We start from the raw sequence: 110,606 nt of genomic DNA, 5'->3' as shown, positions 1-110,606 counted from the left end.
GGCTACAGAATGGCGACACCAAACATTTGCATTTTACATTTTCAATTGTAGTTCTAGGTGGGACTGGGGATGAAGCTAGAGCACATACCTAGTATGAAAAGTCCCAAAGTCCCAAAGTCCCTGGTACTGAAAAAAACAAAATCCAAAAGGTAACAAAGGATAGAAGTGAGATCCTTCTGGCCTCTTCTAGGTTCTCTCCCCATTCAAATAACCATGACTGTGGAAATGGCATACAATACATTTTCCGTTTCCCCCTTTTTACATACAAATTGTACCTTACAACGCACACCGTTTTGTGTTGTACTCGTATCTTAAAGGTTTTTCTATTATTCGTTCATTGCAAAGTGTCCCTGTGTCTTGTTTTGAGTTTACTGGGTTTACTGGGTATCAAACCCAGGAGCACCCTACCACTGATCTACATCCCCAATTCTTTATTTTTTAAAAAATATTTCTCATTGTAGATGGACACAATGTCTTTATTTGTTTATTTATTTATTTTTATTTCATTTATTTATTTATTGGTACCTGTGATTGAACTCAGGGGCACTGGACCAGTGAGCCACATCCCCAGCCCTATTTTGTATCTTATTTAGAGACAGGTCTCACTGAGTTGCTTAGCACCTCGCTTTTGTTGAGGCTGGCTTTGAACTCGTGATCCTCCTGCCTCAGCCTCCCGAGCCACTGGGATGACAGGCGTGTGCCACCATGCCCAGCTGTTTGTTTATTTTTATGTGGTGCTGAGGATCAAACCCAGTGCCTCGCACTCCACCACTGAGCTACAACCTTGACCCCCCCTCAGTTCTTTATTTTTCTTTTGAGACAGGGTCTTACCAAGTTTCCCAGGCTTGTCTCAAACTTACAGTCCTCCTGCCTCAGCCTCCTGAGTGGCTGGGATTACGGGGCGCATCACCGTACCCAGCTGTACTTTTCTTTGTCTTTTCTTTCTAGTACGTGTCTAATCTTAGTGTTTGCATCTCGCTCCTGCTCCATCTGGGCTGTATGTAGGAATGAGGTAGGGATCCAACTCCCCCTTTCCCCCAGATGGTTACCCAGTTGTCTCCACACCACATACTGAATAATTCATCATTCCCCCACAGATTTGAAATGCCATTTTTATCATATACTGAATTTTCACATATATTTGAGTGTTTTTCTGAATTCTGTTTTGTACCAGAGAATTTGTTCCTTGGTTTTCACCTTCTACACCAAGGTTCCCCCCACTTGCCCGTCCCCAGCCCCTTACTGGGGATTGAACCCAGGGGTACCCTGCCACTGAGCTACATCCCCAGCCATTTTTATTTTTGACATAGGGTCTTATTAAATTGCCTGGGCTGAGAACCTCTTGCCTCAGCCTCCAGAGTAGCTGGGATTATAGGCATCGTGCCAGGCCACAGAGAAGTACCTTTGTGTTTTGGTAACTAGGAGTAGTGCCCTCTTTTTCCCATTTGTACTTTAGAACTATTTTTTTTAATGATGGCATTTTTATTTGAATCACATCAAATATTTATATCAAACCTTGGAGCCAGGCCAATGCCCAAGGAAGGTCCAGAATGAGGCCAGCTGTCAGGGACACCACTTGAGAGAGAGTGAGGGGTGGGGGTGGGGGGCCGGTGGCTGCTGTTAGGAGGCTGTGGGCAAAGAACCCGGGGAAGTGGGATTCTCCACAGTGCCTGCCTCCCCAGGCCCACTCCTCCACCCGGGGCTTGACCCCTGAGGCCTAAGCTTAGGGGTGTTGTTGGCTCCTTCTCATGCCCATCGCCCGCAGCCAGGCTAGGGCCTCCCTGAGGCCCCTCAACCCCACAGGCCTCAACCAGCCGAAGGCTCCTGTCTTCATGTCTTTGAACCTGGCTGCAGGAGGGCAGGAGTGACTGGCTTAGTCTGTGCCCACTGCTAGGTTTCCTGTGCCAAAGGAGAAGTGGACATGTGGGTTGTCCCTGAAATGCTGGATGCAAACGTGAGGGCCAGGGAGGTCACTGTGGAATAGGGGCTGGGATGGAATATCAGGCGACAGCAGCACCAAAGAGAGAAACAGACAGAAATCCCAGGCAGCTCAAGCCATCTAGCTTGCTGGTCTCTGGGAAGCCTGGCACAGGATCGTCCACTCCATCATAGCTCAGAACAGTCCACGTGAGTGACAGCAACCTCCCCAAGTCCCTCTCCAAAGGGCCAAAGCTTCCAGCTGACCTTCTCTTGAAGCCCCCTGGCCCCTGGGCTCAGGTGAAGCTGGGCTTTTCAAGAAGTCAGACGCAGGAGCCCAGGGGACTTGCTTTCCAATCTCCTTTCCTGCTGATCAACTGAGGCCAAATATCCGCATCCCTCTGAGTCTCAGTGAGCAGGTGACTCTAGGGTCAGGGCTTGCACATCACAGTCCGGAATTAACTGGGGAGTCCTGCTGGTAATGCTGACATGAGAGTCCCTAGGGAAGGTGATACCCCTGCAGATTGTGCAGGACTTTGTGGGACATTCCCAGTCCACAGTGTCCATCATTCCATAAGCGTGGGGGGACCCAGAGATGCCACACACACAGCCCTGCTTGGAGTTCGCAGAGAATTACTGCCCAGGAAGAGGGCACTCCATCAGAAAAGGAAGAGAAGAGCCCAGAACCAGGCCCCAGGCGTGGGCAGAGGAGCACCCCTAGCAGCAGGAAGGTCTTAAGTAAGAGCAGTCTGGTGTCCACCAAGAAGGCAGAGGGTGAATTTATTTACTCCCTGCCTTGCTCCCCAAAGGAAGGGAACCAGCGCACAAATCCAGAAGCCTGAAAAATTTAAACATTTATAAGAAAAGATGTAAAAGGGGATATCAAGAAATTGAAACACTGGCAGAAAAATACATGAAGCCCAACCATCCCTAGTCACTGACCTTGAAGACTAGAACCCTTGCCAGAGGTGGTCTGAGCTCCCTAATGGCTGAGGAGAGTCATATGGCAGAAGTAAACACTCCCACTGTTGGAGAAATACCCTGTGGTTGCCATCACCTGCTCCCTCCTCCACCTTTCCCCAGGCAGGGGAGGGTATATTGTCTATGCTCTTACAGTTTCTAGATCTCATGGGTTCTAGAACCTTCCTTCCTAAGGCAGGATGACTTCTCCTTCTCCTCTCCCCTCACACCTTAAAAACTCCATGTCGGAAGCCAGGCGTGGTGGCACATGCCTGTAATCCCAGTGACTTGGGAGGCTGAGGCAGGAGGAGTGCAAGTTCAAGTCCAGCCTCGTCAATTTGGTGAAGCCCTAAGCAACTTAATGAGACCCTGTCTCAAAATAAAAAAATAAAGAGGGCTGGGGATGTGGTTCAGTGGTAAACCCCTCTGGGTTCAATTCCTAGTATTCACCCCCCCCCCCAAAAAAAAAAAAAAAAAAAAAAAAAAAGAATCCATGTCAGCATCTTGGCAAATAGCAAGATTTTTTTTTTTTTCTTTGCAGTACTGGGGATCGAACTCAAGGCCCAGCTGAGCTATCTCCCCAGCCCCAAGATTTTTAATATTTGTTAAATAAATGAGATCCTTGATCCTTGTAGAAACAAGACATCTGTGCATTCCACCTCAGTACCTGGTAGAGGGCAGAGATGTCAGGATCCGGCGTGTAGTGGGAGGGTGCAGAGCCAGGGAATGGGGAGTTCAGCAAATGCACCTTTCCAAATTGGGAGTAGGAGCTTCCTGTCCAGTTCCAGGGAGGGGGATTGGGTTCTGGAAGTCTGGTTGGGATGTTACTGCCCTTTGAGGGAAGCTACAGGTGGAAGCTCCTGAAGGAAATGACCTTAGCAGTGACAGAGGTGGTGTTGGCCCATTTCTTTATCTATTCAGCTCCAGCCTTGTGGCAGGGATGTGGGACTGAGTGACTGACTCAGTGTGTGCTGAGTTCAATCCCCTCTCTCCCCACCTCCCTCCAGGACTGCTGTTTGAAATATTGTCCAGTGCTGGCCATTTATCCCTGTGGGTGAGAGGAAGTTGGCAGACTCCTCAGAGGAGACAGCAAGGCCACCAGCTAGGGGCCCGACTTCCTTTCTAACCCTGGAGATGTCTCACTCCAGCCTCAGTTTCCTCTTCCCGCAAATGGAGATACCAGGGTTGAGGCTGAAGGTGTAAGGATCAAGTAAGGAACCCTTCAGAAAAGGGTCTGGGACTTAGGTTCTTCCGAAACAGCAGGAGCCCTTGAAGGTGTCTGCCTTTGATGGATGCAGAGCAGAGACCCGGCACTGCACCGCGATTCTTCCAAGGTCACAGTTGGAGCCTGATCCGAGTCCTGGGCGGCCTGACTCCAGCGGGCCGGGGTTTGTCAGGAGCCTGCTTGAGCCCAGGCAAGAGGTGTTCCGGGCAGCCGGGATCGCGGAGCTGGATGAGGCCCTCCACCGCTCCCTGCCCTCCAGTCACCTTCCCACGACCCTTCCCGGGAGGGGCGTCCCGGGAGGGGCGGGCGGTTACCTCATCCGTGTCTCCGGGAGGCCCCGCTGGCTCGCTGGCTCGCGCCGCCAGTCGCAGCTGGGGCGGTGACTCCCGGCGCTGGTGCGAGAGGACCGAGGGGCCGAGGCGCCGGGAGGCAGCGCCGCTGCCGGACCCGTGCCGCGAGGGGGTCGGACCTCCGGGCCCCCCGCTGCCCGGCGGCGCCGCGGTTGGCGCTGCGGGCGGAGGCGGTGTCTGCGCGCGGCGCGCCGGGTCTGTTCGCTCCGGAGCTTTGGCACCCGCCCGAGCTGCTAGTGCGTCCGCCGCGGTCTGCCCGCTCGGCTGTCTGCCCTCCTGCTGCCAGCCCTGCGCTCGGGCCCGGCCTCTCCTGTCCTCGGGTGCTCAGCGAGGCGACGAGGAGCGCGGCGGGGCCGGGGCGCACCGGACAGGGCGCGCGGGGCGCACGGCTGGGCGCGCACGGCGCGGCGCCGGCCCATGAAGCTTTCGGGCTCGGGGCGCGGCAGCGCGGGCCGGCCATGGGGGGCAGCCTGCGGGTGGCCGTTCTGGGCGCTCCAGGAGTGGGCAAGACGGCCATCATCCGCCAGTTCCTGTTCGGTGACTATCCCGAACGCCACCGACCCACGGACGGGCCCCGCCTCTACCGTCCCGCGGTGCTGCTAGACGGCGCGGTCTACGACCTGAGCATTCGCGACGGCGACGTCGCTGGCCCTGGCCCGAGCCCCGGAGGTGTCGAGGTAGCGGCTTGAGGGGTGGACAGGGGCGGGTGACAGTGTAAGGAGTGTGTGTATGTGTGCTTGGTGCACACGTGCATGTCCACGTGGATAGTCTTAGGGCCCCTGACCATGTTAAGGAATCCAAGGAAAAATGGTGTGGCCTGGTGTTGTATTTGAGCCCTCTCCAACCATCTGGAGGAGCCCAGGCCCTCGCCCGGCGATTTAGCCAAGCGGCTTCTCCTTGTTGCCGTGGGTGTTTCTATCTTCACCTGCCTCCATTGGTGGGGCTGGATCAGCGCGTGTCCCTGCATGGTCTTGTGGCTGCCTCTGGAGCCGGGAGCAGAACCACAGTGCGAGAGACTGGAGTCAGGCATAGGGCTATACTTTTTAAAGGAGGCGATTTTTTGCTCCCTCATTCCTGTGACCTGGAGCAAAGATTCATTCAGTAATTTTGCTAACTCCAGTTCAGAGCTCCAGTCTTTGGAGCTGGATGCCTCCGAGAGGTTTAGAGGGATACGCCAGGATTAAACAGGGCTTCCCGAAGAAGCAGGTGGCATTGAGCTGAATCTGGAAGGCCGGCAGAGGTTTTGCGTAAAAGTGGTAAAAGCATTCCAGGCGGAAAGAACAGTAGGTCCCTAGGTCAAAGGCTTAAGCGTGCACAGCTGCGGACGATGGGTGGTCTCGAGGCTCTGGTGGGAGGCGGGGTTTCCATGGCTTGGAAATTAAGTTTTTACAGGCAATAGTAGCCTGGGAGGGCAGCTCGCGAGGTGAGTGGCCCGACTAGAGTTAAGCTGGGGAAAACTGGAAGGAAGAAAAAAAAAAAAAAAAAAAAAAAAATGAGGATGGGGAAACAGGAAAGGAAGGCGAGGTTGAAAGAGGGTTGGTGGCCCACAGGCTCCAAGTGCAATTTGCAAAGTTTTACCCTGGAGACCATAAGGAGGATAAGGCCCAGGAAGCTTGGGGGAGGGTGCCTAGAGATGGGGATGAGTGACCGAGGCCTGAGATGAACTGTGGGTTTAGTGACAATTTCCTGCAGAGAGTAAAAGAGCTGCAGGGTGGGAAAGCGGCTCCCGCAGACCCCGGCCTCCCGCCCCCAGGAGTGGCCTGACCCTAAGGACTGGAGCTTGCAGGATACGGACGCCTTCGTGCTAGTCTACGACATCTGCAGCCCGGACAGTTTCGATTATGTGAAGGCCCTGCGGCAGCGCATCGCGGAGACCAGGTGGGGGCGCGGCAGGAGGTGGGGGCGTGGAGAGGGACCTGCAGGGCTCTGCCCTAGGGGAGTGAGTAGATTCTCCCCTCTTTGGGGCTGCTGGATCAGGTCTTTGCTGTAGGAAGGTCTTCAACAGTGTGTCTTTGGCACACACAGGCCTGGCATTTCTTGGAGGTCTCTGGCCGTAAGAAGGAATGCGCCTGTGTGTGTATATTATTGGGGTGGGGATGGGGGCATTCTCTGGCTGTGGGGTCCCCAGCACCGCGTCTCTTATCCCCATCCGGCCCCCAGGCCGGCAGGAGCGCCCGAGGCACCTATCCTCGTGGTAGGCAACAAGCGGGACCGGCAGCGGCTGCGCTTCGGACCTCGGCGTGCGCTGGCCGCCTTGGTGCGCAGGGGCTGGCGCTGCGGCTACCTCGAATGCTCTGCCAAGTACAACTGGCACGTGCTGCGTCTCTTCCGCGAGCTTTTGCGCTGTGCTTTGGTACGCTCACGTCCGGCACACCCAGCTCTGCGCCTGCAGGGGGCGCTGCACCCAGCGCGCTGCATCATCATGTGAAGGGATTGGACAAGATTGCCCAACTTCACTCGGATTGGACAAGGGAATCTCCTCCCTGATTGGATAAGGAAAGCTCCCACAGTCTCCTGGGCGACCGGCCTCTTTGAAGTACATTGGGCCTAAAGCCCGATTGGACGAGATCAGTCCTTCCTAAGACCTCATTGGGTCATAGTCCATGGAAGGGACTTGGCTGTGGATCTGATTGGAAGCTTGAACTGCTCCTAGCACTTCATTGGACACACTCCTTAAGTCCCGCCTCTCGCGAGGTAATAAAAAGAAAACAAAGAGCACCTGACATTTCTGTTCTAGGATGGGCAGGACAAGACTTAGATTTTGTACTAGAGCTGCCAAGCTTGGCCCCCTGGCAGTTAACTCCAGAATCCCAACTTGAGGACTGTCAAAGGGGTGCTATGCCCCCAGGGTGAGTCCCCAAGAAACAGACTTGTGGCTGGAGCAAAACTTTACTGTCAGAGGCTCTGCTGGACCATAGGTCCTCAGGACACCGGGCTAGCCCGGCCTCCCCTAAGGCATTCAATAATATTAGTAATTAAATAGCTATGCTCATCCCCCAACCGGAATGTACAACAGAGGTCCCATTGTGCCATGTGGTCCCGAGGGGTCTGGTCCCATGAGGTCTGGTACTCAAGAGGCGAGGGGCTCCCTGATGCAGAGGGTAGGTTAAGGCCACAAAGGAAAAGGAGAAGGAATGGGGTCTGGGAGCAGCTGGGCTGATCCATCACATTCAGGAATCTGGTTCGGCCCTTGGGGTGACCGAGGGCTGGGCATGCCAGGCCCCGAACTCCGTGGGTCCAGATGGGCGTCGGGGGCCCCGAGGTGTGGGAATGCGAGAGGGTTTACGGTCTGGCTGTGTGTCCATCCGACCCCGTGCCCAGATCCGCGAGGGTTCTGGGCCAGCCAGGGGGGTCCCAGGTGCATCTAGAGGCCCCCCCACGCCAATGCAGGGGCTGCCTTCGTCTGAAGAGCTGGATAGGGCTTGACTACGCGGCCCGGGCAGCCCATTGGCTGTCCGACCTGAGTCCCCAGGTTGGCCACACTTGCCACCCAGGACGCTGAGGGATGAAGAGGAGGAACTGGAGGAACAGTAGGCTGAGTCGGGAGCTGGAGGATCTGGGGCCCGAGCCGGGTCAGGGGCTAGTCCGGTGGGAGTCCCGCTGGCAGCAGCCTCAAGGGCACGGGCATTGGCCAGGAATTCCTCTTCCAGGCGCCGAAACAGCTGCTGCTCCTGCTGCGGATCGAGCTGCAGAGGTGTGCGGAAGACACTGGCGGGTGTGGCGCCCAACTCTGGCCCCGGGCTGGAGACCTGGAGAGGCCGGGGCGCGGCAGGGCTGCGGGCACGGGGCGTCTGCGGGGTGCTCCTGCCCGAGCCCCCGCCGCCCCTGCCCCGCGGCACACAGGAGTGCTGCCCGTCTCTGTCCCTGCGCACTAGCAGCACAGCCTGCTCCTCGCGGTTCTGGCTGCGGGCCCGCCGGGCGGAGCTGGGGGCGGACAGCTGGGCTCCTCTGCCGCCTGGGGCGGCCCGGGGCCGTCCCCGGTCCAGCGGGTCTCGGGATTGGCTGCGAGGGGCAGGCGGCCTTCTCGGAGAGGCCGGGGTGCCTGTGGTCAGCCGCCTGCTGGGCCGCTCCCTCCGGAGGGTGCCTGTGCCTGTGTCGTCACTGCGGGCACCCAGGGGGCCGCTCTGGGCTGAGGAGGCTGAGGAGTCACTGTCCCCCGAGTAGCGGCGGGAGCGGGGAATGGGGGGCAGCTGATCCCGGGGCCTGGGGCAGGGGAACAAGAGAGAGAGGGGGCATCACTGGGCGCGCAGACGGGGCGGGAGAGGAAGCGCAGGGCAGGTGGCTGCAGACGCAGGGCGTGCTGGTGGAGTGGTGAGCATGTCCGTCCTGGGGACTTCCAGGGAGAAGTGAGCGGCTCCACGGCAGCTTCCTGCGGCCACTCGGCGCCCAGGGCCCCGAAGGCAGCAGCGGAAGAAATGAGGTCGGCGGGGCCCCGCCCCCTCCCCAGGCCTCCGGTCCCCCCAGGGCGGGTCGGAGGAAGCCTGGTTGGACTGGCCGCTGCCCAACCCCCAGGACCCACCCCAGCTGTGTTGTTGGTTTGGTCGGGTTGCCATAGAGATGGGAAGCCAGGCCCACCCCCACCCACGGGAACTTTTCCCAGGGTGTGAGTCACTCTGGAGCTGAAGGCAAGTCCGTCATCCGGGCCAGGGCGGAAGCCCCACCCCCACCCGCCGGGCAGCTCGCTCCCAGGTCCTCCTGCACCTCACCTGGGCAGGGTCTCGGCCCCCTCCTTTGTGCTTCGTAAGGTAACAGGAGTCACCTCAGTCCGAGAGCCCCGGCGCTCACCCCCAGGGACTGGGCTACCAGGGCGGGGACTTGGGGTGGGTGACACCCTCTGGGGGGAGAAGGTCCAGGCCCTTGGCTGCGCAGGTCTGTGGGCTGTGGGGAGAGAGAACAGGAGACATGTGAGGGACACAGAAGGGAGAGGAGCCCCTGCCTGTCCAGCCAGCCCCAGGCACTGACCAGTGGAGGAACACCGGCATGGGTCGTGCTTGTCCAAGTAGTGCTCCAGCGTGTCCCAGCCACCACCCACACGCACCATCACGTGGCTTCTCAGCACCTGCGGAGCCCAGAGTGGGCAGGTCATGGCTGTATCCCGGGGTCTGACGGCCCACTGGTGTGGTGGCAGCGGGCAGCTGGGGGCCTTACCCGCACGAAGATGAGCAGGCTGGAGTCTCCCACTCGGTATTTCCCTTCAGAGACCTTGATCATGGGGAACTGGTCTGGGCAAGTGCAGCGGCCCAGAATCTCCCTCACCTGAGGCCAGAGAGGAAAGGCTGGAGGTCAGGGGTCAAGTCCCTCCTCCTGGGGCTTAATGTCAGCAGCTCCAGGGTCAGGAGGAAGTAAGTGCTTCCGGGGAACGGGGGTTGGAGACTGCTGCGGCAGACATGGGTGCAGCTTCCAAACATGAGCAGCTCCCCCCTTGGGTCTCAGGGCCCAGAAAGCTGACCAGCAGGAGATGATGGAACTGTGGTCAGGTCAGGGTATGGGGCCCCAACAAGGAACATCCTCGAAGCTCTTAAGCCTGGGGGAGCCCTGGAGCCGGTCCTCAGTGCCCCCTCACCCCTATCACAGAGGGACCTAGGTCCACAGGAAGGCTGGGTCAGAGAAGGCAAGCGCAGGGGACCCGTGCCCCTGGCTGAACACTAATGTGGGGGGAGTGCCACAGACGTGGGACACATGCACACACCCGTGTGCTATGCAGGCCACTGACCTGGCAAGCACACACTGCACACATGTCACCCCAGGCCTGGAGCTGCCAGGCTGGCTGTGTGGGAGGCCCTGCCCGCCTCCCTGCCCACAGCGGCGCCGGAGGAAATGAGCAGGTGGGGCCTTGGGTGACCCAGGCCCAGGCCGGGGGTGGAGCACATGCCTCTGCCCACGGCCATCCGGCTTCCCCGCCTCCTGGGCAGGCACATCACAGTCCTAACCTCCAGATAAAAAGGAAACTCTTGGCCCAGCTGCGGGGGTGGCAGGGACACCTAGGCCCTGGGAAAGGAGGAGGGGGCTGGGGACACTGCCCAGCACCTCCTATGCTCCACGCAGGACTCCTGCAGCTCCAGTACGACTTCCTGTTCCCAGCAGCAGCAGCAGCTGGGCCGGGCTTCCCAGCAGCCGGCCAGGCGCTCACTGAGAGCAGGACACCTTGCACAGGGCTTTGCATGCCTCCTCTCAGCCAAGGACAGCAGCCTCTCAACCTTGAGCGCTGAGGTTGAGGATGCACCTCTCTGGCACCCCAGTGCAGGGAGGGCATAGGGGAGGTGCCCCCCCAGATGAAGGAATGCCCAGCACTCGGTTGGTATACCTTTAGCACAAAAAAGGAAGGAAAATCATGGCCAGGGATGTAGCTTACTGGCAGAGTGTTTGCTAGCATGCATGAAGCACGGGGTTCCATCCCCAGCTCCAGAGGGGCTGGGGGGAAAGGTCCCGGAGAATGCCAGGATGCAGAATCCTATCCCAGGCCCAGCTGCACCGTGTGACCTCAGACCCAGCACGTCTCCCTCTCTAGGCCCCGGTATACACTTGGCATTCAACATGTGCACCCTTTGCATTGGGTAGGCTGTCCAGCAGGTACCAGGGTGGGCAGGAACAGGTGTGGTCACTGGCTCTGTCCCCCGCTTCCTGTGCAGGGGTGCGGGCAGAGGCAGGGGCTGCGCAGTATGCCAGGGGAGGGCTCACCAGCTCATCCAGGTTGCGCATGTCACTGGGCGTCATGCGGGGTCCCCGGGCGGAAGTCCCCGGGGCAGCGGTGGTTTCGGTGGAGTCTTCCCCAGCAGTGGGCGCGTTGGGGCCTGGGGGTGCAGCATGCAGCTCCCGTTCAATCTCCTGCTCAAACTGCACGAGGCGGGGAGCCAGCAGGCCGAGGCGGGCTCCCCGCCGGGCCACCTCCAGCAGGCACAGCACCACGCTCTTCTCGTTCTTGCGCAGCACCAAGTCCTCCGTCTCAAACATGAGCACCTCGGGCACGCCCAGCTCCGCGCGGCACCAGCCGATGAAGGTGGCCACGTTGTCTCGGGCCATAAAAGAGCCAGGAACCACGCTGTGTGCCTGGAAGGCCACACCTCGGGTTGGACGGGTGGCAGCCAAAGCACGGGCAGCCTCAGTGACGGCGTTGGCATGCTGGCATAGGGTTGTGCCTGTGGCCAGCCCTGTCAGGAAGCCATCACCACCACCAGGCAGACCCAGGCCATACAAGGCATTCAACCACTCAGCCAGGTCTTCTTTCATGGCCTCCACGTAGGCCTCACTTGAGCGGAAAGGTCGCACGCTCTTGGCCGCCGAGCCTGCGATGCTCACCACTGGGTCCGCCATGCCCGGGCCAGCCGAGTCACTGTGGGCAGGGACACAGGTCAGGATTGCTGTGAAGACCCAGCAAATGTTCAGTACAGAACACCTGTACTTGCATATCACTCAGGCTAAACACCTGGTTTAGGTTCAGGTTGTGAGAAACCTCTGTGCCTCAGTTAATGATCTGTGAAATGGGTACAGTAATGTTACCCAGCTCAGGACGGCAAGTTCTAGGCCAGCCTGGGCAACTTAGCAAGACCCCATCTCAAAGTAAAATAAAAAGGACCAGGGGTGTAGCTCAGTGGTAGAGCAATTGCCTACATGTGTGAGGCCCTGGGTCCGATCCCCACTACTGCAAAAATAAAAAATACATCATCTGCCTAAATGGATCCAACGGGATATTCTTTACACACAGTGTTTCTAAATGTTTGCTGTTTGGCTCTTTCTTGGGGTGGGGGTGGGGGAATGGCTGGGGCCTCCTCCCAGGCAGGTTGGTGCCCGTCACAAAGATCTGGGACCTAGAGACACGGAAGTCAATGGTCTGGGACCCCAGCAGACAGGAGAGGAACTCAGGTCCCGACCTCAGGGAGGGGTGGTCTCCACTGCTCGGCGCTGGTGCCCATTCCATCTCCAGGGAAGGTCCCCGCTCCTCCCTCAGGCCCCCTCCCCTAAGGACTGTGCCACTGTTACAACCACAGAGCAGCCAGCCTGTCAGTAACAGCAACCAGGGCTAGGGCTGGGCGCCGGGATGTTATTTCCATTTTACAGATGAGGAAACTGAGACGCAGACAGGGTACCAGCTGGCCTGAAGGTCGCTGAGCAGTGGGTGGAGCGGTCAGGGCGCTCCCGGCGCGGCGCTGCTGATTTCGGGGTACGATCCCACAGCCCGGTCTGCCTGGCCCGGGTCCCGCCTCCTCCAGAAGCCTCCCGGGTGCGCCCCAGGGGGGTACGTGCAGGGCCGGGGTTCTGAAGTGCCTCCGAGCGCATTGGAGGTGCTCGGGGCCTGGCCCAGAGAGGGCTCAGGGCCGCCCAAGGTCACACAGCCCTGGGGAACAGAGGCCGCGCACTCCGCTGCCGGTCCCGCAGCAGCGCGCGCTGGGCAGAGGGTGCCGGGGGTCCCCACGCTCACCTGGCTCATCCCGCGGCCGCGGGGAGCATCGCCCCGGCGGGGGCCGGAGCCGGGCCGGGCCGCCGCAGGGAGGCGCCGCCCGAGCCTCGGCGGATCCCGGAGCCTCCGCGGCCACCGCGCCGTCTCCGCCCCGCCTCCCTGGAATTCGGATCCGGCCCGGAGGGGGCGGGCGGGGCCGCGCGCTCTTAAAGGGGCCGCGGCTTTCCCGGGCGGCGGGGCGGGGTGGGGGAGGAGCTGGGATCTCCGGACCGGAGTCGGGACCCGGCGTCTCTGCGCAGCGGGCGCCAGACGTGGTCCCGAGAGGCCGCACCATCCAGACCCGGGCCGGTCCCCACGTTCTCGGGGCAGGGGTCCGGGACCCTTGGTAATGGTCCTCCCTCCCCGACAGGCCTTCCCAGGGCTGGTGGCCGCACGGCCTGTTTCCGAGATCAAGTCAGGAAGCGATAAGGGCCGGGGGCTGCCAAGTCACCTCCGTCCCGGGTGGACCTCCGCTGGCCTGATAGCCCAGGCGACCCGCCACGAGCGGCGAGCCCCTCCCCGCAGGCGGGCTGACCGCAGTCCCTCGGCGTCCGCCCCGCGCTCCCGGGAGGGCGCCGTGGCAGCCGGCCGAGTTCAGGGCGCCCGCTGCACGGACCAGGCGCTGAGGCGCGGCGGGGCAGGCGGGTGGCCGGCGTGCTGCGGAGGCTCCCGCACCGGGCAGGGGGCGAGGCGCGGGGCCGCCGGGCTCCGCGGGCCCGCGAGGGTTAACCCCGCCCGGTCCTTTTCAAACTGCAGAGGAGGCCCTGGCCGGGACCTGCGGGAAATCCTGCCCCCTGCCGCTGCCGGCGGGACTGGGCGCAGTCGCCAGGCCGGCCTGGGTCGCAGCCATGCTGCCGGGTGGGGCCAAGCAACTGGGATGCTCAGAGCTTTAGTAAAGTGCCAGGCCTGCTCTGTGCCCTTGACCTGAAGGGATGGGGAGTCACCGCTGTGAGGGACACTTGCTAGTGGCGCTCACGCAGGGAGCAGCTGATGGAGCTGGGGTTTGAACACCACAGTTAAGGGAATATCCTCATTCAAGGATCAGGGTCATTTATTGAGCACCTACTTTGAGGCCTCTTGGTGCCACACTCCTGAAGGTTTCTTCTCACGGTGGTCTGAGCTCAGGACCTTAGGGAAGGTGGTTTCAAAATCTCCTGAATTCCCTCCCTGCGACAGGCCCTCACTCCCCATCCTGGTGGCAGGCACATGGCACCTACTGTGCCGAGTCTCCTCTGACGCTCAAAACCAACAGCAATACGGGCAACCCAACAGGGTCAGCTCTCAGGGCTTGCAGTTTGGAAGGCAGGCAGCCCCTGGGCTGAGATAGGGAGAGAGGCTGGAGCCAGGTGAGGGAGGGCAGCGATTTAAAATCAGAGATTAGGGAAAGAGATGAACAAAGTCCAGCAGAGAGTGCTTTAGGCCAAGGGAACAGCCAGTGCAAAGGTCCCCAGGTGGGCTTATGCCCTGTGTGTTCAAGTAGATGGGGGAGGCTCCAGAGGCTGGAGTGGAGGGAGCTGGGGAGAGGGATGAAGGTAGACAAGTTGGGGCAGATCAAGTAGAGCCTGTGGGCCATGTCTCTTGAGGGGCATAGGAGCCATGAAGGGATTTAGAGTAGGGGAGACTGACTTAGGTCTTAACAGGATCCCTGGACTGATATGGTGGGTGGGCAGGGGTAAGGGCAGAGGGAACCAGGTGGTAGCACTGGGGTGATGGAAGTATATTGGATGTTGGCTGTTTTTTGTTTTTCTTTTTTTCTTGTACCAGGGATTGATTGAACCTAGGAGTGGTATTAACCACTGAGCAACATCTCTGGTCTTTTTTTTTTTTTTTTTTTTTTTTAAGAGAGGATCTCGCTAAGTTACTGAGAGTGGCTTTGTACTCTGAACTTGCAATCCTCCTGTCTCAGCCTCCCAAGTCACTGGATAAACGATGATACTTTCAGTAGTCCTCATTTTACAATTTAGGGAAACAGGCTAAGAGAGGGCAAGGCAGGTTTGTAGTCAGCAGCTACACAGGAATTTGAATCCGACCTGTACCTACCCTACTGCACTTTGGGGTTTGAACACAAGAAGAGACAGGACTGAATCTAGTCCTGGCTTTTGGTTGCTGAGTGGGCTGGTTAAGCTTCCTGTGCCTCTGTGGCACGATCTGTAAAATGGGACCATAGCAGCAGCTGCATCAGAGTTGTAAAAAATATTACTGTAACTCCACTCAGTGTGGCCCAACTGATGGGATACGTGTCCATTACTCTGAGGGAGAGGGAACCCCTTCCTCTTCTCCAGTCTCATGAGCTGCGACCTGTGGCCAGAAGGCTAGTCCAGATTCCATCCTTCAGTATTCTCTTTCCAGGACACGTGGCAGCTGTGATGTAGACCTCCCTTGTGTGGGAGACCTTGACTTTGATTCTGTTGTGGGGTGCCCTGGGGTTCATAGCATCACCTCCAGGAAAGCCTCTCATTTTCTTGCAGAACCAAGGGAAGCAACAGAAACTGCAGGAGGGACAAGAGGGCTGGGTTGTGGAAGCCTGAGCTTATCTGCAGACCCCAGGGGCACCTGCGTATGCATGGGCAGGTGGGTCACAACCACTACTGACGCCAGCGAGCAGCTGGCTGGGCCTTGGTTGCTGGAAGTCTGATGGAGTCCGTGGAATTGTAACACAAAGCCAGTGCTGGCAGACTGTGGCTTAGTGATGGGCAGCTCTGGGAACTTGGTGCACTGGTTGGGTTAACCTGAATCCCTCAGGCTAAGCTGAGCCTGAGAGCCCAGTCCAGGATGACTGAGGGGCTTGCAGGAGGCTCCATTCAGGTGTGTCCATTCACAGAATTCCTGCTGGTCTGCTTCTGCCTTAGCTGTGGAACAGGTGACCTCGAGCTGCCTCCTGTGACAAGAGGTGAAACCAGAAAGCCTAAGTGGCCCACTTGCCTACCTGCCTCCATCACCTGGTGCTGGCTGCTCCCCCTGTGCCTGGTGGCTGTCAGGAGTCCGGTGGGGTGGGGCAGCAGCTTAGAGCCAGATGTCCACCCTGGTTCCTGGTTGCGCTGTTGTTAGCCCAGGAGCTCCATGGCAAGCACCATGAAGCCACTTCCTGTGGGCCTGTCCCATGGTGTGGGGGAAGAGATCAGTCTCCACATCAACCCCACAACCTTTGCCCAGGTCTGGTGGGATCATGAGGCTGTTTGAGTTTTTAACTCTGTGCAACTAACCAGGAGCCCTTGGGAAGTTTGCAACTGGTGCTGCACCTAATTAAGAACTTGAGTTCTCCCTTCTACCTCTTCTGGCACACTGCCCTGCTCATCCTCCTGTTCTGATTTTCTTTTCGGTACCTGGGATTGAACCCAGGCCGTGCTTAACCACTGAGCCACATCCCCACCCCTCTTTTTGTAGTTTATTTAGAGACAGGGTTTCGCTGAGTTGCCTAGGGCCTTGCTAAGTTGCTGAGGCTGGCTTTGAACTTGCGAGCCTCCTGCCTCAGCTTCCTGAGCCACTGTGCCCGATTTCTGGGACCTCTGGGCATCAGCCAGATTTGTTCAACCTGGAGGGCTCAGAATCCATGCTGCCTGGATTCTGTGGTCCCATATTTCTTTTGGCTTAGAGAAGCACTTGCCAAAGGCTGCTCAAGGGAAGGACGGCGTCCCCTCCCAAGCAGCCTTATGTGGTCATTTGGTGTAGCGGCAACTTCCGTTGGGGGGTTCATCATGGGCCTGGGAGGTGGGATGGTCACGCACCCTTCACTGCCATAGCACCCCACTTCCTCAAACAGGATGCCTCAACTCTCACCCTGGGCCCTCCATGGCAAGTACCTCCACCTTTATTCCCATCTTATCTGAGAAACAGGTAATAGGAACTAAATATTTTGAGGCACTTGCACAGTGCTCCACGTGGCGATTGGGGGACATGGCTGTTTAGGTATGGCTCAGAGGCATGTGCTCAGGTGGAAGTGCCTGTGGCCCTGGGGGGTCACAGTTTTGAGAATTTCAAAACTGTTTGGTGTCAGGTTACTTTGGCCTCTGGAGGAAAGTTAGGGGGCCAAGGAGAGAAGCAGGAAGTCCAGGGGGTTAGTGGGAGCTGTGGCTGGAACTCTAGGTGAATTTTGGAAGGAGGGTTGGGTCGGGGTTTGGAGCACATGCTTATTTCTTGAGCTGGGACAGACACGATCAAGTCCTACCTTCTACCTGTCAAGACTCCCAAGAAAAGGGTGGCACTTGGGAGAAGGGAGCAATGTCAGGAATGGATAGAACAGGGGAGGAGGTCAGCTGGGCAGGGTGGGAGTGTTGGAACCTCAAAGTAGCTGTGGGGGCCTCCTGCCAACAGACCCAGAAGAGGGCAGCAACGAATGACTACCAACTCGGCAGACATCTTTCGAGTATCCCTCCAGCGAAGGCATGGTGATCATAGTGTAGGTTCTCAGAAGAGAGGAGGCCGGACAATGGACAGGAACTCTGATGGGGGAACAGCAGGGGAGAGGGTGAGGGTTTCCTAGAGGTGAGGAAGGTTCGCACTAGCGGATGGTCCAGTAAAGAACCAAGACCGAGAGTGACTGAGTGTTCACCGCTGGGAATGGGGGCTCAGGCGAGCGCTCACTGGCTTGTTGCCAGTGGGATGACCTCTTCCAGGCTTAAGGCCCAGCCCCCATTAAGCAAGAGTCAGAAGGAATTCACCCCACATTCTTGCACCTCCACCTTATCCCAATGCCCCTGGCACAGCTTTCCTGAGGGTGTGCCAGGTCGGTGTTGCCAGGCTGGTTGTTTCTGTGACCAAGAATGTGCTGTTCTGCTTGTTTCCATGCCACTACCATTTCAGATTGATACTTGAAATGAGCTGTTTATCGGGATGGCATCCTACTCCTTGGGACAATGGGGACATGCAACTGTGGAACAGAGGCTGAGAAGGATGACTGTTTATAAACATTTGGAATTTTATTTAAAAAAAAAAAACAAAAAAAAAAAAACATCACAACCATGAACATTGTTACAGTTAGAGGCCCTCTTGGTTCTCCAAATTGATACTGAGCATGCTCACAGGGGTTCCCATTGTTAAATCTTAGTTAACAACCATTTTTAAAAGAAGGAAAAAAAACTCAGCACACTACCATTTAATTTGTTTTAATGTTTCTTCACAAATGGTGAAAAATACTAAAGTACAGACAAGGAATAATCATAATGTTGTGGCCAACATTATAAATATGGAATTATAAATTTAAAACATTTTCTGGTTTAAAAAATAAATCTGGTAGTCAATGCAGCTCTGCGGGGTCTGTGTGTCTAGTAGGGCCGATCTCTGCGCTCCTGACGGTGCTCGCCTCTGCAAGCAAAGAGGGCCCTCTGGTTAGAACAGGGAAGCTTCTCCACCTCTGATAGCGCCCAAGGTGCCCTGGGACTCATCCCCAGCACTGGCTCCCATCAAGGCTGGGGAGGGGCTGTCCACATACTTATCCATTTTTCCAGGTCCTCCACGTCCACCTCTTCTTCCTCCCATCTGTTCCATCAAAGGTCCAGGGGGCCCCCCTGGACCACCTCGTCTTCCTCCGCCAAAGCCACCTCGGTCCATGCCACGGCCACCACGGAAACCACCTCTGTCTCCACCACGGCCACCTCTAAACATTCCCCCGGGACCACCACGGTCCATGAGGCCACCTCTTCCTCCCCGCATGCCACCAGGGCCACCTCTGCCACGATCACCACCTAAGGTGAGGAAAGGGTGGAGACACAGTCAGGGGGTAGAGGCAGAAGCCTGCAGAGATGCTGCAGAGGATCTGTTTCCTCCTCTCAGAGAGGAAACAAAGCAGAAACTTGACTCAGTCGCAACATCTGGGTGACAATTTAGAAATGATGACACAACTATAACTGAAGGTTCATCACTGTGGGCAGATGTAGTTTACCAAGCTCATTCAAGTTAACAATAGAGAGTTAGCACCGGGAAGCTGAGGGGATGCTCAGGAAACCTGTACCTACCCGGGGGTGGGAAGGGTGGTGGGAGAAAGCCCTCAGGCTTCGGGGCCTTACACTGGTTGCATTCTGTTCTCCAGGCGAAGTTCTGGTTTCCACAACCCCTGCATAAAGTCATACCACAGCAGAAATCACCAAACTGAGTTGAATAAGCAAAGGCCACACTTAAGCAGGCACACACTGCTACCCTAACCACAGGGCCCCCAGGGGCACAAAGCATTAAGAGGAGCTGTCTATAGAAAGTGCCCTGAGTGTCAAAACCTCAGGTAGCGGTGCACCTATGGAACCAGGAAGAGCAGACAGGGAGTGAGTGACCAGCGCCCCCACCCATGACAGTCATCAAGTTCACCATTAAGCCTTTCAGGCAAAGAGAATTTAGCAGTCCTAGCCCAGACTGGGAATGGGGAGAGGCAGGGGTGATGTGACCAGTGGGGTATCAATCTGCCAAGAAAAGTACATACGGATTGGGACATTGCCAGTCCCCAGCTCGGTGCTGGACGTTTCCTCCTCCAGAGGGATTCCCTCGGGAACCCCGTGGCCCTCTTGGGGGGAAGCCTCCTCTGTCTCCTCCACGGCCTCCCATGCGACCCATGGGTCCCCCAGGACCTCCTGGGCCACCTGGACCTGCAACAAGAAACAGCCAATGACCTCCTCGTAAGATCAGCTTTGCTACAGGAAATACAAACTCTCCTGTGGGTCCAAGGCCCGCAGACCTCACAGCTTCATATGCACAACCACCAGGGCCTTTCCATGTGTTACTTCATTTAGTTCCCACAACAATCTTACGGGACAGTGAGACCAAAGCAGAATAAAAGGCAGAGCTGACACCCAGGCGGCAAGGCTCCACAGGGCTTCGGGTTCCCCTAACCAATCAATCCACGTCCTACAAAGATTTACTGTCGACTCAACAGTCTAGTTTTGATTCTATACACACTTGTGATCCTGTCTCACAGCCTCCTGAGTCACTGGGATCACAGGTGTGCACCGACGCGCCTGGCCCCAGTCCATTTAATTTGCTTAAGGCCTAAGTTGCTGAGGCTGGCTTTGAACTTTCGATCCTCCTGACACGCCGAGATTACAGGTGTGCGCCACTGTACTTGGCTAGAGAGAAACTTTTATAGGAACAGAAGAAAAGTAGCTCCGAGAAAAGTGTCCAGTAAATACCTCCACGAAGTGGTGGTGGCATCCCTCTGCCCTCACGGGGTGGCATGCCACCCCGCATGCTGTTCATTGGCGGCTTCTTTCGAGCAAGAGAGACTTTTAGTTTGCTTCCTTGAAAATCTTTTCCTGGAAAAAGATGAACAGGACATCAGTGACCACCAAACTCCAACTCTTTCCTCCCCTAGGACTAGAAAAAGCTAGTCTACTCCTTTCCCCTCAACCTATCACTTATCAAACTTGGCCATTCCCAGAAGCATCAAGACTGCCCCTCCTGTGACCTCCCAGATTTTACCGATGAGGTAAAAAAGGTTTCTTAAAGATACTTAAAAACCTTTCTACCCTGAAGAGAAAATGAGGAGGAGGAACATGGGCTGGGACTGTTGTACAACCTAGGGTGAGAATCAGTGATAAGAAACAGCCAAGAGAGAAAAGAGCCAGGACTTCAATACTTTCAAGGTGCTTTATCTGAAGTGAAATCCCAGTATTGATGCAACGTCAAGGCTTTTAAACACACACACACTGGCTAAGGTGTTTCCTTTCTTTCATTCTGAGGTGCCTGGGATGGAATCCAAGGCCTCCTGCATGTTAGGCTAGTATTCTATCACAAAGCTACACCCCCAGACCTAAGATGTTTGTTTTTTGAAGGATTTTCTGTATCTTCTCATAGTTTAGATATAATTTGGATCTTAAACTTAAAAAAAAAATTTTTTTTAGTTGTAGATGGACCCATATCTCTTATTTATTTTATGTGGTGTTGAAGATGGAACCCAGTGCCCCATACATGCTAGGTAAGCGCTCTGCCACTGAGCCACAACCCCAGTTCCTATAATTTAGATTTTTAATGATAGTGCGTAAATATAAAGGAATGCTCCAACCCAGGATCAGGGACTAGGCCCTCATACAGTTGGAGGAAGACAGGCAAACAGCTTCCTTCAGAAGCAGACAGAGGTATTCATGCTCCTATTGGTCTCAAGTTTCTCTTGCCATGTCCTATAGTCAAACAGAGGAAGAGTACATTTGTTTGCTGTCCTGAAACCTCAGATGTTCTAATAGTCAGCAAGACCCTTTTCTTCCTTCGAACCAATACACGGCGACATGATCTAGGGCTGTACGTGTGCATGAGTGAATGGTTAGCACATCCTACCATCAAACCACTCCACGGCAGCCTTGGCAGTCGGCGGGTCTTCATAGGACACTGTGGCATCACCTTTGGGCTTGCCTGTTTCCTTGTCCAGATAGATGTGGATCATGGGTTGCCCAGTTCTCTTGTTCATCTACACATAAAATAGCACAGTTAGGATGTGACTGCAGTATACTAATCTGGGAGGAAAAAGTCCACGTGAAATTCAGAAAAAGTGCCTCAGACCTTCAAAAGCAGTCGTTTTCACAGGAAGATACATATCCACTAGGCTACGAGTCTCTCTCTGAATTATTAGAATTATAATTGACACTGGGTATGGGGCACATAACTATGATCCCAGCAGCAAGGGAGGCTGAGACAGAAGGATCTCAAATTCAAAGCTGGCCTTGGCAATGCAGCAAGACCCTGTCTCAAAGCCTGAGGGTCGGGGGAGCTGGTGCGGCGGCACAGGCTTGTAATCCCAGCAGCTCAGGAGGCTAAGGCAGGAGGATGTGAGATGACAGTCAGCAACAGGGAGAAGCAAAGCAACTCAGTGAGACCCTGTCTCTAAAATACAAAACACAGCTGGGAATATGGCTGAGTGCCCCCGAGTTCAATCCCCAGTACCCTGCCCTCACCAAAAGCGAAGTGGCTCAGTGGTTAAGTGTCCCTGGGTACAAAAAAGGGACTATTTCCTAAGCATCTAAAACAACAAGTACTTAGATGATTCCCTGCCTCAATGTGCTTTACCATAAAAAACAAACTAGACCCTAAGCCCAACAAGTTCTATGCCCTAAGAGGCACCCAATGATTACAGTCATCCCTTCCTTAGTGGTCAAGTCAGGCTTTCATACCATCACCTAAGACATAAGGAAATCACCCTTGGGGCTGGACTGTAGGTCAGTGATGGAGCCTGTGTGAGGCTGTGGCTTCAGTTCCCAGCTCTACACAGGACCCCTCCCCTAAACAAAAATCAATCCTTACATCCTGAAGTACTGTGTATGGGGATATGAGTGTGCTGATGAGGCCGGAAGTAGAAGAGATGACTTATTCTTAGTTGAATTCAGTTTGAATTCAGAAGCCACACTGTATAAAAAGTCTTCCTGTGTATTTTGTTCATTAAATATATATATATCAAAGTCTAATCTATATGTTTGCTTATGTATAAAGTAATATTTGAATCTATTCATTTACAGGGCTTAAAAAAAGGGGAGGAGGAAGCATTATAATAGCATAGATAAACCAGTATGTGTTTTTTTTTTTAAAAAGAGCAATACAAATAGGGTAAAATACTGATAAAAATAAAAGGGAAATAAAATCACAGTTTATGGATCACACATGTATGAACAAACATGTAAGCAGGAAAAAACCCTGCATTTCTTTATAGCTCTAACAATCAGAAAATGTTAATTCTCCTCAAATTGTCTTACAGATTCAGTCAACGTTCAATTGGGGTTTTTAAGTTTAGAGGTTTATAAATGGTTTCAAAAATTTATAAAGAAAAGAAAGGAATTAAGAACAATAAAATAGGCATGGTGGCGCACACCTATAATCCCAGCAGCTCGGGAGGTTGAGGCAGGAGGATCACAAGTTCAAAGCCAACCTTAGTTGGCCGTAAGCAACTCAGTGAGACCCTGCCTCTAAATAAAACACAAAAAGCGTGCAGGGTGGGGGGTGTGGCGCGGCCAGCAGAGGGCATGGCACAGCAGTTGAGTGCCCCCTGGGTTCAATTCCCAGTATCCCCCAAACTAAAACAAAAACCAAACAGCAAAACATTCCTGAAAACAACAATAACAATAAAAACCAGAGGCATATGCCCTACTAACAAGACAGCAAAAAGATGGAGTAAGTCAAGCATTAAATATCAACACGAGATCACAGAAACCGACTGAAGTACACAAAATGCACAAAACATGCATAAGTGAACATTCTAGGTGGTAGGAAAGCATTAACTACTCCTAGGGAAAGGTTGGACTTTCCAATAAATGTTGTCTCAACAGTCTTATAAATAGAAAAAAACTAAAGAAAACTGAAGACAAACCTGTAAGGAAAAGATAAGTTCGACTATATTAAAACTTCTATTCATCAAAAGAAATGGCGGGGGCTGGGGATATAGCTCAGAGTGCTCACCTCACAAGCACAAGACCCTGGGTTCAATCCCCAGTGCTGAGGGGAAAAAAAAAAAAAAAAAAAAAAAAAAAAAAAAAAAAAAAAAGAAGAAAAAGAAATGGTGCACACTTGTAATCCCAGCGGCTTAGAAGGCTGAGGCGGGAGGATTGTGAGTTCAAAGCCAGTGTCAGCAAAACTGAGGAACTAAGCAACTCACTAAGACCATGTCTCTAAATAAAGTATAAAATAGGGGTGGGGATGTGACTCAGTGGTTGAGTGCCCGAGTTCAATCCCTGACATACCCGCCACCCAAAAAAAGAAAATAAGGGCCGACAGGCTATACTTCAGCAGTAAAGTGCTTGCTCAGGAAGTACAGCAAGCACATGAGTCCCTGGGTTCAATCCCTAGTACTGCAAAAATAGATGGGGGAAAAGGACATAAAGTGGGAGGAAATTTTGAACAGATATGGCTTAGCATCCAGACAATTCCTGCAAATCAAAGATAAGCAACTCAATGAAAACTGAGCATGAGACACAGATATTTCAAAACGATATGCAATTAAAACAATCTTACTAGGAATCGAGGAAGAAGTAAATTAAAACCACATTCTCATTTTCTCATCAAATCGGCAAAAGTTAGGGGTTCCCAGTTGTGAGGCTGAGGTGAATGTGGTTCAGAAATGCTGGCCACATTCTAAAGAAGTTGGTCAACAATATAGTCATCTTGTGAAAGTAGAGCCATGCACACCTTAAGAACCAGCCTCTCCTTGTCTAGGGAGAGTCAATCTTCATTTTTTGTTGTGAATATTTTTTGTTGTACGCGTAAATCTGTCTACTCACCAAAATTAATTTGTAACTCCAAAATCATTCCTTGTGGCATTCTTGTAGTCACAGACATAATCATCACGGCAAAAAAATGCCTGATGTGCCCTTCCCACCTGAGGGTGAACAGGATGATACACTGGTCCTCTGGTTTCAATTTTCTACATAAATGACCAGAATAGGGAATGGAAATGGCAGGGCAGTGCAAGAAACTCCAGCTATGGGGCCATTTGGACATCTATCAGCAGAGCAGCCTCAAGCAAGTCACTTAATGCTTCTGGATTTCATTCTCTCTTTTGTAAAATAACAGAATCTAACAGGCGTGTCGGTTTTATAATTTCAGATAAATGGAAATATGTATATGTGAACCTACAATGCTGAACAATGGTTTAGCATTCACTAACTCAGTATTTCTTGCAACTTTATACAATTATCAAGAATACCAAGAATCAACTGCACATACAATAGCAAAACCCTGGCAATGGGTACCAGGAGACATGTATAAGAATGTCCACTGAAGCAGTGTTTGTCACCTAGAAACCCAGTCATCTTTTCAAAGAATTTAAAATTTGTTATGTACTTAAAAAAAATATAATGTGATAGATGCTGTGTCATAAGGCCATGTGATATACTTATGAGAGTACAGAATTTCCAAACCTTTTGAGCTACTGACCTAGCACCCCATAAAAAACTGTTTCTACAAGTTTTCCCCACCTAACAACCCCACCTTTATTCCAGTAGCTGACCAAAACCTAGTCACACCAGCTCCCTTGACCTTGTCATACTCCTGCCCCAGGAGCTCTGCCCACCACTATGAGGAAATATATTCTCACTATAAGTTATAAGGTTCCATTCCTCACTTTTTATCCCTACCTTTCGTTTTTCTGCATAACATTCACCATTTAATGCATACTAATCCGAGGTGCTTCCTGCCTGCCCCCCCTCCACCAGCAGTAACAGGGAACTGAACCCAAAGGCCTTCTACCATTGCTACATCCCAGCCCTTTTTGAGACAATCTCATTAAGTTGCTTGGGCTGGCCTCAAAACTTGTGATTCTCCTGCATCAGCCTAAGAACTGAAATTACAGGTGTGTGTCACGAAGCCCAGCATACAGATCTGTTTTTACTATACATTTCCCACTAAATGTAAACTCCAGTGTTCTTATTTGTGTGTCCTCTGATATAGTCCCAGTCCTCTGAGTGGTGCTATCTGATAATAGTACCCAATAAGCTTATGTGTGAAACAAAACATTACATAAAATGTATCTGTAAGGGATGAGAATAAAACTCAGGCTGGGGGAAGGAAGAAAGGAATTCAATTAGGCATAATGTCACGCAATTTAAAAAGTTATTAAATGCACAATTAACTGTCAGGCTTGATGAATTACAACTGTAATTTCAGTGACTTGGGAGGCTGAGGCAGGAAGATTGTGAGTTCACATCCAGCCTCAGCAACCTGGCAAGACCCTGTCTCAAAAAATAAAAAGGGCTAGAGATGTGACTCAGTGGTTAAGCACCTACTGGTTCAATCCCTGGTACCAAACCAAACCAAACAAACAAAATGGGGATTGAACCTAGGGCCCAGTCTACCCTAGGTGAATGCTCTACCAATTGATCTATAGCCCAGGACCACTTTATTTTGAGACAGGGTCTCATTAAGTTGCCCAGGCTGACCTTGTGGTTCCCGTGCCTCAGCCTCACAAGTAGCTGGGATTAGTGTGTGACACCAGGCCCAACTGGGATGGGGGCATTTTTAGGAGTAAACCACAACACATCCAGAAATGTCAAGTCAAGGAACTTTGGCAATAACTCTCGATTTGTATCCTATGGACTGAATTTCTGACAGAACACCTAAAGTTATAATGCTTTACTAACCTTAACAACCCCACACTGCTTAAAGAAGTCTGCCAGATCATCAAGGGTCACATTGTCATTTAATCCTTGCACATAAACTGCACTGTTGTCAGAATCTTCATCAGGATCTACTGGAGGGCCTTTCAGAGAGAACAAAACAGAAGAGAGTTTACTCTGATATCATCACAGAACTACCAATTAATACTAACAAGAATGCCACAGATTATAAGACAATCATAAGCAGATGAACACTATGAAGGAAGCTCCAAACTACCCTTGATAGCAATAGCATACTGATTTACTGGGCAGACGAACTCATACAGGCGCGTATTTCTGTGCCATTCACTTATAAAGCACAACATAAAGTTTAAGAATTCAAAGTTACCTAGATCAAGATCTGGTCCTTCATCCATGGGTCCTGCCAATCAGGAAAGATCATATAATATATTATTAGTGCACGTCTTGCAAGCTATAAACCTTACAAACACACATAGCTATCTACTACACCACCATTTGATGGGGATCCATTAAATTCAAAATGACCCGCACTGCTAAAATGGAGCAGTGCCTCTTTAACATTGATGAAAGGTTTGCTAGGGTTTGCTTTTTTCTTTGCTGGTTTGCTTCTAAACCATTAACCAAATACACTCTCAATGCTTATGTGCCAAATAAGTGTTAAATTTAAGTCAAAAATTTTCCTCCAAATAAACCAAATTTAAAAACTGTATTCTCCCCCATATTACAGAAGCAGTTGCTCAATACTTCAAGTTACCCTTTGTTTTGTAACCATAGTTTAACCTTATTACCCCTAAGACAATGCCGGCAGTACCCATTAGTCTCTTTTGCATAGATCATTTTTAAACCACTTAGGAAAGTAATAAAAAATTATAGTTTTCTAAAAACTGACTTTTTTTTTTTTTTTTTTTAAACACTATCCATGGTAATACTCAAAAACTTACCACCAGGCTTATTGAAGCCACCTCGCTCTCCAGCGCTGCTGGGGGGATAAACGAAGAAATGAAGGCCTTTCCCTTTAAAAGCCAGTACCGCTCTGAGCCTTGGGGGGGCTCGTGGGGAAGAAGGGCACTGGCTAAACACATCTCCAAACAATGCATCTCTCTCATCTTGTCACTATGCCTTTCTTCAGGGCAGCTTGCTCAAACTTCCTTAATATACAACCTTGCTTGTCTGATTGTACACACCAGTGTGGTTGGTTCCTTTCATTTCGGGGGCTGGTATTAATAGTGCAATACTTGGCAAATTAAGGGGGCGGAAAAAAAAAAACAAAAAACAAAAAAAACAAAAAAACTAGATCCCAAACACCCACCCCCATTAGTTGAAAAACCAGGAGAGCTTGGTGTACAGAGGAGGAGCAAGCGGAGGCAACTGCTGTGATGAACCTTTCCATGTTCATAAAGGTGCACCCTCAACCTCTCCCAGGGGAGAGCCCTGGGCTTCCTAACAAGTCACAATATAATAAAGCAGGAGACAACCACATTAAATGCCTACAACACACATCAGAGGACGCATCCAGCGAATCTTCAGCATAAAGCCATACAGTTCAGGGCATTAATGGATATAACAATCGCTGTGAAAGGAGAATTTACAACAAATACCAAGGCTCATGGACTGGGGGTGCAACTTTATAGACATTTTGGTTAAGAATAAAACTATGGCAGTATAAAATTACATATTCTAAAGAGGGCAGGGGAGAATATGAATTCAGCTTTTTTGGTTAGATTTTAAAATTACATGAAGGCAGCTCCCCAGTGGGAGACCCTGAGTTTTTTCTAACCAGTATTGCACCTTTAATACCTGAAAATACAATTTCAAGCTGTTGCATGCAGCTTTGTTTCCTTTTTAAAAGTACACACCATAAAATGTTCTCTCTCTTTAACACAGAAGTTTACACTTTAATGTTACACAATTCTAGAGTATTATACCTCCTCTGGTTCATTACCAAACAACAAGTATGCAGTTACCAAAGTTACAGAAGGATTCCATTTATACAATGAATACATTTTGTTAAAAATATTCTATGTATATTTTTCCTCTCCATATGGACACCGTGTCTAGTCCCACTTTTCATTATGCTGCCGGCTGAGTACTGAGTACGGGTACTTTTTAAGTATTGAAGTGTATACAAGGCTCTCACTTTGTAACCTGTAGCATATAAATGCGACAAAGCATGTTAAAAAGTTTCCACGTTTAACAGCCAATGAAAATATCAAAATACTGAGGCAATGAAAAAGGGCATGTTAACAACATTAAGTGCCTTACCTGCAGAAGACACTGAAAACCATCACCACACCACAATAAAAAAAGGGGAAGGGGGAAATACCCCTGTCCTGTCCCCACAGGATCCATCAGACCCTTTCAGTCTGTTGGTAAACCTATGGGGAAGGCCACGGTCTATGACTCCAGGAGTGACTTCTCATCCAGAAAGAGGGGCTCCCTAAATAGTAAGTAGTCTAGCAAAATCAGCAGAATCATTACTTCTGGAGTATTATTAAAATGAATAAATTTGAAATCGTTTTTGAAATTGAAAAATACTAAGAATTCTAGGTGATTTGAGCCGTGATGATAGTAATTTCAAGTGTCTATGTCTATTTTAAAAACATCCATAAAGAAGTGAAACCTTTATAATGGAATATTCTCCAAATCAGAAGATTTATTTTACTTTAATATCCAATTATTCACAAATTTTTACATGTAATAAAACGATTTTCTTCCAATAAAGATTTCACTGAAGACTATTTTTAAAGTTATGCAGAATACCCAAAACAGTATTAACTACCTTTGATAGTAAAGAGATTTGAAATTCAAAGATCAACATTTTATCTACTTGATTTTGAAGTCTGTTTCTACAAAAATTAAATAATATTTACTTTTTCCTTAACATTGGCACCAAATCCAGTTTATACTTAATACATTCTGCATAACTTTTTTTTACTTGTTTATATAGGGACAGAACACACACAGAACTAAACCTTCTGATTATGTTAACCACCAACATTATACCTCACCTTCATCAAGTACAGACACCAGAAAGGGAAGAGGGGATGGGAGAAGGGAGGGGAAGGGCAGGCAGAGGTAGCAGGGTCATGTTATTCATCTAAACAAAGTTTTCTAAACCAGATTGTGCCATCAATCAAAATGGTCAAACCGATTTAGACTTTCAAAATCTCCAATGGGGAGACACTCTATATTTAAATACATTACTCTGAAAAAGAAGTTACTGGATTTTTTTTGTGTGTTCCAACTAAACTCTATGTTTTAGGTGCACCTCAGGCCACAGTTTAAGAGTTATGGGACCAAGACTTTCATCATGTTCAACAATTCTGAGTACAAATAGAACTTGGGGACAAACATTGTGAAAAACAACTGCATTCCTTTTCTGTAGTATATACACCAGGTATTTCAAGACAACCATTCAGAGGCATTAGTTAAAAACTTAGGGTTGTTAGAAGGGTTGTGTGTGTTCCATCCCAAGTCTATTACCCACAGAGGCTTTTCACCCCTGGAAACCACGAAGGGAACTGAAAGCTCTGATTTCAAAACCATTCTTTGTTCTCCCCAACCCAACAAAGTATACTGGCAGGGAAAAAAGCAAACTGCCACTTAATATATGCCACAATGATGACATTTCCATGTTTTAGAAGATGGCTTGAGCTCAACAGATTGTCCATGGAAATGCAGAATAAATTTCTTATGCCTTTCAGTCCCTTCTTTCCACTGAAAATCCTATGGATGAAACAAAATTAGGTAAAAGGAGAAAAGGTTTGCTCTTACCCCATTCCACCGCGTCCTCCTCCCCGCCCACCTCTGCTCATGCCTCCACGATCAAATCCCCCTCTTCCCCTGCCCCGGTTATCAGGGCCACTCATGCTCCGGTTCTCTCCTGGTCCGGAAAATCCTCCAGACTCCTGCCCATAAACACCCATGCTACTGGGGTGGTCCTGTCGGAATGAACCTGAGGAAAGAGTCACATCTGTAAGCCATTGGTCAAGCATTTACACCACTGCCTGATGTACTTTCTCCTGGAATCACAGAACTTTAAACTGCAAAGCGCTAACCAAAGCACCATCTTCTTTACATCAAGATAAAGTGACTAATCAGTAGGCTCTTTTCAATAAAATTACTGGTTCATCAAGGCTGAAATAACTTTGTATAGTTAGCCTAGAATAGAACACTTCTAAACAAAAACACAAAAACAAAACAAAAAACCCCTCTAGACAAAATGTAGTATATAGGGTTCTATAACCTAAGATTTCTCCAAAAGCAGCTTCTTTATACTCCAGAAATAAAAAAGGAACCAGACTTCTTGAGGTTTAAGCATGTTGCTAAGGATTAGGTTCTATTAAGCAGCACTAATCATTTCAGCATCACAACAAAATTTGCCCGTGGTGGAATTTTATTTAAGAGCAGTAATTCAGGTACAAATTAAATTAATTTTGGAATTTTTACCTTTTATTTTGTGGTAATGGGGACTGAACCCAGGGGTGCTCCACCACTAAGTGACACCACAGTCCATTTTATTATTTGAGATAGGGTCTTACTAAATTGCCCAGGCTGGCTTGGAATTTGTGATCCTCCTTTGCCTGAGATTATAGGCATGTTACTGTGCTTGGCCACTGATTCTTAATGACTTGGAACTGGCAGGCCACAGGATTGCTGGCTTTGGACTGGGGTTGTGGCTCAGTAGTGGAGTGCTCACCTAGTGCGCATGGGGCCCTGGGTTTGATCCTCAGCATCACATAAAAATAAAATTAAGGGTACTGTGTTCATCTACAACTTAAAAAAAAAAAAAAAAAAAAAAAAAAGGAATGCTGCTTCACTAATGAACTATAACCTGCCCAAAGAGCAGGGTGATCAATCAGTCTACTGCTGGGATTACAGGTGTGCCTGGTTTCTTTTTGTAAGGCATATTAAGAACAATTAAGCTAAAGGAAAAAAAGCACTGAAATCTTTATTGGGACATCTAAGCTGTTTGCAGAAATCTTATGACCTAAAGATGCACCTTGGATTCCAAAAGTAAAAAATGGTAAATAATATTCCCCGTGTTCAAAAACTCCAAACACAAATCATTCTTATTTTTCTCTCTTTTAACTCACTCTGCTGCCCGTAGCTGCTGCTCTGTTGGCTATATTGACTTGGAGCCTGGCTGTAGGATCCAGTCTGGGGGGGGTAACTAGTGGGAGGCTGCTGCCCATAGCTGCTTTGTTGACCATAGCTACTCTGCTGTCCATAGCTGCTTGGCTGCCCATAGGTGTTCTGCTGCGAGTAACTGCTCTGATCATAACTAGTCGGCTGTGTAGAGGAATAGCTGAAAGAAAAGAAGAAAAAAAAAAAGTTTTAGGAAGAAGTCTTGTATTTCCCCATGGCCTGAATATGAGACAATCATGGGTGTCATAGACATCCTTAAAAATCTTCCTAAGTCAACAGCAAAAATCTAGAATAGAATTTTAAATGGGAAGGGGATAATTATTATTTTAACAGTTCTTCTGTACATCTTTAAGAGTCTCCTCTTAGATCCTTAACCCCCATTTAAGACAACAGTTACATACAATGATATTCAAGGCAAATTTGAGAGCTCAACTGCTGTATTAGTGGAAAAATTCTGTACATGTGCACCCAGGAAAGACCTGACTCAGTGAAAAATACGCTCAGGAAAGTAGGAAGAGTTAACTTCAAAATTGCCTCCAACCACTTTCAAGTGATGAAAATGATTTCTGAAGAGACCAGGCTGCTTGGTGGTAAATGTAAATGCTTATGTATGTATATATGTAAGAGGGTGTGTGTCACTCCAGAACAGTAGCTTTCCCTTGGAGAGTATTCAAAACTGCTGTTGTATTTCAGTATTCCATATCGTCTATGAAATCTGAGCATCAGTTAAAAAAAGATGAATAAATTATCTTTTGAGGGGCTGGAGTTGTGGCTCTGTGGTAGAGTGCTTGCCTAGCATGTGTGAGGCATGGGGTTCAATTCTCAGCACCATATAAAAAATAAATAAAATAAAGATACCATGTCCATCTACAACTAAAAATATTTTAAAAAATAATCTTTGAAATGAAGGCCCCATATGAAGGGTCATACTAACTGTATTATATCGGGCTGGGGATATAGCTCAGTTGGTAGAGTGTTTGCCTCGCAAGCACAAGGCCCTGGGTTCAAATCCCAAGCACTGCCCAAAAATTTTTTATTATATCAATTAGATGATTACAGGGCAAGAAAACTAATCAAAGATACTTTCTTTCTTTTTCTTTTTTTAACACAATACCTTTTTTAAATTTATTTAATTTTATGTAGTGCTGAGGATCGAAGCCAGTGCATCAAACAAGTTAGGCAAGTCTCCTTCAATAAGCCACAATCCCAGCCTCCAGACACATTCTTGCAACAAACATTTGAGACTGGGTCTTACTATGTTGTTAAGCTGGGCTTAAACTCAAGCTCAAGTGATCTTTCTGCCTCAGTCTCCCAGGTAGCCAGAAACACAGGTGTGTGCCATTGTGCCCAGCTTGCATTTAAATGCTTGAACCATGATGATGTGTGTTAAATTAAATATAAAATGATTAAGGTGAAGTTTCTTTTATAATGCCCTGCACTTTACCCAGTGTGGCTGCACTGGAAAAGATGGCTTCTATGTTCTGTTTATATGCTTCCTATTATTTATGCTTCTCTTCCTTCTGAGGATTAACTGGGAGAGTAAAATTAAAGGGGAGAACCTATAGAGGTTCTTATCTATATTTAGAAAGAATAGTTATTAGCTGCCAGGCACTGCTATGAGAAGCTAGGTCTAAGGTTTGACTATAACTGTATATGTTCAGAGTTATCATTGGGAAAGTCAAGACAACAAACCTTACCTGAGGAAGCCAAAGCAAGCTGGTTAACAACATGGAAAAAAACTTGTTATTCCACTAGGTCACTGACCACAAGAAAGAGACTGACCTGGTAGGAGGATAGGATGGAGGCGCGGTAACTGGCTGCATGGGGTAGCTCCCAGGAACCTGGGGATAACTGTAGTTACTCTGTCCGTATCCTAGGCTGGGCTGGTTATAACCCCCTGTGCTAGACTGAGGTTGACTAGTCTCAGCGGGCTTGTTACCATCCTGCGGTCTAAAAGAAGAGATAGAATAGAGTTAGTTCCTCAATCACAAAATGCTTAGGTAAGAATCATACAAATCTACAAAAGATAGGCAAAGTCAGGATTGAGTTTGGGAATACACAGAATAGTAAATTATATCAAACTCAGTGTTGCTCCAATTATATCTGCTTGAAAAAAATACTAAGGCAGAGGGAGTATATAAGATACTGCCCCATTCATTCTACACTAACAGCTATAAAAGGCAGGTTCCATATTGTGGCCAATTTAAGTTATCTAGGAGGGGATGTGGTTTATCAAGGAAGAAAATACTTCTCATAGTTAACTGTTGAAAACAATATATTTTAACAATAACCCAAGTTTTAGATTACAGTGAATATTTTTAAGTCCATGACATTATAAATTTGGAAAATCTTTAAGTATATGTTTCTCATTTATTAAGAACAGACTAGAAAAATCACTTCCTAATTTGGGCTGCCATAAATTAATCTAATCCTGCCTCAAAGTCTCCACAATGGAAAGAAAGATCAAGATTGTAAGGCAGGGAAGTAGACATGCTCAGACAAAATGGGAGGTGCCCCTGATAAATGGTGAAAATCAACCTCAATTCCAAGGAAAACACCCAGGGTTTCTACTACCTCTTATCAGTTTATACCAAGGGTGTGGCAGAGCAAATTAGAATTATTTTAAGCAAAGCCCAAAGAATCAGCAGGCAGACCAGATGATGCAGAAGAGCTAAAATGTGTCACAGACTCCCTCTTTTCAGTGGAAAAGGGAGTAAATGTCACCGATCAACAAAGAGACAAACAGTTGCTTTAAAGTGATAAGAACTGAAAACCCAAGAAAAAAAATGGAACAAGAATGACTTATCAAAAATAATTCATGGGCTGGGGAGATAGCTCAGCTGGTAGAGTGCTTGCCTTGCAAGCACAAGGCCCTGAGTTCGATCCCCAGTACCACAAAAAAAAAAAAAAAAAAAAAAAAAAAAATCATGTATAATACCCTCCAGCTGTGGCCTGGGTACACTATTACATCACAAGCATCAAATGGGACTTTGCACATTTGATAATACACTGAAATACCTGGGTTGAATGAAATGGGCCCTTCTAGGAATCAGTTTAATGTAGTCACCTTACAGGCTGTCTAACAAGTGTAAACTACTACATGGTTTTGATTATTCACTGTGCATTTTAGAAGTCATTTCACAAGTGTTCATTACAGCTAATTTCTTACCTCTCCAACAGACGAAAAGTCTAGAATACAAGTTACAAGGTGATCTCCTGTTCATTCCCTAAAAAAATCTTCATTCAAATCAGAATTCAGGGCACCTTTAATACTGTATCCAGAAGTCAACTAAGTGCACTGTCTAAAGCAAAGACCTAAATTCATCTGTTAAATAATAATACACTGTTATCCAATCATGGGGTATGAGATTCGTTGGATTTAATATTCACTCAGAGCTGGATACCCAATCAAGAATTTATATTTGCTTATGATTCTTAGGTTATCAAGCATCTACACAATGTAGAGAAAAATCATGTTAACTAGTTACTGTATGACTGTAAGTACACAATCAACACATATGTGAGAGTAATAATCATTAAAAGGGAACTAAGTCACAGATTCTGTATGTGTACAGTTGCTTTCCCGGAGGAAAAGCAACCGCAGGTTGATGCATCTCAAAAAGTAGGAGTAGGTGAGTATACCTTACCTTGCAGGTGCGGTGGCTGCTGGCTGCTGCCCATAGCCAGGGTAAGCAGGCTGAGTGCCATATGCAGACTGGGCTGCATAGGAGGCCTGGGTGGTGGTGACCGTAGCAGTGGTGGTGTCATAAGCACCAGTGCCGTACCCTTGGACAGGCTGGCTGTATGCCTGGGGGGCAGTTGGCGTAGTATAACCTAGAACAAAGGAGAGCTGGGTCAGATTTTCTGACCTCCTCAAGAGATCTGCCTAAACACTTATATAAAGAAAATCTGTAAGCCACCCATTTTAAACCATCACATCCCTTTAAAAATTTCCTTGCAGCAAGATTAGTAACAAACCAGTATTTGAAGCCTAAGTTCTCTGAGAGTACCCAGTTCTTAGTAAAGTACTATCTCATTTGCTTTAAAGTACAATCTAACAGGGAGAAAGAGTATGCTACAGAAAAACTGATGGAAAACAGGCTTCTTTCTGCCTACTCCTGAACACATTCAACACGAGAGAAGTCTGCTTTTTGCTGACTCAGTGCTGATTTTGCTAGCAAGCTCTCTTAACAAACTTAAGTACCTCAAAAAACCCTTAAGCAGGAAATAGTGTCCCAGAAATGGAGGTAAATGGCAAGTGACATAGGAATTTCAAACAGCTTAAGTACTTAAAACAGTAATTTAGAAATTTATTTACTTTCAGTCCCAAACACTGCATCATGGACTATTTATTTTATTTAAGGAAACTGGAAATTCTAGAGAACATGTGTTCAATTTTTAGTGGAAGATATTAATATTTGATTGAATGCTCTAAGAACCGCTATTTATGCTTCATGCAACAACTACACAATTATCATCACTATGTTTGGAAATGTCACGTGAGTAATAAAGATCATACTACACATTATGTTTGCTAAATGGTTTATTCTATTTAATTTTTGGATAAATCTTTTTTTTGGTACTAGGATTGAACCTGGGGCACTTCACCACTGAGCTACATCCCTAACCCTTTTTAATTTTTTAATTTTTAGACAGAGTCTAAGTTGCTTAGGGCCTCACTAAATTGCTGAGGCTGGCCTGGAACTTGAGATCCTCCTGCCTCAGCCTCCCCAGTTGCTAGGATATAGGCAGGCACCACTGTACCCAGCTTGGTAAAATCACTTTAAACTAATCTCAGTATTTTCTCAAACCTTTTATTAAAAGGTAATTTTTTCACATAATAAAGCTGTATGAGAATCTAGGCAGGTTATCAAGTTACCTAAACCCATTCCTGTCTTACCTACCACAACAAAAGTGCCTTTTTCCTGCACAGTAATATTAAAGGTAGTCCCTCCTTCCCTCTATTAATTCCCTAACCAGGTGTTACAAAGATCTGCTCTCACAGGTGTGTGGTAAACCAGGATGGATTCTCCTTCTAGTTCCTGCCTCTGCTAGGCCTTTTCCTTTGGGACCCGGGCTTGAAGCATAACCAAAATCTCAAAAAAGTCCCCTTAGTCTCAACCCAAGTCCCCCTGCTGAAAGAGGTATATTTCCTGATGCAGAGCTCTTTGGCTTCCTTGTGGTCAAAGGGCACAAGTAAGTGACACAAAAAGTTTCATTTAGATGTCAACATTCAAAGGAAAATTTAAATCTCCCCAAATTAAAGTTTCAATATTTAAAACAACTCTTGAATTGATTGCTCATTTTAGTTAACATTTAGGGCCTTAAGATATAGTTAAAGTGTCTTCACCAAACTCACAACGTACTAGTTATAAACAATTACTAACTACCACTTATTTTTTGTGTGTGTAGTGCTAGGGATTGAATCCAGGGCTTCACGCATGCTTAAGCAAGCACTCTACCAATGAGTGACCTCCCAAGTCCCTCAACTTCTTTTTATGTAAGTGTTACATCTGGTAGAACAAAGTGTAATGCTTACTTCTCTATCCCAAACATTTATGGGAAATTCTGCAATTAATTATGTACAGTGACTTCCTTGTAAAAAGTGTTGGGTGGAAATGTATATGAAAGTATACTTCATAAAACCTTCCCAAGCAATATACGTTTTTAAAGTTCATGTATTCACCTGAACTCTGTTTTGTTCTTGTAGTGCTGGGCATAAAACCCAGGGCCTTGTGTGCCAGGCAAGTAGCTACGACTGAGCTATACCCCGATCCCTGGCATGTTTAATTTAAAAGTTCTTTGCATGGGGCTGGAATGTGGCTCAATGGTAGAGCTCGTGCCTAGCATGTGAGGCTCTGGGTTGACCCTTGGTACTGCAGAAAGGTGGGTCAGGGGGGGAATCTTTGTGAGAATCCTAATACAAAGCATTCATTTATTCAAAATTAACTAGGATCTAATTCCATCTACCCTGTACTGTTACAGATTTCCCCTTACTTAATGATAGCCATCTATAAGATTCTCAAGTTGGGCTGGGGATATAGCTCAATTTGTAGAGTGCTTGCCTGTCAAGCACAAGACCCTGGGTTCAATCCCCAGCACCACAAGCAAACAAACAAACAAACAAACAAAAAACCACAAGTGAAACAAAACAAAAACTAAAACTGATCAGGGCAATAACTATGGCATAAAGCTATGCAGCAATGGAGCCTTGTAGTGCTAAAGATTACATTAATAGTCACTGAGTTAATCAATAATTAAAAAAAATTAACCTGTAGTACCCACAAGCAGCCAAGCAAAATAGCCAAAACTCAACAGAGCAAAATGATTTAATGACAACAAGAGACCAACAGTAAAAAAGACAACACATCAACTATGTGCTACCAACTTGAAGTAAAAATATAGTAAGAAATATTACACAAACCAACCAAAATTTTTATTCAACCTGTATGGTAAAAATCAGTTCAAGACTTCTATACGAATGAAGTAAATGAGATGCCTTTTTCTTTTGAAGCTTAATTTTGAAAAACCACAGAATGGTACATTTTTATACATCCCCCTCCAATAATTATCCAATGACTTTTAAATGCAAAGACTGGGCACAGAAAAAAACAATTAAGTCTGCTTGAACTCACTTAGGTTAATTAGCTCTGTTCAGTCATAGCTCATCAGATTTAATTTTGGCTCCTGTACCTTAAATGTTGTTGGAATTACGGGAAATATAAAGGGTACCCTATAGACTACGAAGTTTATACAAACATCCCTTATTACTACTAAATGCAATCTCTGGATTGTCAAAGTCACTAGTTTCTATATGAAAACATCCTACACTTTTTGGGTCTACAATCATCATGGGATTTTTCCCAATCAATGAAAATGTGAATGTGTGGTTCTGAATAACCTAACAGACTACTATTTTGCTATAAGTAACTTTTATCTCCTCCCTATAAAATGGTTTAAGAGAATCCAAAGGCTAGATCTAAGCCATTGCTTATTTTTTTAAAAAAACTTAACAGCTTAAATAGTAAAGATAATTTCAAATTTTGTGCTTCAATCTAAAATGCATAGTTTTTAGTTACAGCTCTTTTCATAAGTTTACATAAACTTCCCACCAAACTCATGACACTGGTACTTGATGAGATAAATGACAGGTTATTTTCCCTCTTATTAGACTATATATAATTTGGAGAACTGAAGATAGTTGGAAAACAATTTTTACATTTTGAACACGTTTTTATATTAAAACCTTGTATTTCTTTTTAATTTTAATTTTTCTGGTATGGGGTGCTTAACCACTTAGCCATATCCCCAGTCCTTTTTGAGACAGGGTTTTGCTAAATTGCTCAGGGCATCACCAAGTGGCTGAGGCTGGCTTTGAATTTGTAATCCTCCTGAGCCACTGGGATAATACATATGTACCACTGCCAAGCTAGTTTTTAAAAATTTTAAATAATTTATATTATTTAAAAATATTGGTACTGGAGTGGTGCTTTATTACAGTTATCCTCCCATTCAATTTTTTTTGAGACTGGACCTCACTATGTTGCCCAGGATGGGCTTAAACTTGCGATCATCCTATCGTGACTTCCCTAGTTGTTGGGACTATAGATGTGTGTCTTCACACCCAGCTAAAACCTTCTTTAATGATAGTAAAATAAAAATGCAAATAGCCTAAAACATTACACAGCACTAAGAAAAAAATTACCAGTCTTTTTGGGGGTAATGATAACTGGGGATAGAACCCAGGGGTGCTCGACTACTGAGCTACCTCCCCAGCCCTTTATTTATGAAACAGGGTCTCCCTAAGTTGCGGAGGCTGGCCTCAAACTTGCGATTCTCCTGCCTCAGCCTCCTGTGTTGCTGGGATTACACGTATGTAGCACCACATCCAGCTATCACAGACTTTTCCCATACTCCACTCAACCTTAGTATCTGGATATAATTTATTCTAATTCTTAGAACAGTTTATTTTTTAACTTTCTAGATTATTATTATATGGAATACTATTAATATATTTAAGACATACTATGGATTAAAATAATTCATAACACTTGAAACAAAACAATGTGTCTGGACTAGAAACAAACAAACAAACAAACATGATACATGCAGGGTGGCAATCTGCTCCTCTAAATAAATCTAATCATGCAATCTATCCCTTAGGGAATGGGGAAATCAGCTGGTGAGTAATCATCTGAAATACCCTTGGGAAGGTGAACAACTATTATTAAGACTTGACAAAAAGTAAAGTTAAACAATAAAACCTTTCCCAAAACCATATAAAGAAAAGGACATGGATCTGCAAATGGCACCTGAAGCAGTTTTTTATTAGCACCTTTTTGTGTGTGATGTTAGAAAGTCTTGGGGTTAAACAAATGAAAACACCTAAAAGGGTTAACATTACAGGGTTAGACAAGATGGAAAGCATTTCCCATGCAAGAATGAGCAGGATAGTCAAACCTGTACTGGTCCCTTCTACTGTGGAAAGCACAAAACAAAAAGTAGAGGGTACACTATCAGATGAAGCAAACAGATGGGAAAACCAGTTTGATTTTTAAGCAACCCAGTTTCACAAGGCTCATTCTTACTCAGTATTAGCATTAGTACTATCTTTTTACGTAGTGTCCATTTTGTTTTGAGATTATTCAATACAGTGTATAAAGTTAAAAAGTTCTTTTCTCCCTTGGAATTCATCCCACCCACATTCTTTTCAATATCCCTCTAAGAGAATTTAAGAAAGGGAAAAAGGCGGTGGGGGGGGGGACCCCCAAAACCAACAAAAAAACCTCCTTCTTAGTATAAAGGATCCCCAGATGTCAATGTAAGGACCAGAATGTACATCCAAGAGTATGAGTAACAAGCCTCTTAGCAAATGCCCTTGCCATTACAACCCCAAAACCTCCCCAAGGCAGGCCTTACCAGTGGGAGGCTGTCCATAAGAAGTTGCATATGCGGTCTGCCCATAGGTGGCAGTGGTCTGAGCCTGGGTATAGCTGACATCAGTAGGCTGTCCATAAGTTCCATAGCTTTGTTGCCCATATGCCTGCTTCAAAGAAAATTCATGAACTTCATTTATGAACACTGTATTTTAGCAATAAATACATGAATAGACTTTAATCTGCTTATAGTTTGATGAAAGTTAACAAAAAATTTCCAGATAATTAGGCAAAACCCCAGTTAACTATACAGGAGGTCAACAAGATACTCTCAAGGGAAGAGCAATAAGGGAGGGCACAGGTGTGTAATTGCCAGCACTTAGCAGTTTCAATAACTGGAAACAAATGTTAGGAAAACAATGGATAGAGAAAATGGAGACAAAGCTAAAAATCTGTCAGACTATTCTAAAAACCAGATTTTCAGCAAGATCCAAAGATTAAAACTATTACAATATTGCAAAGACAATGAATGAGAACACTCTATGTTCTCTTACAGTTAGCACATCAATAATATTTAAAGTCAGCAAGGAATGAGCTGTTCTTTCAGGTATTCACATGGTCTTGCTGTAGGTTTGTTTGAATGACCAATTATGTAAGATATGTCAGAGACATTACATTCTTCCTGTCCAAGAATATATGTCCATGGCAGTTAATAGTATCCATTTTATGACATGGGCCATTTCAGCATTCAAGATCTTGAGGACACTAGAAGACTAACCTCTAAGTTTTTAAATACAGACTCTTACTGGAAAGTGCTCAACAGCTCCTCAGACAGGCAGCCAGGACTTTTATAGCTGACCCTACTACTTATAGTGCAATCACTGGCAAGTTATATAGTATCTATGCATTACAATTTTCTCATTTTAAAAATAGCCCTATCATTTTCTGCAGAACTGTTATGATAATTAAGTTAAATAAATTTAAACATAATAAACTGTAAAAAGACCAAGCACGGAGCAGGGCATCTAACTTGAGAAAGGACAAAAATCTAGAAAGTTACCGAGCGCCAATCACCAACTTTGGGATGGTTTCATTCATGATTGCGCAAAAAATACTACTATTGCCATTTCATGTTACTCTTACCAAATTTTTGAAAAAGATGTTAGTTACTGTTTTAATGGCCAATAGAAACATTTTACTTGGAGATGCAGTTACATATAGTTATCTCAAAAATTACCTGGGTGGTTTGTGCATATCCTTGAGTTGGCTGGGCAGTGTAAGCACTGTAGCTGCAAAAGAATTAAATGCAAGAACTGAATATACAACATTCTTATTCCAATACTATATCTTCTACAACTATAGGAGGCTCCATATTCTAAAAATATTAATCACAGACAAAATATCACAAAAAACTAACTTACCCCTGCTGGGCTGCAGCTTGGCTGTAGGTACTGTAATCTAGAGGAAACAAGAAGAGAACATAGTGTAAAGTCAGTAAAGACAAGATGAAAGGAAAAAACAAGTGCAAAGAATTCAAGGTAGCAAGAACCCTAAACTATTTAGGGAACAATAGGCTGTCACAGGTCCAAATGAGTCCTTTTATTCCTCAACACTAACCAAACCAATTAAGTCCAAGTTAAACTCAGAAAGTTTGAATATGGTGCTAGCTTATGAGATCAAGATCAGCTGATTTGGCAAGGATATTTTGCATGTTCCCATGACCATAAAGCCCCTTTAATCACAGGCTATTATTTCAAATGCATGATCATTCTAAGGTTAATGGAGGACCAGAAGTTTTACCTTATAAGAAAAGGAAGCATGCAAAAATATCACATTTAACATCAGAATGATTACATTAGTAGTTCCATCTCCTCAAAAACTAGTTTTTCTATCATTATACCTTGCTTTGGCAAGTGAGACCAACCATAATTCCCTAGCACAATGTCACTGAAATGGAATGGCAGAAAACAAGTGAATAGTTCATTATACCAGAGTGTTTTAGAGAGTTTGCTGTGTCAGGGCTACATCGGTAACTTAAAAGTTACATATAGTACAAATTCTAGTGCAAATTAAGCAGAATCCTGAAAACTGGCAAAGAGGAGAAAGCATTTAATCTGCCAGGGAACCATTTGGTTTTAGATAACACTACTGTATTTCCTAAAGCCCAAAGTGATTTGGGAAAAAATAAAGTAGCCACAAATTTTCTTCCTTCTAAATAAATCCTCCTATAATTTTCCTTCCCACAGAAAATTTACAACAGCAAAAGAAACTAAAAACTCTGGCCCACTGAGGTGTTTGCAGCAAACAGAAAATAAAATGATTAAGTTTTCACAGCACTACTGAATTAAAATTACATAAGTTTAGATGTTTTCTCCTCCTAAAGGCAGCTAACATAATTATCTTAAATTCTGCCCAGTTCTTTCCTTTCCACAAAAATACACATCCTGTTCGATGCTTGAAGACAGTACTGCCATTAAAACAGAAAAAAAGGGTCCTTTCTTTTCCAGTCAGAAAGTAGTCCCTCATCCAAAAGCAACAGCTGACATCTCAGTTCTTCACGGAGGGGTTCTAGCCCACTCCATGCAATCCAAAGCCTGCCTCAATCTCCTAGCCTGAGTACTTTCTAAATCCATCTCTTTAAATTGACTTGTCTACCTCTTTGCACTTAACTACTTTCCTTCTGCACTTTAATGCAGAACTCTGAATCATCAACAGTATCAAAGCAATTGCCCAAAAGACATCTACAATGAAAAAAAAAAATTGATCTGTTCAAGATAATCTTGAAGCATTTTCAATAGCACTTATATTCTTTACATGTCCTATTAAAAATTAAGTGTAATTTTCTTCTATATGGCATTCACAAAATAAATATATCAATGAAGCATCTAAAACCAAATATTTCAACCTACATTTTGCAGAGGTTTCTGTAGAAGAAATGATTTGAAATCAATGACATGTAGTTCAATGCTGTAAGAAGACTTTTACACAAGAGCAATTATGTAAAGCATAAAATTGGCAAAGCTGATATGGAACAGTTAATGACCTTAGATCAATGTGAAACTCAGACTTGATCCTGTGTGGTGGGAGCAAATTTGTTTCATGAGAACTTATGTTTATCTACCATAGCACACAAACATCATATGGCCTCAAACATGCCCCAGTTACACACTGATCAGATCATTTAACAACCAGTTGTGTTTGTTTTTAATCCCCAATTCGCACAGTCAGAAGACTTCACTAAAAACACAGCACAGGCTGAGAGGAAGGGCTGAGATGGGGGATGGGGACCCAGAGTGCTGGCTATGTTCTATTTCTTGGTACGATTGGTAGTTTGCACTGTAATTCTGCTAAAATGGACATATACTGCAGGTACTTTAGACTACATGAGATATAAATGAGAGGGGAAAACATCGAACATTACCCAAGACAGTGGGTTAGATACTTTAGGGTTGTGACTACCGGAGCTGTAGAAATTTAGATCTTCAGATTACATAAGGCATTAAAGTCAGCAAGGGGCAACTTTGTTGGGACAGAAATGCTTTTGCTGTAAGGTCAGAAGGGCTCAATAAACTTTTAAAAGGTCTAGCATTAACTCCTACATTTTGCAGAAAAGGAACCTAAGGTGCAGATTTAAGTTATAGTTTTTCCCCAAAGGTTCCCCGGAAGGTACTAATATAGTGTGTCTATGAAAACCACACGTGCAACTCTAATTCAGTGTACTGGTAAAAGGCACGTCCAGCAGCACAAAAATCTGAATGTACACATTTGGCCCCCTCAGGCTTTAGAAGGCAGGAAGAGAAGGTGGAAAGGCACCAAGGAAACCATTTCCCACCAGAATGTCTTGGAACAGAGTTATCTCTGAGTCCTCTCTTCTAGGGGCACTCTTGGTAGCCTGGCACCAAAACATTTACCTTTTTCCTGACCACACAGATGGAAGAGTTCTTAAATTGTCCTTTACTTGCTGGATGCTGGAGTCTTTCCAGTTTAAATTCTTAAGGACCCAGAGCTTTTACTTCCCTCTCATCTCTCCCGCCCCATACGCCTCTAGGGCCGGCCCGTTTAAGAATACCCCCGAGGCAAAAAAAAATGCTGGACACAGCCAATAACCCTGGATTAGAGAACTGGCAGGCGGCAAACTGCAGGTGAAGGCTAGTCTACCCTCGCAAACACTCCGGGCAGTAAAGACCACCCTATCCATCATATTGTAGACTTCCCACCTTCGGCTTTCTTTCAAAGTTTATTACGTGCTGCCTTCCCTTCCCTCTATCAGCCCACGAAATAAACAAGCCTGGCGAATATAAAAGCGTGCAAAAATAATGGCTGAAGCATAATTCAAATGTCGGCTCGGGCTTTTTGTCTTAGATCACAGAGGCCAGAAATTTCTTTCTGGTGGAAATTCTGGTCTCCTGATCCAGGTTGGCCTTGTTATACAACCGAGCTTCCTCGGCATTGGCTGAAAAGGGGCCCCGGGAAGCCACTTCGTCTTTTTTGGGGGGGAGGAAAGGAGGTAGGATTAACATAGAACTATAAAAACTAACAAGTTCAAGGGAACAGCAAATTGGGGGGCTCTGAAAGCAGGGGACACATCGTCCCAAGGCCAAGGGGGCAGAAGTTGTGCTCGCGCTGCAGCCGCGCAGGCGGACGGCTCGGCAGCCCCAGTTCCCCGGCCTGAAGGATGACGGGGCTCGCGCTCATAAGCCGGCGCCCCTCAGCTCCCAAATCCGCGAGGCCCTTTCTGTTTATTTGCTTTCCCCCCCGCGTTTCCCCGTGAGAAGAGTCGCCCTGGAGCTTGGGCCGCCTCCCTGGGAATGGGAGGGGGTCACGAGGGCAGCGGGCCCGCGGCGGCTCCAGCCCCCCTCTTTCGGGGTGACAGGCTCGAGGCCCGGCCGCGCACCCCCCTTCACGCGAGGCCGCCGAGGCCGCAGGCCCCGCCCACGTGGCGGCCGGAGCGCGGGGCCCGACGACCGCCACACAATGGAGGCCAAGACGGGCCCCGCGCGCCCCCGCTGCCGCGAGCCCCCCGCGCGCCGCAGGAGCCGGAAGGTTCCAGAACCGGCCCACCCGGTGGGGGAGGGGAGAAGACGGGACCGCGGGGGGCCCCCCCGAACTCATCGGGCCGTGGCGGGTGCCTCCAACCCCTCTCGGCAACTCCACTCAGTCATCCCGGCCACCCCTAGAGACGAGCAGCCCCCAGTTCGGGCTTCCCGACGGTCGCCTGAGCGACTGCAGTTCCACCACACTTACCCGTGGACGCCATTTTCTCTCCTTCCTCCTCGTTCTCTCAACGTCCGTCTCCCTCTCGCTTTCCCTCTAGGCGCCGCACTGCGCAGGCGCGAAACTCGCAACCTCGGGCACTACCATCGGGCAGGGCCACGGGGGTGGGGAAAGAAGGAATGAGCCACCAGTTTCTCGATCTTCACGCCCGAAACCGTTGTCCCAGTCTTCTCTTAAGAGCGCCGGACGTAACGCGGGAGCCAAAAATAGCACCGAAGGGACCGGATCGGTGGTTGAACCGGTGTCAGTATCAAACCAGAGCACGAGGCTAGATCGTTCGCAGTGGTTACGTCCGCTGGCTCAAGGGACCGTCTCTGAAGAGTCTGCCCTGGAGGGAAACGGAGGCCGGCGGGAGAGGCTGGGGGAAGGGATCAGGGCCTAGAACAACTGCTGACTAATCGGCGGGCCGCGGGCGGCGTGGGAGGGGGAGGGGGTTGCGCTTGGGTCGGTCGGCTGGGGTCACGCGCCCTCGTGCGCGCGCGATGGGTTTGGAGCCCCTGGGCCTGCGCCCGGGGCTGGAGTCCCGGCTCCCAGCCGGGGGGCCCCGCCCGGCCCGCCGGAGTGGGGGGCGTGCTCCGCGGTGAGTACCTCGGACGCGTGGCCCGGGCCGGCGGGGGAGGGGACCGAGGCCGGTCCGCCGGGTGGGACACCCCGAACGCCTGGCCGGTCCCCGAGAGCCAACCCCCAGTAACGGTCGGACTTGAGAAGGTCCTTTCATCAGCCCTTAGCCAATACCCTTGTCTTAACAGAAGGGGAAACTGAGGCCGAAGAAATTTGAGTGCTTTTCCCAAAGTCACAAAGCCGAGTTTGGCCCAGACCCTAGGCTGCCCCCCAACCCACCCTGTCCGCCAGCCGAAGACTCCTCCCTGCCCTTGACTTCCCATGCCTGCGCCTGGCTTCCCTCTAAGGTAGGCAGGGCCTTGGGGGTGCTCAGCCCCTTTGGGTAAATTGATGAAACGGGTCCAGAGGGCTCGAGTCCCGGTTCTGTGTCGGTGGGCAAGTCCTTCACCCTTGTGGCGGTGCCAGGGTGAAAAAGGAAGTTTGCTGTGACCCCAGGCAAGGCTGTCACCTGCCCATTCTCCCAAACCTCACCCCAGTCCCACTGATGGGTGCCCAGGCCCAGTGCAGGGCTCACCCTAAATTCCTGAGAACCGGGAGCCAAGTTAGTGTTTCTTTTAGTGAACACACGCAGAGCACCAGCGTGTGCTGCGCGTACCCTGGTGAACTTGGGGATGAGGGGAGCCCTCCTCCCTCTGTGAATTCAGACCACCTGTCTAGGGAGGCATGCCAAGCTGCTCATAAGATGGGATGAGATCTATGATGTAGGTGGCCAGAGAAGGAAGAGGACATTTGAGCTGGGTTTCAAAGGGTGGGTAGGAGTTTGTTGGAGAGTTGGAGGGAAAGACATTGCAGGCAGAGAAGTTTTTCTCATTTTCCCTGCAGGAGCTGGCAGATGCAGAGGCTGCCCTTGGCAAGGAAGCTCACCAGGCGGCCTTCCTGTCTGTCTGGGATCTTACCTTCTTCTCTGAATCAGCTCAGTAGGCCTCCAAGACAGAGGCTTGGCCAGGGATGAAGGGGCTCTAGCAGGGCTCTAGCAGTCTGTCTAGGAGGACAGACTGGATGAGATAGGGGAACACGGGCGAGAAAGAAGCTTTGCTTTGTGGGTAGGAAATGGCCATGTTTGAAGCCCAGAGCTTGGACCAGACCAGAGAGGTGTGAGCAACCATTTCCATATTGAGGCCTTCTCTTGGGCTAGTTGGTAGCTACATACACATCCCTCAATTAGTGGGGATGGCTACAGTTTATTGAGCAGGAGCTGTAGGCTGAAGCCTGACTTAGCCTTTTCCTTTTTCTTGTCATACAATGAAGAAAAGATTTTCTTACTCCCTATTTCACAGACGAGAAAGGGAAGACTCAGAGGTTAGAAAAGTTGCCCAGAATCACACCGCAGAAATAGATGGAACAGATACTGGAACGTTCCTGTGAAAAGAGGAGCTAGGGCCAGAGAAGCTGTGCTGAGGGCTGGGGAGGAAGAGAGGCCTTAGTCCCAGGTCTTTTTGTACGGCTCACAGTGGCGACTTCTGTTAACTCCTCCCGAGTCTGCCCATTGGCTGGCTTTGACCCCTCGATCAAGGGCAACTGAGGCCATCTGGAGCCCTAAGGCTGGGCAAGGTGGAGGGGTAGGGAGAGGAAGGTAGCAGCCTGAGGGAACAAGGAGGCAGAAGGTGGCTAGAGATGGCCTTGAATGTGCCCTGGGGGACTGTACCCCGCTTTTTAGCAGTCCAGGGACCTGGTTAACTTTCCTGGCCCTGTACCTCCCATGTGAGATGACTCTTCAGGGCCCATTTGGACTCAGGACTCCATGTGTATCCCTGCCCATCCTTACACATGGGGCAGTGGAATGGGAAGATGGATAATAAGCATATGGGTTGGGGTCTGAGCTCCACCGTGGCCAAGCTGCTGGGCCTGCCTCTCCAGCTTTTGTTCCCACCTCTGAAAAATGAGGCTGGTCGAGTAGAGGGAGTCAGTGAGATAAAACCTGCAGTAGTAACTGTTGTTTCCCTTACTCCCGCAGCACAGAGCCCCAGGATCACCCTTGACCTTCCTCAGCCAAGCTATGCATGCCGGGGACCCCCCTGGCCTACTGTCTCCAGCGCTGCCTCTTGCCTCCTCTGTCCTCATGCTGCTGATGAGCAGCCTGTGGCTGGTGGGGGCCGGCCCCAGCCTTACCCTGGCCCCGGAGTTGCTGCTGGACCCCTGGCAGGGTGAGGGATAGCCAAATGGACCTAGGAGGGAGCTGGAGACTTGCCGCAGGGTCTGAGACCAGTTGGCGGGAGCAGCGTGGTTGTACAGGGATGGGACCTAGTGCCCTGGGGAGGATCAGCCTTAGGAGCATGCCCAGCTCATCCACAGCCAAGGAGGGCTGAGGACCCTGCAGAAGGGCCAGCAAGAAGGGGTGGGAGAGGTGTTGTAACAGCCTTCCCTCAAAATTAGAACTAAGCCTGAGGATGGGGAGGAGGTGCCAGGGCTTGAAAGAGTGATCCCCAGTTGAGTACCTGTTTCCCAGTAATAACAACAGCTCCAGTTTATATTTGAGGAACTCGAATGATGCTCAGAGAGGTTAATCAACTTGTCTAAGGCTGCACAGCCTGGGGAGTGGGATGGCTCCAGGAGTGAAGTAAGCAGTCTTATGACAATTTGTGCTCCCGCCTTGTGTGAAAAATTTGATGAATTATATAGAGCACCTTCACAGTGCCTGGCGCATAGTGAGCGCTCATTAGGTAGACTCAAGTGGTTGGTCCTTCGTTCTGTTTAACAAACGGATGTGGCCATGACATTTGGAAGCCTTTGGTCCCCTCTACCAGTGATTAGGTGCCAGTAGTGAGCACAGTGGTTCCTGACTAGGGGAGGCTGGTTTAGCAGGTGGTCCTGGTGGAGACTGATCCCCCCAACCTAGCACACCTGGGACAGCCTTGAAGGGTGGGGCCGGTAACCAGGCACATAAGCCCTTCTCTCTCCCAGTGCACCGGCTGCTGACCCATGCCCTGGGCCACACGGCCCTGCCTGGCCTGCTCCTGAGCCTGCTGCTCCTGCCTGCTCTGGGCTGGCGGCAGGAGTGCCACCTGGGCACGCTGCGATTCCTGCACGCCTCTGCCCTGCTCTCCCTAGCCACTGGGCTGCTGGCCGTGTTGCTGGCAGGCCTTGGGGTGTCCAGTGCAGCTGGTAGCTGTGGATACATGCCTGTCCACCTGGCCATGCTGGCAGGACAGGGACACTGCCCTAGACATTCCCAGGGGGTCCTGCCACCGTGGTTGCTGCCGTGGCTGCTGCTTGCCCTGACCCCCCTGCTCAGCTCTGAGCCACCCTTCCTGCAGCTCCTCTGTGGCCTCCTTGCTGGTCTGGCCTGTATCCTTTTCCTGAGCCCAGGGCTCATGTGGCCTGGGGTTACTGTGGCTGGGTCTCCTGGGTGGGAAAGAATGGTACAAAGGGATCAGGCCCCAGCAATGCTGGGTGGCTGTGCAGACATAGTCTGGGAGCATCTCCCTTGGGGGCTCATGGCCAGGTAGAGGAGCCAGTTACAATTTAAAAGGCCCCATTGGGAGGCTGCGGGGGGTGGGTGGCTGAGGTGACTGAGGAGGCACTAACTTGGGTCCTGCTGTGAAGCTGGCATATACGCCAAGATAGGCAGGAGGAAGGGTTTAGGTGAAGAGAAGTGAAAGACAGCAGGCCATGCAGAGGGCACAAAGTGCAATGGACAGAGGTGGGACAAGCCTGGGGTTTTCTGGGAACTGAGAGTGACCATCTGGCTGGAGGTGCAGTTGCCTTAAACGTGGGCTTTTGGGCTGGGGATGTAGCTCAGTTGGTAGAGGACTTGCCTTGCATGCACAAGGTCCTGGATTCAATCCCCAGCACAGCCAAAAAAAAAAAAAAAAAAAGTGGGCTTTTGATCCCAAGATGCTTAAGGCCTGTGGGGGAAGACTGCCCCCCGAGGCAGCAGGCTGCCCCTCTACCCCTCAGTCTTCCAGGGAGGAGTCCGTTTCTGACACCAGCTGCCCAGGCCTGTCTGAATGGAAGGCCTGGCTGAGGCCAGGGGGTCAGTGGAACTTTTTCTGACAGTCACAGGTGTGAGCAGGCACACAGGTCCCTGGGAGCAGCAGGTTGGGGTGGTTGAGGCTGGGGAAAACCAGATTTGGGAGGATGCACTTTGGCTTATGCTCTGGTCAAGTGGCTTTAGTTCAGTCCCCCTCTTTATGTTGCTGCTGGGTGCAGACACATTTCTGCAGGGCCACGTGAGCGAGACACCAAGGGAACGCATGCTCTCGGCATGGGCTGGGCATGCAAAGCAGACCCTTCCCTGGCTGGTTTTGGTTTTCCTTGACCAACTGCCCTGCTCTGGGCAGATGCTGCCAGAGCCTTAAGGTGGCTGGAGCTCTCGGAGCAGCGACTGCAGGTGATGCAGGAGAGCATCTTGTGCAGGACCCTGGCTAGGTGCTGGCCTCTGAGGCTCCTTCCCACCCCAGGCAGCCTAGCTGAGCTGCCTGTCACCCTTCCTGCTGGAGCGAGGTGAGGTTGATGCTGTGACCCAGCCCTGGTGGTTGAAACCATGGCAGTGACTGGCAGCCAGGCCCTTCTCTGCTTCCACCCCTCGCAGGTCTGCCATCCCTGGATCACCGTACCAGGTCTCCCCTGCACCCTGGTCCCGTGGTGATGGCACAGCCCAGCTCCCGCCAGACCTGGGCCCTGTACAGCTGACCTGGGAGGACTTGGAGGTGGGCCTGGACTGGACTGGATCCAGCTTCACCCCAGGGACCCCGATGTGGGCAGTCCTGGATGAGCAGATGCTACAGGAGGGGATTCAGGCCTCACTTCTTGACAGGCCAGTCCAGGAGCCCCAGAGCCCACTGTGGCTGCCCAAGTCCTCCGTCTCCTCTCTGCGGTAAGGCAGGGTTGGGGCGGTTGGGGCCTCTGGTATGGGGCCAGGACTGCCCTGATACCCCCTCCTTGTCCACGCCACAGGCTGCAGCAGTTGGAGCGCATGGGCTTCCCCACAGAGCAGGCAGTGGTGGCACTGGCAGCCACAGGCCGTGTGGAGGGTGCTGTGTCACTGCTTGTTGAAGGGCAGGTGGACACTGAGTCCCTGGTGGCTGAGGGGGAGGGGGCTGCCCACTGCAAGGGCCCTGGGCCTCCCTAACCCAGGCAGAGGGTGGGGGCACAGGCTTGGCCTAAGGGCAGGTAGCCTGAGTCCCTGCTCTGTCTACTGAGGGCCACAGTGGGGTACCGGGGCACCCCTGGTGGCCAGAGAGGCCCCAGAGCATGCTGCCGGGTAGTTTTTTAGAATAAAAGTCAATTCTTTTTCCAACCTGGACCTCAACAGAGGCAGCATGTGACTCCTTTGTGTTGGGGGTGTCGGGATGAACGAAGGGGTGAGTGAGCGAGCAGTGAATTGACATCTGGGTGGCCAAGGTGGGGCGTGCAGCCCCTCGTTTCCTGAGACACAGGGCTCCCACCCCTGCACCGTGCATCCTCTTCTTCCAGGAAGCTGTGTTCTTCAGTGCTGGGCTGGATCCTCTGCTAACGGGCATTCTTCATCCCCAGGCCTCAGCCTAGAGACCCTCCCTGGTTGCCCTCTGTCCCAGCACACACTGAAGCCAGACTGGGTGGGATTTGGGCAGCGGGCCTTTATTGGCCAGTACATATCTACCTCCCAGTGTCTGTCACAGGCACTTGTGGAAACAGGCAGCCCCTTCCTCCCTGTGTCCCTACCCCTGACCTGGGACACAGGAGGGGCTGGGGGCTCAGGAGGCAGAACTGAGGCAAAGAGCCCCTAACCATCCAGTCAGAGATTAGGCAGCCTGGCCTCAGGTTGGGAACCTAGCACCAGGAGACAATGAGAGGAGGGAGCCCCACAAAGTTTGGCTGAGGAGGGGGTAGAGATTGCCCACCCCCAGCATCCCTGTGTGTGGAGGCCTGGCCAAGCACCAGTTCCTGGCTTCTACAGTGCCTTTGCATAGATGCTCAGACAGCTGGCAAGAGACAGGAAACCCAGGGCCTGTACCCTCTCCTTGGAGGCCTGTGTCTCCCCATTTTACAGAGGGAAACAGGCCCTGAATCAAGTAAGACATCACCTGTTGCCTAGGCTATCACCTTTCCTCTAAGGCTCCAGTCCCTGCTCTGTCTCAGACACACGTGAGGTGCCAGAGCTGAGATCTGCCCACCACTAAGGCCTAGATGGCAGAAGAGACCCTGAGGACATTAATAAATAGGAACTGGCAGTCTCTGGAGGAGCTGGCTTCGTCCAGCCTAGGAAGGGAACCTGGTGCAGTCCACCCAGAGGGGCCACCACCGCCCTCAGCCTCTCTTGTCTCGGCTCCTAGAGGCCACGATCCGGTAGTTGGTTGTGTGTCCTCCCCTCTTGCCCCGGAGGAGGCTGGGGATGCCTGTGCTGGCACCTGCCCCGGACCCCAGTTCTGGTTCTGCCGGAGGGAATAGAAGGAGAGTCCATGTTAGGGAATCCACATTGTGTGCCCACTTCCCCTTGGCCTTTGGGGGTCTGGCAGGACTGGACACCCTGTGCCAGGCGCAATGCACCCTGGACTGGGAGGCAGAGCTGCAGGAAAAGAAGGGTGTCTACAGGCTGATTCGTGCCTTCCCCCAGGATTTCTCACCCCTACAGCCCAATGAGAGCACTCAGGGCCCCTTGATTCCTGCTTTGTCAAATGGGGATAATACCCAGACCCACTGTGTTTATGTGAAATGTTCTGCATAGCGCAAACGCTCCATGAAAAATATAGGACTTTTTTTTTTTTTTTTTTTTTTTTTTTTTTTTTTTTTTGTGGCGCTGGGGATGGAACGCAGGCCTCATGCATGCTAGGCAAGTGCTCTGCCACGGAGTGACACCTTTAGTTCTTTTTTTTTTTCTGTTTTCCTAATTTTAGAGTGAAGGTGTGCCCTGTATCATATCCATTTCAAACTGGGTAAACAGGCTAGAGAACAGACTTACTGTCCCTGTGTCCTTGGGTTAGGCCACCTGTTGGGGGGAAAGGTCTTAGGAGGGCCAGTTTCCCCCACTGACCTATTTACTGTGCAACTGTTGGCAAGTGGAACCCTTGTCAGGGACTCGGCGGTCTTATCTCAAAAATCGAGGACGATTCCGGGATGAGGGTGGATCAGGGACCAGTGGTAGAGTGCTTGCCTGGCATGCACAAGTTCCTGGGTTCCATCCCCAGCACCACAAAAAATAAACAAACAAATAATAGAATGAAATCAGGGACACTGCCAGATAAGGCTCTGAGAGGGCCTAGCAGCTCCAACAATTATTGAGGTCGGTTCGATGGGACTATGGTGACATATGTCCCAACCTGGATATAAGCTGTACCCCAAAAGTGAAAAAATAATTGGCATTGTTGCTATCTGGAAAACTTCCTTCAAAATCCAGAGCAGGAACTCCCGCCTGTGACTCTCACCTCGGTCTCTCCCCACGTTCAGTGAGCTCGGGGTAGGCTATTTTTTCTTGCAGGAGAGGGACACTTAGCGAGGAGAGCCCCAGGATAGAGGACATGGCTGAGCCTCCAGAGCCATTTCCAGGACAGACACTTGGACTGCTGAGCACCAGCCTCCCACTGAGGGCCCTGCCAGGGAGGGGGCTGTAAGCCTGCAATGCTAACCGCCAGTGCCATGTGTCCCATGTGAGATATGGGATCTCTGGAGTAGAAGGGCATGTGCAGTCACTGTTGAGGGACAGCCTTGCGGTGCAGCATGGGAGGAGGGTGGCACTGAGCATCAGCCCCAACACTAGGGGCAAGTCCTGGCCCCACCATGTCCCAGTTAGGTGGCCTTGGGCAAGCCACCAACTTCTGAGCTTTATCTGGAATGTGGAGATGACACTCCTGTTGTTACACTCTTGTGATAAAATGGGTTTTCATGTGAGCAGGAGTGAAAAGTGGTTTTTACAGTAAATCCTGGGTCATTATGGGTTATTAGATTGGTGTGGCTTTGACCCAGGGCTTCTGTAGGTCTGGTCACTAAGATCAGTCATGACATGATCAAATTTGGGGCCCTGCATTTTCCCTGGGTACTACTTAGTACCTGGATAGCTGGAGGTGCTTTGGAGGACAGAGTGACCCTGAGAAGGCATGTGAGCCCTCTGAGCCTTTTACCTGTAAGATGGGCACTGCCCACCTGGCAGACAGTGTAAGGACTGGAGATGATCTATGCAAACCCCCAGCCCAGGTGTCCCAGACAGGTGGAAGCTGCTACTATTATCACTGATTATAAAATCATAACCCAAACATAAGCACCATCTGGATCCATCTCTTTCTCTCTTTTCTCTCTCTTTTTTTTTTTTTTTTTTTAAACTTCAGTGCTGGGTTCAGAACCCAGGGGACTTGGGGACTCATTATGCTTGGTGAGAAGGGCTTCCCCATTGAGCTACACCTCCATCCCCGGCGGGTCCTATCTCTTTCTGTGCTCCTCTCCTCCAGTACCTGTCCTCCAGGCCCTAACCCAAACTGACTCAAGGGGCCTTCCGCCTGGACTTGTGGGCTTCGGTGGGGCCATGGGCCTTCCTAAAAAGGTGTTGAGAGTCTGGGATTTGGTTCTTAGTCCTTTGGTCCCGATGGTCCCTTGAATCCCTTGGAGCTCAGGGGGTTATGGGGGAGCAGGTACCAACTGGCTTCAGGGCAAGTCTTGGTCTCCCCTTATAAGGTGAGAACAGGGCTTTCCTGGCTCCTCAGGTGACCAGATAGGTGGGGAAAGAGGTCTAGGAGTTATTGTTAGAGGAGGCACATGGCTGGTGAGTGGGCTTTGGAAGTGAACCCCACACATAGTTCCAGACTCTAGGCCTTTGCCCGTGAAGGACTCGGATGGGATTGCCCCTCCCACCTATTGCACCTAGCATGCCCAGGAATCTTCCATAACCCAATGTAAGTGTCCCCTCTTCCAATAAGTCTTCTCCAGCCTCCAGCAGGAAGTGACTGCTTGTCACCTACATCTTTGGATGCTTCAGTTCCCCAAATCTCTAGATACTGGGGATTTACTGCCACTGATGGGCAGCTTCCCAAGGCAGGAACCCAGCTGCTCTGCAGGGCCCTGTGCCCACTGAGCCTGACATTCAGCCTCCCTGTGATTGTGCTGAACGGAGGGGGCTTGGTTTTAACCTGACCCTCCTTCCTGCTTGGGTCCTCAGTTTCTCCTTTTATAAAACATGTGAGAAAGTCACGTCAAGGCCAGTCTGCACTGATGTGCTCACTGGGCTGTGAGGTCGGGTGATTTGAGGTGGGCAAGGGACAGTGGGGTGAGTAGGGAAGGAACAGAGCTCAGCCTCATGGGCAGTCAGTCCCTACTCTCCCCAGTGCCAGCCACAGGCTCTGGTTGAAGGGGCAGGGACACCCTCAGCTTCACACAGGAGCCAGGCACCAGGAGGGGTACTGCCCACCTGGAGTCCTGACATCCTTCCACGCCACCCAGCCTGAGTTCTGGGACCTTAGTGTTGACCCTTCCAGATTCTCCAGCCTTGACTCACCTCTCAGCAACCTTTAGGAACAAGTCCTCTGGGCTCTCCTGCCTGTTCACTCTCCCCTGATCGTTGTCCTTTAGGTATCCCCCGAGCCATCACCTGTCCTAGGAAGCCCTCCCTGAGTGATCCCCTCCCACACCCCAGCCACTCTACCACAGAACATCTCATCTTGGGTGTCAGAACCAATGCCAGGGCTGTCCCCAGCCCCCCAGTAAGCTGAGCTCATCAGGACAGGGCTGTGTTCGTGTGATCTGCTGAAGCCCACGCCAGCAAGGTGTCTGGCACAGCGCAGGTACTCAGCCACTCAAGAACCAGAGCCCTCACCGTGCCAGTCACTATCTTCTGGGTGGATGGAAGGGTGAATGAATGTCCACTGGCCTGGGCCAGGCATCCAGAGGCACCTTCTGCATGCCCAGGCCCTTCCCAGTCCCTTCCTGGAAGGGGCTGCCCTTGCCTGCCCACCCTGCCATTACCTGGCCAGATGATGGCTTCCAGCAGGGTGACCCGTCTGGCCAGGAGCTGCAGCTGAGCCTGCTGCTGCAGGAAGCTCTGTAAGCTAGGAGCCTGATGGGAGATTGAGAAGAGCAGACGGTGCGACTCTGCCCTCCAGGGCTGGGCAGGGAAGCTGAGGGGCGAAGGGGGTGGGCAGGTGCCAGGTGTCTTCAGGGTAGGGACATTATGTGTCTCCACAGAGACCTAGGTCTCCCCTCCTAAGGTGGAACAGGGTTTGCCTGGCTCCTCAAATGACCAGAAGGGTGGGGAATTGTGGGGTAAATGCCTGGGATGAGGGTCTGTTTGATCCCTGAAAGGGAACTGCAGGACAGGTTAGGAGAACCAAAGTGGAAACTGCACGAGGGAACCTCGGCCAGGAGGGCTGACGTGTGAGAGCCTCTGGGGAGTTAGCTGGGAAAAGGGTCAGGATGGTAGATGGTGTATTACCCAGAGTCCCCTGGGACCTGGATCTGGCTCTGTCACCCACAGTCTGCTGCACTTCTGGAGTCTAGCTCCATGACCTACTGTCCTGTGGGTCTGGAGACTGGCTCTATCACCTATGATACAGAGCTAGTCTGACTAGAGGTTAGATTTTCCCATAATCATCCTGTGGGCCTGGTCTCTGACTCTTTTACCCATGAACCTCTGCACTGCTGGAGTCTGGCTCTGTTACCCACAATCCCTTGCTGATCTAGAGTTTGGTTCCATTGCCCGTCATTTCTTCCAAACTCAAAATCTATCACATCTGGTTCTTCACAAGCCTGGAAACCACATTACCCACAATGCCCAGAGGCCCAGGTCTGACCCCAGTCAGGCACCCAGGGTTTCCAGGGCCCTGCTCCACCTGTGGAGGAGGGGACCAGTCATTGAGAGATGTGTGGTCTTGGCCTCTCAGGACTTGCTTAGGCCTCATGACCTCATGGGCTTAGGCAAGTTCCACCCCAGGATGGCTTGGGGAAGGCTGACAGGCAGCAGCTGGGCTGTCTGTCCGTCTGTCTGTCTCTACTCACCATAGAGCCCAATCATTGTTTCCAAGATTAAAACCCTCTCAGCTAAAATCTTCAAAGCCTCGCGTAGTTGGTGCAACCCCTCCCCCTGTGGAGGAAAGAGACAGATGCAGCCGTGATGGAGGGAGGGAAGGGGACCCTGCAAAGCCTGTCAGTGGCCAATGCCCCACCCAGGACATGCACCTGCAGCCCTTCACCACCTGCCATAGCCCAGGGCCCATGGACAGCCAGAACAAGACCAGGAGGAGACAAGGCAGATGAAAGCGACCCCCGAGGGACCCATCAGAAAGTCCAGTTCAGTCCCAGCTGGCTGCAAATCCTGCTCCTCTGGAGGCAGGGGGATGCCAATCCGAGAGGCAGAACTGCTGTCCCAGCGCCTGCCGGGGTCCTCACCTCAAGACTGCCATGGAGCCCACCTGACCTCTGATCTCTGCTGCCCAACCCCAGTTGATCTCGCTTTACCTGCATGATCTCTGCTACACCCCTGGGCCACCTCTACTCCCCTTTATTTCACATTCTTTCCTTTCCCTTCTGGCACTGGGGGTTGCACCCAGGGGTGCTCGACCCCTCAGCCACATCCCTAGCCCTTTTGATATTTTATTTCAAGACAAATTCTCACTAAATCGCTCAGACTGGCCTCAAACATGTCAGTCTCCTGCCTTAGCCTCCCAAGTCACTAGAATTATAGGTGTATGTACTGCATCCAGCTACTTCATGTGCTTTATTTAAAAGTTTTATTACTATTTTTTTTTTTTTTTTTTTTTTTGGTGCTGGGGATCAAACCCAGAGCCTCCCACAAACTAGGCAAATACTCTACCACTGAGCTCTACCCCCAGCTCCTACTTCATATTCTTTAAATCCACTTCTCAAATGATCACATCAGCCTCACCCTAATTAACTATCAGCGAGATCAGGCTAGTTGCCAATATCTCCATTTACATCCAAATGAATGTAAAGAAGTAAAAACAACATGTTTGAATTGGGTGTGGTGGTACAAACAAGCAAATCCTGAGAGGTCGAGACCATACATCCCCAGCAACTCGGAGGCAAAGGCAGGAGGATCTCCAGTTCAAAGCCAGCCTCAGCAAAAGCATGGCGCTAAGCAACTCAGTGAGACCCTGTCTCTAAACAAAATACAAAATAGGACTGGGGATGTGGCTCCATGGTCCAGTGCCCCTGCGTTCAATCCCTGGTACCACCCCCCAAAATAAAATAAAATAAAAATAACATGTTTGAGTGACATTGCTGTCAGGCAACCTGTGCTTAAAATGCTGGCAGATCTCTGGTAGTCCAGAGTCTCCAGAAGGTTCATATTCTGGCATGACCTCTTGCCTCAGCTTCCCAAGTAGCTGGAATTACAGGTGTGTGCCACCACACTCTGCTGAGACACTTCAAAATGAAAATGTAGGGGAAAGTTAAAAAAAATCCACTGTTTGGAGCCCCCCACCCCCAACAGGTGGCTTGCTGTTTTCACTGGTGACACTCAGGCCCCCTCCTGGCCTGGCCTGCACTTTGTGCTTTGTCTCTGGGGCCTGCTGGACACCTCCACTGGGCTGTCACACAGATAGCTCCTGCTTGCCCCTGAAACAGTGCGCTTGCTCCTCCTGTTCTCTTTTCCTATTTTCAGTCTCTGATTCCTCACTTCCCTTCAAAGCCAAAGCAGCACCAAGAGTCTCTTAGCTCCACTGACATCTGTCTGTCTTCGTTGCACGCCCTCAGTTCCAGCCCCCACAGTCTCTCACCAGGATGATCACGGTGGACCCTGCCTGGTCTCTCTCTCTCTCCCATGTTGTCCCTTCTCCCATCTGTTCTCCACATGGCACTCAGAAAAAATATGACCACATCACTCCCCTGCTTATAAATGCTTCAGTAACTCCCCGGAAGCCTACAAAGCAAAGTTCACTTTCCTTCATAAGGGCCTCTTAAGGCCTAAAAGCCTCTTTGGCCTCTGTCTCGCTGCTTGCCTGCCTCTCTAAGTATTTGCAGCTCCTCAAATACCTAGTCCTCACTCTTGCCCCAGGGCCTTTGCACATGTTCCCGCTCCTCTATCTAAACACCTTTGCCTGGTTATGCAGCCTTCAGGCCTAATCCATCTCCACGTAAGAGACATTCCATCATCTTCCACCACAGTTGAACTCCCTCTGTCCTATGGATGGCGATTAGGGGCCTTTCCCCCTACCCCACACGAATCACCCTAAGAATGGGGACTGTGTCCACATGGCATCTGTGTCCACAGTGCCCAGTTCCAGGCCTGGCACCACAGACAAGGGGAGGGTAGCTGGTTTCCTAGCCCCTGTGGGAGCTCGAAAGCCTGGGCTCTAGTTTCGGCGGTGCCAGGGGTTTTCTCTGCAGTGTTGGGCCTGCTTCCCTGTCTGAATGAGGGTGAGGGCTTCAATCATTCTAGATGGACTGGCTCAGGCTCCTGTAGTGTACTTCTCTGGTCACTGGGTGTCACTGCAGAGCCACAACTATGCTAGGTCAACATCTCAAAGATGCAGTAAGGGGGCCTTGGTAGGTGGAATGTACCCGGGCGTCCGTTTTCACCTACTTCCAACAGAGCTGCCCCCCTAGCCCCCAAAGCCTCATGCAACCCCCAGCCCAGCGGGGCCCCTCCCGGGCAGGCAGCAAGCAGGGGCCGAGGAGCAGGTGGGTGGGGGTGGCAGATGGACGAACGGGGGCCCTGCTACCTCTTGGGGGTCCCCCTCACAGGGGGTCCTGGTTTCGAGGCCTGGTCTGCCAGAGCTCTCCCACAGCGATGGGCTGCACAGTCTAATTCTGCCCCCGCCCTGCTTGTGCCGCCTCCCCTGGACTGGCTGGAAAACGTGTTTCCAGAATGAGGGTCTCTGGGAGAGGTGAGTGAGGGCCCTGAGGGAGGCAGGGGACTGGGCTCACACCAGGCTGTCCCGACTCCCAGCTCAGCTCATTACCGCACCAGAATTAAAGCGTCCTGGAGGGAGCGGGTGGAGGGTGGCTGGGAAGGCCAGCAAGCAACTGCAAGAGGTAGCAGGGCTCTAGAAGTCATGGGGAAACATGGCAGAGGACTCGTGCAGGGTAGGGGGCTCCCACGGCTGTATCCATCACTGACCCCACAATCAGGAACTGAGAGGGCGGGGCAGACACTGGGTGCTACCCACATCCTCACTAGTGTCCGGGAGAAAGTAAGGTGTCCCAGCCAGACTGCATGGGTAGGGAGGTGCAATCCCACCCTCCAAAGGAGCACCCCCGTTGTCTGTCCTGCAGAGGTGTCTGCCCCCACCTGGTCCATTCTCCAAGAGTCTCCTACGTTAGCGATGGTTTCCAGGTCCCCGCACTGTGGGACTTTGGGCATGGTACGCTCTAGGCTCCTGGTCCTTCCCTCACATGTCTCCTGGGGGAGTAGATTTCTAGGCCCTGAAATTCATTTGTTGCAATTACCTCCAATGATTATGAAGGTTTCCAGGACCCCACATTAATCATGTGATTTCTTTCTTTTTTTTTTTTTTTTTTTTTTTGCGGTGCTGGGGATTGAACCCAGGACCTTGTGCTTGCAAGGCAAGCACTCTACCAACTGAGCTACCTCCGCAGCCCCTAATCGTGTGATTTCTGAGTGTACTTCCTAGGATCCCTTCTTACGGACTCTGTCTTCTGGGTATCTCTCTCCTTCCTTCCTTCCTTCCCTCAGTCCCTTCCTTCTTTTCCCAGGGTGTACCACTGAGCTATATCCCCCTCCCCGTTTATTTTATTCTACTTCATTTTTTCTCCACATTATCCTATTGGAGCATTATAGTCGTACATCTTGATGGGCCTATTTATTTTGTTTAGAGATAGGGTCTTGCTGAGTTGCTGAGGCTGGCCTTAAAGTCACGATCCTCCGGCCTTGGCCCCCCGAGTTGCTGTCATGCCAGGGGTGTGTCACTGCACCCTGCTGTACGTGTCAACTTCGAGGCCTCCCATCCTAATCTTCAAGTTTGTTTTTGTATATAATAGCATCCGGATCCTTCCATCCCACTTTCCACGGTCCTCCTATGCATGTGACCGTTCCTCTTGGGTCTCCTCCATATGCGATGATATCTAGGATCTCGTGTTACTGATAGGTCTCTTGGATACAGTGGGATTGGGTCTGCTGACCTCATTCACCATGTCGAATGTGTATATATGCCTACGTATGGGTTTCCTGTCCCTTTTACCACAGGGTTTCTGTGCACCTCTCAACTTCTAGGCCTGCCTTCCTATGCATCATGGCATGTTCTCTCTCCCTCTGTCCTTTTTGTAGTGCTGGGGCTCAAACCCTAGGGCCTCATTCGTGCCAGGGAAGTGCTGTACCACTGAGCCGCATCCCCAGCCTGCTTCACGGCTTCCTCACGTTCCCCTGTTCTGCTCCTCTGTGTGGACACCCTCTTCAACCTTCCTTTTCTTCCACAGATAGTGGGGCAGAAGCCAAAGTCCTTGTCCAGGGGGATCATGGAGACGGGGCGGGGGGGGGGTGCTGTGCACAGTATGGCCTGAGTTAACCCGAACTACCCAGCAGAACAGGCATGGCCACCCCTGGCCTTGAGAGATCAGAGGGAAGGTGGAGGCAGGGACAGAGACAGAGACAAAGAACGTGGGGTGTGCTGACAGGGCTAGTTCTGCTCGGTTGGGAGTGACAGGATCGGGGAGAGGGCAGGAGCTGAGATTTGCCAAGGCTCCTGCCTGGGAGATCAGGTTGGGATATGGAAGGGGTGCCCCCGCTCCCAGGGCCTACTGATGAGAGAATTCTCCCATGAGCACCCAGGACAGGAACAGACAGGGAGGTGGAGGCTGGACCAAAGCTTACCCAGTGGCTCTTCTCACCAGGATCTCCTTTGGGGCCAGGTTCTCCCTGCAAGGAGAGACAGAGTAGAAGTAAGGGAAGGAAGGACAAAGAGCAGGGAGGCAGGGAGGGAGAAGAGGAAAGAGAAATGGGTGGAGGGGAGACGGTAGGCGGAAGACTTAAAGAAACAGACAGAACTGGCTAAGGGTGTCACTCAGTGGCAGATCGCCTGCCTAGAATGTGTGAAGCCCCAGGTTTAATCCTGAGAACTTCAAACACATAGATGCCCACAGAGAGTAACTTGTATTGGACTACCATTAGATAAAAGTCAAATACGGCTCTTGCTGGGTGAGGTGGCACATGCCTATAACCCCCATAACTTGGGAGTCAAAGGCAAGATCGCAAGTTTGAGGCCAGCCTGGGCAACTTAGCAAAACCCTGTCTCCAAATAAAATAAAAAGGACAAGGGACTGGGCATAATGGCACATGCCTGTAATCCCGGCAGCTTGGGAGGCTGAGGCAGGAGGATTAGCCACTTAGTGAAGCCCTAAGCAACTTTGGGAAACCCTGTTTCAAAATAAGAAATAAGAAGGGGTGGGGATATGGCTCAGTGGTTAAGCACCCCTGGGTCCAACAATATCCCTGGTACCAAAAAAAAAAAAAAAGAACAAGAAAAAGAAAAAGACTAGGACGTTGCTCAGTGGTAAAACACCCCTGGGTTCAACATCACAAGAAAAGAAAAGAAAAAAAGCAACTGTCGAAGGCAACGGAAAGTGATAAAGAACTGCCAGAAATAGAACATCCAACTCTTGGAAGAAGGAAACCACACTGGAAAATTCATAGCTTTAATTTTTCCCGAGATGGGATGGCCTGGCAAATTAGAGTCTGAGCGGCAGCCTTTGGTTTTATTTGCCGGAGGAGTTAGAGGCTGGAGTTGAGGCTGCCAGAGAAGGAGGGAATTGTGGAGGAAGCTGGAAATCAGGGAGCCACAAGACAGGGAACCAAGTCTGCATAAATGCTGTCCTCCAGCCCTTTGATGATCCACAGGGCAGGATTCCAATGAGCCCTGGAGAGAACAGGTTGGTGGAACTCAGCATGGATTTCAGCAACCCCCCACCACACAGGAGACAGAGTTTGGGAAACCCTGGGCTTTCTACTGAAACTCCAGCAAGGCCATGCCTCAGGAATAAAGACTATATCCCAAGACTGGGGATTTTTTCCCTAGGACTAAGGGTGAAACCAAATGGGCTTTCCCGGATGAAGCCTGAAACCAAGTCTCCCAAAGAGCAAGATGATCCATTAGGAATTTAATCGTGCTAAACCAAAACTCAACACGCTTCGGAATATGATATTTGAATCCAGAGTGTCTTCAATATATTATCTATATTGTTTAGTAGGCAATAAAAAAGTTACAAGATGTGAAAAAACAGGAAAATGTGACCCAAATTCAAGAGAAAAATCAGTCAACAGAAACGGATCAAGCTGGGCACGGTGGCACCCACTTATGGTCCCTGCTACTTGGGAGACTGAAGCAGGAGGATCACAAGTTCGAAGCCAGCCTGAGCAACTTAGCAAGAACCTGTCTCAAAATAAAACAAAAAGGCCTGGGGTCGCAGCTCAGTGGTAGAGCACTTGCCTAGCTGTGCCAGGCCCTGGGTTCAGTTCCCAGTACCACACACGTGCCCAAAAGAAACAAATCCTATCCATGAACATGTTGTAATAATTAGCAGAACAAGGGTTTAAAATACGAATATGTTAAAGAATTTATTGGAATTGATATAATGATGGCTTGTGCAATGGAGAATTTTGGGATAGATGTATAAATTACAAAAAAGATCAAATGGAAATTCTGGAAATAAAAATCCACTAGATGGGATTAACAGAAGACTATACACAACAGAAGCAATCATTTGAAGACAGGTCAATGGAACAGTTCAAACTGAAGCATGGACAGAAAAAGGGTTTCTAAAAAACTGGGCTGGCATAAAGAAGAATGAAATTATGGCATTTGCTGGTAAATGGATGGAACTGGACACTAGCACGCTAAGTGAAATAAGCCAGCCCCCCGAAACCAAAGGCCGAATGTTCTCTCTGATATGTGGATGCTAACACATAATAAGGGAGGGAGGGAGAACAGAAGTTCATTGGATTAGACCAAGGGGACTGAAGGGAAGGGAGGGGGTGGGGATAGGAAAGACGGTGGAAGGAATCTGCATGACTTTCCTACGTTCATATGTGAGTACGTGACCAGTGAAACGCCACATCACATACAACCACAAGAATGGGATTCTAAGTAGAATAAGTCATATGGAGTCGTGTAGGTATAATATGCCAAATTACATTCTACTGCCACGTATATCTAAAAAGAACAAAGAAAAAGGAAACAAAGAAAAGGCTGGATGGAGTGGGGTGGTAATCCCAGGGACTTCGCAAGTAGAGGCCGGAGGATTGCAAATTCAAGGCCAGCCTGACAACTCAGTGAGAACTTCTCTCAAAATAAAATAAAGGGCTGGGGATGTAGTTTAGTGGCAGAGTGCCTGGCTAGCACAGGAGAGGCCCTGGGTTCTACCTTGAGTGCCACAAGAGAAAAGGAAAAAAAAAAAAAAAAAAATACCTGATAGAACTTCAAAGAGAAACAGATGAATCCTTGACAGCTGAAGACTTTAACGCGACCTTATCAGAAATGGATAGAGCCAGCTGGCAGGAAATCATTGAGGACACAGCTGAACTCCATAGCACCATCAATGAACTGGATAAAATCGAAATTTATAGGCAACTTCATCCAATGGCAGCAAAGTACACCTTCTTCTCAAGCTTAAGAACATTCACCAGATGGATGACAAAGGGCCATAAAATACACCTCAACATATTTAAGAGTAGAAGTCATACAGTGTATTCGCTCGGACCACAATGGAATTAAATTAGAAATCAATTACAGAAGGATAACTGGAAAAATTCTAAAATACTAGGAGTTACTTAACATACTTTAGTACGTAGGTCAAAGAAGAGATCTCAAGAGAAAGGTAAAAATGTTTTAAAAAAAATTTTTTTAGATGTTGATAGACCTTTATTTTATTCATTTATTTATATGTGGTGCTGAGAATCAAACCCAGTGCCTCACACATGCTAGTCAAGAGCTCTATCACCGAGCCAGAACCCCAGCCCCTAAAAATGGTTTTTAAAAAAATGGTTTTTTAGTTGTAGATGGACACCATATCTTTATTTATCTATTTATTTATGGTGCTGAGGACTGAACCCAGTGACTCACACATGCTATGCAAGTGCTCTACCACTGAGCTACAGCCCAAGCCCTTAAAATATTTTGAATTAAATGAGAATTATTCATGCATGCTAAGCATGTGCTGTACCACTGAGCTACACCCTCAGCCCCTAACTCATTTTATGAGGCCAGTATTACCCTAATATCATAACTAAAGACATTATAAGAAAACTACAAACCAATATCTTTTGTAAATATAGACACACAAAAAAAGTCTTCAACAAAATATCAGCAAATCAAGTCCAACAATGTACAAAATTAAGTATACACCATCAGAGAATGAAATTTATCTCATTATGCAAGACTATATTAGCATTCAAAAATCAATGAGTCGGGTGTGTTGGCACATGTCTGTAATCCCAGAGGCTCAGGAGGCTGAGGCAGGAGGATCGCAAGTTCAAAGCCAGCCTTAGTAATTTAGCAAGGACCTCAGCAACTTAGCAAGGCCCTGTCTCAAAATTAAAAAAAAAAAATTAAAAAGGGCTGTGGATGTGGCTCAGAGGTTAAAGCACCCCTGTTCAATCCCCACTACCAAAAAAAAATCAATAAATGTAATACATCACATTGACCACCTTAAAAAAATCATATGATCATAACATTAGATGAAGAAAAAGCATTTGACAAAATCCAGCACTAACTTAACAACTTAGGAATAGAGGGGAACTTCCTGAACTTGATAATGAATATCCGCCAAAAAAACCTACTACTAACTCATACCTAATGGTGAGAAACTTGAAGCTTTCCTGTTAAGGAATGAAGCAAGGATGTTCCCTCTCACCATTGCCTTTCCACACAATACTGGAAGTCTTAGCTGATGCAGCAAGACAAAGGAATTTTTAAAAAGTATATGGACTCATAAAGAGGAAATAAAATTGTTTTCATTTGCAGATGACATGATCATCTATACAGAAAATCCAAAAGATTTAGCAAAAAATTTTCCAGAACTAATGAGTGAAAAGAGCATGTTTGCAGGATTCGGGTTATTATGAAAGTCAAATGCTTTCCTCTATATCGGCAATAAACAAGTGGAATTTGAAATAAAAAAAACATTTGCCAATTCCCAAAATGAAATGCTTAGGTAGCAAAAATACAACAAAATCTGTACGAGATGTATACAAGGAAAACCTCAAAATTCTGATGAAAGATACCAAAGAAGTGCTAAATAGAGATATTGCATGTTCATGGACAGACTAGATATTGCCAAGATGTCAGTTTTCACCAACTCGATCTATAGACTCAATGCAATCCCAATCAAAATCCCAGCAAAGGCTGGGCACATGCCTCTAATCCCAGCAACTTGGACTGAGACAAGAGGATCACAAGTTTGAGGCCAGCCTCAGCAACTCAGCAAGGCCCTCTGCAGCTTAGTGAGACCCTGTCTCAAAATAAAAAATAAAAGGGCTGGAGATGTAGCTCAGTGGTAATGTGCCCCTGGGATCAATCCCCAGTATGCATGTATATCCCAGCAAGGTATTCTGTGGTACCAATAAACTTATTTTAAAGCTTTTATGGAGAAGAAAAGGACCCAGAATAGACAACTCAGTATATTTTTTTGCAGGGCAGGGGGGACTGGGAGTTGAACCAAGGGCCATTTTACCCAGTCCTTTTTATTTTTCAAGATAGAGTCTTGCTAAATTGCTGAGTGTCTTTGTAAGTGTTGAGGGTGGCTTCAAACTTGTGATCCTTCTGCCTCAGCCTCTGAATAGCTGGGATTATATGCACGTGCCACCATGATTGGTGTGAACTCAGTATTGAAGGAGAAGAATAAAGCTGTAGGATTAATAACTTCTTACAAAGCTATACTAATCAAGACAGCATGTTACTGGTGAAAGAACAGAAAAACAGACCATTGGGGCAGACTAGAGAGCCTAGAAATAGATTCACATAAACACAGCCAACCAATCTTTGACTAAGGAGCAAGGGTAATACAATGGAGCAAAGACAGTCTTTTCCAGAACTGGTACTAGAACAACTGGACATCCACATGCAAAACAAATAAATAAATGAAATTAATCTAGCTGGGTGGTGCATGCATGTAGTCCCAGCTACTTGGGAGGCTGAGGCTGAAGGATCCCTTGAACCCAGGAATATAAAGCCAGTTGAGCAATATAGGGAAATCCTGTCTCAAAAAAATCTAGACACATCCTTTACACCCTCACAAAAATAAACTCAAAATGGGTCAAAGACCTAACTATAAACACAAGACTACAAAACTCCTAGATGGTTCCATGGGAGAAAACCTAGATGATCTTGTACATGGCATAATGTACATACAACACAAAGGCATGATCCAGGAAAGAAATAATTGATAACTGGATTAAACAAAAAACTTCTGCTCTACATGAAATATTGTCAAGAGAATGGGAAGACCAGTCAAAGGCTAGGAGAAAAGATTCGCAAAAGACACGCCTGAACAAAGAACTTAAAACTCAACAATATGAAAACAAATCCAATTCAAAATGGGCAAAAGACTTGAACGAACACTCTCACCAAACAAGATATACAGACAACAAATAGGATATAAAAGGATGTTCGGCATCACACATCATTAGGAAATTGCAAATTAAAACAACAATAAGATAAAACAAGAACAATCTCCGAATAATTTACCACTACACACCGACCAGAATGGCCAAAATACAGAATAGTATAAATGCTGACAAGAACATGGAGCAACCACAACCCTCATTTATTGCTGGTAGGAATGCACAATGGTATACTCACTTTGGAAGATAATTTGGCAGTGTCACATAAAACTAAACGTACTTGTAAGCTGGGTGCAGATGCCTGTGCCTAGAGTCTCGGCTAAGCATTAGGCTGAGGCAGGAGGATCTCTTGAGCTGAGGAGTTGGAGGTCAGCCTAAGCAACATAGCAAGACCTTGTGTCTACCTGTCTCTCTCTCTCTTTCTTCGGTGGAACTGGGAATTGAACCCAGGGGAGCTCTACCAGTGAGCTACATCCCCAGCCTTTTTTATTTTATTTTGAGACAGAATCTTGTTAAGTTGCTGAGGCTGACTTAGAAATTGTGATCTTCCTACCTCAGCCTCCCAAGTTGCTGGGATTACAGGCATGTGCCAGTGCACCTGGCTAAGAATCTTTCTCTGAAAAAAGAAAGGGAGGTTGGGAGGGGGAGAGAGAGAAAAGAAAGGAAAAAAACTAAACATACTCTTAACATATGATCCAGCAATCATGCTTGCTGGTATTTTCCAAATGAATTGAAAATTTATGACCACACAAAAACTTGCCTCTGGGTGTGTATTTTTTTTTTTTTTTTTGGTTTGGTTTGTTTGTTTATTTTGGTACCAGGGATTGAACTCAGGGGCATTCAACTACTGAGCCACATCCCCAGTGCTATTTTTATATTTCTTTTAGAGACAGGGTCTCACTGAGTTGCTCAGGGCCTGGTTAAGTTGCTGAGGCTGGCCTCAAACTTGCAATCCTCCTGTCTTAGCCTCCTGAGCCTTTGGGATTACATGTGTATGCCACTGGGCCCGGAGTCTCTGGATGTTTATAGCAGCTTTATGTATAACTGTCAAAAATCGGAAGCAACGAAAAATCTCTTTCAGTAGGTAAATGGATAAACTGGTACATCCAGATAATAGAATATTATTCTTGGGAGTTAAAAAGAAATGGGCTATTAAGCCATGAAAAAGCATGAAAAAGCTTCAAAGTGTCGTACTAAGTAAAAGACGCCAGCGTGAAAAGGTGCTACACTCTGATTCCAACTACATGATAGTCTGGAAAAGGCAAAACCATGGAAATGGTAAGAAGATTAGTGGGCACCAGCAGGTAGGTAGGAGGGAAGGATGAACAGTAGAGCACAGAGGATGTTTTCCAAAACCCACAGAATGGACAAAACCAAGAATGAACCCTAATGAAGCGTCAGCGTTGGTCCACTGATTGAAGCTCGATGGTGGGAGAGGCTGTCCATGTGCGGAGACAGGCAAATGATGCTCCTTCCAACCAATTTTGATATGAACCTAAACAGCACTCAACATTACTAATCAACAAACCAAAACAAAGTCCCCATTGTACATTATTACTATTCCCATTGCACTGAAGACCTACAAAAATGACCAACAACAAAACAAACTTTCTAGATCCAGGAATCTCAGTAAACCCAAAGCAGAATAAACACGAAGAAAATCACATCTAGCCATATTAAAATCCATCTGTTGAAAACTAAGGATACAGAGAAAATCTTCATATATGTATATATATATATATGTATATATTCAGACATATTTATACATGTATATACACACACACACATATATATATATATATATATATTTTAGTTGTAGATGGACAACTATTTTATTTACTTTTACATGGTGCTGAGGATTGAACCCAGGGCCTCACACATGCCAGGCAAGTGCTTTACCACTGAGCCACAACCCCTGCCCCAAGAGAGAAATCTTAAAAGCCACATTATATATAAAAAGCACACATTATATATATAAGGGAACAGTGACAGCCAATTTCTCATGAGAAACTTCTTAGAAGCCAGGACCATGGAAGAACATCTTTAGAATGTGAGAAGGGGGAAAAACTGCCAACATAATTTCATACCCAGCTAAAATATCTTTCAAAAAAATTGAGATAACATAGAGGCTATTTCATTTGTATTTTTATTTTTGTGATGTTTTGGGACAAGCCCGGGGCCTCAAGCATACTAGGCATGTACCCTATCGTTGAACCACACTCCTAGGCTCCAGAGACAGTTTTTAGATAAACTGTTGTCAGGAGACCAATACCAGAAAAGCTAAAGGAATTTCTTTAGGCCGGAGGAAAAAGATACTAGATGGAAACTGGGATCCACAGGAAGACACAAAGTACCAGTATCTGGCACTGGTAAATACATCAGTGAATATCAGAGTACAGCAGTCCTTCACTATTCATGGGGGAGCCAATCCCCTGGTTCCTGGGGATTGTGTTCCCTTCTGGATACCCAAACCCACAATTTCTCAAGTGCTTCATAAAGTGGCACAATATTTGCATATAACCTACATATATCCTCCTATGTGTAGAGATTATTTACATCATCTCTAGATTACTTCTAATACATAATACAATGTAAACGCTATGTAAGTAGATTTTATACTGTAATGGCTAGGAAATAATGTCAAGGAAAAAAATGTCTGAATATGTTCAATACAGATGCCATTTTTGCTCAAATATTTTCACTCCACAGTTGTTTGAATCCGGGACATGGAACCCATGGATATGGAAGGTTGACCAGATTTGTTTTTTTATTTTTTTCCTGTACTAGGTGTCAAACCTAGAGACTCTTTACTACTGAGCTATACCCCAGGTTTTGTTTTTTGTTTTTGTTTTTGTTTTGGGACTGGGGATTGAACCAGGTCTGCTTTATCACCAACCTACATCCCCAGGCTTTCTATTTTTTCATTTTCAGACAGTTCTCACTAAGTTACTGATGGTCTTGCTAAGATACCCAGGCTAGCCTTAAACCTGCAATCCTCCTGTCTCAGCCTCCTGAATTGCTGAGATTCTAGACATGTACCACCACTACCAGTAGGCTAAGTAAATTTTGTCTTCTTAACTTCTTTAAAAGTTGTTGATTTATTTACTTATTTTGGGGTATTTGAGATTGAACCCAGACCTTGTACATGCTAGGCAAGTGCTCTACCACTAAGCTAGATTCCCAATCTTTCTTATTTTATTTTGAGACAGGATCTCGCTAAGTTACCCAAGCTGGCCTCAAACTTGCCATCCTCCTGCCTCAGTCTCCTGAGTGGCTGGGATTACAGGTGTGCACCATCATACCCAGCGTTCCACTGGTTGTTTAAAACAATAATACTAGTGTTGGGCTAGGGGTATAATTCAGTGGTAGAGTACTTGCCCAGCATGTGTAAGGTCCTGGGTTTGAGCCCCAGTCCTACCGAGAAAAAAAAAAAAAAGTATTGTGGATTTTATAACAAAAGTAGAAGTACAATATGGGACAGTCAATAGCACAAAGCAAAACAGGAGGTGAAAACAGAATTATACATCTTTACACATGAAGTGCTACATTATCCATTCAAGTCAATTGTGATATGACAAGGACACATATTGTAATTCTTAGAGCAAACATGAAAAAAATCACATAAACAGTCATTGCTAAAAAGTTATTGGTGAAGATAAAATGGAATCTTAAAAACTGAGTTGAGGCTGGGGTTGGGGCTCAGTGGTAGAATGCTTGCCTGGCACATGTGAGGCACTGGGTTCAATCCTCAGCACCACATAAAAAGGAATAAAATAAAATAAGGGTATTGTGTCCATCTACAAGTAAAATGTTTTTTAAAAAGTACCCAGTACAGAAAAAAGAAAGAAAAGAAAGGGAAACAGAAACAAAGAAAAAATGTGATAAACAGGACAATAAAAACTTAAAAGAACTATATCAATAATTATGCATATTATTAAATGTAAATGAATGAAAAGCTCATACTTTTGAAAAAAACATGACTCAAGTTATATATTGTTTATAAGAGAAGCCCTTTATTATTATTTTTTTAATTTTTGGGGGGTACTAGGAATTGAACTCAGGGGCACTCGACCACTGAGCCACATCCCCAGCACTATTTTGTATTTTATTTAGAGACAGGGTCTCACTGAGTTGCTCAGGGTCTCGCTTTTGCTGGGGCTGGCTTTGAACTCAGGATCCTCCTGCCTCAGCCTCCAGAGCTGCTGGGATGACAGGCATGCACCACCATGTCCAGCTGATAAACACTTTAAATATAAAAGCACAGACGGGTTCGAAAGAAGAAGATCAAAGTTGGACATGGTGGTGCATGCCTGTAATCCAATGGCCTGGGAGGCTGAGGCAGCAGGACCCTGAGTTTAAAATCAGTCTCAACAATTTGGCAAGGCCCTAATCAACTTAGTGAGACCCTGCCTCTAAATAAAAAATAAAGCAGGCTGGGGATGTGGTTCAGTGTTTGAGGGCCCCTGGGTTCAATCCCCAAAACCAAAAAATAATAATAATAATAATAATAAAAATAAAAATAAAAAAAGATATACCATGTAAACACCAAGCATTGGACTGCTCATGATGTGGGGGGGTTGTGGTTCAGTGGTAGAGCACTTGCCTAGCATGTGGGGGACACAGAGTTTGATTCTCAGCACCGCATATAGATTAATAAAATAAAGGTCCATTGACAACTAAACATTTTTAAAATAAAAGAATGCTGATGTAGCTACTTTAATAGTAAGCAAAGTAGATTTCAAGGTAAGGAATATTATCAGAGATAAAGATATTACTTCCATAAAGATAAAAAGACCAAGGAAACATTGAACTCCTAAACATGTAGGTGCTTAATAACAAAGACTCAAAATACAAAGAGCTGAGTTGAATTAAAAGGGAGAAAAGGTCAAATGTATAATCAGAATTGGATAGACTGAAAGTGAAAAGAAGAAGTACAGAGTCAAAAAGATGTGTAGGGAAAGAGAGAGGGGAAAAAAACATGGAGTCATGGTAGCCAGAGAAAGATGGCAGCGGCCTGCTTCTAAAAGGATGATGGGGCTGGGGTTGTGGCTCAGTGGTAGAGCACTTGCCTAGCATGTGTGAGGCACTGGGTTCCAGCCTCAGAATAGCATATAAATAAATGAGTAAAATAAACGTCCATCAACAACCAATAAATAAATAAATAAATAAAATGATGATGATTTTCAGAGACAGGGAGCAACTGAGAGATTAGAGCTGCCCAGGTCCAGACAGGAAGGTCAGGGGCCATGGCTGCAAGGGACAGAACCAGAGCAGGGGTGTGGGCCTATGGGATCCTGGAGGGGTGGCTACAAGGCAGATATCGTCATTTACCTGCTGCCCCATGAAGCCTTGGGGGCCAGGTTCCCCTCGTAGTCCCTGTATAGGAGGGAAGAGAAGACTGAAGTTAGCTGTTGGGGGCCCTGACCTGGGGCCCCAGGGGCTCCCCAGAATCCCCCACCTGAGGTCATCTGGGTACTCACTCTCTCGCCCTTCTCTCCTGGACTGCCAGGGATTCCTTTGGGTCCAGTGGGGCCTGGAGGTCCCTGAGCAATAAGACGGGGCCTCAGTTTTGTGATAGGGTAGGATGGAATGGGCGGGGGCTGGGGGCAGAAGGGTCAGGGAGGGAACCCCAGCTGAGCCTGGGCCTCACCATACACCCATAACGAGGCGCAGGTTATCTGGCTCAGGGGTAAGAAGTCTGACCCTGGGGTCTACAGATGCTGCCGCTGTGTGCTGGCCACAGCCCTCGGGCAGGAATCTCCACCCTCCTCAGCCTTAGGTGACAACCCTTGCTTTTCATTACATGAACTGAAGGAGAAAATTCATGGAAAGGAGTTTGTGTATCAGATGCTCAGTGAGTGAAAGAATGAATTAAAGGGAGGACGAATAGGTGGATGAACGGATGGACACACGGTGGGAGCACCTGGAGGAGGACTCACCAGGTGTCCAGGACTCCCAGGGATACCTGTGGGACCTGGAGGTCCAGGGGGACCTAGAATTAGACAGGATATCCTCAGGACTGGAGCAGAGTACGGTACCATCAACCGCCCTAGTCCCTCCGCCACTTACCAACCCATCCCTCATGCCAGGCCTGGACTCAAACTCACCCATGGGCCCTGGAAGACCAGGGGGGCCTGGGGGCCCAGTGGGTCCCTGGGGCCAGTGGCTGCTGGTCTCAGTGAAGGTGTTGGACTGTAATGGGTCTCCTGAGAGAGGAAAGATGATGAATGAGCAGGGCTGTGTCCCCCTGCCACCTCTGCCAAGTCAGCTCTGATGGCCCTACGGGGCACCTGTGGCATGGATGTGCCAGTGGGCACCAGGAGGGAGTGTGGGCCACGAAGGACCAGAGGAGGGAGACCTGGGTCGGACCCTCCTGCATTCTAGCTGGTCACGTCCAGAAGGACTCCTGAGCTTCCTGAGCCCGGACTGTTACTTGCCTAAAGGGAATAACCCTAAAAGCCTCCCATGTCCTAGGCTTCTGTGTGGGGGGGTCCTAGGAGTTCTGGGAGGCTGCCACGATCTCCATCCCCACTGGAGAGAGGAGGACGCTCAGGCGGGGAGAGGGAGAAGGACCGGCGGGTGAACAGTGTGTGGGTCTGGCTGGGCTCCGGGGGGAGGCCAGGGATCCACATCGGCACAGGGCCACACTGTGGCCTTGGGAGTCTGAGCTCTCGAGGGCTGGATTCTGGCCAGCTCCAAGGCTTGGGGAGGGCCCCATGCCTGGGGGCTCTGAGCATCTAGAGCTGAAGCCATTTCCCCCATGACTCAGCTGTGTGATAACAGCATGTGACCTCCCCTCTCTGGCCCTCAGTGTCCCTTATCTGTGAACAGAGGCAGCAGCACCGGCTGGGCCACGGGTGACCTCTGGCCCCCTGGCACTGGCAAGTGCCTGCTATCTACCAGGCACCATGGCAGTATTTACTGCAGCCTCATCACCCACCTCAACCTGCCAGGACCCCAGGGACTCACCAGGCTGGGAGGTCCGGGCATGGGATGGTCCAACAGGAGCGGGGGGTCCCGGGGGACCAGGAGGCCCTGGTGGGCCTGGAAGTCCCCTCTCTCCAGGGGTTCCCACAGCCCCAGCCTGGCCAGGGCTCCCTGGGGGACCCTGTGGACCTGCAATGAGATCGCAGGGCTTGGTAGGTATACAGCAGGCAGGGAGGGTGGCCTCAAGATGGCAGCCTGGGCGGCAGGCGCAGAGAGGACTCAGGAGCCCGCAGGCTTGCCGTCCCCGGCTTCCTGTGAGGGGCATGAACACAGCCTATCATTCTCTGTCCCACCCAGTTTAATCTGGGTTTCTCCTTAGGGACCCCAGATCCCCAGGTTTCCCTAGGAACCCTGGTCATGGCGGGGGGGCTAGTATTTCTCCCACTGGTTTGGGAGCTCCCAGGGACTGGGCTGACCTCACCCAGTGCCCAGCTCAGACCCTGGTGAGTGTAAATGCCCAGAGAGCACCAGCAGAGAGCCAGGTGTGAGCAGGACAGTCCCAGAGGGCTGGTGGGTAGAAGGGACAAGGCTGCCCTGGCTGTGTCGGTCGGGGAAGAAAGCCCAGCCTGGGTCCACCCAGCAGAAGGGATGGTCAAGAAAGAGGGGGACACAGGAGGCATTGTGGGTGCTTACCTGGTGGGCCTCTCATCCCTGCGGGGCCCTGGCTGCCAGCATCTCCTTTGGGACCGGTAGGCCCAGGCAGCCCCCGAGTGCCCCCAAGGTCTGAGGAGTAGAGAGCATTAGGCTGGCAGCTCTAGACTTGCTCTTGACCCGAACCCTGGCCCTGAGCCCCCTGCCAGCACCTACCATCTCGAGGGAGCAGTGGGGCCCGCAGGCTCTCTCTGGCTCCTGGTAGCCCTGGTATGAGGGGGAAGGCAGGGGTCAATGATCCTGCTGGGTCAGGGGGAAGGAGAGTCACCGAGTCCCCCAAACCATTTCCACCCAGGCAGGATCTGCTGGGTCTGCTCAGCTTCCCAGGACTCCAGTGCTCGGGCGCCCCTGAGAACATCCCCTGGGTCTAGTGGAGATAAGGGGAGACCTGGGCTGAGCAGAGGTCGGTAGGGCAGAGCAAGGGTGGGGACCAGAGTCTCACTCCCGATTCCCACGTGGGAGTCTATTCCCTGCCTGATCCACTCACCCTGGAGGCCTCCATCTCCAGGGCTTCCCTGGGCAGCTGGGGAGCCCCAGAGTGGAGAAGGGTCCTCAGGGGTAGCTGGGGTCAAGGGCACTGCCCGCTCTGTGACAGTCAGCACAGCCACCTGTGGAGGAGGAGGAAGAGAGGGATGGGGTGGATTCCAGGGACTCTGCAAGCACAGACCAGTTGAGGGGGCCAGCAGGGAGTGGAGACCTGGGCTCATAGGGGCCCAAACTCCGTGAGAAGTGTCTGCGTTTTTAAAGTGTACAGTTCATAGCAGCACGCACCGCAGAAATGTCATCACACCTGGTCACTGCCACCCAAGTGGAGCTCAGTGCTCATGGTGCTCATGGCCAAGCAGGTTTCTTTATGCTAATCTCTATAAATAATATGACGCTTGTCTTGATCTGCTGAAATGGCACAAGGGTTTGAAGAGTTTTGCTTTTTTTTTTTCTTTTTTTGGTGCTGGGGATTAAACCCAGGGCCTCGAGTGTGTTATGCACTCTCTCTACCGTGAGAATTTTTTTCTAAATCTGCAGGGAAGTTTGGAAGGGTCTGACATAAAAGAGAGACCAGGTGGCATATCCCAAATCCACTTTTGGGACCAGGGTGAAGATAACCCTGGAACATCAGTTGGTACCCCCTGAGTCACTGACTGGGGGACAGCGTGGGGGCTGTCCTCATAGCAGATGCTCTGTAATTATGCAACTACCCATTTCTGACCCCTGGTTTTCTAATTTCCCTACTGATAGGAAACATGTTCATATCTGATCATCTCCACAAGATGAAGTCCAAGAGGAGGGAACAGTGGAACAAAGAATATGCAAAGTGTACACGTCTATCTATATATGTCCAGAAAATCTGGAAGGAGCCTGGTGCCGTGGTGCACGCCTGTAATCCCAGCAACTTGGGAGGTTGAGGCAGGAGGATTGCAAGTTTGAGGCCAGCCTCAGCAATTTAGCCAGGCAACTTAGCGAGACCCTGACTCAAAATAAAAAATAAAAAGGGCTGGGATGTGGCTCAGTGGTGAAGTGCCCCTGGGTTCAATACCCCCTACCAAAAAAAAAAAAAAAAAAAAAATCCGGAAGGAAAAAAATGATTAAAAAGTGACCCTACATGCTTGTAGTCCCAGCTACTCACGGGGCTTGCTCAAGCCTGGGCAACAGAGTTAGACTGAGTTTAAAAAAAAAAAAAAAAAAAAAAAAAGATATTAATGGCTCACATTTCTGAGTTTTTCATGTTTAGAATCTTTGTTTACTGTTCTATAATTTTTGAAGACTTTTAATCTCAAAATAATGAGATGAGTAATAGATATTTTGCTCTGAAGCTGGAGGATGGTATTATGGGGTGGCTAAGGAGTGGTGGGCAAGGGGGATTCTGCAGCCAGCCCTGGGCGGTGTGAACGGGGATCTGGTTGGGACTGGGCAGTACGGGGAGGGGGCGTCACGCTTCCTGGAGGAAGAGTGGGCCAGACCATCTGACTAAGAGTCGGGCTTCCTGGGGAGGACACTGGAGGACAGGTGGAAGAGCTGGCTGGGAACCAATGGCAGGCTGTGGCCGGCATGGGAAAACTGCCTGCCTGGTCTGTGGGGAGCCCTGTGGAAGCTCGGGAGCTGCAGGTTGGGCATGGGGGAGAAGGAAGGGCGGGGAGGAGGCCAGGGGGCCCCAGGGCTGGGGGTCAGCAGGGAGCTGCTCACCCACCTTGGCCTCCAGCACCTTCAGCCTCTCGGTCAGCTCCGATACTTTGCTGCAATTGAGACAACCTGTGGGGAGGGAGGAGACTGGGACTGGGTCCAGGGTCCCAGGGTCTCCCTAAGAGCCCGTAGTCCCTGGAGGAGACTAAGGAGGAGGGAGGAGACAGACCCCAACCCAGAAGGAATTCCAGTGCAGGGAAGGGGTTACAGCATCGCCACAGGCCCAGGTGGACCACCCCTGGGGCTTTCCTTCAACACTGGGGCCTCCAAAGTGGCCCTGTCTCTTCCAGAGCAGGGTGTCAGGCCTGATCCTGGCAGCCTCTGGTGTCCAAAATGACCCTTTTCCCAGAAGCCCGGGCGGGAAATCCTGTTGTTTCCTGCGGGGCGGGGGTGGGGCTGGGGTGTGGACCTGCCAGCTTTGGGGACCCACACATTACAGCCTAGACAGGGCTGGCCTCAGAGGCACCGCCCTCTGACCCTCTCACAGAAGCGCAGTCCAGCTCCTCCTTAGCAAGACCCCTAAATCACTCCCAACAGCTCCAGCCCCTTGCGGAGGTTTGCATGCTGCTCTCCATCCTCGGAGGAGCCGGGCAAGGTGCAGCGAGCGCCCAGCACGCACAGCACGGCGGGTCCCGCCCAGTGCTGCCCCCTGGTGGCTGCGGAACTCGGACCCGGCCGGGCAGGTCTCCAGTCTGGTCTGGTTTCCCTCTATTTAAAACGGGTCGACCGGGTCTTGGGAGCAGGGTGTGCACAGCTGTGGGGTTTAAACAGCTGGTGACAGAAAGCACCGGCTCAAGGCCTTACACCCCGCGGACACCCGGTAAAGAGAGGGATGGGGGCTTGGATCTGCAGCAGCAGGAGTCAGGGCCATGGTCTCAGGGTGCCTGGGCTCAAGGCAGACCCACCTCTGGGGTCGTTCCTCCCCCTTGTAGCTCTCTTTCCAGCCTTTCTGGACCCTCCACTGCTGGACTGCTGGCTTTTAGGACAATTACCACGCTGCCCTGGGTCCCCTCTTGGTCTCACCCAAGATGCCGCCCCAGACCCACCTGAGAAGGCTGTAGGCTGAAGAGCCATCCGCGGCACTGAGCTGCCCGGCCACGCGGGCTCCCTGAAGCCAGAGGTGCCTGCAACTGAGGAAAGGCCAGGTGAGGACCCCGCTGGCCTGCGCCACCCTTGCCTTGGCACATGCCCCTGCCCGCCACTGTGTCCCCGGCAGGGATTCTACTCCCTGAGGGATAGGGAGGTCCAGGGAGGTGGAGCTATTTCCCCAGGTGACACAGCACGAAGGGGGCTGAGTTGGAACAGACGGACCCTTGATGGGCTGGTGAGAGGAGCTGGCAAGGGGTGAGGAGGAGGCTGGGGGCTTCCTCAACGACCCCTGCTGGCTACCTTGGTTAAGAGTTAGAAGTTATCAGCCAGGCGTGGTGATGCACGCCTGTGATCCCACCAGCCTGGAAAGCTGAGGCAGGAGGACAGCAAGTTCAAAGTCGCCCCAGCAACTTAGCAAGGTAGTAAACAACTTAGTGAGGCCCTGTCTCAAAATAAAAAATAAAATAAAGCTGCGGATGTGGCTCTGTGGTTAAGCACCCCTGGGTTCAACTCGCAGTATCTCCGCCTCCCCAAAAATGTTTGGGCTTGGCCAGCCGTGGTGGTGCATGCCTATAATTCCGGCAGCCCAGGAGGCTGAGGCAGGAGGATTGCAAATTCAGACCAGCCTCAGCAATTTAGCAGGGCCCTAAGCAACTTAGCAAGACCCTGTTTCAAAATAGAAAATAAAGGGCTTGGGGATGTGGCTCAGTGGTTGAGGGTTCCTGGGTTCAATCCCTGGTACCAAAACGAAAGAAAAAAGTTTGAGGTTATCACCAGCTTGGGTTCCTGCCCCACCACTTACTGACCTGTGTGACATCTTCTCTGGATTTGCCCACTTTCCCATCTGTAAAATGGGACACTGAGGCTTTTCTGTCCCTCCCAGCCTGGTGTGAGGCCTGAGGATGGCGATATGTGCACAGGGCCCATTGTTCACACACAGGAGACACTCAGTAAACTAGGCTGTGACTGTCCCTCTCTCTCTCGCTCTCCCTGGCCCTCAGAGTCAGAAAGGACTGAAGCGGATCCAACTCTGACTTTAAATGAAAACCAGAGAGCGCTGGCTGCTGGTTCCAGGGGCCCACCCCTGCCGCACCCTGGCTGGTCTGGCTTTGGGGGCTTGGTCTTCAGCACAGCTGGAGAGATGGGCTGGCCAAGCCTGGGGTGGAGGGCACAGCTGGAGGGGCTCCGGAGCAGCGGTGGTGAGGGCTCCCCCTGCCCCCCGGGGCCTGCCTTTTAAGGCTACAAAGTGTTGTTGGGGGGGGGGCGTGCAGGGGGGATAAGACCCAAATAAGGCACAGGGCTGGCAGCTGAGACCTGGGCTGTGGCTTGAGGCAGAGCGAGAGGCGCCGGGAACTCAAACCAGACGGGTCCCTCTGGCCAGCCCCCAGCAGGGAGGCTGCCAGGCCTTGCTCTGGTCTCACCGTGGGGCTCCCACTCAGGCTGAGCTGCCTCCCTAGCACACTGTCCCCAAGGGCCCATAACTTGCCTGGGTGCAGAGGCAGATCTCCCCAGTCCTACCAGCCCAGGACAGGGACAGAGACTGGGGGCTCTCTGGGCTGGGGAGCCCCCTGGTGCTAAGTGCTTCACATACCTGAGGCCAAACTTGTTCAGCATGTACTCCCAACCAGCTCTGGTATATTCTAAGCACTTCCTGTATACACCTGGCCATTTTATTTTTTTTTTTGTGAAAGTGCTGGGGTCACCTAGTCTTAACAGATGGGAAAACCGAGTCACAGAGCAACCTGGATATCCCCTCTCCTCTGTCCCAAACATGCAGACAAATGGAAGGGCAAATGAGACTCTTTTTTTTTTAATTCCCAGGGGTGATTAACCATGAAGCCACATCCCCAGCCCTTTTTTATATTTTATTTAGAGACAGGGTCTCACTGAGTTGCTTAGCGCCTCGCTGTGGCTGAGGCTGGCTTTGAACTGGCCATCCTCCTGCCTTAGCCTCCTGAGCCGCTGGGATGACAGGCGTGTACCATGTAACCTGGCTAAGGACTCTTCCTCTCTTTTCCCCTAGAAGGAAACCAAGATTGAGAAATGAAGCGATTCTCTCATTCCCCTGGAGTTCTCCAGCCTGGATCTGAACCCAGGTAGGTCTGACTCCAGGGTCTGACTTCTTTTTGGGGGGGCCACCAGGCAGAGAGGCCCAGAGTCCAGGAAGAGTTCTGATGTCTGAGAGAAGTGGCCTTCCAACCCTGCTTCACCATTTCAGCTCTCAGGTGAAGATGTAAAATGCCATTTTATTACTCTTTGCAGAAACTTGACCCAAAGCAGCTGCCATCCCTCTGGCCCGGAGCAGGCATGAGTTTTCTCTGTAATGAAGCTTTGGCTTCTTCGAGCCCTTCCCACTTCCTCCCTGCCCCCCCATAGTGTTTTCCACATGTTATTGACTGGACTAGTTCCCCAGCGGACTGCCAACTGTCTACCCCCCTGGCTAGAGTACCGTCCTCACCAAGGCAGGGACCTGGTCCGTCTTGTGTCTGGCCAAGAAAAGTGCTTGGCACCCAGTAGGACCTCAAGGGCTTCAATAAAACTTTTGTTGATAAATGCATGAATCAAGGGCTGAAAAATAATTTCAAGAAAGCAAATGAAATAGAAGGCAAAATAATGTGCACAGCAGACAGCTGCCCGGGGAAGAAGAATAAATGTTCTAATGTCACAGGACAGTGGACCTGTGGCTGGAAATTCTTTTTCAAACCATTTTGTTTTGGGATATTTCTCCAGGAGTCAAAGAAAGCGAGAAACAGAAAGACAGTTGCACCAGCAGAGCCGACAGAAGGGGCTCAAGGCGATGGTGACTTTCAGTTGGAAGAGGTTTGGGGCTGGGGGTGTAGCTCTGTGGGGTAAGTTCACCTAGCACGCACAGAGGTCGGAGGATCAATCCCAGCAAAAGAACAAACCAAACCAAACCAAAACCCGGAAACGTTCACTCTGGATTCAGGACTTAGAAACATTAAACCAAAACTCCCCCCAATTCTGATAAACACACAAAAGTTCTTTAAAAGATGTATCAGGTTGTCAAAGGCACACAAAATTCCAGGAAGGAAGAAACTGTGGGTTGGGCGATGGCCTTTTTTTGGCGGGGGTTACTGGGGATTGAACTCAGGGACACTCGATCACAGAGCCACCTCCCCAGCCCTATTTTGTATTTTATTTGGAGACGGGGTCTCGCTGAGTTGCTTAGCACCTGGCTGTTGCTGAGGCTGGCTTTGAACTCGCCATCCTCCTGCCTCAGCCTCCTGAGCTGCTGGGATGACAGGTGCACATCACGGCACCTGGCACGGATGGCCTTCTGTAGGACAAAAATGCCACACCCCTCCCTGGTGTTTGGCCACACCCTGAGGCAGGTCTCAGAGGGCAGAGAGCCCCCCTCATCCAGGAGCGATCGCTCCTGGGGGTGGTCCTCAGCTCCAACCTTGCCATCCCAGGAGGCCCTGAAGGTTGGTCCTGGGACCACAGACCCTGAGCTCCTCTCCAGGGCACGTCTCACCACGTGGGAGATCCGGGTGCCACCCCCCACACTCACATGTACACTCACATGTACACCACGCACTTCCCCAATTCCTACAGCTGTGGCTCCCGGGCCACCTCCTCCAGGAAGCCCTCCTGGAGGCTCCAGGGCACTCACCAGTACCAAAGTCCCCAGCGAAGTGCTCATCACTCCCTGTCTTGACCTCCGCAAGGCCTCTGCCCTCGCGTTTCTAATTTGCCCCACCGGCTGGAACACGGAGGACCCCAACGCAGCCCCTCTTCCTGCCACCTGGTGCCAAGGCGATGTCCCTTCTCATGGGATCCTCATGACCAACCGTGGTAAGGAAGAGAATGAGGTCCACCAGCAGGACGAGGGCAGCGGGGACCCCAAACCTGCCCTCGACTGGAAATGGGGGTGTGAGAACTTTGGGGGTCCCTATCCTTTGGCCTGTGACTTTCTCCCCCAGGAGAGGATTCAAGGGAGGGGCTCCCTCATTCTCATCTGACCCCCCAGGTCTGCACAGTTCAGTGACCACAGGTCACAGAGATGCAGCCTGCCCAGCCCGGCCCACGACTATGGGAATTTACTTTCCAAATGTAAATATTTGCTGCCTGCCAGCTGGTGGCCAAAAGCAGGGGTCAGGGTCAAGCTGGAGCAGGGAGGTCCAAGAACCCTCCAGCCTGACCAGGAGGCCTTTGGGAAGGCCTGGCTCCCTCTTCAGGGTAGTTAACGTTTCTGTTCAGTCTGTGGGTGCTCACGTTTTATTATTATTTTTGGCACCAGGGATTGAACCCAGGGGCACTTAACCACTGAGTCACATCCCCAGTTCTTTTTGTATTTTATTTAGAGACAGGGTCTCGCTGAGTTGCTCAGGACCTCACTAAGCTGCTGAGGCTGGCCTCAAACTTTCGATCCTCCTGTCTCTGCCTCTCAAGCTGCAGGGATGACAGGCATGCGTCACGACGCCTGGCCGTGGATGCCACGTCCATACCTGGATTGGGGGAAGACCAGGGTGGGCAGAGGGTCAGATGGAGGGAGGGTGGAGCTGGGTTGTGATGGGAAAGCAGGGAGGGCAGTCACCCTGACTGATGGGCAGGATGGGCCAGCAGGGAGGCGGGGATGGCCGAGCCTTCCGGACAGGAATGGGTGGTGCACACGGGTGCCGACACATGGGTTAGCCCTCAGGGTTCTGAATCTGCAAAGAAAAGCACAGGCTTGGCTCTGCACCTGGCACCTGGCTGGAGAGCAAGAGAGGTGTGGGAGGTCCCCAGCCCCGATGGTGGGAGAGGCCAAAGAGCCCTTGGAAGGAGGCTAGAACCGCCCTCGCATTTGCTCTGAGGCTTTGGACTGTGCAATCTTAGGCAGATGTCCTTTCTCTGGGCTGTGAGGGACAGAGAAGGGACATGTATGCTGAGGCCATGGGACAGGGGAAGTGGAGGCAGTCCGCCCCTAGGAGAAGAGGGTGAGTCCCCAGCCTCTCTGTCTGACTACCTGGGAGATGCTGGGGCTGGGACTGGCTTCTGCCCGCATGGTGGCACGCTGGCCTCTGAACACACGCCCTGGGATGTCCTCAGAGCAGAGATCCCGGCTCGAGCCAGGCTGGCTGGCCTTGAACCCAGCTCCTCGGCTTGTAGCTGCTGCCCTGAGCTCAGCCTCATTTTTTGCCTCTGGACCTTCGTGCCATGACAGGAGGGCCTAATGCAGGTGGGTAAGCACTGAAGTGCCTGGCATCGAGGAGAGTGGTGGCCTTCCCTTCCCTTGTCATTAGTCCCATAGGAGAGTCTGCCCAGACCTTGAATCAGAGTCCTGGGGAGAAATCTGGCCACAAGGCTCACTTGCTGTGTGACCTTGTATGGGGCCAGCACCCTCTCTGAGACTCATTTTAATCATCTGGACAATGGGACTGCTAGGCCAAAGAGTCCCCAGAGGCAGCGTGGCGTGGGAGTGGTTGCAGCAGCCCCACCCTCAGCAGAGTCCTGGGCCCAGGTCCAGGGAAGGCGATTGTTGGGCTCTGCCTGCAAGAAAGACCAGGCATGTGCCTGCCCCGCCCTGCCTTGTGGTACACTCTGGCCTTGGCCCTTTCTCTTCTATTGTTTCCATGAACAGGCATCCAGGTGAGAGCCTCCACCTGTCCCTCCCAGCCACACGGCCCCCTTTCTAAAGCCTGGAGGAGCCAATGGTCATCTGGTCTCCATTCCGCCTCTCACATGCTGAGTGACCCCAAGTCAGTCCCTTCACCTCTCTGAGCCTCAGGCTCCCCCATCTGTAATACGGGGCCTATTGCAGCCACATCCTCGTGGGTCATTATAAACCTCAGACGAGGCCATCTTCACTCACTGTCACAGAGTGCACTCCCCACTCCGCAGGTGAGGAATCCAGGGCTAAGTGTGGGGAAGTACTTCCCTGGAGCCCGCCAGCCTCACCAGCCAGTCTGGAGGCCGGAGGCATGTTTGCAGAATCTCCATGGGAGGCAGGGCCGTCTGCTGGGTCACCACAGAATCCCCAGCACCGGGGTCTGAAGGGGAAAGGAGGACATTCATGGATCACCTACTGGATGCCAGGCATAACTGCCCACTTCTCAATTCCGGGTGACTTACAGATAAAGCCAAGATTCAGAGAGGTGAAGTGAGATGCCTTAAGTCACACAGCACAATGCAGCGCAATGCAGTTACAGGGCTGGCCTCTGGAATGACACATGTTCCCTCTCCTTTGTGGCCCATCCCAGGTGACCCTGGGCCCTGTAGCTCCTGGTGACGCAGAGCTGAGGTCCCAGGGTCAGGTCACAGAAATAAATAGGCCACAAGGGCAGCAACCAGTAGGGGAAGCAGCTGGGAGAATCCAGCTTGGATCCAGGTGCAGCAGAGTCCGGGATGGGCCAGCAATGTCCCCATGCTTCCCCACCCCCGTTCCTGGAGCTTCGTGAGACCAGTTTTCCAGAATATTCAGGCCTAGGCATCCGCTTCCCCACTTCCCTTTCCTTAGAGCCAACCACTGGAGGCGGCGAGGCCCCGCCTATCCTGTCAATCATCGCAGAGGCCCCTCCCATCCTGTCCATCATCGCCCACCCGCCACCACGTGGGGTCTTCACTGCTTCAATCCATCCCAGCAACTCCCTGGGAAGCGGCCGCCATCACCCAGCCCACTGCGCAGCTGAGGGCACCCAGGCTGGGCGCGGCCCCAGGGTGCTCCCCGGGCGCACGGCAGCCTGGGGCCCTTCCGTGAAGGCGCTCCTCCCTCTGAGGGGGCACAGCCTGAACGCCGCCTGGAAGGCAGTCCCTCCCACCCCACCCCGCCAGCGCCGCCGTTGCACAACAGACGTGGGGAGTCCCCCACCCAAGGCCACATAGCTGGTGTGTGGCAGAGCTGGCCGGGCCCACGAATCCCTGGATGACCCTGTCCCTGCAGAGGCCACGGCAGACATCAGGGGTGGCCTGGCCCTGGACACATGGCACCCAGCAGCTGGATTCAAGGGCACCTGTCCTCTGCCCTCCAGGAAAGCCCCAGAGACAACGTCTGCCCTTGGTGGGGAGTCAGGGACAAAGTGGCCTTTGTCTGGGGCAGATCCTGCTGGGTGCAGGCCTCGGGTGGGCCTCCACATCTGGGAGATTCGCCCACAGCCCCACTGTGGCCTTCTGGGCAGTGGCCACCCCTGGCTGGTCCTTCTGTCCATTGGGGCCTCTGCCTTCCCCTCTTTCTCCCACTAGAGAAGAGAGGGTGCTGTCCCCTGCTCCTGGCCTCCCACACCAGCACATGACTGGGGCTCCCTCCTCCTCTGGCCACCCTGTTCCTCCCCAGCTCCACTGGGGATGCCCCTTGCCCCAGAAATCACCAAACTGCCTCCCTTTCCCACTTCTTTTTGCTCCCACTTTGGTACGGAGGATTGGACCCAGGGTCACTCGACCACTGAGTTACATCCCCAGCCCTTTTTATTTTATTTTGACACAGGGCCTTGCTAAGTTGCTGAGGCTGGCCTTGAACTTGCGATTCTCCTGCTTCAGCCATCTGAGTTGCTGGGATGACAGGGGTGTGTCACCGCACCAGGGCCGAAGAGGTCTGTTCTCATCTCATTCCTGTGTGACTCTGGGCCCTCGGCTCTGCCTCTCTGGGCCTCAGTCGCCCCATCTGTGAACTGGGCTCAATCTCTAAGCAACACGGAGAAGCGGCCACTCTTATTAGCAGCATGCTCCCTTGGTTCAGAGGTCATATTTCACTTGTCTCTGCTTCTGGATTCGGGACACATCCATCCTGCAACTGATGTTCACATTCTGTGCTGCTGAGGGCCCTGAATGCATCTTCCCACGAGGTGCCTACGGGCTGGGTCCTTAGGTGGGCTCAAGGCCAGTCCATCCACTTAGGACCATGCTCGGGAACTCAGCTCGTGGTGCCCCCAAATCTGCTGCTCGTGGGGTCAGCCAGGCAGCAAGGACAGCAGGCGCTGGAAGGCTCCGCAGGAAAGAGGGTGGCCAAGTTCCAGGGCAGAGCTGACCCCAAGCTACCAAGCTGCCCTCAGAGAGGGTGTGTGGGGGAGGGGTCCCTCTGCAGGGGACACGCTCACACACGGTGCATGGCCAAGTTCATCCCTGACTCATAGCAACTGAGTGTCCAGCACCTTCCTGAGCCTGTCTCCTCTCTGCAGGGTGGGAATCACCAACTCTACCTCTCTGACCACGGAGCTGACTAGAGGGACCCTGTGCTTCCAGGTGAAGCATGTTACCACGTCCCGTGGAAGCAGCTGCATGGGCTTTCCCCAGGCGCTAGAGTTTGGATCTGGAGGGCCCCCCAAAAGCCCAGGTGTTAAAGGCAAGTGGCGGCAAGTGGTGGGACCTTTAAGAGGTGGAGCCTAGTGTGAGGTCCTGAGGTTGCTAGGGCTGTGCCCTTGAAAGGGATAGAGTGACCCTGACCCCTCCTTGCTTTTTTTGTGTTTGTTTGTTTCCTGGCCATGAGGCATGCTCCTGCCAGAGGCCCAAAGCCACATGGAAAACTGATCATAAACTGGATACTCCAGAATGTGAGGCAAAATAAACCTTTTTGCTGTGTAAATAGATCATCTCACATATTTTGTTACAGTGTGGAAAGCTGACTAACACACCCAGTTTGAAAGAAAAACTTGGGATGGTGTGGCTTAAAATGTGAGTGACACAACATGCTATGAAATTCTTCCAGGGACCCGGAGCTTCTTCCAAGAGGCAAGCAGTTACTGTGAGGGGTGCGGCAGACACAGAATGTGTCTGAGCAGTGCCCCGTCCGGAGCCCTGTGAGCAGGCTCTTCTGTGCACGGTGCTGTGCATGGGCACTGTCTCTGGACTTAGCAACCATTCAACGTGCCCATGCCCCCCAGAGACCCGCTTGGCTCACTGTCACAGGGCCCCAGGCAACAGACAGGAAGTCCTACCTTCCTCGCAGCTTACTCCCGAATGCCCAGGGCAGCACCTCCACTCGCGGGCGGTCACTGTCTTGTACATCACCTTGTATGTGGGCCTCACAACTGTCCTGTAGCTGAAAGAGTGTCCAGGTAGCCCGGTTCACATGGTGCCCTCCACTGCCATTTGCACTGCCCTGGATGTCCATGGGGACAAACCCAAATCCTCCACGACCCTCTGCCACCTCCAGGCCCAGTTGGAGTCTCTCCCCTGCAGCCTGGGATTGAGCCCCTCCCCTAAACCCACAGATAATGGGATCTGGACACCAACAGGACAGGAGGCCCCTGAAGGTGGGGATGCAGGTGCATGTGATCCTCTCCCAGGAAGCCCTCCGGGGTTTCCCCCTGAGGCTGAGCTGCCTTCGCTCCCCTCCCAGGCCTTGGCCCTCAGGGAGAGCCATCCACTCTTGCACGTGGCCTCCTTACCTGCTCCCTGGGCAGCTCATGGGCCAGGGGCAGTTCTGCAGCACTCGCTGAAGGTAGGTGCCGTTTTGAACATGGCATGAGATGGTCCGTGTCACCACGTATGAGCACCAGTTCCTGAAAAAGACCCAAAGGGAGGAAGCTCCAGTGCAAGTAGACCCTGCCCAGGACTCCAGAAGATGGACAAGGAAATCTGGGTCCTTCTCAGGCAGAGAGAACCCCAAGCTTCCAGTCCTCTGGGCCCCGTGGAGTCTCTGCACTTAGTGAGCAGCTCAGGGTGGATTCCCAGGGGTGGCTCTGCTGGGGGCGCTCAGGAAGCCTGGGGGCGCAGCACATCCTCAGCTCTCCCTCCTCAATGTCTGCTCTCCACCTTGACCGCCCTCGACCACCGACACTTCCTGTCTCCCACTGTGGGCTGAAGCCTTTTTTTTTTTTTTTTTTGGTAGCAGAGATCAAACTCAGGGGCACTCGACCACTGAGCCACGTCCTCAGCCCTGTTTTGTATGTTATTTAGACACAGGGTCTCACTGAGTTGCTTAGCACCTAGCCTTTGCTGAGGCTGGCTTTGAACTCTGATCTTCCTCCCTCAGCCTCCAGAGACACTGGGATGACAGGTGTGTGCCACCGTACCCGGCTCAGAAACCTTCTCGAGACATACTTTTAAACTTGTAAGATCCTCACCTGCTGGTTAGAAGCATTTCCTGCCTGGGGTTAAGAGGACAAACTCTGGGGTCAGGTGGACCTGAGTTCCAGTCATGACTGGGTTACCGAGGAATGCTCTGAACAATCCCAGACCCCAGCGCCTCCGTCCTCCCGTCCGTGAAGTGGCATTCAGAGGACAAGAATTTAAATAACATGTGGACAGTCCAGCACCTCTAATGGCACCCTCTGAATATAGTACATGGAGGCTGCTGTCAGTGCTGGGGATGGATAGAGCAGATAGACAGGCAGCTCTCCTTGCCCCCAGAGGTAGCACTTTGATAGGAGAGTGTAATTTGTCCCCTAACTTTATGTATACGTATTTATACATGTGCATATAAATACAAACAGCTGTTGGGCTCTTTCTCTCTTTTTCTCCTTCATTTATTTATTAAGGTACTGGGGATTGAACCCAGAGGTGCTTTATCACTGAGCTACACCCCCAGCCCTTTTTATTTTTTGAGACAGGGTCTTGCTAAGTTGTTGAGGCTGGCCTCGAATTTGAGATCCTTCTGCCTCAGCCTCCAAAGTCGCTAGGATGACAGGCGTGGGCCACTGTGCCTGGCTTTTCTCTTGTTTTAATGGAAATTCAGTTGCTCTGTAACTGTTGGCCCATGCTTGTCCCTCCCTCCCCCGACAAGACGAGGTAGCTGGTTCTCAGGTCAGCACGCAGAGCCCGTGGGCTCCATCACAGTGCATGGTTTTGAGTATCTGGTGGTCTGATGGCTGCTTAGAGCCTGCTTCCAGTTTTGTGCCATTCCCAAAGACGCAACACTAAACACCTATCACCTGGGCCACAGGACACCTGGCCAAGGGCTCTGTCAAGCTCCTGCCATTGCATGAGCCAAACCAAACTGTCCCTTCTGCCCGTTTCTCATCTCCAGGCCTTTGCTTAGGCTTTTCTTCCTTCTGGACTGAGTCTAGTGTGGCCTAGAAAGAGGAGGGGACTTCCCCAGGGTCCCCCAGACTCATTTGACTATGTCCTGGTCCCGGTTAAGGACTTTCCCTTTGTGAGCGGTGGGGGAGGGGGTGGGGCTGGATGGCAGGGGTGAGGATGCCTCCCTGGTGGCCGGGACATTCCAGGTGCTCAGTGGCCCTCAGCCCTGCACAGGGTCACAGGCCCTGTGTTTTTTTGCAGGGGCTCCAGAAGCGGGGAGGGTTTCAGGTGACCTTTCCCAGCCTGGGCCCCCGACTCCACCAGACCTCCCTTCATGGCCTTGAGTCCAGGGTCAGCAGGTTCCCAGGCTGGGAACCTCGCGGCGCCATGGACCGTGGTTCACAGAGATGAGGAGGACATGGGAGCCGAGGCCTTTAGGATGGAGTCCGAGGCCAGGCCGGGCCGTCTGCGTTTCTGGGTTCAGAACTGGCTGTGACGTGAGGCAGCTGTTTTCATCTCCCTGATCTTCAGGCTCCCCTCTGAACCCCTTTCCGCTCGTCCCTGGAGGACGATGTAAGTACTCAGCATACAATAAGTGCTTCACATGTGCAGCATGGTGTGTGTTAGCTGGCGTTTTGAGAAGTCAGTCCTCCCAGCTATCACACAGAGGGTACCCAAGGAAAACTGAGGCGGGGGGACAGTCCTGTCACACCAGCAGAGGGGGACAGGCATGAATCGCTAGCTGAAATCAGCACGATGGGCAACCAAACTGCTGTGGGATCCAGGGTGGATGACATCAGGTCTGCTCAGGTGGGGGTGGAAGTTGGAAAAGATGGACAGAAGAGGTGACAGCACAGCTGGGCTTTGAAGGAAGGAGGTGGCAGATAGGGAGCAGAGGATGAGAGCTCAGGCGGGGAGTCCAGCGAAGCAAAGGCCTGAGGGGAGGATCCACGGCATGTGTGAGCAGCAGATCCCACTGGCTGGCGAGTGGGGGAGCCACAGAGGGACAGGTTTCCATTTTGTGACACTCCTCAGCCAGGCACTGTGTCACACACCTGTTGTCCCCACTACTCCTCCGGAGGCTGGGGCAGAAGGATTGCTGGAGCCCAGGCATTGGAGGCCAGCCTGGGCAATACAGTGAGACCCGTCCTTGACCTCAGAAACAGAAGAGGAAAACCGACTCTCCTCCCTATCGACCCTGGGTCCCCACAGCTGTGGCTTTGAGCCTGCGGGGTTCTGTTTGGAGGGTGGGGAGGGACATGAGAACCTTTGGGAAATTGATGTGAATTGCGATTCCTCCACCCCAAGTGCAAAATACTTGATGTGCAAGTTCAGAGGGTATGGAAGCTCCCTGGAGCCTGTGTGACTGCCCCAGGCTGGCCCGGGGCTGCATGAGGTGGGGAAGGGGACAGGGAGGGAGAGAGCAACCTGGGTAAAGGAAAGCTGGGCGCTCCGGGGGCAGCAGGGGGCTCCTGGGCACAGAAGGAAACTCCAAGCCAGTGCGCATGCGCACACAGGCACACACCGGGCCGCGGGCCCTCCCCTGTGTGCACGCCCACACCTCTCTCCCACTCACAGCCTGGAAAAGGCACGTCCAGCAGGGCACCAAATGCTCATGATCTCCCTGTGGCCCACCTCCACACGGGGACACGCAGAGCCCTGTGCCCACACAGGCATGCACAAGTCCCCCAGTCCCAGTTCCTGGGCAAGGTAAGGGAAGGTGGGCCTGTGACTGTCCACAATTGCCCAGACTGTCCTTTTTTCCAGGGGGACCTGAACAGAACATTTTTTTTTTCTTCTTCCTTAATGAAAATCTCCCCTATGAAGGTCCCGGCCTGCTCCCCTGGTTTCTTTCCCACAAGCTGGACTTTGAATCCCCTGCTTAGGCGACATGAAGGTGGTGGCTGGCTAGCCGGACCTTTTATATAGGAAGGGACACTTAAGCCAGGTGGGGTTCAAGGTCAGCCAGTCACCCCTCCAACTGGGGACCACCAGTTATCACTCCTCTTACCCACAACTCCCAGCACTAGCCCAAGCTCCTCGGTAGGGTCCACTTTCCATGGGCTGCAGGAAGCTTTTCATAAAACACCCACCTAATGCTGCGCTGACCACCATGGAGTCTGAAGTCTGCCATGGCTCCCCATTGCCCTCAAAGCCCTGCCTGTCCACCCTTCATCTTTCATGCTACCACATACTTGTGTTGCTCCTTCTGGCACCTCTGATCTTTTTTTAATTTTTATTTATTTATTTTTTTGCACGAGGGAGGTACCAGGGATTAAACTCAGGGGCACTTGACCACTGAGCCACCTCCCCAGCCCTAGTTTGTATTTTATTTAGAGACAGGGTCTCACTGAGTTGCTTAGCACCTTGCTTTTTGCTAAGGCTGGCTTTGAACTCTTCATCCTCCGGGGTCAGCCTCCAGAACCACTGGGATGACAGGCGTGTGCCACCACGCCCCATGGCCACCTCTGATCTTTGCAAATGGGGATCCCTCTGTCTAAAAAGCCCTGCCCCCTAGTCCTGACAAATTCTATTCACCCTTTAAAACCCAGTCCAGAGGCCCAGGCTGGGTGTGTGTCCCCAAAGGCCCCCTGGGCCACTCACAGCAGCCCTTAGCTTTTCCCTCTCTAGCTGGGAGGAAGGCACGGGCAGGGTCCAAGTGAGTACGTGGATCAGTCCAAGGGTGCTCAGGATAGCTGCTGAATGACTCAGAAAAGACAGTGGCTCTGAGGATTCCAGAAACGGGCATGGTACCTGGACACCTGCTTCTATCCCGGCTGCCCACAAGGGCTTCCTTCCCCGGGGTTGTGATCAGCCATAAGCTGTCAGGGCTAGGCGGTGAGGTGGGGCCAGGGCAGGAACAGGTCCCTCCTGGGCCTGCCACTTCTGCCCACTCAGCACCTCCTGGGCCCCTAGAGGCTGCTGGGAGGGGAGAAAACAGGCCAGACCAGCTGAGCCTGGCACTGGCCACCCCCTCGAGGGTCCCCCTACACCCGCCCTTCACTCCCTGCCACCAGGGGCCCCGGGGACTTTGTCTCCACGGGCCTGGGACTGTGATCCGGAACAGTGATAGGGACTAATTTCAGGAGGCAGCCAAGCGGGCCCAGGGCCAAGGGCCGTTATGAAAAGGAGAGGAAAGGACGGAGACGGGCGGGGGCGGGGCGGGCTGATGAGAGTCAGAGCCCCACACTGGGGGCCAAGTTCCAGTCCTGGCCCTGCTGCTGCTTCAGCTGGTGACCGTGGACCAGGCCCTGACCCTCTCTGACCTTGCTTTGTCCATCTGCAAACGGGGAGAGCAGAACATCCTGCAGCCGGGGAAGTCTCAGGCAGGGCGCTGAGCACAGCGCCCGCTGCCATTGTTCATTCTTGTTCCTGGACTGGGATGCCACAGGCAGACCTGGGCCCCATGCCCAGCAGCTGTGGCCAGGGGCTTCCCCGGGGCTCAAGGACATCAGCACAGTACCTTTTTCTCAAGGTTCTCCCCTGGACTGTGGGAATAGAGTGTTAGGCTCTGCCTTTTTCAGAGGGGGTAACTGAAGCCTTGAGAGAAGGCACCTGCCCGTTACCCATGGAGCCCCTGGAGAGGAGCTGCAGCAGATGCCGCCCATTTTAGAGCCCTCTGCTCTCTCTGATCCTAGGGCTTGCCCAAAGGAAGCCAGGACCGCAGAGGTTAGAGTTCTGGGACGCTGGTGACGATGACAGTGTCGGTGCTGACAGAAGTAGTTCAAAGAAATGGGGATTCTGGCTGGGAGGGTACAGAGGGGCCGGACGCAGCCCCACGAGGGACGGCGGGGCCGGGCGTCGCAGAGGCGTCTGTGAACTAAGACAGAGCTGCAGAGCTCCTGGGCACCCTGGGCTAGGGGTCTCAAAGTCTCACCACATTGCTGGGACCAGGGGCAGCCGCTTGGATGCCTTCCCGGGCCTCCCCCTCCCCAGGCACAAAGCTTCTTTTCTGCCTCTGGTCCCTTGGCTGCCAAGGGATGCTGGGGGCCACCTGCCCAGTGGGTGGAAGGAGGGCTGATGGGGTGGACGCTCTCATTGCTGATGGGGCCACAAGGGAAGGTCCTGCAGCCAAGGACCACAGAGTCCTCGGGCACCAGGTCCCACTCTACTTCATGTTGGTGACAGCGGGAACCACTGTATGCCAGACCCCTGTGGCCCCACGATGGACAGTTCACTCTCAGAACACCCCAGGCTGGGGATGAGACCCAGGGAAGCTGCACCCCCAGGCTGGGGATGAGACCCAGGGAAGCTGCACACCAGGCTGGGGATGAGACCCAGGGAAGCTGCACCCCCAGGCTGGGGATGAGACCAGGGAAGCTGCACACCAGGCTGGGGATGAGACCCAGGGAAGCTGCACCCCCAGGCTGGGGATGAGACCAGGGAAGCTGCACCCCCAGGCTGGGGATGAGACCAGGGAAGCTGCACCCCCAGGCTGGGGATGAGACCAGGGAAGCTGCACCCCCAGGCTGGGGATGAGACCCAGGGAAGCTGCACACCAGGCTGGGGATGAGACCCAGGGAAGCTGCACCCCCAGGCTGGGGATGAGACCAGGGAAGCTGCACACCAGGCTGGGGATGAGACCCAGGGAAGCTGAGACCAAGGGCCATGAGGTAACCTATGTTTTGTCATGCAGCGAGTGGGCGACAGAGCCAGTAATAAAACCCTGTTCTGTCGGAAGACAGAGCCCCTAACCCCTAACTGTGACTTAGAGATTTTCCTAGTCCCCCAAGCTGATAGCTCTCTCTCTTCCAGAAGGGCATCTTTAGGCCTCAGTTTCCTTGTTGGAAAAATAGGAGCAAGACCCTGCACTCAGGGTTTCTGTGACACTCAGGCTGCTGTGACACCTCCTGGGAGCAAATGGGGTGATAGTCCCCAGCGACTGCCAGATACCTGTCCAGAGCCAATGTCCTCTTCCAAACCCAGGAAAACCTAGGGGGCGAAGAGCTCAGTCTGGAGGACCCTGTGTTGGCCTGGCTGGAGGGGACTCCCGGCCTTAAGCTCCCTCAACCATCAGCCTGCGTCTGACACTGGGAACTGCAAGTTCATTAGCACTGTCATCCCAACATCTGGGACCCTGAGAGCTCACATCCATGCTGGGCTTGGCTTCCTCCTCTGTGAAACAGGAATCATTAACAGTGTGTGTCCAAAGGCAGCCGGGAAGATCTGGGAGCAACAGAGACAGGCCAAGTGGCCCCAACCGAGCCAGTGGTGGTTAGCACGCGGTAGGTGGTGGTTGTGACATGCTGACACATGTCTGTCCCTGTCTCAGACAACTGCTCTTCTGGCCTCTGAATGCCTGGGGCTCCTCCATCCTCCAGGCCTGCCCATGTCACCTACTTTTGCTAGCCCAGCAGGGGCCTGCTGGCCCCTGACCACTGGGAAAGGGGAATTTCTGAAAAGAATTAAAGAGTTGAGGCCATAGGGGACGGGGGCCCGGCTGGCCTTTGAATGGGATGAAAAGGCCTGGAGAGGCCTGGCTAGTCCACATTGTCTTCCTTGGACAACGGCAGCTGGCCCTCGAGAGGGGACTGCCATGAAGGCCAGAAAGACAGATTTGAATTGCCACTCTTCAATGACTAGCTCATGAGCCTAGCAGACTATGTCAGTCCTCTGGCCTCAGTTTGGTCATCTGTTGGATGGGGACACTTTTCCCTCGCTCCTTCAGTCCTTGCATAATTAGTGGTGACACTATATAAAGGGCCCCACAGTACCAGATACTGGGAGATACTCTGTAAAGCAGGCGGAAAGAATGTCCCTGGCTCTTAGGGGCCGTTAGAAGAGCAGCAGGAAGACAGCATGCTCTGTCCTGTCTCTGTCCAAAATGCCAGGTCCCCAGGGAGCCTCTGACACTGACCCACTGGGCTGAAACTCCACCCTAGTTCTTCCTCTAAGGGAAATAAATAACCGGGGCACTAAAAAAAGCCCAGAGGAGGAGAAAAGGGAAGGGGGTCCCGAAGGGCTAGCCAAGGGGGGGTGTCCTGGCCCTCTCCCATGTGCAGGGGGGCCAGGGCGACAGAAGTCCTGGGGGGCCTCTTCGCCATCCCTGCTCCCTTCACCGCTCCTGTCGGGCTCTTGGGCTGAAAGGGAGTGCTTGGGGACGCTGCGGGCTCCAGACACTTGGGTAGGAGACCCCGCACTCCCGAGAGCCTCGGCCAGATAGCTCAGATAGCGGGGTGGCCGGGGTCCCTGCCCCACCGACCCGGGCTGATACTGAGGTGGGGAACCGGGTGGCCTTCCAATGCCGGGATTGCACGGAAACGGGGATGTGCCCGCACTCCCGGCCCCCAAGCCGGGCTGGCAGTGAGCGGAGGGGGGAGCCCTTACCTGCGTCCAGAAAACGGGGCGCCTCCGACGCTCCACGCGGCGCCGCCTCCGGGGAGCAGGAGCCCGAGGCAGAGCAGCGCCCAGGCCCGCGGGCCGCCCATGCTGCGCCCGCCCGGCGCCCTCCGCGCGCGCTCCTCGCCGCCCCCAGCCTGCGCCCCGGACGCGCCGAGCGGCTCCCAGCGCGGCGCGAGGGCGGCGCGCGCTCCCGGCCTCGCCCGCCCCTCGGCGCGGCCCCCCGCCCCCGGCGCCGCCCTCGCCGCCAACCCGGAAGGAGCCCGGGGGGCCGGCGCCGCCTCCAGGAGGCCCGCCGGTGCCCACCTGAGCCCCGCGCACGGCGCCTGGCACCGCGCGGCCCTTTGGGGGCGGGGCGCCCTCGGGTTGGACTTTGGGAAGCTGGGACCCGGCCACAGTCCCGGACAGAGCCGGCCCCCGAACCCACCATGCCTGAGCCAATGATGTCGGGACCCATCCCTTCTCCCGAGACACTGGGGACGCGCCCATCCATCCCTCAACGGCTTCCTAAGCAGCCTGTACCATTGCGTGGGCATCTCACCTCCGTTCCTATCTTATCAGGCAAATGCCGTTGAATCTTCAAATCACTCTGTGCGAGGTGGGCACAATTGTCCCCACTTTACAGATGAGAAAACTGAGATGCAGACACTCCTAGTCACCCTTGGTTGACCCCATAGGTCCCGTGCCCACTCTTATTCCCACTTTGCAGATGGGGAAACCGAGTCACGGAGAGATGTCATCTCCCTAACACACCCTGGCAGTGGTTGGCTGAATTATGACCTGAACCCAAATCTCCCGACTTGGGAAGGTGTAGCCCCTCTCAATCACTGTTGAGCAAGAGCCTAGACGGCACTTGGATCTGGGTTTTGCTATCTGTAACAAAGTTAGGATTCTCTTAGAGTGTGGTCTTTTGCATCTGGGGACATGTTGGGCTTCTGGGAGGAGAGCTGCGTCCAACAAAGGTGTATGCAAGTTTGTGGGTGGGTGCATGCATGATGTATGTTTGTGCACGTGTGGGGTCGAGGGGTTCGCATGTTTGTGTGCGTGTCTCGGTGTCTGTGTGTGATCTGGGGGGGCAGGGCTAGAGCTCTGATCACCGGGGGAGACCCAGCGCCCCCAGCCTCCCGGGACAATCCCTACTGCCGGCCCCACCACCTGTCTGAATTGGCTTGTGCAAGGCAGTCGTGAACCCCTCGCTGCCCTCAGCTGTGTGCTGTTCTTGCTGTCGCTTGTCCAGGTCCAAGCTCTGTGCCGGAAGGATCTCTCAGCCCCACTCTGATTCCTGGGGGCTGTCCTTCCTGGACTCACTGGTGGGAGCACCAGGTTCTGGACCTGAGTCTGGGTGGCGGTCATCACCCTCGTGCTCACATGAGGCAGCTGAGTCCCTGAACTTGGGGGGGGGGCAGTAATAGGAGCTGGGTTCACAGGGAGTGGAGCAGGGATGTATCCCTATAATCCCAGCGACTCGGGAGGCTGAGGCAGGAGCACTGCAAGTTCAAGGTCAACCTGGGCAGCCTAGCAGGACCCTGACCAAAGAAAGAAAAGGCAGGCAGGCAGGCAGACTGGGAGTGGGGGTGTAGCTTGAGGGTAGAGCATCTGCCTGGTGCATGGGAAGCCCGGGTTCAAACCCTAGTACCACAAAGAAGAAAAAAATTGCTTTCAACCCTGCTCTGCCAATTGTGCCCAGGTTAGTGTGGGCAAGTCTTGCCCATCTCTGAGCCTCAATTTCTCTTTTTAAGGAGGATAGGTAGATGTTTCTTACAGGGATATGGGCAGGCTGGAGATGTCCCCTGCCTCACACGGCCTCCCCAGGGCTCCCCACTTCCAACAGCTTCCCCCCATGCCAACTTTGTCGTTCTGGGCTTGCTGTGTGCCATCTCACTGATCCTGAGGCGCTTCTGCCCCGTGCCTCTTTGGTGAGCCCTTGATTCTAACACAGCTAGATCAGCAACTTCACCCCATCCCTGCATGACATGTCACTCTTGAAAGGTCAAGTCCCAAGAGGGCCTAGGCCTACTTAGACCCCAGTCCAGTGGTCCACAGCAAAGTCCATCACCCCAGGGACACTCTGAAGACCATGCAGCTAGCTGCTGAGAAGCGGGAGGTCATAGGCAGTGGCTTCTGTCCTGGGGTGCCTTGGAGGGTCTGAGAGGCATCTGAGACTCCAGTTGGGTACCACAACCCGAGGAGGCAGTTAACAATAGGCTGAGATGCTCCTGTGGTTAATGGCGTTCCCCAACCAAAGCCACCAACGTGTGGGAGCTTCCAGCTTCTGCAGAAGATCCCTTTCTTTGTGAGGGGCCCTCTTTGTAAAAGCACTTGTCAACATTTCAACAGCAAAGAGGGACCTACCCTTGCTAAAGTGGAACCCCTCGTCCAGGATATTTACTTATAACCAAACCAGATCCTGGGTCAATGCCAATGGTGTTTACCACCACACAGGCTTGGTGCCCCATAGTCCTAGGTATCAATTCCAAAGCAACCCCTAGAACTGTGTGACCTGAGATAAGTCACTTCCCCTCTCTGATCCTCATTTCCTTTACTAAAAAACAAGACTATCCCATAGAGTTTTCTTTGCTTTTCTTTTTTTCTCCTTTGTGGTACTGGAGATTAATCCCAAGGGTGCTCTACCACTGAGCTACACCCCAACCCTTTTATTGTATTTTTTATTTCGATCCAGGGTCTTGCTAAATTGCTGAGGCTAGCCTCAAACTTGTCATCCTCCTGCTTCAGCCTCCCCAGTCTCTGGGATTGCAGGCATGCGCCACCACATCCAATCCCATAGGGTCTTTTTGGGCTCCTTCTGTCTCCACAGTCCACACTCCTGGAAAAGTGCAAAAGCTTCTGGTCTTGCTGTAGTGGTCCAGGACACAGCCGAAGCCCCCTTTGAGAAGGGCTCGCTCTCCTGGTAGACGGCAGCCTGCTTTCTGGTCCTGTCTCCTCGCTGGCTGAGGGGAAAGGCAGGAAATGCCGCGGGGGCCTGGGTTTTGGTCATTTGAGGTTTCGGTGTTGCTGAGCCAGGGAGGAGAGGGGTTGGTTGGCCTGAGGTCTCAGAGCCTGTCCCTGCAGGCGAGGCCTCCCTGCTGGGGGCCCGGCCCCCTCTGCTGCCAAGACCGAACCTCAGCAGCCAGTAGCAGCAACAGCTTCCGCCCGGAGCGCTGTGCTAAGCATTTTGCTTGCGTTGTCTTTATCCTCCTCTCTGCCACAGGGGTGGCTGCCTTACTGTCCCCAGGTGTGGAGTTCAGGGATCAAGGGGCTCTCTCCAGGCCTGGGCGCTACCCACTAGGCATCACTGCCACCCTCTGGCTGAGCCCCACTGGGGGGCTTCTTTGGGGCATGAGAGAACTTGGCTCTGATGTGGGCTTCCATCTGGGGGCTGAAGAGGCCGGAGAGAACACAAGGACACGGGTGTGGACCTGGACCGGCACAAGGGTGTCCACGCAGGGACACACACATGCGCCCTCAGTGGGCCGTGGGGTCTGGGAAACCGGCTTCTGGTACAGAGTCACTGACCCCTCCACCCTGGCCTAGTCCAAACAGGAGATGCTTCTCTCCCCCTAACAAACAAACCTGGGCCACAGCCTCCCTCCCAGTGACTCCCTCTGGTCCCCTCTCCTTCGACCACGTCCCGCAGGACAGCCTCCCCGGCGGAGGTGCCCTGGACCGCCCAGACTGGTCATGCGCCGGCTCCTGTGCCCAGGGTGCCATCAGATCCGTACCCACAGTCTAGAGTGGGAAGCATCCAAGGGGGCCGAGCGCTGCCCAGAGCCCCTCGCAGCAGCCCAGGGGCCCAGGCCTGTGGTGGGGGCAGCCCTGGACGCCCTGGAAGCAGCCTTCAAAGGCCCCAGACAAAGGCAGGCCCGAGGGCAGGGCCTCCCCAGCTCGCTGCTTCCAGGTTAGGGAACAAAGGCTGCTCTCCGCGCCTTTGATCGGGGGCTGGCCCTGCGGCCCCTCCGCTCGGAGCAGGAGACACCCCGCTGGGGCAGGGCCGCCGGGAGACCCAGGAGCGGGCAGCTGCCGGGCAGCGTTAGTTATTTATGCTCCGCGGATCTGCCCCCCCTCACCCAGCTCATTCCTTCCTCAGCGCTGGGACTGGGGCTGGAAGGAGAGGGAGGAAGGAAGCTGTCGGGAAAATCATAAATTAGGGCCCTGGGAGGGCCCTCCCGCCCTCCTCTGGAATCCTCGGGGGTGACAGTTGAGAGTCTTTGGGGTGGCGGGGCGGGGGACTGCAAAGCAACCGGGGTCAGGCGCAACCAGTGTGGCAGGAGAGGGTGACTGTGTGTGCAGTTAGGGACCCTGGATGTTTGTGTCCTCTAGAGAGTCCTTTCTCTCTGGACCTCAGTTTTCCCATCTGGAAAATGCTAGGAGGACGTGGGGACTTTAATGTGACGATGCTTTGTTGCCTGTCTGTGAAGGAAGGAGAAATCACTGTCTGTTTCCACTTCCCTTCCTTGAGTACCTTCTACAAAATCCTTCCCTCTGGTCTCTACCCCTGGCACCCCTGCACTAGCAGGCTTCTCTGGGGTCCTTTACTCTGCTTCTCTTTCCACACCTCTCCTGCAAAAATGGACTCATGAGGTCTCATGCAGCATGCGTCTAGCTAGGGAGTAGGTTCATTCATACTAAAGTGTGGATGACTGATATGTTGGGTGGTGTTTACTGTTGGGAGGAGTGGGTGATAACAGAGATTCCTCCTCCTTGAAACCTTAAATTGCTGGTACTACATTTTCAGGCTGATAAGGGGGATGTCTGGTGACCAGGGGGCCTAGAAACAAGGGGTGTAGGGTCCCAGCCTCTATGATTTGAAGGCCATACTTGATGCAACTGGATTGGTGACCATGAGTTCCTGAGATTAGATGGATCTGGAAGGAGGATGGGAAGACATGAGACAGAAAAAGAGACAGATACAGAAAAGGGGCACTTTGGGAAGAGGACCCCAGTTGTTGATTTCTTGCTCCCCTGGGAACCAGGAAGAAGGGCAGGACCAGGGTGCCAGCCAAGCACCTCCCAGGCACCATACAGGCTCCAGCCTTTCGGATGCCCACCCATGCCCCCTAAGGCCTGTCCTCCCCTCCCCTTCTCTTCCTGACACTGGCTGCTCGCTGGGCTCTGGGCTGCCTGGAGCTGGCATAAATCACGCTTGGGCAGCCCCGGTCGGCAGTCACTGGGCCCAGGAGAAATGGGCTCCTAGCCCAGGACCTGCTCTTCAGTGGATGCACAACTGTCTGGGGGCTCCTCCCTCAGCACCTGGACTCCGGGTGCCCCTGCCTCCCGCTCCTGCCTGGCTCTGCGACGCTGTCTGTCTCTGTGTGCCCTTGTGGGAGGCGGCCTGCTCGCCTCGCGGCTCACCCTTCCAGCGTGGCAAGGCCTTCCAGAGGCAAATGGGGCCCTGTGAGGTCACCTTTGCAGTCTCCTCTCCGTCAGGTTGAGGACTGCCTGTCCCTACGCTCTCCAGCTGACCGCAGGGCTTTCCTGTCCTTCTGTTTACCGATACCCACTCCCCCTGCAGTCTCAGCTCAGACCTCTCCCCCTCCCTCTAGGAAATTGTCCCCCCTCCCCAAGGATGGGTCGTGTGTGCATAGGGCCTCTCCAGTCACAGCGGTCTGTGCTGGAGCGATCTGTTGATTTATCTGCTTCCCCTGAGGGAACATAAATAGACCCAGATAACACGTCCTTTTTGTAATCTAAGAGTTCTGGGAAAAATATAAATCCAGAATCCATACAAGATACTTTGAGGTCTATAAAATTTCTGCACAGAAAGAAATTCTAATCTGTGGGGAAATTTGCAACATATGGATCAGATAAAAAGGCTAACTTCCTCCACATGTAAAGAGCTCTTACGAATCAATAGTATTCCATCAATGACCCAATAGATAAATGGACAGGTCTACGGACATATCACCCTGAATGCGCCCAATCTCATCTGATAAATGGACAGAAATTGTGAACAGACAACTAGCTCAGAATGAAAAGGCAGTCAACTTCACCCAGAAGAAAAGCAATGAAAATGAAAATCATGAGACAGCACCTTGCAAAACTGGTGGTAGGGACTTAACATTTTTGGTACAGGTGTGGGAAATTGTCACTTCCACCTGGGTTCTCTTTGGAGATTAGTTAACAATAAGTAACAAAATGTAAAATGTACACCCCCCCCCCCCTTAATCTAGTAATTTCACATCCAGAAAGTTTCTCACAGGTTTATTTACAGAGGACACAAGAAAATTAACTCCAGCACTATTTGTAGCAGCAAAAGACTAGAAACAACCTAGCTGCCTATCAAAATGCCTGGACAATTACATCAGTGGACTACTATATCACTGTTAAAAATAATGATGTGACAAACAACATGTAGTATATGCATACATAGAACAGTCAGCCATAGAAAGGAACAAGTGGCTGGATGAAATGGTCCCTGCCTGTAATCCCAACGACTTTGGAGGCTGAGACAGGAGGATTGAAGTCTGAGGCCAGCCTCTGCAACTTAGTAAGACTGTCTCAAAGAAAAAAATTAAAAGGGCCGGGAATGTAGATCAGTGATAGAGTGCCCCTGGGTTCAATCCCCAGGACCACACACACAAAAAAGGAACAAGTACTGAGAACCAATAAGTGGCACAGGATGGATGAGTCTTGAAAACACTATGCTGAGTTGAATCCAGTCACAGAAAAGGACATGCATGTTACTTACGTGAAATGTTCAGAATGAGCAAATGCAGACAGAAAACAGAAGCGGGGCGGTTGCCGAGGGCTGGGGTAGAGGGTGAGCGGTGACCACATGGGTTCTTTTTAGGGTGATGAAAATGTTCTGCGATCCTGGTGATAGTCGCACCCCCTGACTATCCTGAGTTGACTCGTGCGCACGGAAAGGGTGAGTTTTGCGGTGCGTGACTATCCTCATACACGCAGCCCCACGCCATGTTTCAACCTGCTTTTTGGCCAGTGTGACCAACAGACCCGACAAGAACAGTTTAAGAGGAGGAAAAGCTTATTTGGGGCTCACGGTTTCAGGGTCTCAGTCCACAGCGGCCGGTGTGGTGCTCTGGGCCTGAGTGAGGAGGGACTTCTTGGCGGAGGCCAAGGTGGAGGACAGCCACTCAGCAGGAGCAGCGGGTGATCTCTGCTCATCAGGTACCCAATACGTGTCCCCAAGGCCGCCCACGGTGACCCACCTCCTCCAGCCACAGCCTACCTGCCCACGTGGCCACCGAGCCAATCCATCCAGGTGAATTAACTCGCTCTTGGGTCGAGCCTCTCCCCCGAACCCTCTGGCACCGTCTCGCACGTGAGCTTTGGGGACGCCCCACCTCCAAACCATAACGCACCACCTAACACCATCTCTGTCGCCACCAGACTACAGGTACCACGAAGGTCCTGTAAGATGCAAATGGAGCTGAAAAGTCCCTGCCACCCAGTGGCGGCAGCGCAGCACTTACCCAAACGTTCCTGGTGACTGTGGCGAAGACCCACCCCTGCGCGGCTGTGGCGAGCTCCGCGCGCTCGATGCGGCAGCCCGCAGCCAGTCCTGGCTCTGTAGATTCTCTAGCGTTTTCTTCGTGGCGTTAGATGATCATGATCTTACTCCTACTTCTTAAAAATGCTCGCTGCGTGAGGAGGAGCTGCTTTCCAAGACCATTTTGAGGTTAGGTTAGGTCTGGTTTGGGCGTTGGGTGCTGGAGGAGGAGCGCAGGGCCTGCGCGTGCTCAGCAGACACCCCACCCGAGCTGCGTCCTCAGCCCGCAAGGCCGGGCTTAGGTGAAGAAAAGCTGAAGCAGTCGGGGCCACCGTGCTTCAGGGACAGTGCTCCTGGTGGGCGGATTCCAGGAACAGATAGTTGAACTGTGCGCTCGCTTTGCCTGGAAGAACTCACAAGAAGTCAGTGGCCGACTACCCCTGGGAAGGCCAGCTGGGCGCTTCTCATTTTGTGAATCCTTTTGCACAGATTGTGTAAAAGTTAATACCAAAAAGTATGCATAGCACGGTCACCCTGAGCCATAAGAATGAACCTCTGTGTTTGAGAGAGAAAGAGAGAGAGAGAGTGTGTGTGTGTGCAAGATGGCAGCCTGGCTGTGATGGCCAGCTGCCTGGGACAGCCCCTGGGTGTTGGGATGAGGCGTCTTTGTAGATCTCCACCTCCAGGGAGGACAGGAAGGGTGGGCAGGGCGTGGGCAGTGCCAGGGCTGACTCAGGCGCCGTCCCTCCAGATGGGGTGGAGGCCGTGGCAGGCCTCAGGGGAGGTTCTCCCAGCAAGGACCCTGGGCCCTGGTGCTCAGCAGGCCTGGCCCTGGGCTCCCCATTGCTTGCAGAGTGGAGGCTGTTCAGAGGCAGGTGGGAGGTGGGAGCCATGGCTGGAGGGAAGGGTCTGTCCCCAAGAGCTGGGCCAGCAGGGAGCCAGGGCTCTTCCACCCGCCCCACGTCTGAAGGTCCTGAAGGTCAGAGTCACATGGAGTCGACTGTGTCTCCCCTGATCCCAGGGAGGGAAGAGAAGAAGGAGGAGGGGGAGGAGAGAGAGGCTGAGCCCTAACAGCAGCACCAGAGGAGGGCGGAGCGGGGAGGGGACAGGGGGGGCAGGAGAGGGGCCAACGCCCACCCGCTTCCTACCCTGCTGGCTTAGCCTGTGTCCCTCTGCTGCGTGCATTATCATGGCCATCCTGACGGGATCTTTTGCGAGGGAAAGGGAGGTCCGGGAGGATCATACGCCATTGCATAGTCAGTAGTTGAAGAACTGGATTCATACTCTGGTTCAGGCAGGTATTCAGGAAAGTCCAAGTCCAGAACCGACTCTGAGACCCTGCATGGTGCCCATTTCCAGCTGGACAAGGGCCCATTGGCCCATCTGAGCTGCTGTGCCCAGCCCTGGTGGGACATTCCCAGGGGCACACCTGACCTGCTTCCACCAGGGTGGCCTGTTGTCAGAGAGGGTCCCAACATAGGTCCTACTTGGCCAAGAGGAGGTCTTAATCCCATCTGTGTTCTCCTCACTGTGTGACATTGGCCAAGTTGCTTTCCCTCTCTGAGCCTTAATGTTCTTGACTGAAAGATGGGGATAAGAGCCCTTGTCTGCAGGTAGGTTGCTTTGAGGAGTGTTTAAATAAGGCATGAAAATCTTGCCCAGAGCCTGCTCATATACAACTCAGGAAATAGTAGCCAGGATGAACTCAAAGTGAAAAATGCATCGTGGGTAGAGTGAAGTAGTCTGGAACTGAGAGCATCAACCCTTGTCAAAAAGAATATTGGGGAACATTCTGAGGCTTTCTAAAGGCCCTTTGCTACCAACTGTTCCCTGAAGTGCTTCTGTGAGTTTCTTGGACTAAAGCAAGGAAAACCCATGCTGAAATGCAAAACTCTTCTCTCGGCAGATCTTGTCTGCCTAATCATTCACTCGGTTATCATCCTTTCTTTCCTCTGGCTTTGCAAAGCAGTACAGGAAATGGTCCTGTGCCTGCAATTAGAAATCTCTGCCACGAGGTGGCGTCTTTGTCTTCCAACGAAATGAATTTTTTTTTTCCTTTTCTACCCAGTGTGTTGGCTCTGATCCACTTCTAGAAACTGCCTTTTGAGACTAGAAAGGGATACAGAGGCAATCTTTAGATTGGTGAAAAAGAGCTGTGATCAGCTAGTGATGTCTGCATTGGGCAAAGGAGCAGAAAGCAGCATATTCTACATCAGGCATTCTGGCACCTCCAGAATGTGTAGACAAGTGTGTTTGTCCATTCAATGATACTTTTTAGAATAAGTGGACCTCTTTTTAAAACACTTGAATGTAGAATTATCAACCACTGTTTAAGGAAATTATTTTTGTCTGGATGTGGCAGCACTCGCCAGGAATCCAAGCAGCTCTGGAGGCTGAGGCAGGAGGATCACAAGTTTGAGGCCAGTCTTAACAACTTATCAAGACCCTGTCTCAAAATAAAACTTTTTTTAAAAGAGGGCTGGGGACGTCACCCAGTGGCGGAGTGCCCCTGGATCCAATCCCCAGTACCCCCCCCCAAAATAGTTTTTGTAATAATGAACGTATAGTTTGCTTATGAATGAGTATGCAGAAAGATGTTTAAAAAAGCAAATATTGAGCTACAGGAATTTTTACTAATCATAAATGGTGGAGCATTTCAGATTTGTGCTTGTTTGTGTTTGAGATGGGGTCTCACTATGTTGCCCAAGCTCAAGTGATCCTCCTGCCTCGGTCTCCCCAGTTGGTGGGAGACAGGTGTGCATCCCCAAGCTGAGCAGAATCTCAGGTGCCTTCACAATTATTTTAAAGAGAGAAGCTGTCCCTGCCTCTTCCTGCTTTTTCCTATGTGCTCCTCGGCAAACCTCAGCCTCAGAGATGAGACGATTAACTCGAGTCTGCAGCTGTCTGCCCGCTCAGCCTCTGTCTTATGGAGCCTCTTCTTGGAAGAAAGTATAAAGGAGCAAAAAAGCCCTTTTGGCTGATCTCTTCTTAAGAATTGCTGAGTTCCACAAAATCACTCTTTCTCATCAGTAATCCCTCAGTGGCTTCTTAGAATCTTTTCAGTGGTAAAACATTATAATAACAATATAATATCACTAAAACAGTTTTTAAAAAGAAAATGACTCATTCGTAATCCTTCCACCTTAATATAATGATTTCTCAGGGTTTTGTTCTTTTTTTTTTTTTTCTTGCCAATGAAAGAGGAGGACCAAGCCCTTTGGATATCTTTCCCCACTCCACACTGCTGAAGATCCTCCTTCCTTTTTTTTAACTCTTAGCTGTTTCTTCTTTGAAGTCAAAGCTGATTTTATTTCTAATCTGCATCGAGTGGCAATTTTTTTTTTTTTTTTTGGTACCAGAAATTGAACTCAGGGGTACTCGACACAGAGTCACCTCCTCAGCCCTATTTTGTATTTTATTTAGAGACAGGGTCTCGCTGAGTTGCTTAGTTAGGGCCCCACTATTGCTGAGGCTGGCTTTGAACTCGCCATCCTCCTGCCTCAGCCTCCCAAGCTGCTGGGATGACAGGCGTGTGGCACTGCACCTAGCTTCCTAGATGGCTGTTTCTTGATAGTCACGCAGGGGATCAGAGGGCTGCTCTCTGCACAGGGCATGAATTGTCACAGTTTCTGTATACATGCTGCTCTGTCCCACTCCATGTGAGTTAACATGTGCAAAGGAATATCTGCCGGGTTGGACACAGATATCTCTGTGACACTACAGGCATGTCAACACTTTCTTATTTCCAGTGTGTCACTTTGGTGATCTCTAGTGTATCACTTCTATAATTAATTAAGAATATAGCCAGGCGTGGTGGCACACGCCTGTAATCCCAGTGGCTCAGGAGGCTGAGGCAGGAGGATCTCCAGTTCAAAGCCAGTCTCAGCAAAAGCAAGGCCCCGAGCAACTCACTGAGACCCAGTCTCTAAATAAAATACAAAATAGGGCTGGGGATGTGGCTCAGTGGTCAAGTGCCCCTGAGTTCAATCCCTGGTACCCACCCCCACCAAAAAGAATGTAAGTTATTTGGGGCTAGGGATGTGGCTCAGTGGTAGAGCACTTACCTAGCATACAGGAGTCCTCGAGTTCCATGCCCAGCACCACACACACACACCAAAGAATGTAAGTTATTTTTAACTTAAAAAATATATTCACCCCATACCCCTCCCCCAAATACATTCACCACTGCTATATACACCTGAGAGGAAATGAAAATGTGGTCACACAAAAACTTGCATGTGAATGAATGGTTAGAGAAGTATTATTCATAATAGTCAAAAGAATGGAAGCAAACCAAATGTCCATCAACAAATGAATGGCATAGACAATGGGACCTATTCATGCAATGGAATAGTATTCAGTCATAAAAAAGAACAAAGTCCTGATACATGCTACAACATGGACATATTTTGAAAACTATAGTAAGTCAAAGAAGCCACATATTATGTGATTCCATTTATATGAAATATCCAGAATAGGCAAATCTATGAAGATAAAACACAGATTGGTGGTTGCCATTGGGGGGAGAGGTCAAGAGAATAGGAGATGACTGCTAATGGGTGGAGGGTTTCTTTTACAGTTTAGATACGAGGTGTCCCCCGAAAGCTTATGTGTGAGACAGTGCAAGAAGGTTTAGGGATGAAACGATTGGGTTATGAGACTCTGAACCTAAACAGTGTCTTCATCCACTGCTAGGGATTAACTGGGTTGTAACTGCAGGCAGGCAGGATGTAGCCAGAGGTGGTCGCTGGGGGCATGACCCTGGAGTTTATATTTTGTCCATGGTGAGAGGAGCTCTCTCTCTCTCTCTCTCTCCTCTCTCTCTCCTCTCTCTCTCTCTCTCTGTGCTTCCTGGTGGCCACGTCCGGAGCCACTTTCCACTACTACAAACTTCCGCTCTGCCACATCTTGGGCATAGAGCAATGGAGTCCGCCGTCTATGTACTGAGACCTCTGAAACTGTGAGCCCCAAATAAACTTCTCCTCTTTTAAAATTGTTCTTTTCAGGTCTTTCAGTCACAGCAGCATAAAAGCTGGCTAAACGGTTTCTTTTGGGGTGCTGAAAATGTCCTAAAGTTGATTGTGGTACTATTAAAGTGTATCCTTTAAATGTGTGGCTTGAACAGTATGCGAATTGTATCCTAATAAAGATGTTAATAATAATATATTTTTAAAAACACATATACATTCAAACAGAACTTTAAAATTCTTAAAGGTGAAGAAAAAGTGCTCCCCAAGACTTTGAGGGAGGAGGGCGGGCAGGGGCGGAGGTAGAGGAAAAGGCCCAGCCACATTGGAACTTCATGTCCCCTGGCCAGAACACCCCCAGTGCCAACAGTGCTGCGTCTGTTCTGTGGTGAGCAACTTGGAAGTGGGCACTGAGATCTGAGTGCCCCGTCCTGAGAGCTCATTATCACGAGTCCCCATTATACCCTGCTGTGATAGCCAGCGATGGTGACAGCCCCAGGGGATGCCCAACAGCTCAGGTTGTCACTGGAGGCTGAGTGGCCTCCACACTGAGGCTTGGCAGGTAGCAGAAGGCCTCCAGGTGAAGTTCGAGGCAAGAGGGCCAGGCAGAGGGAACAGCAAGGGGGAGGCCTGGAGGCCAGAGGAAGCTCAAGCAGGGGCCAAGTCCAGGTCAGTGTGGTGGGACGGGCAGGCCCTGGGAGGAGGACAGCAGGGCCAGGCTGAGCTGCTTCCTGAGGCCCCAGGAGCCACTATGAGACTTTGAGTAGTGGGGGATGTGGGTCTGGTACCCTCTGTCTGTAGGACCTGGATGTCTGGAGAGCAGAGAACGCGGCCGCAGTGTCCCAGTCCGGATGACGGTGGTTGGGGCTAGGGAGGTGTGCTGAACTGAATGGCGGCCTCCCAAAGGACAGGTTCATGTCCTGGAACCTGTGAATGTTTGAGAAAAGGGTCTTTGCAGACATAACCATCTTGGATTACCTGGGCGTGCCCCAGATCCAATGACAGAGCTGGGCGTGACAGCGCATGTCCATAATCTGTTACCTGGGAGACCGAGGCAGGAGGATTGCAAGTTGGAGGCCAGCCTGGGCAACTTAGTGAGACCCTGTCTCAAAATAAAATAAAAAAGGACTGGGCATGTCGCTCCATGTTAGAATGCTCCTGAATTTAATCTGTAGTATCTAGAAAGCAAGACAGACAGACAGACTGACTGACTGACACAGAGGACAGACAGGCAGAGGAGAGGGGCAGATGAAGATGGAGGCAGAGATTGGCATGATGTGGCCACAAAGCAAGGACACCTGGAACCACCAGAAACTGTAAGAGACCAGGAAGGATCCTCCCCTGCAGGTTTCACCCAGATTTCAGATTTCTGGCCTCCGGAATTGTGAGAGATCAATCTCTGCTCTTGGAAGCCTCTCTGTTTGTGGTAATTTGTTACAGCAGCCCTAGGGAATGAATCAGGGTAGAAGGAAGTCATCAGAGGCTAGAGATGTTTTGGAAGTAGAAATACTCTCCCCCACCACCTGTTCTCCTGCCTGAATGCCCAGCTGCCAGGGCCTTGCTAAGTTGCTGAGGCTGGCTTTGAACTCTCGACCCTCCTGCCTCAGCCTTGGAGCCGCTGGGATTACAGCCTAGCGCAGCTGAGCCTTTAGCTCCACTGAATAGATTTGAGTCTCATTCCTCCTCCTTGGAGTTGTTTGGGACTGAGGGAAGGCGCCAAGGGTGGGGAGTGTGTTCAGGGATGGGAGGAAATTCAGGAATCAGGATCGCTGTGGGAGGCGACGGGGAGAATTTGGACCCCACAGATGGGAATGATCAGCCATGAGACTGGGCCAGGGGCTCCTCCCAGGTGAACATACAAGACTCACCTGGAGACTGTCATGGTAACAGCCACCCTGCAGCTAAGGCTTGGGAGTGTGTGGCGGGAGTGCCTGGCACGAAGCATTCAGTACGCGGTGACTTTGCTTATAAATTTGTAAAACGAGCGGGGCACACCTGTCATCCCAGCGGCTCAGGAGGCTGAGGCAGGAGGATCGCGCGTTCAAAGTCAGCCTCAGCAACTCAGTGAGACACTAAGCAACTCAGTGAGACCCTGTCTCTAAATAAAATACAAAATAGAACTGGGCTGTGGCTCAGTGGTCGAGTGCCCCTGCATTCAATCCCCAGTACCATTAAAAAAAATTGTTAATCTGTTGTGACATTCTGGATGTACTGGACAAACACCTCGTTCCAGCAGATAACACTGGCGAGCCCAAGTTTTCTATTATAAAATGAAAGGGGACTGCCACAGGTATCTGGCTGAATTCGCCACAGGAAATGACAGGAACGAGGCTGCAGAGAACAGCCTAGTGGCTTATAAAGCTGCTAGTGATATTCCAATGACAGAACTTCCACCAACGCACCCCATTTGTTTAGGTCTTGCTCTCAATTTTTCCGTATTCTACTATGAAATTCTTAAATCCCCTGACCGTGCCTGCAGGTTGGCAAAAGCAGCTTTTTTTTTTTTTTTTTTTTTTTTGTGGTGCTGGGGATCGAACTCAGGGCCTTGCAATTGCGAGGCAAGCACTCTACCAGCTGAGCTATCTCCCCAGCCCCAAAAGCAGCTTTTGATGATGCAATTGCAGAACTGGATACACGGCGTGAAGAGGACTATGAGGACTCTACGCTTATCATGCACTTATTACGCGGTAACCTGACACTATGGACTTCAGACGTGCAGGGTGACAGTGAAGAGCAGAATAAAGAAGGGCTGGGCTGGGTTGTGGCTCGGTGGTAAAGCACTTGCCTGG

General features: G+C 50.9%; 5 protein-coding genes across 20 annotated transcripts; 2 read left to right on the top strand and 3 right to left on the bottom strand.

The window, feature by feature from the left end:
* The first annotated feature begins 3,497 nt into the window (after positions 1 to 3,497).
* RASL10A (RAS like family 10 member A) lies at positions 3,498 to 7,183 on the top strand. Its single transcript, XM_079151457.1, has 3 exons — positions 3,498 to 5,129; positions 6,206 to 6,330; positions 6,613 to 7,183. The coding sequence occupies exons 1-3, from the start codon at positions 4,911 to 4,913 to the stop codon at positions 6,878 to 6,880; spliced, it is 612 nt and encodes a 203-aa protein (XP_079007583.1). The 5' UTR covers positions 3,498 to 4,910; the 3' UTR covers positions 6,881 to 7,183.
* Positions 7,184 to 7,328: 145 nt separating this feature from the next.
* On the bottom strand, positions 7,329 to 13,039 carry GAS2L1 (growth arrest specific 2 like 1). 3 transcript variants are annotated; one of them, XM_079151325.1, is made up of 6 exons: positions 12,869 to 13,032; positions 11,131 to 11,782; positions 9,601 to 9,708; positions 9,415 to 9,511; positions 9,159 to 9,330; positions 7,329 to 8,655 (listed from the first exon to the last, which is right to left on the bottom strand). In XM_079151325.1, the coding sequence occupies exons 2-6, from the start codon at positions 11,761 to 11,763 to the stop codon at positions 7,623 to 7,625; spliced, it is 2,043 nt and encodes a 680-aa protein (XP_079007451.1). In that variant the 5' UTR covers positions 11,764 to 11,782; positions 12,869 to 13,032; the 3' UTR covers positions 7,329 to 7,622. The 3 variants fall into 3 exon arrangements, with proteins under 3 accessions (XP_079007451.1, XP_079007450.1, XP_079007452.1); XM_079151324.1 differs by having other exon boundaries at positions 9,159 to 9,511; positions 12,869 to 13,037; XM_079151326.1 differs by lacking the exon at positions 9,415 to 9,511 and having other exon boundaries at positions 8,520 to 8,655; positions 12,869 to 13,039.
* Positions 13,040 to 17,777: 4,738 nt separating this feature from the next.
* EWSR1 (EWS RNA binding protein 1) lies at positions 17,778 to 45,312 on the bottom strand. Of its 3 annotated transcripts, XM_079151341.1 has the most exons (18): positions 45,183 to 45,312; positions 41,360 to 41,396; positions 41,176 to 41,227; positions 39,982 to 40,105; positions 39,523 to 39,540; positions 34,710 to 34,896; positions 32,845 to 33,012; positions 31,011 to 31,222; positions 29,689 to 29,869; positions 26,856 to 26,890; positions 26,282 to 26,314; positions 25,918 to 26,036; positions 21,137 to 21,266; positions 19,996 to 20,118; positions 19,293 to 19,455; positions 18,838 to 18,935; positions 18,315 to 18,567; positions 17,778 to 18,187 (listed from the first exon to the last, which is right to left on the bottom strand). In XM_079151341.1, the coding sequence occupies exons 1-18, from the start codon at positions 45,193 to 45,195 to the stop codon at positions 18,148 to 18,150; spliced, it is 1,986 nt and encodes a 661-aa protein (XP_079007467.1). In that variant the 5' UTR covers positions 45,196 to 45,312; the 3' UTR covers positions 17,778 to 18,147. The 3 variants fall into 3 exon arrangements, with proteins under 3 accessions (XP_079007467.1, XP_079007468.1, XP_079007469.1); XM_079151342.1 differs by lacking the exon at positions 39,523 to 39,540 and having other exon boundaries at positions 45,183 to 45,310; XM_079151343.1 differs by lacking the exons at positions 26,856 to 26,890; positions 31,011 to 31,222; positions 32,845 to 33,012; ... (4 more) ...; positions 41,360 to 41,396; positions 45,183 to 45,312 and having other exon boundaries at positions 29,689 to 29,795.
* RHBDD3 (rhomboid domain containing 3) lies at positions 45,311 to 51,084 on the top strand. Of its 3 annotated transcripts, none has more exons than XM_079151413.1 (7): positions 45,311 to 45,453; positions 45,962 to 46,120; positions 47,788 to 47,977; positions 48,735 to 49,118; positions 50,114 to 50,276; positions 50,365 to 50,649; positions 50,730 to 51,084. In XM_079151413.1, the coding sequence occupies exons 3-7, from the start codon at positions 47,830 to 47,832 to the stop codon at positions 50,902 to 50,904; spliced, it is 1,155 nt and encodes a 384-aa protein (XP_079007539.1). In that variant the 5' UTR covers positions 45,311 to 45,453; positions 45,962 to 46,120; positions 47,788 to 47,829; the 3' UTR covers positions 50,905 to 51,084. The 3 variants fall into 3 exon arrangements, with proteins under 3 accessions (XP_079007539.1, XP_079007540.1, XP_079007538.1); XM_079151414.1 differs by lacking the exon at positions 45,311 to 45,453 and adding an exon at positions 45,627 to 45,792; XM_079151412.1 differs by lacking the exons at positions 45,311 to 45,453; positions 45,962 to 46,120 and adding an exon at positions 45,662 to 45,792.
* A 287-nt stretch (positions 51,085 to 51,371) lies between these two features.
* On the bottom strand, positions 51,372 to 95,599 carry EMID1 (EMI domain containing 1). 10 transcript variants are annotated; one of them, XR_013765760.1, is made up of 17 exons: positions 95,392 to 95,598; positions 87,492 to 87,605; positions 87,039 to 87,142; positions 78,126 to 78,209; positions 77,087 to 77,148; positions 75,389 to 75,509; positions 75,058 to 75,108; positions 74,884 to 74,973; positions 74,233 to 74,379; positions 73,371 to 73,469; positions 73,203 to 73,255; positions 72,744 to 72,806; positions 72,595 to 72,639; positions 61,522 to 61,566; positions 56,730 to 56,814; positions 55,701 to 55,791; positions 52,129 to 52,186 (listed from the first exon to the last, which is right to left on the bottom strand). XR_013765760.1 is itself a non-coding variant. In XM_079151380.1 (16 exons), the coding sequence occupies exons 1-16, from the start codon at positions 95,490 to 95,492 to the stop codon at positions 52,062 to 52,064; spliced, it is 1,395 nt and encodes a 464-aa protein (XP_079007506.1). In that variant the 5' UTR covers positions 95,493 to 95,598; the 3' UTR covers positions 51,372 to 52,061. The 10 variants fall into 10 exon arrangements, 8 of the variants coding, with proteins under 8 accessions (XP_079007506.1, XP_079007507.1, XP_079007509.1 ...); XM_079151380.1 differs by lacking the exon at positions 56,730 to 56,814 and having other exon boundaries at positions 51,372 to 52,186; XM_079151381.1 differs by lacking the exon at positions 55,701 to 55,791 and having other exon boundaries at positions 51,372 to 52,186; positions 95,392 to 95,597.
* Between the last annotated feature and the right edge of the window lie 15,007 nt (positions 95,600 to 110,606).

This window comes from Sciurus vulgaris, assembly GCF_902686455.1.
Source record: "Sciurus vulgaris genome assembly, chromosome: 8".
Lineage (NCBI taxonomy): Eukaryota > Metazoa > Chordata > Mammalia > Rodentia > Sciuridae > Sciurus > Sciurus vulgaris.
The sequence above is the reverse complement of the archived record's forward strand: the minus strand, read 5'-3'. Positions and strand labels throughout refer to the sequence as shown.

What these genes read in the sequence shown, in the direction of transcription:
- EWSR1 (XM_079151341.1), bottom strand. An exon ending in AGGACCAGATCTTGATCTAG is followed by an intron (nt 26,037 to 26,281) that starts GTAACTTTGAAT and finishes TCTCTCTGAAAG; the next exon opens with GCCCTCCAGTAGATCCTGAT. An exon ending in ACCACCCTTCCCACCCCCGG is followed by an intron (nt 18,568 to 18,837) that starts GTAGGTACAGGT and finishes TCCTCACCTTAG; the next exon opens with GTGGTGATCGTGGCAGAGGT.
- RASL10A (XM_079151457.1), top strand. Translation starts at nt 4,911, where the DNA reads ATGGGGGGCAGCCTGCGGGTGGCCGTTCTGGGCGCTCCAGGAGTGGGC. An exon ending in CGAGCCCCGGAGGTGTCGAG is followed by an intron (nt 5,130 to 6,205) that starts GTAGCGGCTTGA and finishes TCCCGCCCCCAG; the next exon opens with GAGTGGCCTGACCCTAAGGA. An exon ending in CAGCGCATCGCGGAGACCAG is followed by an intron (nt 6,331 to 6,612) that starts GTGGGGGCGCGG and finishes TCCGGCCCCCAG; the next exon opens with GCCGGCAGGAGCGCCCGAGG.
- GAS2L1 (XM_079151324.1), bottom strand. Translation starts at nt 11,763, where the DNA reads ATGGCGGACCCAGTGGTGAGCATCGCAGGCTCGGCGGCCAAGAGCGTG. An exon ending in TGCGCAACCTGGATGAGCTG is followed by an intron (nt 9,709 to 11,130) that starts GTGAGCCCTCCC and finishes CTCTGGCCTCAG; the next exon opens with GTGAGGGAGATTCTGGGCCG. An exon ending in GGGGCCGAGACCCTGCCCAG is followed by an intron (nt 8,656 to 9,158) that starts GTGAGGTGCAGG and finishes CCCCTGCCCCAG; the next exon opens with GCCCCGGGATCAGCTGCCCC.
- EMID1 (XM_079151378.1), bottom strand. Translation starts at nt 95,492, where the DNA reads ATGGGCGGCCCGCGGGCCTGGGCGCTGCTCTGCCTCGGGCTCCTGCTC. An exon ending in ATGAGCTGCCCAGGGAGCAG is followed by an intron (nt 87,143 to 87,491) that starts GTAAGGAGGCCA and finishes ACACTCTTTCAG; the next exon opens with CTACAGGACAGTTGTGAGGC. An exon ending in CTGGGAGTCCTGGACACCTG is followed by an intron (nt 72,807 to 73,202) that starts GTGAGTCCTCCT and finishes CTTATTGCTCAG; the next exon opens with GGACCTCCAGGCCCCACTGG.
- RHBDD3 (XM_079151413.1), top strand. Translation starts at nt 47,830, where the DNA reads ATGCATGCCGGGGACCCCCCTGGCCTACTGTCTCCAGCGCTGCCTCTT. An exon ending in CCTCCTTGCTGGTCTGGCCT is followed by an intron (nt 49,119 to 50,113) that starts GTATCCTTTTCC and finishes TGCTCTGGGCAG; the next exon opens with ATGCTGCCAGAGCCTTAAGG. An exon ending in TCCTCCGTCTCCTCTCTGCG is followed by an intron (nt 50,650 to 50,729) that starts GTAAGGCAGGGT and finishes TCCACGCCACAG; the next exon opens with GCTGCAGCAGTTGGAGCGCA.